The sequence below is a fragment of the Dermacentor albipictus genome, chromosome 9, assembly GCF_038994185.2.
Source record: "Dermacentor albipictus isolate Rhodes 1998 colony chromosome 9, USDA_Dalb.pri_finalv2, whole genome shotgun sequence".
In the NCBI taxonomy this organism is placed as follows: Eukaryota; Metazoa; Arthropoda; class Arachnida; order Ixodida; family Ixodidae; genus Dermacentor; species Dermacentor albipictus.
The window spans coordinates 47,051,444-47,195,622 of NC_091829.1; the positions used below are offsets into that span (position 1 = coordinate 47,051,444).

Sequence of the window (144,179 nt, forward strand, 5' to 3'; positions counted from 1 at the left end):
TTCGGCTGTTTCTTAGAGCGTATTGTGCATCCCGAGTTGTAAAAAGCGGGTCGTGCTCGTGGACTCGAACAGGCCCAGGGCCGTCTTGTACGCTCTGCTGATGATCACGTTGATTTTGTTACGTTCGTGTTGCAGCCATCTGGGGTAGGCTGCAACGTACGCGACGTGGCTGATGACGAAGGATTGGACGAGCCTAATTAGCCTATCGAATCGCGTTGGCTGCTTTTGCCGTGAGACGGTTGATGGTTTCGCCGTTTCTTCCGTGCTTTTCAATGACCATGCCTAGGATCCTAATTTTGCCAACCTCGGGGATCACGTTGCCGGATTTGGCTACGATTCTTATTTTTTCGTGTTCGCGTTGTCTGGTCTTGCCTCTGATGTTTTTGGTAGGTGGGAGTTTGAGAAGCTCCGATTTGCTCGACGAACATCTCAGTCCGGTGCCTTCCAGCTGGTCTTCTATTGCGTCGACGGCGGCTTGCAGCGCGCCCTCTATGTGGGCGTCGCTGCCACCGGTCACCCACAGCGTGATATCGTCCGCGTAGATGGCACGCCTGACGCCTTCGATGTCCCCGAGCTTTTCGGCCGCTCCGATCATTACCAGAACTCTTGGACATAACGTCCAGATACAGCAAGACAGCGCTTTAAATGAGCAAACAGGGGAAGCCGATATCTTAGTTGACTTACGAGGAAAGGATTAGATAGTGTCAGAAAATTAGACGGTGTGATAAAATTAGCAAGTTGGCTGGCATAAGATAAAGCCAACTCGCGCAGGAGGAAGGGTATTGGAAATTTCTGGGAGCAGATAAATACGCTGACTGTGATGATGATGACTGCTTTATTTTATTCCTTTAGATGTAGCTTTCTTTTTCATTGCTTAATTTCACAGAGCGGGCTTCTGTTCACCGAGTTCCTTGAATGGCTCAAGCTGGACGCTTACTGCACTACTGCGTCGATTGCCCGTATACTGCCACTAACTTATAAGTTGATAAACGAATTTACTCAATTTAGTTGTAGCGCAAAAAAAAATGACAGCGTATAGACGGTTAATACCTAACCACATCCCTCTGACTGAAGTCTCTGAAAAGCTCAAATTCTATGCATACATTCCTCTCCCTGAAAATGTACATATATTGACACTAACTTGCCTAATTGATAAACGAATTTGCGCAAATTACTTTTTCGCTGAAAAAGAAAACCAGATTACAGCTCTCTTGGAAGCTCAGCGTACTCAATTCCCTGAAAGGCTCAAATTGGACGCTTACTTCACCACTCCTGCTATTCCACGTATACTCACACTAACTTATATGACTGATAAACAAATTTACTCAACTTAGTTATAGCGGAACAAGTGCCAGTTCATAGACAGCTAGTACCTCGCCACATTGCTATTGACTGAATTCTCTGAAAAACTCAAATTCCACACGCACATCACTCTACCGGCAAATATGCGTAATTGACACTAACTTCTTTAAGGGAAAAACGAATCTGCGCAAATTTCTTTTCGCAGAAAAAGAAAATCAACCTATAGCCGCCTTAGAAACACAGCGTACACCTTTTCACTCAATACTCTGAAAGGCTAAAACTGGACGTTTATTTCACTACTCCTGCAATTGCACGTGTACTGACACTAATTTATGATTGATGAACGAGTTTGCTCAACTTAGTTATAACAGAAAAAACGCCAGCCTACTGACAGTTAGGACCTCACCGCATTGTTACCTCACCGCATTGCTATCGACTGAATTCACTGAATCCGCATTTCAACCCCACAGAATCAGTCATTTAAACGCGCACTATGCGATAAATCTCTAGGCGACTACCTTAAGGCTACCTCCCCTGCCCACCATCAACTATGAAATCCATGACGTCACATTGACGTATAAGTAACTGGGGTTTCGGTGCAAAATAAACAAAAAGAAAGAAGTTTATTTTCTTTTTCTTATATTTAACCCATTATTGCGAAATCAGATACTTGTGTTTTGAAGGAATACTTTAGAAGTTTAAGCTGTTTCATTACTTCTCTTCATAGTGTCCCTCTAACCACTTCTCTGTAAAATAAATCGGCCCTTAATTCCCCTAACTGATTAACGCCACCGAAAGACAAACGCCAGACGACGCCGGTGGTGGCGCTGTCAGTGACGCGCGCTGCGTACAGTCGAGAAAAGCACTGTCGTTATTTTGTTCAGACACGAATTACTCACTCGTCCGCAGCGCGCAGTCTTTTGTAGAACGAGTTGTTTAGTGGTAACCGGCTAGTCGAGACATGGCGTGCCCAGGGGTCATTCGTCGTGAAGCGCGCAGCGTCGGTGGGTGAAAGGTCAACACAGCGAGTGAGGGATACACTCCTAATCGTCACCTCACATGACCCGCCTCGGCGAAGCACGCAAGACAAAACAATAATGAAACCTGAAACTGAAGCGCCCTCTCTGCTTGCTTTCCAGGGAAGCCGCCGCTTCGCGAAGCCCCGCTGCATTTGCAAATGACGTCGTCGCGCTCATAAACAAGTGTTTTCTCTTTACGGCGGTTGCTGTCGCATGGCATACGCTTAGCACGTGCACGCCGCGTGGTGTGTTAGCACAGCCGACGCGAGGTGGCGACCCGAGCGCCAGTGTTTAGTCGCACGGCGTGTTGCGCCAAGGGAAAAAAACGAATGTTTGCTCGGCGACGTGAATCATGTGCGGTTCGTACGCGCAGTCGTAATGGTGTACACACGCTGAGCGTACGAACGCTGCAGCGTATTATTTACTTTTTGTGTCCGCAGCCGGGCAGACCTCGCTGTCTCACTGCGCGCGCGTCGCTCTGTGCTTCATTTAGTTTTGCACGGTGTAAAGAATGAAATGAGTGGACACCGGCCGTTTTTCTTCCTCTTTCTTTTTCTCTCGCCAATATTGCTAATGAACTTTGGCCCCAGCGCGTGAGAGCTAGCGCTTTGCTTGGACAACGCGCGGAACGATGTCAGAACACGCTAGTGGAACGTAGATGCTAGCTTTCTCTACAGCCAAAGACCGTCCCGAAGCTTCGTGCATGCGAGGAGTGCACACAACTGACATCCTTGTTTGCCGTTATGGAAACCGATATTTAGCTTCTTTATTTTTGCGAATGATTGTGTAACTTTGTTTAGCGAGTGTTTATGGGCAGTATGAAGACAAATGCGGTTGCTTCTTTCTTTTTTATGGCATGAAACAAGCAAAATGAAATGCTACTGACAGGAAGCACAACACATTTTGCAGCCAGAACGTATGTTAAGCAATACGCGGAACCTTGAAGGGCGCGGTGGTACCGGCCGTCCAGTTTGCAAACGCAGCAGCATGCATGGCAACACATCAATTCTATAGCCTTGAAATTAAGCAGAGGACTGCTATTTGATCAGCTTTAGGCATAGTTGCCAGCATGACACAAGAAGCTTCCAGAGAAGGCATCAGGTGGGCAAGCAGCCGAAGCAAAAGAGGCAAACAACAAGCTACATTATGAGGCATGGTTGAAGCGAATTGATGAGACGTGGCCAGAAAAGAGAGTCTTTGTTGTCAACTCATTGAACGAGGACTTCGAGGTGCCTGTATTGCTGCGTGATGTGGATACTTGATGAAGAAGAACAATGGCGGGCAAATAAATTGTCACAGCTTTCTGTGACAGCTCCGAAAGGAGTGATTTACGTGTCGAGGCTAGGGTTGGGGTTTTGAAGACTAAATGCTATACGACGTGTGTTCTACATTGTAGATCATGGTAGCCGCTGGTGTGTGCAGGCCAGGGAAAAGATGGAGCATATTTTAATAAAGTACGGCAGCCCCAAGTCACCGAGACAAGCACACTGATTTAAGAATGAATAAACACCTGCAATTAACAGAAGCCACAGAGATAAACATACAAAATATGAAGATTAGCATGTTTGGTGATCGGTCTACTCGTGAAGGGTGACAATACATGTAAGGGCATGATACAAATTCACTGAAAATTAGCTTTCTATCAAGTGTCACCATCCCGATACATGGACCTAGTCATTAAATATCTATATAATAATAGGTGGCGCTACCAGTAGAAAAGTCACGTTGGAAGAGCCCAGGCAACAATGTGGGGGACGAGAATACCTCCGCATGGACCTCCGTAATGTTGTTTATCGGTCAGTGCGAATTTTCTCTGAATTGCGTACAGCTACGGTTGGTTATCCCTTTAAAGTATCTTCCTGTCCACATGTGAAAAATAACGGCCGTTGCGGCCATCGCCACGCCAACGCATATCCAAACCAGGTTTGGCTCGCCCCTGATCCGCATCCTCCACAGAGGAATATGATTGAAAGGCGCCATGGGTATGGCAGGCAAGAACTTCAGCTGAAAATTTAACCGATGCGTCATTTCTCTTCCTCGTCTAGCAAACCAACTTTTAATTGTGCCTGATATTTGCTATGGAATAACAATATACTACACTGCCTAACATTAGAGACAGTTTTGTTGCATATATAATAGCAACACACACACAAAAAAACAGATCCTTCGTTGTTACCGGCTACATATGAAATCATCATCCTTTTTTTTCTGTCATCGAGAAAAGAAGACGATTGCGCAAGCTATCACCGAGCGCTCGAGGCTCGAGGCGGAACAGCGCCAAAGTCGCGCGACCGGTGATGCGCTCGTTCAATTCGAGCAACGCGAACTGCACAGTTATTAGCGCTACTAGCCGTCGAGTAGCTGTTGAAGAGGAACATGTCGGTAAGTTCGCTGTACGTTCATAGTTAAACTTATGGCAGGCACTCTTCTCGTGCATTGCGTGAGGTATTCGAGAACTGTTTTGCAGCCCGAACCACAACGCACAAATTGATGACCGATTTCCGGCTAGGGCGTCGGCCTGTTTTAGGCCCACAAAGAATACAATTGGTGTCCACTCAACCGCAATCAACACTCAGCTTCGTCATATTTTAGGGTGGTGCGGCCAGTCGACAGACTGGGTAATACCAGGTGTCGGAAATCCATCGTGTGGTTTTTATGTAAATACTGCGCTACCTTCTTTTTTTTTTCACTTAAGGCTGTTTATCGATCAAGTTAAGCCAATTGTCTGGTGTTTGATTTGCACATGGCCTCTGAGATTCCGCGCGCCGTTGCCTGTATGTGGCCTCGGCTCAGAGACCACGGTGTGCACCATTTGCTTGCCTATTGCAGTTTTACTGGCATCTGACTTGGGCAGACGACAGCGCCGAACGAATGTGACGCCGCGTCACATGGTTCGCGGTGACATTATGAACACTGGCCAGCGTCTTTACGGCGAAACTCAATCGGGGGTTTTGTTCGTTGCGGTTGGGACTTCACGCTTAGTCGAATTTTCAATGCAATATACCGATGAAAATAACAGTACGTCCATAAAATTGGCGAAACGGGCCATTACAACGCTTCGCAAGGTTTTTCGTATGCTTAGTTTGTAACGACAATACCATGCACTGCCCAAAACAAAAACTCAGCAGGTTTTACTCGTACGACTGGCCTATACGTTACAACGGCTAAATGAAGAAAAGGTTGCTTAATTTGGACTCATTGTGGCTGCAGTGTAAAACTCTAATGCACCTGTCTTCGAATGTGACGTTTCCGGGTGTTACAGGGAAGAAGTCAGACATTGGGTATGTATTTGCTGTATTTACGTTATTCAGTGGTTCTTTCAAACCCATACTGCTTCTGCACTTTCTTTCCTTCAACTTAGTAAGTTTGCAACAATTGTTTACCTCCATTTCATATCTTCCCGAACACAATAAAAGGTGACTGAATTGCTTAGCCATGTAAATTAGAAGAAAGATGCAGACCTTCTGCAATCAACACGTCAGTAGCAATACTAGAACTGGGCTCGAGCCCGTACAGAAAGTAACTCTCATTTCATGAACAAGTGTTAACGTAACTGTGAATCATGTAGAAGTCATCAACAGGCTATCTGCTACAAAGAAAAATGCAAATGTACAGGTTAGTTTGGGTTTGGCGCGCGGGTTCGCGTGTTAAGGGGGTATGTGACATTGCAGGTGGAACAGTGAGCGTTCGTGTAGCCGGCAGAACGTTTGAAGTTGACCTGGAGCTTCTGAAGAAGCACAGCTGCTACTTCGCAAAATGCTTCCACAAGCTCCCCCAAGAAGCGTTGAAAATACCGGTAAGAACTGTCGCACCGAGCAGCTACTAAACTCTCTTTTTGTTTTATTTTCTGTCAAGCTCAACAAATGGTGAGTCATACTACATGCTTCGGGATGAATTTACATCTCCAAGGACCGAAGGCACGTGGCACATAAAGATAGATTACCCTTAAAGGGTTCCTGTCGGCGTACTATCTGTCGGTCAAATCAAGCTTGAAGTGCGTGCCCCGGTGACATCAGTAGGCAGCCGTTGTGGGCCACTCCGCCCAGCCATCGCAATGCAAGACATTCAAAAAGGAGAGGGAGCATCCCGACCTTCGTGAAAGCGATACTTCATTGCCATTAAGTACGCTTCTGCTGAACGCATCAAGGTACTTTTCGCTACAAAGTATTTCTGAAGTAGTCTCGTTTAACTCCAAATGCATTGCTCGACTTCGATAAAAGATGCTTCAGGGCCCCTTTAAAACAGCCTTTGGTCGGGGCCAACTATAATTCCCATATTCAAGTACACGTAAAACCCTCAAATGCTTTGATGAGAGAGCCACTGTACAGATTTGAATAAAATTTGTTCCACTCGAGATAAATGCTTTAGTACTAGTCATTGCAACGACTCTAGAAAGGAAAATTTTAATCTATAGAACCTCAAATTATTTTGAATAATAGCCCAAAATTTAAGCTTAAAAAATAAGGTTTGCAAATTTGTAACTCTTCACCAAAAAACAGACAATTGCAGTTGTGTAAGCGGCATTTGTTAGATAATCCGAAGCGGACAAATTTGATCTAAAAATTTACAGCGCAGGCAAGTTGTTGCAATCATTACAAGGGTTTTTGCAAACCTCCCACCTAGAAATGAATGGTGCATTTCAAGCGGTGTGGTGATGCATCGATTTTGCTTGCTGTAGATGTACTGGTAGGGGCAATCACAGAATTGCAATGTCATTTTTACTGCTTTGTTACCGTGTTCTAAAACTGACACTTGAGTTTTGTTAATTTCGCAATTTTTAACAATTCTTGGGATAAAATGATAAACGGTCACTACATTACGACTTTTTCTTTTAAAGTACAACCAACTTGATCATTTTGGTGCAGGGGTTTCCGAGAAAAACTTTCACCATTCGCATATACTTAGGAGCACCCTACAGAAGCAGCAGGCGGTCTATAACAGGCACAGAAAATAAACTCGCGGTTTGCAATGATTACTCGTACACATTCCTCTTAAGTCGAAGCTCCTACAAAAGCAAATGATTGGCGGAAACGTTGCGGAAAATTTAGCGTTAAGCGAATTGCATTTAATACCAAGATGCGAGCATACTGATTAAAGCATGGACTCTGCTATGGCAGCTGGAGCTCCAAGACGTCAAGCCCGAGGTGTTCGAAGCACTGGTGCTTTTCATGGAGACCGGGTTTCTGGACGCGGACCCGTTCACGGCCTTGGATATCTACGAAGCGTCCATGCTGCTCGGAGTCCATCGAGCCATCAAGGAGATTAAGAGGGTGAGCCGCACCACGGGACGAAATCGGCGGACGTGGAACACCTTTGTCAAAACTGTCGCATACAGCTAAGGAACGTTCGTACGTCACTTGAAATGCACCAACTTTGGAATGATTTTGCTGGGCGCCCTCAACGCTGGAGTTGAGAAAAACAAAAGGTGCCTAATGCTTCCACATTTGACTGGCCGAGTATCACACTCGTATCACGTGCTTCACCCGCAGCCCCGTATTGATGCTTTCCAGAATGTTTAAAAACGACGGAACAAGGTGGAAACCCACGAAAACAAAGGTGTCGCAGATTGACGAAGGAACGACGTCGTAGTGGTGGTTGTGCTCCTTACATCTGCGCCGTTTTGAACGCAAAGACGAACACAAACAGTAGAATGAACCACGGCACAACATGTCCTATGTTCGGGTTTGTGTTGATTGCTGTGCTATTAGTTGCGCAGATATAAAATGGAAAGGGGTACCAGCCATAACGTAAGTTTCATTGTCATTGGTAGTATGTTGGCAGGGCAAAAGAGAAATCAAGGGGTACAGAAAACAAACCACACATGCCTACCAAACATGATGCTAGTACAGTTGGATGATGTGACAGTAAATTAGCACGAGGCAGCCGATAAACGGTTGTAAGGAAACGACAATATGAAAAGAAATATAAATCAGTGGTCGCAGAAAGGAGGACGTGGTAACCACCGCATGAAGCAATTACAGAAAAAGGTGAAAGGTAAGGAAAATCAGAGAAGCAAGCGTTGGTAAAACTCCACCGCGTGAACTAATAATAATAATAATATATGGGGTTTTACGTGCCAAAACCACTTTCTGATTATGAGGCACGCCGTAGTGGGGGACTCCGGAAATTTTGACCACCTGGGGTTTTTTAACGTGCACCTAAATCTAAGTACACGGGTGTTTTCGCATTTCGCCCCCATCGAAATGCGGCCGCCGTGGCCGGGATTCGATCCTGCGACCTCGTGCTCAGCAGCCTAACACCATAGCCACTGAGCAACCACGGCGGGTCCACCGCGTGAACTGCATATATGGTTCACGGCTAAGTGAATTTGGCGTATTGTTTTCCTGCGAACTTTCCTCTCCGATTAGTGCCAGCGAAGAGATGACTCCGTGGCATATGTTCCGAGAGAGATTCTCTGATAGGGATGTGGAAATCGTGCCGGCCACGCAGTAACTGTCTCACGTAGCTAACACCAGTCAGCAGTGTAGAGAACAGAGGGGGGAAAGGATAGATAATGGGACAGGCAGATGAGGAAGGGGGAGCGGATGGCTCGGCTAGCAGATACGGCCCACAGAGGACTAAATGCGATCATTCAGAAGTTTGTTTTGAAGAAGTCGATCAGAGACACTTATCCAAAACTCTTGTTACCTAGAAACTGCACCACCGGTGAAAGGTGGATATTGGGCCGTCGATTGTACCACGGGTGAGACGCTCTGAAATCACGAAAGCTTCGAGTAACGGGCATCGTAAGCTTGCCAAGTTTCATCCTTTATAGTAGTTCGTGCCTCACGCATAAGGAAACTTGTAAGGTGCAATGTTTGGTCAAAGAGCGCGAAAATTCAGTGCCCTTGCAGCTGTACGGCGTTTAGGAAGCTAAACTGTATCCGCTTTCCTCGAAAGTGATTTTGTCAACATAAACAGAGACAGTGAAAGTAGACTGGTGGCACTCGAATGTTACGCGTGCACACATTTATACTCATTGCCCCTCATTGTCCTCGGGCGTTGCCTGAGCACGTACACGCTGCCCTCAGGCGACATGTGCCGTCTGGCACACGTGACCTGTTTATTTGGGGGAAAATTATTCGCGGACCGACCTATACAACAGTGAGGGTGGTGAACAGATAACTTTGAGAGATCAAGTAAGCTTATATGAGAAGATATATGGCATAGACTTCGCACAGTTCTTTTTTAAAGAAGCAGAAAAAAGAAACGCTACTGCATGCATACCGTCTCATCCCACAACTGTCTAACACGTGTTTCCAGATAACGCTGATAGGGTCCAAAATGGAGCGCCTGCTGGTGTGGTACCGCACGGCCAACAAAGGGAGCAGCGGCCGGGACCGCCAGGCGGCTCTGCGCCTCGTGGCCTCTCGCTTCGACGAGGTGGTGGCCGACGAACGTTTCCTGCGCCTATCGGTCGCCGAGGTTGTGCCACTGTTCAGCTGCTCACGGCTCGGAACTTCAGGGTGAGCACTTATTTCGCCGTATTTTGGCTCGACACGGTCATGAGAACGACTTGGTCCGTAAGCCTGGGTTTTAAAGTTTTGTCTATGTAATTCGAACAAGGAATGTCACTGGAGCCAAGCTTTTCAAAAAGGAACTTATAACTTTGTAGCTTCATTCTGCACTTACGTGGATGCCACTTTTTCTCCATTCATGAATGTTATTCCACGTTACGGGCTTCCGAGAAATTATTTGCCGTATTCAGTGTTCAAGTTAATTACTAATTCGGCCTCATAATGCGATCCGCTAGCCTCTTGGTTATCTGAGATGTTTGAGCGACCGCCCTGAAAAGCCGTTGTTCCAAAGTTGGAACCCCGTATCATAAAGGATTTCTCTTAACTGTTACGCTCACTCCCTGACAAAGCCATGCTGTTTTTTTTAGCTTCGGGATCGGATAAATTTTTTTTCTTTCAAAGAAAGATGTTTTCGTCAAGGCTTTTCGATAGGAGCAACTTAACCTTAACATTCGTGCCTCTTATAAGGAGCGGAAAGTTGAAAAAAAAATTAGGTCGGCGGGAAACTAATCTGCAATGTGTATTTTGCCCTTACCAAAGTTACTTCCTCCCCTCAATGTTAGTACTACTGACAGTGTATAATATTCCTTGATTAGCTTTGTGTTATTGACACAAATGCACAAATTCCATTTTTTCTCATTTCCCTGTATTGTTCAATATACGTGCATTCCGTACGTCTTGAAACCTACTTGTGGCGAGAAGCTGTAGCGGCGATCACGGTGGCACGGCCAAGTCGAGCAGTTTATTTCATTTTGCCATGTCTTCTACGACAGTTCTTGCAAAATTGTTTCGAATAAAAACGAAATGAACTGAATGAAATGAAGTCGACTTTTGCCACATTGAGGGCGCGCTAAATAAGAACGATTGAATAGTAGAGTCCCGCGAGTGTTTTTAGGAGGTTTGGGGTTACAGGGGTGCTAAAGCGGTGACCACATTCCACTAAAGAAAAAAAAAATATTCGTAGACGATTTGAAAAGAAATGTTTGGTTAAGAAATTCGAGGGACAATGTTACAACTAGGCTTGCCGGGTAAACCCGGCCGCTCTCCACAGTCGCATGCATTGTAGCACCACGATGGTGATGGCAGTGCTCCCAGGGTGCCCCCAAACTACGTATTAGTAGCGATTTTCTTCAAACTACGCACTACTATTCCATTTGTCGCAAAGAACAAATTAGTTTATTTTTCCATGGCAGAATCTGCAATACTTAATCCGTTCGTAGCAGTAATGCAAACGTAGTGGCTTCATTAGAGGCTTTTATTTAATGAATGACAGCGCCCTGCAGTTTCATTTTATGACAAACGATGAAACCCAGTCCACTGAAATTTATTTAATAATCAAGGTGTGACATGAAGGTCAATTCTGCATGTCAAAGGTGAAATAGAAGATGCCTGATAGACAGCTTGCGAAATATTTACTTCTACCAGAGCATGTGTCCTGAACAATTTTTTTCAGTGGGTGCCCTAAACAAATAGAATAGTACGTCAAACAAATGTTCACTTTGTAGTGTTGCTCGGCGCATAAAATAAATCCGTGCTGACAAAAATATCGTTTCAAGATTCAATTATTGTTAGTTTCAAGAGGTTCGTTTCTAGGGGAAAAAAAGAATGAAAGCCGAGCTTCTATTTCTCGAAAATCGCGCCAAAAACTCGGCATCGGAACGCCAATGTGACGTCACAGATTTCAAAGTATGTTTTCGTATTTGGGCCATCATGGATCAGTAAGAATTCTTAAAATGCGTTCAGTTCAGTTGTTGACTTGTTTTAGAATACGATGAAGTTGATCTTTCGTGATCGAAAAAGTTTACCAAGGCCCCCTGCAGACGCTGTCAAAATGTATGAATTCACAACGAACTGGTGCGTGAACTTCACGGCTGCGTCGCCACCCGTCTTCGTTTTTGCATATTTTATGGCTTACCAACCTCGTCTTAGGATAAGCATTTGTTTTTGCATTTGTTTTTGTCCTAATTATAGAAGGCTAATTCACACACAATGCTCTGATTACACGGTCTTTAGTGTCTCTTTAAAGAAAAACCGTGCCTGCACCTCGCACGCAGGGAAGTGTCGGTCTTCCTGGCGGCCCTGCGCTGGCTGAACCACGACTACTGCAAGCGGCAGCAGTACGTGGTGCAGCTGCTAAAGTGCGTGCGATTCTCGCTGATGAGCCGCGAGGAGATCGTGCACTGCTTCCACCCGCCGCTGCTGAGCAACATCACCCGCTTTCCCTCGGTCGCCTTCATGGTGCTCGCCGCCTACGGGTACGCAAGACCCACGGCTGTCGCACCACCTCGCACGAGTTCGGGCGTACGGACGTACCGCAGTTTGCCAACTCGTATTTAATTCCTTCGCATTGTGTTTGATCAGAGGGGGGAAAAAGAAGCTAGTGGAGTTTCATTATCCCACACAATTCGCGGTCATGGCGCATACTGTATCATGATAGTGTATATACAAGCTAAAAACAATTACACCCTTTGGGGTGTGCATTTGCCGCATAAGAATAATCGTCATCTGCCTTGCTTGCATCTTCTTTCTTGAAAACGTCGCACCCGCTACTTTCCTGTCGGGAATGCTACGTCATGTTGATAACGCGCATGCCGTTCTTTAGTGGGAAATACCAGGCTCGCAGCGTTGAAGAAAGGAAATGCGGACAAGACAGATGACGTTTATTGTTATGCGGCAAGATACGACTCAAATGGCGTAAACTATTCTTAGAGTGCAGCTCTGTTTCTGTAGTGTGTTCTCTTAAAGGTTAAAGCTTATGACTCGTGTAGATGTGTACACACTCCTTGCGACTATCGTTGTCAAGGGGGCAAAGTGGGGGGGGGGGGGGGGTGTCTGACGAATATGGGGGGATGAGTCACTGAGTGATCGGGCAATAAGACACGGCAGGGGGGATTTCCACATCAGTTTTGTCGAGCTGACATGCCTATAAATGTAGGTTTTGGGACATTTCTTTCTTTTTTTTTCTTTTATCGTTCCGCAATGCGGATAAAGCCACAGTCATAGCCACAGCCACACCGCGGCAGGTCGAGGATAACCGCCATCGCAACTAACACAACCGAGAACTGCAGTATAAATTGCCTTGAAAGCACTAAACATGTGTCAAAGAAGGCAAAATGCGTTGAAAAGACTCATTTTTTAATTCACGCACTCTTTCATGTTGAGCTAGTGGTTTCTGGTGACTTGCAAGTTTTTACAATTTTCGTCTGATATAGCTTTTGCTGTATTTTATACGAAGTGACGTAGGAAACAAGGAATTTCGTGTTCGAGAGTGGCATTCGCGAGATTTCTCGTGACTCAGCACCGGACACCTCGAGGTACACGACCGACAGCGACCGCTCCGCGAGGGTTACTTTGGACGCGGTCATATTCCGCGACGTTTACGTTTCGAATAGGGGTGCGCGAATATTCGGAAAGTCTGAATAGTATCGAGCATATTTATTATTCGTATTCGATTCGAAAAAAACAAATATATGAATATCGTCGAATATTCGGCTGGATACGAATATTCGAATAAAATCGAGTATGTTTCTGACTGTGTGGGAGCAAACACGGTTCTTAGCATTTGCTTTCATCTAAGAATATTGGCGCGACATTATGCTGAATTTTACGAAAATTTCCTGCGTCTAGAAAAATTTTGCCTGTAAAGCATACCTAGCCACTAAATGTATCACTTTGCGGAAAAGACAGCTTTTCCATAGGAAGGGGTAAGGGTGCAGCGTGAGTGTATATTTTTTTTTTCCAGCGCCACGATGAATATTTAGCGACTGGCACAGGGTCAATTGCCTCCGATTTTACGGGTATTTGATGAGGCTAGTGAGGACAGCTAGTTGGAATTACAAAATTTTCCGAGTTATAATGAGCTAAATACACGGTGTTTTAGTATAACGGCTTACTAGTTTAGTTTTTGAACATTGACAATGTAATTGCCAATATTCGTATTACTAGAGAATAACTAACTGTCGAATAATTAGAGTAGTAATTGCGATGTTACAAAATAACAAATTAACCCAACTGGCTAATAAATGCCTGTATATATCGATATTCGATGCGATATTCGAAGCTAAGTATTCGTGTTCGATTCGTATCCGGAAATTTTGATATTCGCACAAACCGAGTTTTGAACAAATTAGAAAGAGCCCCGCCTAGCAGCAAATCCGAGCAGACATTTGGAAACGGACATTGTTCAGCATAGCACCGACGAAACAAGAACTTCGGTATCAAATAACTACTGTGACTCTTTATAGAGGCATCCAAGCAGTGTCAGTATATTACAGTACCGAATCAAGATATAGGTTACTTTTATGAAGTATAGATGCTTTATAGGTTAGAGATATAATGCGGAGCCACCTGCTCATTCTTATAGCAAGACCCAAAACGCTACGTAGAGCGACATTTTTTGAAGGTCAGCCTAATGTTATTTTCAAGGTATTTATAAAACAATTGGACCATTACACACGGCGAGAAAAAATGACAACTCGAAACATTTCTAGTCTTAAAGAACTCGTACCTGGTCTAGTTGGTAAAAATAAAGTTGGTAAAAAAAAGCTAATTCGTCAAAAACATATTTCTAGCTTGTTATACGAAATTTAAGGCGACAGCATCAGAAGGCATTCAGTCGACAAGCCTGCCTTTCCGAACAACCTTCTCTGTCTCTCTTGTTCTGACACCGATGAATTGTTCGTGAAGTGAGTGAGCTCATACGTGCCCCTAGGGGTGGCCATCTTTGAGAAGGGGCTACTTTTCCCTCTATTACTCAAGTTGCCATTGTCTCTTGCTGTGTGGTGCGCAGGGTGGTGTCACTGCAAGAGGAAGGCCGCGAGCACCTGCTGTCCAGGTTCGCCAGCCAGCCGCGTACGTTCCTTTGCCCCAAGCCAGAGGGTCAGCCGCCGACCCCCTTGTGGGTGCGTATTAATAATGTCGCTCGTGAGTAGGATAAGCGGAGTGCTAACGTGGAAATAACGAAACTTACTAGGAGGGAGTATGACGCCAAGCAGCTAGCCTCGGCAAGCGAGTGTCCTGTGACGTCCTCCTTCCTCTACTTACACCTCTGACTATTAGTAAATATGCCCTCCTTGGTTTGCCGAACATTTTAGGTTAGGTATTGTTTGCATCGCGATAGCCTTTAGTGACGCCCTCGCCCCCCGCTCTGCTCTCATGCATACTCTCCGCAAGCTTCTCGGATAAAAACTACGCACGCCTATCACATGGCGAGGTCCTATTTCCCATGGTCTTTCATTTTACATTTCGATTGGTAAGCTCCAGTACTGGTGCGCGACGCTCCCTGTTACCCATGAGTGCCGAACCGCGGCTTTTCTATTTAACTTATTGCAACGCTTAAACAATTTGCTTAACCACTGGGTTCCTTTAGCCATTTATTCAACGGCAACTCACTATCGTGACGATCGGGATGGAATTCTAATTGACGGTCGTGGCTAGTCCGCTGTCGCACGCGCCACACGCATTCTGTGGAATTGCAGCGCCATCTAGGGACACGCATACTAAACGCCTTCGGCGAATAATTGAGGTCCGTGCAGGCTGGTCCACACGATCTGGCCGTCCGCTGTTATAAAGGCTCTGTGGTGACCTTACGCATGCGTGGTAGATCAAGTGCTTAACAAAGACCTGTAGTGCACGACTACGTGATGACTGAACGGCAACGATACATGTAGCATACGTAGAGGAACACTGTCCACCGTCGGGAATATTCACCATGCCGTTATGCACTTGTGTATTATTACTTGTCGCCGACTGCCGTGTACAGCCCGACAAGCCTTCATGGCTTGGGCTGACCAGTTTTTGAATGTGTGATATTTTCATGAAATAAAACATTATTATTATTATTATTATTATTATTATTATTATTATTATTATTATTATTATTATTATTATTATTATTATAGGTTGAATCTTAACAGACTCTCAAAACACCTTCTGACATGTAGCAAAGATTTCGCTCTCATGAACTGGTTACGCAAGAAGGGGCAAACAATACTTGCATGTGAACTAAAGTCATTATTTAAATATTTTACGGACTTTCAGTGATTCACTTGAATTGCAGGCCGGTGAATGCTCATTGATTTAAATAATGTCCTTTTAGAGAGGACAGTGAACTCGAAACCGTGCAGCGTATTTCGTCACACATTTAGTTAACGGACGTCTCGACAATGGTGCCAGCCTCACAATTCCGTTTAGGTAGGTGTGACTTCAGAACTCACCTGCTCCAATTCGTGCATAACAATGTACACCACAAAAAGAGGAACTTTAAAGTTAATTATAGAAATTTTGTTAATTCGTCAAATGTTAATTCTGTTTATCGCACAAGATATAAGTCCGCCTCGAGCTGTCCGAATAGGACAGCTCGAGAATCACAATTGTGCCACCTGCCACAGGTGATACTGATCGTGTTCAATAAACAATAACATGGCGCATTCCGATACAAATTAATCCAGTAGGTATTGCTGATGCAAATCACTTTACTTTAAGAACACTTATGAAACGTCGTACTACAAATAGGAATGCCGGCGACTACTCTGGATCTGACATATCCAAGCGAGTTAAAATCTCTTCACAGCTATTCAAGAAAAAAAAAGTATGGTGTTGTGCGCCTAAAATTAGAACGATATTTAGTGGCACGACGTTTAAACATGAATTTACATGGTAGTGTGACCACAGCGTTATGTCTGAGATAGTGGACTGGTCAGGTTTGGGGACCACTTGCTGGGGATATGTGTGTTTTACGATCTATTCAATTGGTAGTGTGCTAGAGGTACCACAGGCTTACGTGTAAGAGAGGTTGTGCAAGTGATTCGTGCTTAAGCCGCATTTGCCACATATCGAGTTTATTGCAGCCGCTGCCGGGGCCACCGGAAGGGAGCGTGGCACAACGGCGCCATCGTGCCGCCACCTCTTTGCAGACGGCCTGGCGGGTCAAGAAGGCACGCCAAGATCTATCCGCGAGACGCCGCCAATCGGAGGGCGTCTCAGAGACTGGTTAGCGCATGAAAATTTTTTTTCTTGGCGGTCTACTGAAAAGTGAGGGTCACTAGCGTGTATACTGCACAGCGTTTCTAGCCGATCAAGGCGGAGCACGAGACTTCCGTGAGACATCGCTTGCGTGCCATTTCAGTAGTCGTTGAATGTGAACAAGTCATAGCTATCGCATCCTCTAGCGTCGTCATAACAAATTGTTGTTCTATGTGAGTGAGTGAGTGAGTGAGTGAGAGTGAGTGAGTGAGTGAGTGAGTGAGTGAGTGAGTGAGTGAGTGAGTGAGTGAGTGAGTGAGTGAGTGAGTGAGTGAGTGAGTGAGTGAGTGAGTGAGTGAGTGAGTGAGTGAGTGAGTGAGTGAGTGAGTGAGTGAGTGAGTGAGTGAGTGAGTGAGTGAGTGAGTGAGTGAGTGAGTGAGTGAGTGAGTGAGTGAGTGAGTGAGTGAGTGAGTGAGTGAGTGAGTGAGTGAGTGAGTGAGTGAGTGAGTGAGTGAGTGAGTGAGTGAGTGAGTGAGTGAGTGAGTGAGTGAGTGAGTGAGTGAGTGAGTGAGTGAGTGAGTGAGTGAGTGAGTGAGTGAGTGAGTGAGTGAGTGAGTGAGTGAGTGAGTGAGCGAGCGAGCGAGCGAGTGAGTGAGTTCATTTATTTAGTTACTTTGGTATCTGTTTATTCATTTTATTTATTTATTTGGATGAAATTGAAAATGTTGGCTACCGGTGCGTCGCCGGCTTGTTCACAAACAGTAAATCGTCTAATATAAGGGGATACAAAAAAAGACATTCCAGCAATAAAGCACATTTCGTAAACGAGCTTAGTCAGTCAGTATGTAAAAGGATGTAACAAAATGCCACATTCTGCACACTCTGCAAATAAAAAAGTCGATGAATAATCAATGGAATAATACAAATAAATAAACACAAAAGGACATAATATGAAATGGAAATATTGACATGCACCCGCCTTGTAGCACGAAGCTACAAAGGGAACGCATACAGGTTTCCCATAGGGAAAGCCTCCACGTCGCAGGCATCGGCAAACTGATTTGCCACATTCAGTGTCCTAATGCTTTTCTTTTTCGAATAATTTGATCTCGTTCTGCAAAGTGCTAGCTCCCTGGTTTACTCAGATGCCAGCGCGACCGCACGGGAAAGGCATTGGGCCGGGGTACGAATTCCGGACCAGGCGTAATTTTTCTTCAACGGCGAAGCTTTCTTCGTGACAAACCTGTATGGGTTTCTTTTATCGCCTTATGCTACAAGACGAGTGGATGTCGATGTTTCCCCTTCATTAACTTTCCTCGACCTTGCGTCCTTCCGCAGAACTGATTTGCCAAGGACAGACTAAGTGCGAATACGGAGATAGGTCACTTTCAGTTAAGAAGGCTATTGAAGCTTTCAGAGCTGGTCACTGCAGTGATACGATATCCCATGGGCCAAGAAATTTTCCTAGGTTGAATGGACAATCGTCAATTAAGGAGCATCACGGTTGGCTTCAAAGCAGACCTTTACTGTTGAAACTTTGAATAGTTCATTGGAATGGGTTCCAGGTTCATCCACGAATGGACGCGGTTTTCAATAAGCTTTCTTTAAATCTGACACAGAGTACGCGACAAGAAGGTGCAAAAGGTCCGAAGGTGTCACAGCAAAGCTAGGACAGCGTCTAGCATAAAAAAAATCTGTATGTACCATGCAAAGTGGCGTTGGGAGACAAAATGGCGGTCGTAACACCGGGAAAAGTATATGATTTAACCTGTGAATAAGGGAACACGAGTAATATCTTTCCGGGATGTTAAGATTGCATTTGCCATGACATTGCTGAGGCTTCGGGTGAGCCAGACGCATTGGTTCTTTCAAAAGATAGCAGATTCACAGGGCATAAAATCATTGAGGCATTTCAAATCAAAATGAGAGTAGAGGGGTGCATTAACCGTCCTTCAATTAACTCGTCAGACGAGGAGCACGCTTATTTACGCTCCATGTGTTACACAAGAACACGAATCATGTTCTTGTCTACTTATGTTTGTTTTATCTCTCTTACGCGTGTATCTTTGAAACCACGAATGTGAGAGGACATTCTGCACACACGTAGGATTGGTTTTCTTTTTATTCAGTAAACGCAGTTGTATATACGACTTATCTCGTCTGTCCCCTTCTAGCGTGTACCCATCACTCCCCCCCCCCCCCCCCATAACTAGCGCAGCTATCAACTAATCAAGTTTCTTTAGGTTACGTTATGTATTTGGCACCAGTGTGACAATTGTTCTCATTGATTGGAGTCGTGCTAGTGCGGAATCCTAAATATATTTTCTTCTCACTGCTAGCCTCCTGCTTCGGGCGCGTTGTGCGCACAGTTGCTTTCCCCGAGGTAGATGTGTCAGTGCGCTCGTGCTCGTAGCTTCTCCGTGTGCGGCGAACGTCGAGAGATCACGCGAGAGAACGGAGGGACACAGTAGAGGATCGCGACAGCAATCTTTGAGTGGTGACAGTTCGGCGCGCTTTTAGACATTGCAGACATGGAGCCGGGCACAGCAGACTGTCATGCGCGGTCGACGAACCTACAAGAAAGCCCGCTTAAGACATTCACCAACAAAACCGGCGCAGAGGCATCCACAGAGGCACAGTCGGCAAAATCAAATGGTAAGCGGCACTGGCAGTAGGGGTGTGCCTCCAACAAGCACAGTGGTCTGTGCTAAGTTCAAGCTAATGACATACACTTGGGCACAGCGTAATAACACATTTGCACGAGGACCTTGGTCATGAGAGCGATGTTATTGTCACAGTAGCAATAATGCTCGCGACAGGCAATGAAAGACCTGATGTTTTACTGTAGTTTCTTAGACGTTTGCACGTTCTTAGCGCGAGTGAATAAAGGTTAACGATGGCGGTGAATAGAAAGTAGCGAAAGTAATCGCTTACAGTGGATGAGTTGGCAGTATTACAGACGGCTAACATGCCCAAGCCGCTGCCAAGGCACAGAGTATACAGCAGTTGCATACAATATTACTGCCCATGTTTTCCAGAATGGTTAAAGCTACACGTGCTCTATGCTACCATGAGCGCACGCCGAAGTACTAATTATGAATGCGAAGTTTTAAGCAGAATTCGCGCATAAGTTAACTGCGCATTATTTCGATCCTGGGCACAAGAAAAAAAGAAACACAAGTTACGCACCAATACTGTTCGCATGATTTATAAATGTGGTCATGAATACTTGCGCCACCTACGCAGCTAACGAACTGACATGTACGCTGTCTTATTTTCCTAGAGAGCGTTGGATCTGATTCTTCGACCAAGACGATGCCCAGTCCCGTGAAGGAACCCTTCACGCCGATTCTCAAAGTGGTTATCAAGGAGGGTAAGCATAATTTGACTACAGTGACATAGTTCTAGCCTTTTATGTGCCTCAAATGTACTTTCATGACTTGTCCTGATCGATCGTAGCTGAAACACAGCCAGTGGGCCTTCTAAATATTAAAGGGACACTAAAGATGGAAAGTATCTAAAATTTAACGTGATAAAGTATCCTTTCGAAATTGTACACTTTTATTTAAAGATACCTTACAGACCACTAGAGACATTGTATAAGGGGGGAGAGTATGCTCAAACATTATAATATAATCAAGTATTAGAATACATATGTGAATACATATACACAACATACAGGCTAAGAAATGCGCAAACATACAGTAATGTAGTGTTACAATATGTACAATGAACAAACCTAGTGCTATTGAATGCGACAGGTTATTGAACCATTTCACACAGTAAAATATAATCAATAGAATTACAGGGCGAGTTGGACATAATTAGGCGACAACTAAACAGTTTTTAACGCCTAGTTGGACATTAGTAATGGGAAAGACAAATGACAAATATATACGTTAAGTTATGTAGAGTTTGAAAAATTCGTTGTAAGAAGTCAGAAATTTCCTTGGTCACTCATAAGTTATGGCGTTAGAAAGGCGAATGGCTCTTGGAAGAGTGGAGTACTTAAATGAATTAGTCCGTTGATGCGCATGAAATTTATCCGATTGTACAACCATAGGGACCTGTAATGAGGAGCTTCAAGAGGCAGAAGTGATGGCGCTATATTAAGGACGTATTTATGAAATAATGATAGCAGGGCTATATCACGAGGATCATGCAAGGGCTGTAGTGAGAGGTTAAGTTTAATTCGTGTTATGTTTTTGTGATAGTCATAACGACGGGAAATAAAACGAGCAGCCCTATTCTCATTAGATTTAATTTCGATCAAATATTTCTGATGGGGAGACCAGACGAATGCAGCGTATTCAAGCTGCGGTTGAACAAATGTTAGGTAAGCTCGTTTACGAAAGTCTTTAGTAGAATTATGCAACTAGCGTCGTTGTACCCTAATGATGTCGAATAATTGGCGCATATTTAGCCAAACTGCATTTACCACGGAATAGTCGAAGTTAGGTTAACACCAAGATATTTATATTGAGTATGATGTAAAATAGTGGTGTTGGTCATGTGATAAAAAATGTGGAATTAGTAAGCTTACAGCTAAAAGAGAGTTTACATTTAGAAACCTTAAACTTCATTAAACAAGTGTTACACCAAAGAGAAATAAGTTCTATATCTTTTTGGAGGATTGTAGGATCATCGACACACTTAATGGAAAGATAAAGAATGCAGTCGTCGACAAAAATGCGCACGTGTGAGGAAATGTTTTTCGGTAAGTCAATTATGTATATTAGAGTAACGGCTAAAGAACGTTGTCTTTTGGTGCACCTGAAGTAATGTGTGAAAGAGGAGAGGAAAAGTTAACTGCTGTGAATTGCTGACGATTAAGTAGGAAATTGCGAATCCATGTTAGTGTAAGAGAATCTAAGAATAGATCATTTCAAAAGCAAACGTCAACGTGCTAGAAGGTCTAACGCTTTTGAAAAGTCTATAAAAGCGCAATCAGGTTATAGATATTCCATACTAGTATGTAAATCAGTTGTTACTTCGAATAATTGTTTCACTTGAGAAGTTTCGATGAAATCCGTGTTGATTAAAAAAGAATTTGTTGGCTTCCAGGTGGCTGCAGACATTTGATGCGATCACATGTTCTAGCATTTTGTAGCACATAGATATTAATGATATTGGGCGTTAGTTTTCCGGTGCGTATTTGTTACCTCACTTAATTATGAGCATGACATTCGCTATCTTCTAGTCTGAGGGCAGCACACGAGTCTCTGATTGCCTGAAGATGTGAGACAGAATTTTAGCATTAATTCCGTAAACGCCACAAGATGTGGTTAGCCTACATGTTATTTATCAGGCATGCGACACCTTCAACTGTTATTTCTACAGGTAAAATATATTGGTAGTTTATTTCCGATTCATCCGGTGGATGGTGAATATAGGGAAAAAAATAACTATTGAAAGTAGAAGCACGGTGAATATTTGGAAGGGGAGTGATATTATTGTTGTGTAAAGAAATGTTATTGGGGTCCTGATCTGGGCTTATAATGTGCCAGAACTTTCTGGGAATAGATTTTAGCAGAGATGATAGGTCATGAGTGAACTGTTCAGCGTTTAGCATTATCGTAAGGGCGCTTTTTCCTGTCTCTCAGTAAGCGCAGGGATCTGAGTTAGACTTATCAGAAATTATCCTAATATATATATATATATATATATATATATATATATATATATATATATATATATATATATATATATGTGTGTGTGTGTGTGTGTGTGTGTGTGTGTGTGTGTGTATATGCGCAGCATCTATATGTATAATGCGATACATACGTATCAGCAAGTCATAAAAATGAATGTCAAGCGACGCTAGTGAGATTAACGGTCGAGTACAGCGGCCGCACGGTTCTGTTCGAAGAGTGCAGTGTCCGAGACAAGTGCGGACTCGCGGCGGACGACTCCCTGCTCCGGTCGCAGGCAAGCCTGCTCAAGCTTGAGCCGCCGCCGAAAAAGGAGGACAAAGGTGAGCGCACGGGAACCGCCGGTGTAAAGAAGACCACGGTTCGCTATACTAGCTAGTAGTGTGCGCCGACTTGGAATATTAGTTCCGCACTCATCACGCATACTTGGGATATTTTTTTATTTATGTATTTAGGTGCCCCAAAGGCCCCGAGGGGCACTGAATAGCAGGGGATATTTGAAAAACAACAAAGATATCGTGCAACACTACAACATCGAGAGAAATATTTATGATCGAAGACGAAATGAAATGCACACTACGTGAACAGTGGTTCACCGATGTTCACCTAGAGGGTGAGTGAATGATGAAAGTCGTGTTAGGACGCCGGCATGAACGGCAACGAGACGGCGGTGACTTTGAGCGCACGTATGAAAAGACTGCCTGTTAACGCATCAATGAAAGTCAGCGAGTTTGAATTAAGTGCCAGTGAGTGTGAGTGAAAACGAGTATTAACGGAAGTGGAAGCCCAAGTGAGCGTCAATAAGTGGGAGTATACGTGAGTGCGAGTGAGTGTGTATTGGTAAAAATTATTTAGTGAGTACGAGGGAGTATTACTGAGCCGACCTATGGGCACACGCATGGCTCTTTCAGTTTCTACACGCTGGTGCTATAATTGCAGGGATGGTAACTTAAAGATGAATGGCATGCTCGGCTGGTAACTTTCGAGTGTTCTGGTGACGCGCTTTATATCGAACTGGTCGAAATCCAGCGCTAGGAAGGCGTTCGCATTGTTCTTTCAGAGCGTCGCGCTCTTGCTCATAGTGTTTCGAGGCGCTCTCACCTCCGACCTTGGATCATGGCCGACTTCTAGGGGAATTCTGCTCGTTTGCTTCTTTTCGACTTAAGGTTCGGCAACGTCTAGGCTCTGCTAGAACCACGGAATAAGTAAAGTAGAAGGAAACGCCAAAGGGTAAAATTAAAGCCAGAAAATGTTTGGCCCGGCCCGTGATCATGTCGCGGTTTGTCTCGGGGTGATCTACCTCCGCACTCTGCGCATTTCGCACACTCTTGCCAAAAAAGCAAGAGGTGCAACATCAACGTACTCGCACGTTGAAACGAATACGGTAAGCGTCTACATCGCAATACGTGACCCACGCTGTACAAGTATATTGCCGGTAGAAAAATGTGCAGAGAGCGGTTGGCAAAGCACCCGCACGAGGACGCATCTACCAAAATCTACCGGGAACCAAACACTCGGGACCGAGTCTGTGAAGCTCAGGACCACGTGCTGTGCTATCTTTTTGGAGGCATGTGTTTTGGGGGAGGGGGGGGGAGAGAAAGAGCGAAGGGGACCACTTCCCTGGGCATGAAGACAGCCTCACAATAGGCTGGCTTCATGACGTCATGCTTTCGCCTAGTTCCTCTCCTTCCTTCATGGGTAAAACGCCTCAGTAACTTGAGGTCTGCTTTCGCCTCTGCAGTAAGGACGCCGGAGAAGGCGCTTCCCTTGCCTGTGAAGCAGCAGCACAGCCCGAGAACGTTCGCTGTGGCCTGGAACCAAGGAGTAGAGAGCGGCCAGGATCTCGGAGTCCCGTCGTCGACATCGCTGCCGCTGCAGCAGCCACAGCAGCAAGCCGAGACGCCGCGACAGCAGCCTGGTCCGCAACAGGCACAGCCCCAACCGCAACACGGGTCGGCAGGCACATCCGTGTTCACGGTGCAGATCATGGGGGACGTGCAGAAGACGCCCACGATGCCCAGGGCGAACCGAAGCTTCGAGTTCAGCTTCCCGGAGAAAGGTTCGAGCGCACGCTGTTTAATTAAGCGCGTGACTCTGAAATGCAGCGTGACAGTACGTTTTGACACATATTGTACGTGAGTACCGTATTTACTCGATTCTAAGCACCCCCTTTTTTTCACGATCGCGATGCCCAAAGCGAGGGGGGGGGGGGGGTGCTTAGATTCGAAAAATCTAAAATGACCCCCCCTACCTCTTTTCGCTGTGACATCACGAAGATACGGGTGCGAGAAATAACATGTTATTTTGCAAACATTCAAAAGAAAAATAGGTGCAGACAGTGAACCCACCGCTTGTATCGGATGCTCAGTTGCTATCACTGCCAATCGAGTTCGTCGCACTGCTTGAACCGCCGCTCTCGGTATCCCACAGCAGGTCGTCTTCCGTTCCATCGAAGTGGTTTGGGATCGAGCACTTCTTAAGGTTTCACCACAACGTCCACTTGGACCCGCTTCCACGGGTCCGAAATTCACTTTGCCATGGTTGATGGGGACGCTTTCTGCAGCTTTAGCCGTACAGCCGTACAGTCCGGCTGTACGGCGTACTCGAGCCGCGGACGCCGTGCCACCTCGGGAGGCCGACGGCTCCGGCTCGATGGCAGAGGGAGCAAGCGCGCTTGGCGGTCTTGGCTACACGCTCTTCCTAACAAATAAGGGGGTGCTTAGATTCGCATGCAAACTTCTTTCCCAGTTTTCTCTCGAAAATAGAGGGGGGTGCTTAGAATCGGGGGGTGTTTAGAATCGCGAAAATACGGTAATTCATCACGCGAAGTAGTTTGGAGTCGCTTTTAGTGCGGCCACCCCGTGGGCTCAGGTTCGTTCGTCTCTGGTCTGACGACGAAAAAAAAACTCTTCTTAATTCCACTTAGCGCATGACCATTCTGAACTGAGCACCATCTGAAGCAAGTGAAGCAGGCAATCTATTGAAGGGATCTGAAAGACTGTTCTCATGTTTTCACATTAAAACTGCACTCTTCGGGCCCAAAGTGTGACTAGTTTCTCGGAGAAGACTACGGCAAGACTTCAGTGTGTGCGGTCGAATAATAAAACAAATAAAGATAGATAATAAATAAATAACAGAGATAATAAATAATAAAGATAAGCGTTTTTTTGTAGCAATTGCAACAGCAAAATCCCAAGCAATGCTACATTTAGGGTTTATATCACGCTCCGTGATTTGCTTTGAAATCGAAAGGTGTGGGGAGTGTGTTGTATGGAGGGAAAAAATACGGTGAGGGAAATCGCCCAATTAAGTCAGCGAACAGTTTCATCAATCAATACGGCTATCAGCCGTAAATTTTTCAACTTATGGGATCACCTTCTACGCCTACCTTTTCAGAAAAGATGACAACCCCTTTCCCGTGCGACTTCGACAAGGAATTTGACATGAAAAGTGAGTTTCGCTTAACTGATTAAGTGTTTGTACCTTCTGTGGCTGAGGGAAAAGCACCGCTTTCGAGATATGCGCCGTCAAACTTTCGCTAAAAATGCGCTCTTCCGTTTTTATGAAAACACTGTTTTATGCATTAAACCACAAAAATAACCGGAACCCTAATGCATTTCGTTGGACACTTCGAAAATTAATATATTGAAACTGGTGTATTCCTGAGAATCCGTTCCAAGGGAATTCGTCTAGCGAACTTACCGGCTGTAATTCGTATAGTAAAGTAAGTGTAAAGGCAATAAAAAAGGTGATTAATGTGATTGGGTTAATTATTCAATTAAACGATTTGATTTCTCCTAGGAGTAGTGCCCGCTTCATCGTGAAATTTAGTGAGGTGCTGGAATTGTGCTATCTGTCAGAGGTATTTTTTTCGTTATTTTGTGCAGCCAAAAAAAACAAAAAAAACAAAAAACTGGTACATCGTGTAGGCTACTCTGTCTTCGATTTATCATGTGTGCGGTCGACTAATGCACCATGACCGTATACCAGCCTAAGTGAAGGTATACATTAGCCAACGCAACCTCATGCGATATTGCTATTGCTTTATACGAGATGCTCTTCCAAGACATTCGAGCATGCGTTGTCTTTGTTGCTGAAGATACAGCCACCACGTAACTAAGTTAAGAAATGCCATGCAAGCTTGTAAGCATTGGCGCAGCGTCCCGCAAACACTAATCACGGCATTCAATGGGATCCTCCGGTGTAATGACGACAGACGCGCCACTAGTATGGCTTATAACACACGTGATCAACACCCCATTGACAACGGTAACATTTATCTAAGTTACTTATCAAGTAAATACTGTTCAGATAATAACTAACCTTAAAGGACCCCTCACCAGGCCCCATAGCAAATTTCGGTTATACGCTGGAAGTTGTTACGTGTCCTCTAGGGAGCGTTCTGCCGCAAAGATTTTTCAAATTGGCTCATTAATAGCAGAGACAAATGTTTCAGTGCCGCGAACCCATAATTTTAGCAGGCGGGCTCCACTGCCAAGGAAAACGCTCTCTCCACTCGCCCCCTCCAGCCTCCGCAAGCGAAATTCCTTATCTGCATTCTCCCATACCGGACCTCGAGGATCGCATGACGCATATGTCACAGGCCCCACATTATTATTTTTTTTTTGCTCCTTCCTTTTTTTTTCGGCGCTACGCAGTTCTGCCGACGGCGTCGCTCGCGAGCCGTTGTCTCGTTCGCGCTGTGCATGATTTTGCGCGCTGTGCACAAGAAAACATGACTAGCGGTGTAATTCAGTGCTACCCGAATATTGAGGCAGAAGAAGCGGATCGCAGAACAAGATCACGCGCTCGAACACGGTAGAAAATGGCATAGTTTCGGTACCTGCGCACGTGACCGCACGACCGTGGGAACAAGCAGACGAAGGGGAATTACGTCTCTCTTGCTTCGGTGCGAAGTAAAAGAAAATACACACAGACATTCCGTTTGTGTGTTTTATTATTTCTCTAAACTTCAGTTCGTCAATTCAAACAACAGATCGCACAGATAACCGATGTTGCCTTGAATAATTCTCGTAGTCACGTGTCACAACGAGCGACGTCACACTGCGGACACGACTGTGTAGACGCAGGAGCCTGACGACGTCACCGTCGCTCGTCGGGCGGATTCGCCGCGAGGGAAACGGCGTTCGTATTGACATTTCAGGCCTTTCCGCGGCGCGTAGCTATGTAATTCTTTGAAAACACGATTGTGGGCCCGCGTCATATGCTCTGCGCTTGTCAGCTCAAGATGGCCAGACCTCGTGAGAGGCCCTTTAAGAATTGTTTTGTCATGCAGTAGCCGGGCTCGGAGCAGCAAAAGCGTGCGTGACTCGCTTTTTCAGAAAAAGAAAGTAGAAAACTTTTCATTAAGTAACTCAAATGATTGACCGCAGCCTCCCAATTTCTTCGTAACGAGTAGAAATACTTCGCTGCTGGGCTTAGTAGGACCTTACACGGGAACCTTCGCCACGCACAGCGCCACTGGCGTCATCTGTCGGGCCACATGCCAATCGCTAAAGCTCAATGAAAAAAAAAAGAAATGTACTTATCACGAGGATTTTGCACCCAACGAAGGAAGCAGACGAAAAACCTTTTTGCGGAAACGGCTCTGCATATACTGGTCAAGCAAAAGATTGCTAACCAGTGACGAAGCTACGGCACAGCCTTCGTGAACATTGTCTATGGATCCGTGGTGGCTTTGCTGCCGTGCAATTTTGCTTGCGGAACCGCGTGACCACGCTCGGCGAATGGAAGCGCGAGCGACGGGTAGAAAGCAACGGAAAAACTGCACATTTCCTGAGCGCCACATTTGCTGCTGTAGTTGTCTCCGGCTATTCCAACTATGAAAATCAAACAGCATGTCAAATTTTAAAACGTTTAGCCCGAGAAACGTTTACGCAAAGTCGCACTGCAACCTGCGGGGAATAAAGACCTCCGGTATGAGCGGTGCTTTGATTCTTACAGGCTTCCAAGAGACGGCGTCTTGTGCGGGAGAGATCCCTCGGGCACGGTCCCCATCCACCAGGACCGCGCGTGCAAAGACGCCCGAGAGGAACATCAGCAGCCCCACCAGCTTCCACACAGTGCAGACGCGCAGTGGTACGTTCGCCGCGCTTACATTATTATTCACGACGGTGATTGCACATGCACACCACGTTCAGACCCCGCGGTTGTCCAGTTTTAACCAACAAGATAAATTTTATATGAGACGTAACATTTCGCGCGCTCATACTCATATACTTCAAAGAAATATTTTCAACAATTTTCCGTTTTCTTTTTTTTTGCCCAGTCACGTTTTTCTACGATTAGTAAACCCTCGTTATAATGGAATCGCCTTATCCGAAATATCGCTTTATTCAACCTTTACTGAGGCGCTAACCGCAGCACGTTTACTTTATATACATTATTATTTTACGCGCAGCAGTGCCGAACCCTGTTTAGTACGATATGCGACGCGATAAATACACACAGGTCCTTTGGATGACTATTCGAGTTCCTTCGCATCAATTTGGAAACGCAGAGAGATTTGCGACGATCACTCCGCCACGTGGGTGCAGCTACCTTGGCCTAAGTGTACTACGCGATGACAACACACAGACAAAGCATGTGTTCACAGGCATCAGCGGAATTCATCCGCTGTCGCGTCCCAACTGTCCAGATTTCACTATACGTTTTAGGAGTGACCGCGCTGTGGAACCCGCGTCCCGACCTACTACGGCTAATTTAGAGCTTCTCCGCTTTTAACGAAGTACATTTCCCGATGACCTCCTTACAACGAGGATTTGTTGTATGTTGTTGCAGTTATATTAGCATACTGTTGTTAAGTAAAAAAGAATGCGTAAGTAGTAAGGTGTTAAGATGACTTCTATTAGTTATTCCTTCATCACCATCATCGTCCGCTTACTCTTATGGCTACTGCAGGATGAAGGCCTCTTCTCTGCGGTCTCGAATTACCCCTGTCTTGCGCTAGCTGGTTCCAGCCTGGCGCCTGCAAATTCCGTAATTTCATCACCCCACCTAGATATCTTCAGTCTTCGACTGCGCTTCCTTTCCTTTGGCGCCCATTCTGTAACTCTAATGCTCCACCGGTTGTCAATCCTACGCATTACATGGTCTGCCCAGCCTAATTTATTTTTCTCAACGTTAAATAGAATAACCCCTACCCCGCTGGCTCTGTAATACACACCTCTTTGTGTCTTAACGTTATGGCTAACATTTTTCGTCCAATTTCGTTCCAAGCTAAGAATAACTATCAAGGAAAACAAATATTCCTTGGTTTGAGAAACTTTCTTCTCCAGTGACACAGGGAAGGACACGGAAATTGTCTTGAAAAAGCACCAAAGCACAAGACAGATTATGTGGCTCCATAGATAGACTGATTAAATTGTTTTTCCACCCAATTAGACACAACATGAAGCGCGAAATAGCGTTCAGCTTTCTTTACACTTTCTCCTACCTTCATCTTGAATTTCATAAAATAAGCACCAGAATGCGTTGGCTGTGAAGCACTGAAAATATGAAGGAAGGAAATAAAGGAGGAAGCAAAGAAAGAAAGAAAGAAAGAAAGAAAGAAAGAAAGAAAGAAAGAAAGAAAGAAAGAAAGAAAGAAAGAAAGAAAGAAAGAAAGAAAGGAAAAGAAAGAAAGACTAATTGATGCGTTGCTTGTAAAGCGAAGGTGGTATCGTTTGATAAATTTGGTCTGCAAGAACTCAGCTTGCAGGTTTTTGAAAGGTTCATTATTATGGGAACTCGCATATCAAGACTATTGCTCTGCAGTTACAATCACGGCTTTATATATGAACTTTGAAGTAACATACGCTGCAAATCGTACTCACTCGATTCCGATGTGTAGGGCAATCTTTAATAAACTGGCATGACCCGCAACCCCAGCATCTAGTATGATCGCTTGTAAAAGTACGCTGCTTCTTCTACGAGTTCTCTGTTTCTGGCATGAGAAACTATTCATTTGTATCTTACTTTCGACGTTTAGCTGTTACTCTCACTTGGCCCATGCATGACCTAGGACTACATGTCTTTTGAAGCACTGATGTCTCGAGATGCGTATAAAAACATCTTCCTTCTCTGGAGATTGAAGACTGATTGACAGCCTCTTTACATTCCATTCCTTTCGGTCCACTGTACAAAATGTTCAAACACAAGATGACACTGTATGAATGTTGTGTGTGAAACTATCGAACTCAAAGGCATCACTTTCTTTTCTTTTAAAGCGGGCTTTTTTTTTTGCCTTGAGATGGGTTTTCGTTTTTTGCCGCTCCGTCGGATATAATTATGGATATACATAGACAAATTATATCGTCAGGTATTGTGCCGAATAGACAACTTGATGCTGACTGCTGTCTGGTCTAGTAGACTGCTTAGGTCATGTTAAATGATTGCAGTGCGCTACTACGAAATAAGATGCTCGGACACACACAAAAAAAAAAAAGGATGGAAGGTGCTTTTCCAGCGTTGTACTCCTCCTTTTGTGTCCAAGCGTCTTGTTTCACAGCAGCGCACCACAATCATTCAACATGTACGATCAGCTAGCCTCAATTTCAGCTCCTCTATTAGGTTATGTGTATGAGAAGGAAATTCAGGGAAGAATAAGAATGCTAACATATGGGGCAGAAACATCGAGACTGACGAAGAAGCTCGAGAACAAGTTAAAGACCTCGCAAAGAGCTATGGAACGGAGAATGCCAGGTGTAACGTTTAAGAGACAGATACGAGAGCGGTGCGGATCACAGAGCCAACGGGGATAGCCGACATTCTAATTGACATTAAGAGAAAAAAAAAACGGAGCTGGACAGGCCATGTAATGCGAAGGTTAGATAACCGGTGGGCCATTAGGGTTACAGAATGGGTGCCAAGAGAAGGGAAGCGCTGTCGTGGACGGTAGAAAATTGGGTGGGCTGATGAAACTAGGAAATTCTAATGCGCAAGTTGGAATCGGTTGGCGCAGAACAGGGGTATTTGGAGATAGCAGAGAGAGGCCTTCATCCTGCAGTGGACATAAAAGATGATGATGGTGATTGTGATTATTATTATTATTATTATTATTATTATTATTATTATTATTATTATTATTATTATTATTATTATTATTATCTTTGCATCTTTGCTCCAACGAAACTTCAACGCACTATCGCGTATTCTTCTTGTCATACTTAATGGATTCCTAGAGACGGCTACAATGCCGGCGGAATTAAAAACGGCTATTGTATCTCCATTATTTAAAGGAGGAAAGAAAGGTATTGTGGACAGTTACCGACCTATTTCGATCTTGCCTATCATGTCACAAATAATAGAAAAATTTCTCTTAGAAACTATGACGTCATTTCTAGATAAGTTTTCAGTTATATCGAGTCGTCAGTTCGGCTTTGTCGCGGGAAGGGGCACCATTGCTCTGCTCGAGGAATTTTCAGATGAATTGAACACAGCTTTAGAACAAAACATGTTTGCATGCGCGTTGTTTCTCGATACTTCTAAAGCCTTTGATACTGTGAACCACGAACTCCTGCTTGAAAAACTATACCTGCTCTGCTTCAGGGGGCCATTTTACCAGTTCCTAAAAAACTATTTGTCCGGCCGCTCGCAGGTGATATCTTTAGACAACGAGTTATTCATAAATAACAAACTACCCTTGAAAGCTGGAGTGCCTCAGGGCTCTATATTGTCTCCTCTTCTCTTTAACATATTTATAAATGACTTTTCTTCAGCTGTTTCGAAGTGTATGATATTTCAGTATGCAGATGACACTGTCCTTTTAACTAAACATATCTGTTACTCAAAAGCAATTGCATTACTTCAAGAGAGTGTGTACGACGCAGTGACCTGGTTTGCTAACAACTGTTTGTCAATAAACCATGAAAAAACAAAACTGTTATGCTTTAGAAATCCACTTAAAGCAACGGTTACAAATTTACCCTTGTTTCTACACTGTCGTACTTGCCAATCGTGTCAGTGTGCCCCTGTAGAATATGTTAACTCCATTAAATACCTTGGCGTTTTCTTTGACAGTGACCTCTCATGGAATGATCACATGACGTATCTTTGCGGCAGGCTCAGAAGTGTTTCCTCGCTGCTTTTTAATATTAAATCCATTGTTCCGATACCTGTAAAAATCACTATCATGCACGCCTTAGCATACAGTGTGTTACGTTATGGCATTACATTGTTCGGTTTTTGCTCATCTCGATGGCTTTGTCGAATTGACAGTATTCTAAAAAATATGTTGAAGTCCATTGTTTATAACTCCTCCTCGGCCGACAATGTGAACTTATTTATACATCTGGGTCTTCCGTCATTTAAAACTTTGTTCACTCAAACGGTTGTGGTAAGACATTTTTGGAACCCTGATTTCAAACAAGAATATGTTGCTCCTCGTGCACTGCGGAAAACATTGCGTTTTGTAGTACCGCACTGCAACACAAGATTTGGTAAGGCTAGTAGGTATGCTTATGTCCCAAGAATATTCAATGACCTTCCTGATCATACATTTACTGCAACTTCGAAACAATACTTGAAAAAAATGTTGAAGGCACTGTAAGATATGTATAATACTACATTTCTCTTTTCTTGTTTCTTGTATTTCTTTTGTCACTGATTTCAGCTGATTTTCTGTTTCATTTTGTGTGATGAACTTCACGAGCTTGTCATTTCTGTACATGTTGCCATTTTGACTTTGTTCGCCGACATGCCGGGCGAAGTCACGCAAGCCACTTCGTTCGCTTTGACGGGCCTGCCTTCTGATGTACGATTATTGTAAGATGGCAATAATAATAATAATAATAATAATAATAATAATAATAATAATTATTATTATTATTATTATTATTATTATTATTATTATTATTATTATTATTATTATTATTATTATTATTATTATTATTATTATTATTATTATTATTATTATTATTATAATGTTTCCCAGGCTTGTCTTGATACGTTTACATTACAGGGCTTTTCCGCACATTTTGTCACACGAAGCGGGCGTCGTGGCGGGGGCATTGCTCTCTACGTAAACGACAACTGTGAAGTTTCTTCTATTGATGCATCTTTTGTACATGCCGAATCTATGATGGTCAAAGTTTGTAAAAGGTCATTTTCTGTCCATATCTTATCGATATATCGACCACCCTCATGCAGCCTGTCACGTTTTCTTGTTGAGCTTGAAGAAGCTCTGCGGCAGTGGAGCTCAGTGGACCAATTTTGCTTGATCGGAGACTTGAATATCAATATTTTATGCCCTGAAAAAGTGACTGTTTGTGATTATTTATCTACGTTGTCCGCTTATGGTCTGGAATGTACAATTGCAGCTCCTACTAGAGCGGAATTAGTTAATAATAGCCTAGTGCAATCTTGTTTAGATCACATAGCGATCAGAGCTCCCTGCTGTTCATTTAGGTCATGTACTATTCTACAACGCATGGCGGACCACTATTTCGTAGCATGTCGTCTAGTTCTACCAGACGCGTCTAGAAAGTTATCGGTGGAAACTGGATCTGGGCAGCGTAAATGCCTTGTCCCTACTGTTAATCAATCCAAGCTTGATAACCTTATCGTTTCTTTTGACTGGTCATCCTTAGCCAAAGAAGATTCTTCGGCCAAAGTATATGAAAGGTTCTGCATGCAAATGAAAAATTTTGAATTGCGTTGCACACGGCTGATAGCTAAGCCGATAAGGAAGAGTCACTGCTGGATGAACACGGAAATTCTTGCTTCCATTTCGTATCGAGACAACTTGTGGAAACGCTGCAAAAGAAATCCCAGAAACCAAAGACTGCGATTAGAATACAAGTCGGCAAGAAATAGAGTTGTTGCTCTTCTGCGTGGCGCCAAACGCCGTTACTTTTTTTATAAATTCCAACAATCTTCAAATAATGTAAGCAAAACTTGGTCTTTGATAAATCATCTCAGAGGAGTGAGTTCCAATAGCCGTTCTATTTTCGGTGTTTTTCAACAACCTCCCACAGAAGTGGCTGATGCTTTCAACAGGCACTTTGTTAAAGCGTCCCAAAGGGCCCTTTCCCCATATACAAGCACTTCACCGTTAGGGCATTCCGTATCTGCGTCGGCTTTCCTTCCGAAAATTTTGAAGGGTGATCTGGAGGCAATTATTTTCAGTTTCCGTCCTAACAAGCCCACTGGATATGATGGAATTTCTTTACACACCATCAGGAGGAATTTCAATGCGCTGTCGGATATTATCCTTCATATACTGAATGGTTTTTTGGAAGGCGACGAAATTCCAGAATGCTTAAAAACTGCAGTTATTGTGCCACTACACAAGTCAGGGAAGAAAGATAGTATTGAAAACTATCGACCAATTTCAATATTGCCGATTATTGCTCAGGTCTTAGAAAAATTTCTTTTCCACACTATGTCTTCTTTTCTTAACAAATTTTCTATCCTGACCAATCGACAGTTTGGCTTTGTTTTAGGGCGTGGTACTGTGGCACTGCTTGAGGAATTTTCAGATGAACTGTTTTCGGCATTTGATCATAATCTTTTCACATGTGCGCTATTTTTAGATGTAGCGAAAGCGTTTGACACCCTGAATCATCAAATCTTGTTAAGTAAACTGCATTTTTGGGGATTTCGTGGGCCTTTTTACAAAGTTCTCGAAAATTATTTGAGCAACAGATTTCAGGTGGTCTCTACCGATGATAAGGGCATATTTAGCTCTAAGCTGTCGGTAGAAGCTGGAGTTCCTCAGGGGTCCATTTTGTCGCCATTGTTGTTTAATATCTTTGTTAACGACTTCCCTTTGGCAATTTCGAAATGTTCAGTATTCCAGTATGCTGACGACACTGTATTATTAGCGAAACAACTTTCTTATAAAACATCCACTGAAATGTTGCAAAATGACGTGCACAAGGCAATGCTTTGGTTCTATAATAATGGAATTGTTGTAAATGCCCAAAAAACAAAACTCGTTTGTTTTCGCTCCCCACTTAAGACTACTGTTATTAACTTGCCTCTCTACTTGCATGAGTCAGACTGTGTTCATTGTAAATGCGCACCTATTCCATACGTGGATTGTGTGAAATATCTCGGAATCTATTTTGATAGTAATTTATCGTGGCAACATCACTTATCACTTGTTTGTTCCAAACTGAGGTCAGTAGCCTGGCTGTTATTTAATATCAAAAGTATTGCGCCCTTGTCTGTAAAAAAGATTATAGCACAGGCACTAGGTTACAGTGTGTTAAGGTATGGCATTACAGTCTTTGGCTTTTGCTCGGATCGTTGGAGATGCAGGGTTGACCGGATTATAAAAAAACATTCTTAAAAACGTTGCGTACAATTCCCCAATAGTAACATCTGCAAACATCTTCCGTGAACTTGGGCTACCAAACTTCCATTCATTACTTATAGAAACAGTTGTCCTTAAACATTTCTGGAATTCCGATTTCAAACAAAAACGTGCCGCCGCAAGGGAGCTTAGAAAACATCTCCGTTATGTTGTTCCACGTTCAGCCACAAGGTATGGCGCGGCCAGACGCTGTGCTTATGTGCCTGACATATTTAACAAACTACCAGAAGAGTTATTTAACGCGACATCAAAAAGAACGCTCAAGCACATCCTAAAACAGCTAGAGTAAAATTACCCTCTTGTACATTGCTTTTTTCTTGCATCGCAATATTTACCTCTTCAATTTTTGTTGTATGTAGATAAACAAATGTTATCTTGTTCTTATTTTTTGCCTTTCATTTTTTTTCTATTTTTTTTTCATCTCTCATCAATTTTTGTACATCTTTTGCCTTGTCTATCATATTCATTGGCACGGTCCTACAAGCCAACTAAGGCTTAGACCGGCCTGATTGTGTTGTTTTGTATATTGTGTGGCAATAAACATTATTATTATTATTATTATTATTATTATTATTATTATTATTATTATTATTATTATTATTATTATTATTATTATTATTATTATTATTATTATTATTATTATTATTAATGTCCTTCAGCAAACAATTTCACCACACAGTATGTACGACTGGATATGTATGTGCCCGCTCCTCGCCAGTTCCCCAGGTTGGATTTTTCACAGTGACACAAATATGAAGCCTTAAGAGTACTTACATCTGCGTCGTACTTTTCAGTGCATACATTTCCCAACATCCTTGCTACGACAAGCCTCATAAGGCACCAAAGAGCTAATAAAGTAAATATAGCAGCTCAAGTCATGGTGAATATGTATAGTTACTCGAAGTTACAGATATCCACAAGGGCTCGTGCCAGTGTTAGCCGTCATCGACACTTATCTTTAATAAAATTGATCAAGTGTTAGAGTAGTAGTAGGGTGTGGATGGTTTATGGTACCCGGATGAGATTTTGTTAGCCAGCGGTAAGAGGGACGTTCATCTCCTGTGTGAAGAGGGAAAAGCTATGGGATCTTAAATTCATCGTATTTATTGAAAGCTGGCTACAGTTCTGGGAAACGATGGTAGGTGAGTACCAATGGCACCTATGGTACCATTGGTAGGTGAGTACCATTGGTAGGTGATACCAATGGTAGGTGAGTACAAATACCTAGAAGGGAAATGCCACGTAGAAAAATAGGAATAGTTAAAGGGAAACGAAAAATAAGTGTGGCCATGATGAACATACTGGCCTAGAGATACAAGTAGTAGTACATGCGGAAAAGGGTAATGGACAGCGGGATTACGTTAGATAGCTCGGGGTTGCGCTGCAAATCTGAGCTGAAGTCTGGACAAAGGATTTATGAGGAGCTCTTGAAAAACAGACTTTGTGCACAAAGAAAAAAAAAACACAAATTACACAGTAGGGATGCCTACGCTAGGCGTTCTTCAAAGTGCAGAAGCTCAAACAAAACTTAGCACTTCGTCGAAATACGACAAAGGAGAACCAAAGTGGACGGGCGGCTAGGCTATTTATGTGCCTGCGTAGGAAACGCATTCACTCACAGATAAATAAATATTACAGAAGACGATTTATGAGAAATTAAAGTACTGTGCCAATATATGGCACACTGAACAGCATTGCATTGTCACGCAGTGCCATACTGTTTCAGGATGCCTGAGAAAAGCGAAATTATACAGTTTTATACAAACCATTTATAGCGTCTTCTGGTGTTCAGGGCACGGGACTTAAATTTCCTCCAGCTCCTAATATTTGCAACATCTCCAGTCCCACTTACCTATTATATCAGTCTCCTCGTGGCTGCTTCTAAATGTCAGGGCAACTTGAATTCTTTTGATTGCTTCATCGATTCGGGGTTCAAGGGATTTAGTTTACTGCAGTGTGTTGAATGGTTTGATTCATTTGCTTAAGCGGTGGCAAGAACCGTCTACATTTTTAAATTTCGGCTGTATGCATTTCAACACGGTGTATGCATGTCGACGGGGAATTTTACTTGAGATACACGAAAAGAAACCTAAGAGCGAAATCAGCACAGTTTGTTGTCTGGCTAGATAATCAACTTCCTCATCTCATCGCGAGTGACTTGCTACGTAGAATAGACACATCATAGTCAAACAAATATTCTTCAAGCTCCCATTTATGATTATGCTGAATGTACAATTTTCTTGCAGAAGCAGCTTGGGGTTTCTCGGACGATTTCGATCGGAAATGTAAGTTTTTTTTGTCCCTCAATTTCTTGCACTTCAGACGATAAAGTCAAGGTTGTTTACGGGAGCAGGCGAGCGCAGTTGCCTCCCTGTTTTAGCAGTGCAAGAAACTGAACATGAGCGTTGCAAAGGTATTTAGCTCTTAAACGCGTTAACTTTATTTACCGCTCAGCGTATCATAGATGCTACGTCAACTTTGATAACTTCGAAGAGCGTCAAAAGTTGAACAATGACCTTACGCGTCTCGATAGCCTACCGTGTCGGAGGACGTTATTTTAGGCCCTTGGCCAGACGCTCAATCGAGTCTCAAGGTCATCCAGGCGTTACTGAATTTTTTAGAAAATACGGGCCTGGACTGTAGGCTTTAAGCATGCGAAATTGCTTGCCATATGTTTTACATCCTCCTCTGGTCTTCGTCACCCATCATGCGCCTCTTTTTTGCCCCTTTCTTTCCCTCTTCCCCTTTCCCCAATGCCGAGTAGCTGGCTATAGGAATATATCACAGGCCGACCTCTCTGCATTTTGTATCATTAAACTTCTCTCTCTCTCTCTTCGACATTATAATTTAATAATGGAAAACTTAACGCTCAGGGCTAGTAGCGTTTTTGATGTGCTGGAGCGAGTTTTCCGTTTTGGGTAGCTCAACAAGCTAAGTACTGTTGGACTGCTGTACTAATCGATTTTTACTCGAGTAACATTTCTTTTTGTTCTCTCTTTTTGCTTCGTACAGCACGCGGTCGATTTTGGCCATACGACGCAAAGTCGACGTTTACCAACTTGTCCGGGTCCTTCGAGAGCCTCGATCCATTCGGCCGGCAGCATCACGGAAGTATGTATTGGACGTTAATGACTTCCTTAAGTACCATCTCGCTCTAAGCCAACAGAAGGTCGATATCGAGGATACTTGGACGAGACAGATCACTCGCCACGTGGTGGAGCCTGTACACTTCATGCCTGTCTGTTTACCTGAAACCCGCGTCGGTTGCACTGAAAAGGGCACCTGTATAACCAGCACATAAAATATGATTGATTCCGGCTAAAGTAATCCCTCACTCTATAAAACTCAAAAATGTTTCAAATGGTGGTTGGGACGTACTTGCATACCTCGGATTTCACACTTGTATAAATACCTCGGAATTCACATAACTAACAATCTTTCTTCAAAACTACATGTTGAGTCAATCGTATCTAAAGCCAATCGCACCCTTGCCTTCTTAAAACGAAAATTTTCACTTTCTCCTACAGCGCTCAAAAGACAACTAAACAACACTTAAGTTCGCTCTAACCTGGAATACGCCTCATCCGTTTGGGGCCTCGGTCACGCTACACTAATCAATGAGCTTGAAGTGGTGCAGAATCGCTCAGTTAGCTTCATTAAGTCTAACTACCATCGCACTGCCAGCGTAGCAAGCATGAAATCCACTCTAAACTTTCGTTTACTCGCTACTCGACGAAAGCTGTCGTGACTCTCTCTTTCATAAAATGTATCACAATAATCCCGTATTCAACGCCCACGAGCTCCTTCATTTCACCGCGTCTAGACCACATGCTCAAAGCTATCATCCCGAGTCATGACACTAACTTATTCCCAGCCCTTCGTTTCTAAAACATGCCTCAACTAGAATCACCTTACTGCTTCGTTGGTCAGCATTACAGACACTGATTATTTCCGCAGATCACTCGCCAGCACAATCTGAATCACAATTTTTTTTCTTTTGCTCATATCTGTTCAGTTTACGCATTCGTTTCTTTTTTCTTTTGTACGTTTAAAAACATTATTTTAGTTGCGCGAAGAATTTATTTGATGAAATGATTGTTTATTTACTCCTTGTCTTATTCTGCTTTCTTTTATATTGTACATTTCTCATACGTGTGATGTAGGCCCTCCCCTCTCTAATGCATTGTGTGCCCTAAGGGTACAATAAATAAATAATAAAGATTAGATAAATAAATAAATAAATTTGATGCATTAAGTGTCTGGCAGTGCCAGATCTAGCGTTATCGACATTATCGTTACGCCACCCACATAGCAGAATTTGCCGATGTTGTGTGGCAATAAAGCTACGTGTGATGAAATTTCTAGTGTTGCACTCACTTATGGCAGCTACACCGTTGACAGGAAAGGAGCGAGTTAGCGTATGATGACGTCAGGGTGCATCCAGTTTCTGGGTATCGAAACGGGCTGGCAGAAACAACTATCGTAGTAAATTGCGAAGGTGACTCCGGCGCTTGCCAGCATGTTCCGAATGTTCAAGTGGTTTGGACTAGTTTTCTAACGTACAAAAAATGAAGATATCACATCAGTACTCGCCTAAGAACGTATGAGAACAGGCTCTATGCGAAGTGGTCGTTAAAACTAAACCTCACGGGATTGTGCCATTTTGACACGTCGGAGTTTCTGGATGCGAAAACAATGCAATGAAAAAGTTGCTTATTATACAACCTGCGTTTAATCTCCGCGAACGTTCAGATGTGTGCATATAATAAAAAGCTCAGGGGCGCGTGCGGCTGAGGCTGAGCGTCACGTGTCAAAAAGAAGAAAATGCATGTCGACATTATATGTAGCAATGCCAATCGCATGTTGGGCTATTTGCGCCGAAACTTCTCATACGCGCCATCGTCAATGAAACTCTCTACAAAACATTAGTTCGCTCCAAACTAGAATACGCATGCGCCATTTGGGACCCGGCTAACATTACACTCATAAACAGCATGGAGGCCATTCAAAATCGTGCAGCGCGTTTCGTCTTATCAAACTACTCCCGACATGCTAGCGTTACCTCAATGAAGACAACACTTAACTTGCCAGAACTTCCTTTCCGTCGTAAATGCTTCCGCCTTTCGCTATTCCATAAAATCTACCACCACAACCCTTTGTTGAAAGAACAGCTTATCACCCAACCATCATACATATCATCTCGCTCTGACCATAGTTTCAAAGTTGGTGTGCCGTCTTCACGTACTAAACTTTGTAGTAATGCATTCATCCCTAGCACAAGCAAAGATTGGAACCACCTTCCCGCCACCGTTGCAGCCATCCTGGATACCGACACCTTCAAAACCAGCATTCATAAAACGCCACGTTGAATCTGTCTTTGTATATTGCACAAATGTTTTGTTATGTTCACCCACTCCTTTCTGTAATGCCTTCGGGCCCTAAAAGTATCTTAAATAAATAAATAAATAAATAAATAAAAAATGAAAAGAAACCACTTAGTAGCCTAGTACACCTCGCGCAGACTTTGAAGTGCCGCCAAGCATGGCCAAGCGCATGGGCAAAGTGCAGCCAGTGGCGACCATTGAACTGCCCAGCATCTTGGTCACGGGAGGCCTCAACCTCGACACTGGCATCAGTGAGTCAACGCTGCTTGCTTCTATTTGTTCGGTTTGCTCGTATTTGCTATCCTAAACGTTAGGCATGCTTTACCAGAGCAGGCATCTGCCGAAGCGAGCAGTTTGTGCCGGACTACGCTCGCACCATCACCGCATACCGCTTAGTGTTAAGCGTGCACGCGCTGTACTACGGCAGGTACACACTTTTACGTTGTAGTACGTGGATGATGCGATGGGGCTTTTGGTATAGGGTGCAAACGTCGTATTCGAACGTTCTATTCTAACTACAGATCTAGAAGCCTACGCTTTTCAGGAAAAGGAAGACATGCTTTTCCTTACAAAATTGACGATTTTAATGTAAAATACGGTAAAAAAACTGAGTGGTCCTATTGACTTACTTCACCAGTTCTTGGCGTGACTAATTAACTCACTTGTCCTTGGAATACAGTGGACAGCGCGTTCCGTTTTCAAAGTAATACGCAACACCCGTCGCATCTTCAAATGTCAATGGCATGACCGGATGGCTCTTTTAGTGCTAGATATTGTGTCCTCAACGAACAACTCGGTGAACTATCTTTCCAAGAAATGAGATTCTGTGCGGGTGTTCCGTTCTGCCACTGTAGAGAATGCACACTACTACTTGCCATCCATCCCACTTGAGCCTATTTCACTGTAGACAGTGTATATAGGACATTTTCAACGCGTTTCGCTTATATGCCTGCCTGGTGGCTTCCCTGCTCTCGTATACCGTCCTCCCAAAGGTCCCCACGTGCAGTATGCGGCAGTCATATGCAGCGGTCTCATTCAGTGTCACATACCAGCAGCACGAGAGCATCCACGTGCACTGAACAAAGTTCTTGCCTCAGTTCGTTGATCTTCGTCCCGGTGGAGCCCAGAATGCGACAGCGGTTTACAGCTGTCGTATTCAGCGCTACATGGCAGCAGCACGAGAACACTCCACGCGCGCAGAACAAAGTTCTTGCCTCAATTCGTTGATCTTTTTTGCTTTCTGCGTGGAAACTAAAGGCTCAATACCGCATTTTAGGAACGCCCCGAGACCTTCACTACCTTAGTATTGTAACGGAAATCTAACGTCCGACTCCCCGTCTCAATTCCCCGATTGCTTCCTCTGCCTCTCCTGACGCGCCCACCCTCCTCTCTCCGTGCTGGTCATGGACCCCCGAAGTTCGCATGTCGGCGAATGAGAGGCTCGCAGGACATAGTAGCAGTCCCAGTGCGACCGCGACGGGAGTAAACGTGAGACGTGTCACCGCAACTTGCCCATTTTGGCACTAAAGGATACTTAGACTATGAAGGAGTCATCAATACTCACAATATAGGTCCCAAAATAGGTCACAACTTGAGCCGTCACTACTACAGTAGGGGTTCTGGTCAAAAGGATCAAGGAAAATTCGCATCACGGTCGCAGTCGGCTATGACCTTTAGAACAGAGAGGTGCGTCAACCACTAATGCCTGTCGTTGTAGGTTCGTCAGTGGTAGCCTTCGACCCATCGTTCAACACGCTGCAGCAGTGCAGCGTCCTGCCCACGCCGCTGCATCACCACCGGACCGTTCTCGTCGACTCCGACATCATCGTCGTCGGTGAGTACCGCATAGTAATAGACTGACAAGGTCAGTCAGTTGAAAAAAAATTGTTCAGAGTCCACTGGTGATCATTGTGAGTCTAAGGTCACTCACTCACTCACTCACTCACTCACTCACTCACTCACTCACTCACTCACTCACTCACTCACTCACTCACTCACTCACTCACTCACTCACTCACTCACTCACTCACTCACTCACTCACTCACTCACTCACTCACTCACTCACTCACTCACTCACTCACTCACTCACTCACTCACTCACTCACTCACTCACTCACTCACTCACTCACTCACTCACTCACTCACTCACTCACTCACTCATGGACGAACGAACCAGCCAACCAACGAACCAACCAACAAAGCAACGAATGAACGAACGAAGCAAGGAATAAATGAACGAAGGAACCAACCAACGCTTTTCTTGCCGAATACGACCATCGACTATCCACATACCAGCCACGAAAACGGCTGAAAGAGCCAAAGAAAGCTATAGTGGCTTTAAAACAAACTACAATGGAGAGCACACCGCCTCGCGATCTCGAGTCGAAGGTAAGAAGTTCGGAGAACAGTAACAGGCCATATATTTGTCCAGAATATGCATAGCGCGTGCCTCCGACGGTGAACCTAGTGTGGCAATGTCCGGTGAACGAAGTAAAGAGACGGCGCCATCAAAGTTCCATCACTGACTACAAACGCGGGATTGGCTAAGGAGACAATAGAAGCCGCAAACAATCTCTAGACACGCTGCTCACATTTTCCAGAAGCCAAGGAGTCCCGGCTGCCGACGATACATTTAGTAGCACTTGGACAATCGCCCCATTCACCCTCTCTCCCTTTAGCACGCCTTTGGCAAACAAACTATCCTTTCTGTGGAATGTTGCATAAATAGAAATGCCAGTAAATTTTTTTCTCAAGGAAGGTTCCTTTATGACATAGAAAAATAAATCAATATATGAATGTAGCCCCTTATTGTGCAAGTCCAGTAAGGCTCTGTAATGAGTCTTCTTTACTCCATTCGAATCTTCCGGCTAAGGAGGTAGCTCGTTCGCGCCGAAATTTTGCACAGTACTAGTATTTCGCTGTGCATGATTTTTCAAACCATGTTTTGGCGATTGCTCGCCATTTTCGTCCAGAATAAACAAGAGGTGCGCATTGCCCATTGCACTACTGAATAAAAAGTAGTATTCATGTTAAATAAATTTGTCATTGATCTGTCATTGACTAGGTGAAAACTGACGGGGAAACAAGGTGTGCACTTTGTTTCACCGTTTCATTGACAGATGGCACCACTGTCCCAATCCCGCAAATTCCCCGGTTCCTTAGCGTCGCTGGGGGCGACGCGTAATATAATGCATGGTTCATCCCAAATTAGTAAAATGATACACATAAACATAGTTAAACATAGCCGCTGCGGTACGTAGAGCTGTACACGATAAACCTTATAACTTTTTAAGGAAAATTTTAATGATGAGCGAGCTCAATATGAACAAGGAATTGTTACCATCTACATTAAAAGTGACAGTTCAGTGTGTATAACATTTATAGAAGTTGAGGGATCACGAATAAAAAATAGGTTATCTCACAAAGTTTAATTTTAAGAAGCTCACAGATATTTATTTTATTTCAATCAATCAATCAATCAATCAATCAATCAATCAATCACTCAATCAATCAATCAACAAATCAATTAACAATGTATTTAACGTGCTCAGTAACAACCGTAGGGTCTGAGTGCTGGCGCACACATGCATTAAAACCAACCTATAACCAAAAAGAAGAAATAAACTTGCAGCTCTTAAGTAAAAAAAAAATGAGACAGATACATGTACAGTGAGAAAAAGGCATAATACGAGAAAACAAACAAAATGAATCAAAAGAACAACAATAACAAAAGGCAGGGTAAATAAAAAAATAGAAAGGAGAATGGCATGTAAAACTGGGAAACAGCGCGAAACTCAGAAAAGAGCAATGACAGTGAGTCATTACAAATATTGAAATCATAAATCTAAGCGGTATAAAGACTCGTGATCCTGCGGATGGTCGGGTGTGGGTGATTACAGGTAGAGATATGGAAAGGTATGTGTTTTGTGATGATTTTGAGCGAAACGCGAAACGTGATACAACTGATGAGTTCGGGCCAAGTGAAGATACCGTGAAGGACTTAGAAACGAAACAAAAGGTGGGTACGACTATGTCAGCAGCCAAGTAAAGGCAATGACAATAATCCAACAGTGCTAAAATGAGGTCCAGTGCCGTGATATATGCTTGTAATCTTTTTTCTTGGCGTGATCTATAATGCCACTGCTGTATCTAGAAATGCCATTCCAGACGATCGACGCGTATTCGAGTAGAGGAAGACAGCTTGCCGTATACAACTTTCGAAAGAGTGTAGAAGAATTAAACTCCTTCAATAGTTTGCAAACAGAGCCCAGAGAGCGCATACCCCGCACTACAACGCGTTTAGTATAAGCAGAAAAGTGTAAGGTTGTGCCAAAAAGTACACCGAGGTCATTGATCTCGCAGACCTTACGTAATGGTACAGAATCTACAGGAGAAGAAGAAAGGAATGCTTGCTGTTTTGTGAATGAAAGTGATGAGTTTGGCCTTAGCAGCATTCAAGGCGAGGATACCTTTCCACAATTTAGAAAAGGAATCAGGTCGGACTGCAGGATGCGAGTGTCATCAGCAGTATATTTTTTTAGAAGTCTTTATGCCGTCGGCACAGAAGGAAATAAGAATTCCGAATAGCGGAATGAACGTTATTGATAAAAACTAATGACAGGAGCGGTCCTAACACTGGTCATTCATGGGCGCCGCTAATCGCCATGTAGAAAGAAGGCATTTTGACGCTGCCGTTACCATAACACGATGTATCAAGAGGATAACTGGGCGAGGGAATAGCGGAGAACATTAGTAGCCGTAAATATACACCGCGAAATAGTGATTGTGGCAAGATAAGGCTTAAATTTTAAAAATATGGGACGCACAAGGCACACATGCGCTTAGCATAAACACGCGAAGCACATTATGTTCAAAGCGCGCACATGAGATCGCGGAGCGTTTCATGATATGTTGTCGAAAAAGTTGTTTCTGCATGTACCGGGAAACTCCATTCTGTATGCATTTGAGCATGACAGCTAAGTAGTCTTGATATGGCGCCCGTGCAAACGAGGAAAATTCGAGCTGCGGGCGCACAAACGTAAGTTATGCTAATTTAAGCACGCTAATTGTGTAATTTCTCAGATTGCGCCGCAGAAAACCAAGTGCATTGGATGCAGTAGCATAGGGGGAGATGATACGTGAAGCGCAGGACAGGTTAGCTGTGAAATACATGAAAAGTAGGAGCAATTTTTTTTTTCAGATGAGCGAAATTGCAAGTTTTTAAATAGCCATTAAACAGAGCTATCAATACCGGTACAAATATACTGCTGTCTGAATTTATAATTGTGGATTGGTTGCAGGATAAGGAAGGCTTCAGGTGCTTGGGGCGTTGGCTAACGAGCTTTTCGTCAAGCTACAAAGTACTAGATGTAGGAACCGTCGTGTGCTGCTGACTGACATCGGCGTTGAAACCTGACGCTTTATATAAGGATGATAAATGGGAAGCAAAGCAGTCGGCGTCTGCTTGGACTTTTATTCCGCTGGAATTCAGCAGGCGAAAACACTCTCCATGCTTACAAGAACGCTTGCAGATATACTTCCAAAATTCCGCTAGCCGGTAAAAGCCACTGTTTTTAAAGAATGCGATATATAAGTCGTGATCTTACTTGCACAGGCGTTTGCGGAGAGCCCAAAGAAAGTTGAATTTTTCTCTTCACTTATTGCGCAAAGGACACCTAGTTTTCTGGTGCGCGCGATCTTTATATGCTTAGGGACGTTATAAGTTTCGAAGAGAACCAATGGGGTTATTTAGAGGGTATAGATCTGTAGTGGGGAATGTATTTACGCATACAGCTCAAAACAAGCTTCGTAATCTAATCTACTTGGTCATCGACATCGGTTTTGTTTATATAATTAGCGATCAATCGGTGGTGGCAAGAAATAATATAAACCAACATAATCGCTACTCTTGAAAGCAAAACGAGAGGATTCGTTTATGCCGCTGGAGGAGCTCTGCATCAGGGCTGACATAGAGGCACTTATCTCCAGTGACGAGTGAAACTTGTGCGATGCACAAGGGAAATGTCTGAACAAGCGACATGCACAACTTTAGCTTTCGACAGGTAAGTGTCAAAGGCATTACCACAGCAACTGGTGACCAAATTATGCTGCTGAAGGGAACAGAAGGCCAGAAATCCCAACGATAGGCTACACTCGTTCTATATGTAATAATTGTAGTAAGAATATCTAAGCGACTTCCACTCGATTTCAGGAGTATTAGAGAGAGTGAGATAAATGAGATACGAAAGTCAGGGACGTTAGCCGGAATACAGATATCCAATTTGCTACCCTGCACCGGGGAAGGAGTAAGGGTAGACAAAGATAAAGAAAAGGTACATTATAATCACCAAGAATAACTAATTTATGCTTGCTATGCTAAGGGAAGGTATACTTTAAATCAAAGAGATGACCTCATGTAACAAGACAGGAGAGATATTCGGCGACGCATAGAAAGATCCAACTAGCAATTTTGCACAACGCACAGGGCATACTTTTGGCCAAATCGACTCCTGTATACTTCCTAAGCCCTTGCACCGAACACATCTCAGTGAACTGTCAACCGCAATCAGTATGCCACTGTCCTTTTTGGTTACACCTACTGAATTCCCAGTCATGGCGCAATACGTTGTAGTGTGGTGGGAGAAAGTCTCAAGAGGAAATTTCACTGCACAGTCAAGCTTCTGAAATAACGAAGATGAAAAAATACGACGAAATGACATTGCAGAAAAGTTAACTTGCTTTGATTATAGTGAGACAGTATCCACAGAAAATAAGAATGTAGACAAAACAAGGCTATATAGAGAAACAAATAGGGAAACAAAATGAGGAGGTGGTGTAAAAGGGAAATAATCATACAATATGCTTGTCTACATTTATAGAAAACCCATAAAATTAACTGAATTATATCAATGCATGAAGAATACTTACTGCATGTGTTTCGGAGTTACGGCATAGGACATTGCCTAATGCAACCAGGCCGTGCAGAAAACGCGGAATGCTGCCTGGTACACTTATGTGGATTTGGAAAATCGCACATGACCAAGAAGATTTGAACAATGTATAATGCCATGCACCACCTTATGGAGGAACAGAAGGTCTGATTAATTACGTCTTGATTTGAAAGGTGCGAGTTGAGGTATAGTTTAGAGAGCTGTGCTACGGCAACCAGAATGACAAAAGCGGTGCTTGAAAATAGACATCACTTGATTCTGCATGCATTCAGGGAACTACAGAGGCATTCTCTAGAAGTGGTGGGCACACAGTAGCATACAACTTAACTTCAGTAAGGCAATATGGGAGTGGAAGTCATGCAATATACGACAAACAATAACAAGAGCGCGAAGAGCAGGTTGTTGCGCATATTTAGCGTGCGAAGAGAAGCTTAGCGTTTTGTCGAAGCACACACCAAGATCTTTCATTTCATGAGCCCTGGAAAATGAAGAATCGCGAGAAGGTGCATAGAAATTGCACATGGGGTGTTTTCCTGGTAGAATTTATGACAGTTTTGGAAGCCTTTCAGAGTAGCTAATTGCCTCTGCACCAGTCTGTAAGTGAAAAGAATGTCTTTTTCGGAGTTAGGGCAGTCGTCTGAACACTGTTGACAGTCTTAAATAGCTTGACGTTGGCGGCATATAGAAGGAAAGATGAGCGTTGAATTGCTGGCGGAATGCCATTTATGAACAGTAGGAAGAGGGCCAAGAACGGATCGTTGAGGCCTGAACTCTGCTAGTGACGTCATAGTTAACAGACATCTATCCATTATTGCTAACGAAGCATGATCTATTGCTTAAGTAATGAGATATACCAGGGCAGTGATGGAAGAATCTATGTCCATTTTCGTGAGCTTTTAATGACGAGCTTATGGCTAACTACACCAAATTCTTTACTGAGGTCAAAGTAAGGAATGTCTAATTGGCCCCTGCTATTTACCGCACTGGAAGCACGGGTCATAAACGTTACCGTGTTCTTCATCTATCAGAATGTTTCTAGCACTAAGGGAAAGCATGGGTTGCTATGCAGAGTCAAACACTTTTTACGCAGCGCAGTGAATAGATTTTGGCCAGTAGTTAGTACCTGCACTTCTAGTACCCGATTTGTGTACGGGCAAGCACTGGGAAACGTACTAGATTTTGTGGACGTGTTGAATATGCCTGTTAGAACAGGGACAAGCCTGCTTCCTGAAGTCGTAAGCAGTGCGGGAGGGTTTCCATCAGCGACATCAGAAAGTTAAGGTTTGAAGGCACTTTTATACACTTGAAAAAAATATTGCGCAATCATTTATTTATCGTGCTCAGGAACAACATTAAGGACTGAGTGCATTCGCATGCATACATAAAGAACCAAAGAAATAATAAATAACAATCTTAATAAATAAAAATTCTAAAAGATTCATTTATTGCAAACATATGAAAAATGACAAACCAACTTGGTGATTAAAGAATGACAGTTCATGCTATAAATGCAACTAGTTTTTATATAAAGTTAATAGCTATATTAACATTAGCTACATTACCTGCTTTAACAGATCACTGCTTACATTTCAGCCATTCAATAAAGTTGAAATAAAACTGGTGAGACTTTACAGTATTGTAATTTTAAGAAAGGATGCTTATAAAACTGTGGTAGGCTCCGAAAACTCAGAATTGGTCGTAAAATATTCCGGGACGTTTAAGTGAAGTTAATTAAGTTAAGATTATGTTAAAGAAAGACAGTTTCCTTAAAACTATATTCTCAGTACCTTTATGCGTTGTGAGGACGCATGGAATTCAGTGGAACACTGTACAGTGAGTTTGCGCTGCGTGACAGTCAAGTTCGGATGCCACGCAGGTGGCATGCTGGAGTCCGCGGACGGGCCGTACCTGTGCACGCGACGCTGCTACCGGCTGAACGTGGCCAAGATGCAGTGGAGCCGCGTGGCCGACCTCAAGACGGAGCGCGCCCACCACGGTCTCGTGTACTGCGACGGCCGCATCCTGGCCCTCGGCGGGCTCACCATCGAGCGCAGGTCAGCGTGCAACCAAGACCCGCGAATGCGTTCTTTGACGTTCACAGACCAGCGCGCGATCGCATTAAACCACATTCCTAGCGTACGGATCTATTCCAAATGTGTTATGTGACGCCGGCGTGAACTCTGCAGCTGGCGTTAGCCAATCAGGATGACGTTCCACGCGATTGCTACGTGGTCTAAACTAACCACCGGCTAGTCAGCAGAATTCCCGCGCGCTTTGCCTCGTGTCGTCTCGAGCGAAGACGGAGACCACCGAAATATATGCAAAAAAAAATGGAGGAACCGGCTTACAGAGTGGTCGCCTTCCTTCCTTACGTCGAGGCTTAAATCACCTTAGGCCTTCCTTCGCTAAGGTGGTGTTGGCCACGCCACGTCACGTAGCACGTGACCTCCACGTCACCTCCGTGGAGGTCACGTGGAGCAGCTCAGCGCAGAAGCGGCTCCGACAGCCTCTGAAAGGGGCGAGTCATATTTAGCTGCATTTTCCCCCTTTCCGAAGATGCGATTACGTCGTCTGGAATTTTCTTTTGACAATAAAATCGTTGCAAAAGCTTGTCGACATGTTGCTTTCTTAGGGTTTGCCCCATCAGGAAAGGTTATTTGGTAAATCTCCAACGCAACTACTTCGGTGGTGAGTCAGTGCCGAGACCGAACAAAAGCAGGCTAGTCTTCCTTTCTTCAATTGTCTGAGGCCCACAGCACAATTCTAGCCCTAGAGATCGATTACTCGAAGAGGCGGATATCACTTGAACGAGAAATCAAAATACCTTATCGACTAATAGGCGAAATGTAACTAATAAGTTTATTTTACCTAATTACATTATGACACATATTGTGGTATATGGACTGCAGCCGCCGAGTTCGCAAGGCGCGTCCACTTGAAACGAATTCTCAAGATGATGCCAGTATAAAGATGTTTATTTTCCGTATGTGCGATGAAATACCTTGGCGTCCCATTTACTTTTGTGCTTGAACGTATAAAACGGCGTTTTCTTTTAAAAAAAAGTGAGCAGTGTAGCAGCGCATTTTTACCGAAGATATTTGTTACCGCAGATGTTAGCAACGCCAAAACGTCGACCTTGGAAACAGCATAAGCTCATTCATTTCAACGGGAACAGGGGTACGGATTATACACACCGGGCTCTGAAACATACATGTGAAGCTGCGGATTCAACTAACCGACTAATCTGATGGGCCTTCCGGAGAGCAATATAAAGGCAAAGCTGCATGATACGTAAAGAAGCTAACTCAAGACCAGTCCCGTTCAATTTTGAATACAGAATCGTCAATAGGGTGTCGCAGCTAACGTTAGCCAAGGTGTGCAAAGAAAAAACTATTTGAGAAACGCCGTGCCACAAACAATTTCAGGTCGGACAGTGCTCCGACGACAGACCACTCTGACGTCGTAGGTCTTATAATCGCATCTCAGACCGTGATTTTCATAATACTCGATTTCTTTCAACGCCTTAGCTAATGTTAGCTGGGACACACGCTATACGCGGTATCTGCCCTTGGAACCGCAGCTGGACGATTGTTTCACTGCGCTGCACGGCGCGGTACAATGACGTTTCCGCTGAATCGCTAAAGCTTCCAGCTACCGCAGCATTTCTGACGACAGGGTGAAACGCAGGAACTCGGGTTGTGCTGCGAGTCTTTAAAGGAAGTTGCCCGAACTGCAACACATTCTGCCCCGCAGGCTTGTGTCCAGCATGGAGTACTACGACGTGAAGCGCAACAAGTGGACCAAGTTGAAGGGCTCGCTACCGCATCCCATGATGGCCATGGGCGTGGCGCTCTTCCGCTCGCTCGTCTGGGTCGCCGGAGGGGTCGTGGGTTCCTCCGAGGACGACCTGGCCTGCTGCGCGGCCGTCCACTGCTACGACCCCAGGACGAAGACGTGGGTACCGGGGACCCCGACACGAGCCCACCGAGTTTGCTTTCCTTCGCGTGTTTATAGGACACGCGTGAAACTTTATATTAAGGCACCTAAATTAACTGTGGGCTTTTAGTGGCGGAGCAGACTTGCCGAATGTCGAGCGCAAAGGAAAAGTTTCCGACCTACAGAGAATGGTCGATGGCGTCTGCTAATAGTTAAATGCGGATGGTACTCCTATTGCACAAAAGATCTGTCGGGCAGGTGGCGTTGGCTCTTTGCTATAGTGTGTGGTACATATGGCTAAGTGCCTGTTGCCTGTTTCCGCTTGCTTCTGCAAGAACAAAGACCTTAAGGATGTTTTGTGATGGGAATTGAGGTCAATTACCAAGGGAAGATACTCGAGTACTCGGAATCAATATGGTGAAAAGTATCCCACTTTCCACCCTCCCACCCCATCTAGGTTTTTATATATACTGCAGGCATAGTGGCAGGATTTTAGCGTGCATAAAATGGTTGAGTGCACAAATACTCGAATTAATTTACGTGTAACATGGTTATTGCCCGAATCACTAAGTTTCAGGCTACAGCAGCAATCACCCTACTTTTGCTCAATAAATAGCTTCAGTGGTTCGAACAAAAAATAAATACCACAACGTCTTGTGAGAATGTCTTGTTCCAAACTGAGTAGTGTAACGTATTAGAAAATGTATACCTGAGCGTTTGACCGAGGGAATGAACGCTAGTGGTTTTCCTGCTTCATTGTAGTTGGTCTAGCGTAGCGCTGTTCGAATAGCAAAATTTTTGAATTGAACGAAGTACAAGTATTTGAGTAAAACGACTTCCCTATATCGGATCAAATAATGGACATTCTCTAATTTCCAAACAAGGTTAAACGTGAAGGTCGCCCGGAGTACGTTTAGAAAAGAAAGAGAAGGCTTAAACCTCATTATTGAAGTGCTTGCAAAGGAGTAGAAACCGAAAAGTGTTCTATCTGGCGCACTGTGACAATAGTAGTGCTGAAACATGGGGACCGCACGCCACCAGATGTTGAAGGAGCAAAGCTTATTACAACAGAGCACATCGTTTCATGGGGTGGGAACATAGTGATAGCGTCCAAATACGCGATGAAGTGCATTGCAAAAATTGAGGGAACGAATTCACAGGCATTCAAGGCGAGACATCTTTACTGATGAATGGAAATTTTTGAGCTGAAGTTAGCTACTTCACGCGTTCACTTTGAAACTGATGCTTGATAACGATTTGCATCTGGTTTTCTCTCTATAGACTAAGTCATCATCGTCAACCTATTTTCATGCACACTGCAACACGATGGCCTCTCCCAACGATCTCCAATTACTCCCGACTTGCGCTAGCTGATTCCGACTTGAGCCTGCGAATTTCTCGATGTCATCACCCCTACCCCATTTTCTGTCGTCCTCGACTACGCTTCCCTTCCTTTGGTACCCATTCTGTAACTCTAATGGCCCACCGATTACTTATCCTACTCATTACACGACCCGCCCAGCTATCTTTCTTAATGTCAACTAAAATAACGGATATCTCCGATCACTCTATGATCCATTCCACTCTCTTGCTGTCTCTCATTAAACCTAACATTTTTCGTTCCTTCACTCTTTGCGCAGTCCTTAACTTGTTCTCGAGTTTCATTGTTAACGCCCAAGTTTCTGCACCAAATGGTATGGGGCAGAGTGTAGAGAAGCGTCATTGTTTGTTATATTCGAACCGAAAGGAATACACCGAATCTCGAATTCTCAAACTGAATACAAAACGATCAAAACGAATATAAATCGAATACGAACAGCACTACTGCGGCTTACGGTTCTCGCCATTGTTAATGTTCGAAGACAGATAATTGCTCGTGCGACCACGTGACATGAAATCCCGTTCCTTCTTTGAAAAAGATGTTCTTATAGCCTTGGCGGATGTTTTGCCCCCCTACGACAAGTCGGTGCATGAGGGCTGCGTCTACGCGTCGTGCAGGTGGACCTCCAGCGTGCCGCCGCTGCCTAGGGCGTGCGCCTATCTAGGCCTGCTCTGCGCCTCCGGCAGCCTCGTGGCTCTCGGAGGCTCCGTCTCCTTGGACCAGCTGCAGCTAGGCAGCGTGGCCGACGTGCTACGGCTGTCAGATGACCAGCGCTCCTGGGAGCCGCTGGTATCCATGCCGAGGCCCTGCCACAGCTCCGACGCCGTGGTCTTCGGTGAGCTCAGACGACGAAGGCCATTCGATATCATCATCATCGTCAGCCCGGTTACGCCGGCTGCAGGGCAAAGGCCTCTCCCATACTTCTCCAACAACCCCGGTCATGTATTAATAGTGGCCATCTCGTCGCTGCAAACTTCTTCGGTATACCCGCACCCGGATGTGTACGAGCCGCTAAACTGATTCTTAGTGGCACTGCCAGCGGTAAAACAAAAAAAAATGTTTCCCATGATGCTTGCTTGCAGTTGTCCCTTCCGAAACATGCTCCTGTCGCAATTAGCTTGAGACACTAAGTTTACGGACACACATCGCGACAGAGTACAAGTACGGGTCGATGCCACGTTGAACAGGTTGCACAGAAGCATCTTGGCACTCGTCAGTAGGGCGGACTGGCGTTTCAGAATGCATTCTGACACGGTAAACGTCCCGATGTCCGAGTGCATGTTCTTGTACAGTTGTCAGCGCTGTGGCACATGTGGGCTGTCACCTCAGTGACAAGTTTTGTAGGCAGGTTCAACTTGCTGGTAAGAAACTTTTCCGTTGAACGCGAACATTTGGTGGTACCGAGGGACAAGATTCTTCCTTACTTACGTTGACATCGATTCTTCTTTAGGCTTGCATAATGCAAACCTGCCGGCGATGTGCTAGGTGCCACCTCACGCATCAATTTTGTCTCACTCTCGTACTAACCACATGCAAAACTTAATGCATCATGCATGAGAAAGCCTTGAGGAAAAAAAAAGACCCCATAGAAATATCGCCGCGTGTTTTAGGGCACCACAGTGCGGTTCAACGTTTCTTCTAATGGCATACAACTCATAAGTGCCTGCTTCATCCGAATATTAGAAACTGAATGTTCCACTTCACATAAAAGATTCAGGAGCTCCAATCACTACAGTTTTGTAAGGATACCTAAAGAAGCTGTGAGAACCACGGGCCCAGCTGGGGCTGTCACAGCTATACTCCTTGCATGGATTCCCGTACTGCTAGGACGTACTGTCGGCATCCGTCCTGCCTACAATTTGTAGCTTTGCGGTTCTCACGCTGTGTGGTTCTTTGCGGTCATCATGCTTTCGTTTTTTATACATACGCCAAGCAACGAATGTCTAACAAGCCCTTAAAGCTCAGCCGCAAACAAGGCGCCAACAGGAGCTAACTCTCCGCAGAAAGGTGTTAATATCAACTGGCCGTAGCGTAAGCGGCATATGCGAGTGGTGGCTAACGACGGCGCGCAGACAGCGTGGCTCGTTGTTACGACAGCGTGTTCCGTACCTCCTATCGTGCGTTTGCAGGCGAGTCGCTGTACGTGTTCGGCGGCATCAGCGATGGCCACGTGCTGGCCGATGTGCAGCTGCTGCACAAGGGTCGCTGGTCCTTGTGCGCCCACCTGCCCGCGTCGGTGCTCGGGCCAAGCGTGGTGGCGCTGCCCGGCTCGCACACGGGCGCCAGCGCGGTCGCCAGTTGCACCTCAGATGCCGGGGACCAAAACAGGTGAGACTCCGTAGTGTAAAGTGACACCTGCGTATTCTACAACGTTCCTCCACTCGAGCTCGACCCAATATTAGACTGGACAGACCGACAGACCGACCGATAGAGACCATCAGCAATCTTTTTTTTAATTTGGTGCTGCTAAAGAACACCTGGTATATTAAATATACCAGGTACTTTCCATGTGAACAAAATCTTGAAAAAAATCACGTGGTATGTAGCACAAACCTACAGACTGAGCTACATCACTCGAAGAGGCACACATTACTTGCACAAGTGATCAAATGCACAATTGACTCTAAAGCAAAATTTGACTTTTCAACATGTAATATACCAATTGAAACCATTGAGTTCTCTATGTACAATCACTTAGAATTAATTTTTGAAATGAGCACCAGTTTAAAGAAGATGCCTCAAACTTTCGCTAATAATGCACTGTTGATTGAGTTTTTTTGAAACAAATATTACAGGGTCTCTTAAGATCTATCGTAAGAGGTGAATGGCGAAAGCCTACTCTTCCTCCTCTTATCATTCGACCCTTTCTTTGCCTTTTTTTTCTTTCCTTTAGTCATTACTGCTCACTACTAAGCATTTTTAGTAATTTGTAATCAATTGTAGCCATTAAAAGCCGTCGTTAGACATGTTGGTCATATCCTAGTTATTAGTAGTCATTACAAGTCATTTCAGTCTGTTCTAGTCATTACTGGTCATTACTAATCAAATTTAGTGATTTCTAATTCATTGTAGTCGTTACAAGCTGTCGTTAGACATATTGCTCATTTCGTAGTCATTACTAGTCATTACTAAGCATTTTTAGTCATTCTTAATTGTAGTCATTACAAGTTGTAGTTAGACCTATTGGTCATTTCGGAGTCATTAGTAGTCATCACAATTCATTAGTAGTCATTCTTAGTCATTACTAGTCATTATTAGCCTCTACCAATCACTATTATAACGTTTTAATTCACTAACCATCACTATCAAACATTTTTCTTTATTTAATCTGCATTTAATCTGCCTTCATATGGCATGATGACGCTTCGGCAGACACTCCGGCGGTCAGGTCTGCTGACACAAATTTCACCATGAGCCTAGAAAGGCTTTCGCCTTAAAAACGTCGTTTTATGCACTGTAAGGTCAAAAACAACTGAAACACCAATGTACATCTTCGCACATTTTTGGGGAAGCATATCTCTAAACTGGTGTAACCCTCAGAATTTGTTCCGATGGAATATGCCTTGTCAACTCGCCTGCTACAACTGCTAAACTACAATCAGTGGTGCAGTTGAATTAAATAATAATGAGCAATATGTTCTAGTTTATCAAGAATGCATTTCGATTTCTCGTACAATTATTGGATGGATGCAGTTGTCCAGCTCAATGTGTAGCATTCTATTACATGCCAAGGCGATTTTTTAGTGGCAAGAGGATTGAGTTACACTCTTGTTTCTTGGGCAGCACTTCCGGTTCACTTCCAGAGACGACCGCGGAGGAAACTCAAAATAAAGCAGAAAAAAATTGAAAAATAAACAGTACAGAACAAAATTAATGGATTTCATTATAGATATGGTATCAGAGCCTAATTTCTGTTACAAGTTGAGTTACTGAAGTTTCTGGAATAATTAGAATTAATTAGAAATCACTGAGATGACCGGCGAAGAAATTCAATATAAATCAGAATAGAAGAAAACAGTACAGTACAATATTGATGGGTTTCGTTATAGACATGACATTGGATCATAAATTTAGTTACAAGTTGAGTTACGGAAGTGCACGCAATAATTAGAATTGGAAATAACTGATTACCGCACGCGAAAGCACAGAATCGTAGACTTCAAAGACCCGCAACGTGAGCACGACTTTGGAGAAGTTCCTGGGAAATCCGAAAGTAGATAGCGGAAGTAATGACGTCACTAATTACGTCACACAGAAGGTGGCATGATATTCAACCGGCCAATTAATGTAAAACAGTTGCTTCCGAGTTCGGTTCGTGCGTTTAGTTCCCTTAAAGTTAACCTAAAGAACACCAACGGCAAAGTGCCAGTGCCACTAAAGGCTCACTCACACCAGGCCCACTCGACACCGATTTCGGTCTGCCGACTGTCGGCGGCAGCGTTTTTCACCTCCGTGTCGGCGCCTCTGTCACACTGTGCCGACTCCGAGCTATCTGCCGACTGTCGGCAGATTGTCGGCGTCGGTACAGTGTGAGAGAGGCGCCGACACGAAGGAAAAAACGCTGTCGCCGACAGTCGGCAGACCGAAATCGGTGTCGGCTCGGCCTAGTGTGAGTGTGCCTTAAGAGAAATCCAAGTCGAAGATTATGGTCGACAACCATTTTTCAAAGTTTGTTCTATTCTTTATTTCCTGTGGCGAATTCTGCCGAAAAAAAAAAAGAATGCTTTCTCTGTAGGCAATGCCAAACCTGCCTTCCGCTGATACGCTCATTTGTGATGACGGAATCACAATCTTATAAGAGGATTCGCGTAGCGTACGGTGTGGTGGTGGCGCAGCGTTGGTGCGAATTGCATCAAAACACGCCATTTGGAGCGGGTAACCAAAACTTTTGCGTACAGTTTCCGCCTTCGGAGTTAATTACAGCAGTGATTCAGGTCCCATTAATTAAGCGCATGGAAAGGCCACCGTATCGGACTTTGCAAAGCATCAGTTCAGCTTCTCCAAAACAGGTGGCTTGCGGTGCTTACTGTGAATTCTTTCGAAGAAGCCCGTCGAATGCCGTAATACAGTACTCCTTATACCTACTTTCTAACACCAATTCTAGTCTAGAACTTCGGGGAAGGGAGCCAACATTTCCGGTTAGAAAAGCCCTCGTATCATTCCTCGACGGCAAGGCCACATTTGGCGTCGGAAGAGAGAACGTCAAGCGAACCAGTTCTCAACATTTGTCTGCGAAATTAGCGTGCGCTTTCAGCAACGTGAAAACTTCAGGTAACAGACGTTCTACATGCCTGTGACCTGATGTATGTTACCCCTCCCCCCTCGTTACTTCTATTACCCCCCTCCTCCCCGAAAACCCAAACAATAAAACTAAGCTTTTGCAAAGACAAATATTCCGTACTGCTCACCACAGCTGCGACCGTAGCGTCCGCCATGCATAAAGTCTCGAAAATGTTCTACCGCTTCAGCAGCGCAATGCGCGGGCCCAGCCGTTGCCTAGGCAACCGATCAGATTAAACGGGCCTAGCCGCGCGACTGATGTGTCGTCACAATCTTTCCTCCCGGGCCCCCTTCACTCCCGCTATCGCGCTCATCTACATTGCGTACGACCGCGAGATCTTGATCGACAACTTAATATTTTGGAGGCTTTGCAGTTCGCCCGAAGCGCAATGCGGAGCAGACGAGTTCGGTGACGTTGCCGCATGACTTGCGATCTGGGCCGCCACTTTAGGCGCGGATAGCTGCAGTCCGGCGTTTCCAGCGTGCCAGGCAGCAGCCGCTGAGGTCGGATGCGTCACACCAGTGACGCCTGAATCATCGAAGATTCGGGCCCCCCATCATACAGTTCAACGCGTTGAACGCGTCCCGGAGCCATGCGGCGACGAACTGTTGCCGCAGTGCATGCGCACAACAGCTGCGGAGAGCGAGCACTTGGTCGTTTGGCAAACGCGCAAACTAGAGAGTACCACACAGTGCTATTACACTAGCGCAAACTGAGCTCTTTTTGCACCCGAAGGCCGGTAATCCAAGCTAGCGCTCGATATACTGTAGTGTATCGGCTACGGCGGGCGATAAAACACTTCTATTCCTGCGATGGCCACGGCAAAGTGCGCTGAATGCCACCAGTCACTCTAGCTGCGCGGTGACACAGTACAGGTTTTCCCTTTTTAATACCGACTGCCAGTCAATTTAATGCGAGAGCCAGTCAGTTAAGTCCAAGCGCCGTTCTAATTAAGCCAGTTGCCCGTAATTTTAAACCGAACGCCGATCGATTTAAACCAAAAACCACCGTATTTAATCCAAACGCTAGCCAAATTAATCCGAGTGCCAGCGAAATAGAAAAATCACGTGGTACTGCGTCATGACGATACGTACGCAGCACGCAAGTGCTTTGCGGAACGTAGGAGCGCGTGTCGCGTTAGGGATTTTATGCGAAGCATATTACGAGAGCTCAACTCAGCTCCTCAGGCGCGGCGGTGTCGCCTTGAATACCACGTGACACCGTGACGTCACGACAGTGGAGAAACGGGGCTCCAACTCGCGCCGTCGCTCGCGGCGTCGCGGCGGTATATAAGCAGCTGCGCTTGCCTCTGCTAGACACTCACGAGGTGAGATGCCTCCTGGAGACAGAGCTGCTCGTTGGAATGAGAAGCGAAGGTTGCGGCGTGCTACAGAGACTGATTTTCTAGGTGGCTTTGGCTCAACTCTTGCAAGATGGGCTGGGTGGGAATCGAACCAGGGTCTCCAGAGTGTGAGACGGAGACGCTACCACTGAGCCACGAGTACGATGCTTCAAAGCGGTACAAAAGCGCCTCTAGTGAATGCGGTGTTGCCTTAGAAACGAGCTGTTTCTAAGGCTCAGGCGTGCGTCGCTTGCTCAGGCGCACATTTCGTTGACGCGCCGAACGCTGCGTTGCTCGATGCTCACCGCGTCCAATGCGGGGCGCGTAGTCGCTGCGCTGTAGCCCATTGTCTTACACCCCTTGGCGGGTCGACGAGAACGCTGTCGCGTTCCACTCTTGAAGGCGAAGCAGAGTAACGCATGAGTTGTTTCTTCGTCTAGCCGAACCAAATATAGCCAAGCAACAGCAGTTCACCAGGCTAAACAGTGGTTCAACAACTAAAATAAAGCTAGTATGCTTCGTATCCTGGGCTTAACCTTAGCTAAGCCACAGCCATTTTTAGTAGACAGTTTTAGTTACACGTACGTAGAGGCTTTGCGTACGTAGAGCCTCTACGTGTCAGCAGTGCGCCTGCGCACAACGTAGAGGGCGCGCGCGCGTCTCTACGTACGGAAGAGACGCCGGGCGCGTCGGAGCGCATTGGCCGCGTCCGCCGGTACGTCGAACTGTCGGTCGAACTAGACGCTGTTGATCTCGCTAACGTGATGTAACGTGCGGGCGCGTTCCCGCTTCGTCGAACTATATTTAGGTTTTTAGGAGACTACCTTTAATACGGATGAAGTGCCCGAATCATATCGAGAAAAACAAAGACCGAGTGCTCGCTTTCTGAGGCTGGCGCGGTCATTTGCGACGAACTGCTCCAAAAGCAGGTCGAGCCTTTCGCGTAAACAGCGCACACTTAACACTTTCACAAAACAATGTTCCTATTTTTGCTACGCATTCCCACCGTGCAGGATCTGGGAATGTCTTCTGCGCGTTCGCTTCACGCAGCAAAGCCAAATCGTAGGTCATTGAAAAGTACAGCCTTCCGCTGGTCGCCTCTGACGCTGCCATTTTGGGAAACTTTTTGTCTCGCGCTCTGCCGAACAAACGAGAACCACGAGAACAGCACCCAAAGCTCCCTACGTACGCACAGAAGAATCGTATGCTTGCGTACGCAGCGGCCACGTACGCATCACGCACCGTTCGTGTTCCGTCCTGCAGATGCGCATTCTGCAGAACGTAGCGATCTTACGTACGCAACGCCTTTGCGTACATTACGTACGCAGTACTAAATCTGTCTATTAATGGATGTATAGCGTCCTTCAAGAGCGTTCGAATTTCCTGGCAATCGAAAATGTTCGAAAATATTAGGGGTTGATAATTTTACTCAAAATGAAAGGCAAGGCAGGGGACCCTGAGCGTTCTTCCTACGTGACTTACGACAGCCTTTAGACGCTTTTCTTCTTTGTGTTTTGAGAGCGACTCACACGACGAATTCACGAACACAAGGAAATGTCAGAATCAGATCGTTCCACTCCTGAAACACCAAGGAGTGGCTCAGTAATGACCACTAGGCACTGGTAGGCCTTAGTCATTAGTGAATACGAATCACTTTTTTATAACTTCTGTTATCACTTCAACATTCTGTACGCATCCGGTACCTCTATAAGTATTTTTGCTCGACAAGCGTTGCCGTAAGTTTTTGCTGGTAAGACACATTTGACTGTGTTGAGCGAATTGACGAGGCATTGACGTGACGACACACACTTGCGATTGTGTGTGTTCCCTCGTTTGTCCTTGTCAACGCGCTTAAAGCAATCTTAGTTTTTGTTATGTTAATGTAATATGGGTGCAGAATGGTATGTGCACAATATTTATTGACAGATATTTTGGAATTACTCAAAAAGCAAAACAGACCAAGCGATTCGTGTGTCGCGCGTATTTTAGTGTTTCTTTTTTTTTTGGCAACGCAGGTCGGGACGCAAGGACGAAGACCTGATCATGTGGAGCTGGCACAACCTGTGACGCCACACGGATCGTTCTGAATCGCGAGGATCTAGCCTTATTCGTTTATGTACTAAATACAGTTTGGATGATTTTGCAATGGTGCGCGCGAGTCACACGACGTTTCTTTCATTCCAATCTTCCAATCTTGAACGACATCGAAAAAAAAAATATGATTGAGTCTGGGGCAGTGCTATTTCTCGAACTGGGGTTATGGCGCAAAGCAGTTGAAGATTCGACGGCGAGACCGACAAACACTTTCACTCCAACTCTTCCACCTCTGCCCGGCTTCCTCCCTGCCTCTTCGTGGCGCTGCCTCATGCGAAACATACGAGGTTACCATTCTCGGCGACTCATGAAAAGCGGCTTTGACAGTCCCGAATCACAATCAGTGAGCGAGCTTATTCGTTATAGCCCACGTTTACGACATTTCGAGCACCCAACTCCGTTGACCAGACGTGTGTTCACCTAAATATTTACCAAGAAGAGCACCGCAGCCAAGGCCCTGTTCAACTCTGAGGCCCACAAATACCGTATCCTACTCCGAAAACGTTCATGCATCTCTTCCCGTGAGGACGCATCCATTACCCGACAATCTCAGAGCCTCACATACCCCAGTGATGTGATCGTCCATCAACCTAGCAGAGTCCATCCCATCTGTCAGTTCTGCGGGCGCGATGTACACGTACTGGGAATGTCCTGGGCGTATTTCTATGCGGAGGTTATTTCGAGGCTGAAGCGACATCACAATATCAATTGATCTCGAGAACTGTCTGTACGCACAAAGAAGGCAACTGCCGTAAATGTACACACGTTGATATTCGAATGCTTTCTCTAATTTAGTTCTTCGACAGCAAGTACATTGCCAGTCGTAGAGTTCAATAAAGAATATGGGCAGAGTTTGCTCGCTCACTGGTTATATTACACAATTTTAGTAGCAGCTGAGCATTCAAAGGCCGAAAAAGTGCGTGTTATATGTCTCCACCGCATTTACCAAGCAGAATATGAATGCCTGCGCTGTTTCGACACAAATACAGCTTTCTTCGTGACCTAAAATTGACACAGCGGTTCAAAAGAAAATTTGCCATGTGTGTTAATGCCCAAATAGCCGACAACAACGCTCCATCCTTGCATAACCAGCTACCTGCAAAATGCTGGGCGACCGACCGCGGAAGTAACACGCGCTGGAGTTGAGTAGAGGCCACCGGCTGAGAAGACGTCAGGGCCCGCGTCAAGGCGCCATTTAGTCATGGTGTCGTTTTGCAGGCGACTACATGAAGTTGTCTCTCTCTCTCTCTCATAATATGAATTTCCGCACTGCATAGGAACTACACAATCTTTGATAGTTTTCATGCAAGCCTTTTGGACCTTTATGTGAGAAATGAAACGGATTTTATGTCTAGCTCCTCTGAACTACATATATTTTGACAGTTTGCATGCTAAGGTGTAGCTTCTTTAAGTCTCAAACTAGCACCAAGGAAGTCAGCACCATACATTGGTTCTAGGCTGGGAAAATCAGTTTCCAAAGATTTATATTGCATTCTTGACCTCTTTAGCAAGTTTTGTGTGACAGGACACACTCAAAACTAACATTGTAAAAAGACCAACACGAAAAGCTTTATGCAACAAGTACGGCTTAGCTGGCTGATGGTACCTTTCGTGGAGTAACGAATTGCAGTTACATCAGTTTTGATGATATTGAGAATACTAACACTAGGAGATGCAAACATATGCGGCAGCTTTCTTTTCTGCTACATAACACCAAGAAATCAAATGAGTAAATGCAAAGTAATCTGCATGGCGTATTCTAGCTGTATTGCAGGTGCCACATTACCAGAGGATTTTGCTGGCAATTAATTTACCTTTCTTATGCAACAAATCTTTAAGAAGGCATGTCTTTGTTTTATTATACGTGGGTATCCTTTTCAACTTCATGCCTGTCAACGGCAGACGCACTAAAGCTGGACTCTCTTGCTACCTACTTTGCATTTTGCAATTGAATAATTTCCATAGGTTTCGAGAGAAAATTTTTTAATATTTTTATTTTAATATCTGCGCTACTTTTCTGGAAGAGCATGTGGAGCGTACTCGAGTAAACATGTAGCTTGGCAAGTCAAACGGATGTGCTTTTATCTAAAAATAAGATTATTCCAACGATCAATGTTATTGTAATTTATGGGACACGTCTCATGTCTAAATAAGCACCCGTTACGGCTGAGAATATTTTTGAGATTGGGTCAGCTTTGAAGATATGTCAAAATCCTTAACCTTGGCACATTAGAAACACCTTGAGACAAATGACTACAACCCTTAATGTCATTGGCAGAAAGGTGATTGTAAAGCAGATTAAAATGCAGGGACTTAGATGGGAAATCAGGTGTGAAATTTACCATCCATTTTATGAATGCAAGAGTCCGGGAGTTTACAAAAATAAGAAAGCCCTGGGACAAGTCTCTGACATGAAGTGCAAGATCCTTGCGCAACTATGGTGATATTTCAGTGTTCATGACAAAGACAGGGGACCATTCAACCTTGTACACTGTAACACACTGCGCATTTCTTTCAAATCGTCTCGTACCAACACGTGAAACGGCATGTTGCAAAGAGTAAAAGGTCTGTTATTGTCTTAGGGACAGTTTCAATGTTTATTGTATTATCCTGAAGTTATTAGTGCTGGCCATATTTTAAGAGATGACAACTTCTAGATTGAGGCAAGAAGAGTCGAGGTCTGGGCCAGTTGGGACATTTTTGAAAGACTAGGAACAGTTCAGAAAGCACGAATGACAGCGAAGACACCACATCGGCGAAGACTCGCCAAAGACTATTTATTGCGAACGTATCAATTATATGTAGAACAACATGCACATGTCAGGCAATGTGAGAGAAACGTAAGCAACCGGAGTGCACGGTATTAATCATTCATGGAGGTACAAAACCTTTATATCACGCATCATGATATATGTTATACTGATACTCGTGTCTGCATTATTTTTTATAGGGCGGGCCTCAATATGAAGAGTTATGCATGCCTATACTCTTACTGCGGTGCAAAATCGTTTTTTCACAGATAGGTCTGCATCCCCACTGACCGCACTGCAGGCAAGAAACAAAAAGGAAGGTTTTCGCTAAGCAACTTCTCGAAGCTCACGCAATCAGCTATTAAGACAACCCTGTGCAAGTTATTTCGCTATTGGTCGCCGGTAAACAATGGTCACTGAACATGGAACACGCTGAGTGGCCATTTGAAATCACGAGATGCACTGCCATGGGCGCATTATACATTTCTTTTGTGCTTTACTAGTGATTACACATTTTCGAAGCATGATTAAATGTGCCCCGTGATGGTATTAAAGGTCGCACTCTATATTTGTTGCTGTGCAATAGCCCAAACATTGTATTTTATGTGCAATGAGGAGGCTGGAACAGACGGTACGACAGGGAGGTTAGTCATTTCTCAGACCGGCTGGCTACCCTCTGCTGGGGAAGTAAGGGAAGTAAGTAATAAAAGTTAATAGAAAAAAGATGTTACAAAAAGGAAAGAAAAGCGAAAAAGAAAGGGGAAAAAGGAAAGGAGAATGCGGTACTGCTTAAAGTCTGTCTCTAAGACCAATTCTCCGCAAGAAGCCCAACAACGCTTTCAAAGCCTTCTGTGCTGAGGACGGTCTCGGCCAGTGTCCCAGGACCCGTTCCTCTGACAAAGAGCACTAATGCCCTTGGACACAATCCTCTCGTGGTGAGAGCTATACGTCAGCTGGAGAACGCCCTGCATAAATTCGGTTGTGAATGCTGCACCGCGATTGGTTATGACCACAGAGGGTGCACCTTGCGTAGGACGATGTGGCGGACAAAGAACTTGGCCACTTCATAAGAGTTTCCTTGCGGAATATCTTCGGTTTCGGCGTACCGGGTTACGTAGTCGGTAGCGACGGTTATCCATCTGTTGCGCAAAAAGGTCACTGGGAATGGACCAAGCAGATCCATTCCTATGTGTTAGAACGGTGCTTGAGGAGGGTCCACAGAGTGGAGAAAGCGAGCCGGTTCAACTGGCGGTTTCTTGCGAAGATGACAATCGCGACAGGTCTTCACGTACCGTTTCACAGAAGAAAAAGTCCGGGGCCATGGATACTTCTATCGCACCCTTGCTGATAATGCCTCAGCGAATCCCAGGTGTCCATCGCATGGCTCATCATGGTAGGCTTGCAAGATATCTTGGCGCAGCGCCGAAGACACGACAAAGAGGTACGTATCTGGACCGCTTCCACAGTTTTTTCTGTAAAGGACGTTGTTGTGCAGAAAGTACGATTATAAGCCGCGCACGAGTGAGCGAGGTAAAATAATTTCAGTTCTTTGAAGGTGCTCGACCAGCGGCAACAACTCGGGGTCAGCGCACTGGTGCTCAGGCATCTCTACGGCGTCCATAACGCCGACAAATGGCAAGTCGTAGTCAGAATTCGATGACTAAAAGTGCTGCACTAATGTTCATGCGCTGTTACGAGTGACCATCACACTAGGTCTGTTGGATTCGCATTATCTGATCCAATTCACGAGGTGCTGCATGCTGCCGTTAGTTTCAGCGGTGCGGTAATGAGGCCCTATGAACCATACCATTCATTTCTAAAATGGCAGAAAGGGTGAAGGCCTTCTTAATAATTTTATCTGCACTCTCCTCCCTACTGATGGTGGCGACTTGGCACAGGCGTGCTGGCGCGAAGCAGTAGAGCAGCAGGTGCAACGCAAGGTGTGTTTACCCCTCAGTAGCCGCGACCATACCTGCAGCTTAGTATCTCAAACTGACATGAAAGGTGCAGTTTAGGTGGACGAAACATAACGCCTGCATCGCGTCTGCACTGTGTCGGCCCCTCCATATTTGCTTCGATGTCGCATTGTGCAAGCACCGCTGAAATTGAGCTGCGCGATTTTTGAACTTCTTGTGCCCCACCATGAACTGGTTCCCAGTGGTGCAGACGTATCGAACGGACCAATCGTGGTAGCTTATATCACAACTGCAAAGATGTGCAGGGATGTCTGCAATGAAGTCTTGCTTGTATATCATAATTGTGGGTCAATTTGGAATCCGAATTTTATTTTTCGATTACGTTGAGAGGCAGGTTTACACATAAAACTCCCTTTCAACTTTTTCGTTCTGATAGCGCAAGTCAAATGGCACTATAATTTATTTTTAATCTTTCTTCGCGGCATGGTATGCTTAATGAGCACCGGCTATCAAATTAGTTAGCCTTGCATGACAATCATAAATAGTTTGTGCAAAACAAACAAATAAAAGCTGACAAACATAGCCTCAACGTTTATATCTTCTCTGGTATCGGTCTAAACATAGTTTTCATTTAACCTTTTGAAGTCATTTAATCGTAACAAACAAAATGTGTTTTCAACCCCAGTTAGCGCAATTTTAAGAGAATGCTAATTTAATGAAGACATGACTAAGGGGGAAGCTATGGTCGAACTGTCTATAAATAAGGCAAATGGCCTTCTTCCGGACGACTTCCAGGTTAATGTTGCTAGATTGTGCGCATTCCATACAACTGTACTATAATCTAAAAATGGTTAAACTAGCTATTTATACATGAAAAGTTTACCATCTTTTGGAAATAATTTTAGTATTTGCTGCATATATAGAAGTTCTTAAAAAGGGTCTGTAGACAAATAAAATCCACATACTTTGGACGGGGAAATAAGACAAGGTGAAACTGAAGTACTTGTATTGGAAAATCCTGTCTAAAGTTAGTCGCTTATCTGAATAGCTAGAAATAATTGGTCATGTATGTTTTATGAAGGATTATCTTACTTTGTTATGTGTTGTACGTTGTATTGCAGTTTTGTTGAAACCAATCATCGCCTGCTAAGCTTCACATCAGGCACAATATTGAGCAATTGAATAATCCAGGCAATGGCTGTAGTCAGCAAAAGTAATTTCATGATAAGAAGCGCAGTCACCAGCATACAATGAAATGTTACTTTCCGCGTTGCTGGGAAGGCCACTAATGTAAATATAGTAAGTGGCCAAACACCGACACATGAACGCCTGAAGAGGCATCCAGCATGGCAGAATCGAACGAGTGGAAACTAACCAACCGCAACTAATTCAAGAGAAAGTAAGGAAGGCAATCAGGTTTCAAGGATGATGCTGAGCTTGTTGAGAAGTTTAGAACCAATAACGGTGGCACAGGCCTAAAGAAATAATCGAAAATAGCATCTAACTTTATTCTAATGTCACAAGCATGAGCGTTGTCTTGAGTGAATTCGATAAACTGCGACATGCTACTAAATCCATGCGAAAAGCCATGTTAAAACTTAGATAATATGTGATTCAATGAAAAAAAATCCGTATCAATGATGTGTAGCAAAATTTTACTTAAGAAAGGTGTTAAGCAGATCAATATTCATACTATTAAAAGCGCTTTGTTACGATATTTATATAAAGGGAGGACTTTTGTTTGTTTACAAGTTTAAGGAACTATACCTGTTTTGACAGAACGCTAAAACATAACAGCGAGGTACTGAAGAGTTCACCAGCAACAATAGACCAAAAAAGATTCGCATTTATGCCTGGGACCACACATTCTTAGATTTGCCTTCATTGAACTACATTTCCTACAAAGTTTCCAGACATACTTTGGTGACCTAAGAATGTTATTGAGACGTACAATGCAAAAAGACCATTATTGTAGTATTTTCACTAGGAAATGAGCCTCTAAGGTTGAATGCACAATGCCTTCCAATTGAAAGCTGCACCAGACAAACTCCACCACATGTGTTGGCGGTGTAAACATGACGCTGTTTCATTGATGGAAACTATTCAGTCATGCACAGGTCGCGGGATCGAATCCCGGCCACGGCGGCCGCATTTCGATGGGGGCGAAATGCGAAAACACCCGTGTACTTAGATTTAGTTGCACGTTAAAGAACCCCAGGTGGTCGAAATTTCCGGAGTCCTCCACTACGGTGTGCCTCATAATCAGAAAGTGGTTGTGGAACGTAAAAACCCAATAATTTTTTTTATTCAGTCATGCAAGAAAAACTTCCAATCTATATGGTAGATGACACCGTTATTTGGTTAACCAGCCACGGGACAAACGCGTCCGGGAGGTACAAAAAAGAAAGAGAAAGGACGACTGCTAATTGTACGACGCTTATTTATACGTACATTCTAATACTAAGGTTATTGTATCTTAACTGAGGTATTTTGAAGCATTTGATATAGTTTCCAATTATTACCATTATGGAGCTTAAATTTCCTTTGAACTTGTTTAGCATGATGTTATGCCACGTTGCATTTTAAACATAAAATTGTCATCTTTCGCTGCTCGTCCGTTGAAGAACCTTAAACCACCGTAGAAAATTGTTTCGCCACTTTTTGTGCAAATTTGTATTGAGAGACCATTCCAGAATTCTCAAGTAGTAAACTTCGCGCACGTCCTACAAATGCAAATAATCATTGGAGCCCTTAAATCATATCGTCACTCGCTGAAAGTTAATATTCCTTTTAAATGCAGAAATTCCACAGCAGTGGTTGCACGTTCTAGAGTGCTTTGCGGGGCTGCCAAGTCGACGATTCGTGAAGCATTAGGAATCTTCCCCGTGTTAGAGATGCCTCGTGTGGTGCCCGTGTGCGCCACACTCGGAGGGCTGCGGAAAGAAATCATCCCTAGTGTTTTCGCTCGGCGGCAGATGGCGACTCCCTTCCGGTAGTCGTCTAGCTGGCAGGGCATCGATCCGGGCCGGGAAAACGCGGGAGTGTTCAGAAATCGGAGTGGACCGAAGTTTTTGAAACTGATGCTAACATGCTAGCGTGCTTTAGATTGCCAACAGTGTAAAATTCTCTAGTCAGCTACAGTCCATCATGTGAACACTTTATTACGTAGTCCAACCGAGCCAGATGTCGGCTTTGTTAATCTACCATGTAGCCGCGAGAACGACAAAGAATGCCTGTGGGAGACCTGATAAAAGCAAGATGGCACAACTTTAGTGACAATTTTGTACCTTAGCTCTACGAAAGCGTAACAACGCTTGCGAAACACCCAATTGTGTTCAAGAACGTTAAAAGGAGCTACAAATGCAATTTTACATGCCGCATATCCTCAGTCCGTCAACCGTGATATGCGGCTCAGTGTTCTGGTCGCTTAGTGATGTGCGTGACATTCCTAAGCTAGAAAGGGGAGGTGCGGGAGAGAAGTGAACATGGGCATTGCTTAATACGCGAGGCCCCTTGAGTGAAGCTAGCTTAGCAAAACTCTTTGAGGAATTATCAAGCATTGCATGGGATACCATTGGCCTTAATGAGGTTAGAAGTAGTAAGGCTTATACAGTGCGAACTAATGGCCACATCTTCTGCTACAGAAGTATTCTAGACAAGAGAGAATACGGGGTAGAATTTTTACCCTGTATTCAGGGTAGGTTAGATTATAGCGGGCAACAGGGATGAATTTTACAGCTTAAGGGAGAATGTAGCAGTCAGCGTAATAAAGCTGAATAGGAGATATATATTAAATGTAGTACAAGCCAATGCTCCAACGTCCAGTCATGACGATGAAGAAACAGAAACTTTATGAATATGTTCAATTAGCAATGAGAAGGGTGCTAACTCCGTACAATGCTGTCATGGGCGACTTCAAGGTGAAAGTTGGGGAAGCGCAACCTGGGGAACAGATCCGAGAAAAAAGGGGTTAACCGAGGGGCCCAATTTTTATTAGTCATATCATAAGAAGCCAAAAAACACTGACACCAAGGACAACATAGGGGAAATTACGTGCGCTTATTAATGAAATAAAGAAACTATACATTCACGGAAATTAAAGTGGTTGAAAAAAACCACTTGCTGCAGGTGGGAACCGACTTCATCCACTTTAATTTCCATTAATGTATCGTTTCCTTACTTCATTTATTAGGCACAAGTAATTTCCCTTATGTTGTCTTTGCTGTCTGCGTTTGTTGGCTTCTTAAGATATGACTGAGATATGATATGATATATATATATATATATATATATATATATATATATATATATATATATATATATATATATATATATATATATATATATATATATATTTATAGTGAGAATTGGTTATGAGCGAAGCTTTGTTCATTTCCACACCACATTCACTTCTACGCCGCCCAACACTCCTCGCTCCCAAAGCACGCTCCATACGTCCCATACGTTGTTGTTGCCTCTCGAACATTTGGATTTTGTTCACTTAAATTTTGTCTCCGCACTCGGCTGTTTCTGTGGCCGACTTCTTGCTTCTTGCCGCTTCTTCTGCTTGTAGAGTCGACTACATTCTTAGCGGCACATACCCTTTCTGGGGCGCTGACTGAATATGCTGACATGCCCATCTGCCCATACCAAGTGCACCAACTTGTCTATTCGGGCACATACCCAACGGGCCAGTCACACATGGCCACTTGCACATGGCAAGTTACACATTACCAGAGGCACAAGTTGTCTATTCACGCAAATATACACAGTGCCACATGCACCGTTGCATATATCATGCGACCCAAGTTGTCTGTTCGGGCGCACATCCAGTAACAGATTCCAAGTTGCTCAAATTGCATTATCGGCTCGGCAGCAGTCGACAGCAGCAGCAGCAGCATCGGGAAAGTCGAAGGAGGAGGAAACCTTAAAATAGATTTCATACTCGGTGCCGCCAACAATAGCACACTGCAGGATGTAGAAACTGAGATCACAAGTTAGTGAGGTGTAGAACTGCCCTAGATTTGAAGAGAGAAACGGCAAACTTAGTCAAAAGGAAACCCAAACCCAGGCGCTGTCAGGGTGAAGGCAGATGAGTTCAGACTATAGTGTTCGTGAATAAATAACCAGCTTTAGAACCAGACGACGTAGATGACTTAAAGGTTATAACCAAAACGATATGGCCGGACCGACTTCAGAAGCACCAATTGAAGTGGGCCGTAAGACACCAAGGCAACAAGTAGGTAAGCTCTCCCAAACAACAAAGGACCGAATAAAGAAATGACAAAGCATGAAAGTGTCCACTCAATAGATCAGATAAAATTTGTTGAACTCTTAAAGTTGATAAACAACAACAAAAGTGATATTCGAAAATAATGAAGTTTGAAAAATTGAAGAGGCAGTAAAAAATGGGGGCAGCATGAAATAAATTAAAATGAAGCTTGGTATAGTAAGGAGCAATATGGGTGCTGTGAAAACAATTTTGATGGTATATTAGAGGCAGTAGAGGACTTTTATACAGGTCTGTACAGTACCCAAAGCAGCTACGCAACCTTGAGTGGAAGCAGTTACGAACAGGATACAGAAGCTCCATATTTAACAAGCGAAGTCGTTGGAAAGGCCTGGCAAGACAGGTCCCGGGAAAAAGCGGCAGGATATGATGAAAGACCACTGGAGTTAAATACGGAGGTGATCATCATCAGCAGCCTATTTTTATGTCTACTGCAATATGAAGGCTTCTCTCAGAGATCTCCAGTTACAATTGTCTTGCGCTCTCTGATGCCAATGCCAACCAACGCCTGCAGATTTCCTAATTCATCACCCTGCTTAATTTTCTGCCGTCCACGACTGTGCTTCTCTTCTCTTGGCACCCACTCTGTAACTAATGGTTCACTGGCCATTTGCCCAACGCATTACATGGCCTCGCCCTGCTCCATTTTTTTTTTCTCTCAGTGTCAACTAGAATATCGGCTATTCTCGTTTGCTCCCTGATCCGTTCTGCTCTCTTCCTGTCTCTTAACGGTACACCTAGCATTTTTCGTTCTATCGCTCATTGTGCGGTCCTTAACTTGTTCTCGAACTTCTTTGCTAACATTTATGGAGGACTTGAGAGTATATTATGCCTGAGTGGCTTGTAGCCATTCATTCGCAATGACTCAAGGCGTTAACAGTAGCTGAGAGTTGAAATAATTCCAAATTACACCAATCCATAGGAAAGGTGACGTTAACTAATTGAATAATTATAGCTTGCTTTCAGTATTGTTTACACTATTCATCAAAGTAATTGCCAATATAATTAGGGCAACATTTGGCGAAAGAACAGGCTGGCTTCAGGAAGGGGTATTATACAATGTATTCAATGCATGATGAGAAGAAGTGGTTAAGCTGTTAGTGTTGGAAGGATTATGAGTGAGGATCAATGGCGAATACCTCATGAATCTACGATTTACAAATGACATGGTCCTGTTCAGCGACGATGGGAACAAGTTTCAAGAAATGATTGAGGAGGGTTGTATATTATATGCAGAAGACAAAGGTAGCGTTCACTAGCATGGTAAGCGAACAAGAAATCATGATTGGCAGTCCGCCACTAGAATCTGCGAAAGAGTACGTTTATCTATGTCATCGGTTTACAGGGGTATTTGATAAAAATTTCCAGACGAATAAAATTTGAAGCGGATAGGGTAGCCATTACCAAATCCTTGCCGGCAGCTTAGCGTTATCTCTAAAAAAGCACGTACAGTCATTGCTTCCTGCCGGTACGAACACAGGGAGCAGATACTTGGAGGTTAACATCAGCTCCAGAACTAATAAAGTACCTCACAACGAAGAACGGAAGAAAGATGTTAAGTGCAACGCTAAGAAATAGGAAGATGGCAGTTTGGATCAGAGAGCAAACGGGGGTCGCCGATATTCTGAATAACATTAAGAGAAAAAAATTAAGCTGGGAAGGTCACGTAAAGGGCAGGTCAGATAACCGGAGGTCTGTTAGAGTTACATAATGGGTGCCAAGGGAAGAGAAGCTCAGTCGATGACGACAGAGAATTATGTGATGTCAAAAAGTTAGGAAACTTGCAGGGACAAATTGTAATCAGCCAGCGCATGACGGGGTTTAATTGGAGACCTTTGGAAGAGGCCATAGTACTGCAGTGGACATAAAAATTTGGCTGATGTATGATAATCGTTCTGGCGAACAAAGCTTCTCGGCCTCGCTTTATGCAAGCACTCTTTCTCTCGCTTGACACACTCGAATGCAGGCGCACACCTGAGTGCATTCTGACGCTTCAGATGAGATCGTTACCGACCAGATAAATGTCGATACGCCAATTTGCTTATGCCCATACGTCGCAATCCTGAACGCGCAATGGGCATCACTGAATGCAATTATTTCTGCCAGGCGCGAAATGAACATATTTCGCGGGAAAACGTGAGACAATTCATCTTATTCTAAGATCCCAAGTGTCCTTTTAATTTCAGTGTGATACAGAATTCATTGGGTCTGCGCACAAAATGTGAGCGCTACATCACATTCGATTGCGTGTACAGTGCTCACTCAGCGCTTTCGAACGCTATCTTGATGATGTCTTACACAGTAAGTGCAATCCACAAATTGTACACACATGTCGTAATATTCACGCAAATTCCAATCGCAAATTAGCAGTGAGCGCTTTACAGTAACGTCTTGTACTTATATCCGGAAAAAAAGTGCGGTGACAATTGTTAAGCTTGTCGTAAAATATAGAAAGTAGCCAACAGGCAACATGAAACCGAAAATACCGATAGCTGGCGAGACAGATAACTTTGTGTATACTATGTAAGAAACTTCACAAACTCGCACAATCCATAAAATAGAGACACGACGTCCCGCTGTCTGTGACGCAACATACGTCACCTTACTCTAGACATCCCTTGTCTCCGACCTGCATAGCGTCGACGACCCACCTCAATGGCTGCCAGTTTGTTCATAGCGATGTTGCGGACACCCGAGGCATGCTTGCACGCGCCTTCGTGTTAGGTCTATCCTTCTACTGCCTTGACATTGGCTGCAGGGCAGCATTTACAACATTACAGCATTAATGCACTACAGGGGCAGTTAGCTCTTGATTTCTAGTGCGATCGCCAGGCGTCCATACACATTGTTCATCTGATTGTTTAGCCTGGGCCAGGCAACTCTAGGGACGCTGCTGTGCGGTGCCGCGCGCGTGAGCAAATGAGGAAAGTCCCCAGGACGCGCGGTAGCAGCGCTATGCTGTGTGAGGAAGTATGAACCGCAAGATTGCGTCTCCCGTACATTTGTGCACCCAAGCCTGCCGTTCAAATGCCCCAGCAGCCCCGAAAACACGAAGGGAGGACTTCCGCCCCTGAAATCCTACATATTTCGAGGCCGATAGCGAAAGAGCGAGAGAGGGAGCGAGAGAGACATGCGTGTGCCTCTGCGGTTGATGGCAGAGTCAAGTCGCGCTTGTTGCCTTTCATGTGCAAACTTTTTTTTCGCACATGAACTTTTGTATGTGAAATTTTATAGATGTCGCGCGGTCAATTGAGGGTGCGGTCACATGCAATTGGGGTTCATTATTCAAGGGGCATTGGGGCCCATAGCTTCAAGCGCGCGTCGCCGCTGAACGCCGACAGCGACGGCGGCTCCGTGCAGGTGCAGCGAGTGTCACAATGTTATGAGAACAACATGTTAAAAATGGAAACAAAGAAAGAGGCAAAGTATCCGTCATTCACTGAAACAGCGTTAAGAAACTCGCACGGAAAGCCGTCTCACCACTATACCAAGAGATACCGTCAAGTCGCGCGTCACACTGAATGACGTCCCTGGCGTCCCGAAATAGGTGACGAATTTATACCCCTGCCACACGGGCAATTTGTGTCGCGGTCGAGTACGATACGGATAGAGTGCTTCCACACAGGCACTTTCGACAATGACTTTGCACCATCCAGACCCAGTCGATCGCGATCCTAGGCCATCTTCTGTGCCGTCATGGTGAGTCCGATCAACCAGCTTTATCCGCATTACTGGACGGTGGAGCAGCGACCATAATCGACTGCAACCGAAAAATTAGATCCGGATCGGGATTGATTGCGATCGAACGTGTCTGCGTAGCATCGTTATAAAGAAAGACTGAAAGGAATAACTCAAACCACCGCTGCCTTCTTGCAGTAGAACTCGAAGAGTCAAGATGTAAAGCTGGAGGCTCCCCATTCTTTCGACAAATGGGCTACCTAATCATACGCCTGTGCTAAAGCGCTCAACTGCTTGCAACTTGCTACTACAGAAACATTAGCGATCAAGATACTTGTCTAAACATTCCACATGTGCCGTCAACAAACTCAAGAAAGCACAATGTGCGTCGCGCGTGCGATTGTCATGCGTCAGTCAAGACACGGCGAAGTAGAGCTGCAGCAATATTCTCGTTGTGACGAGAAACCTGCCATAACTAGGCTACAAGGCGAAGCAACAACGCTACCGCGAATCATAGCAATCATTCAAGAAAACGCCAAACTGACGTTCCAACTTACTTGATTCTGCGGAGGGCTTTTTGCTGTGATGGCGACGCCGGTCTCCGCTAGGGGAAGGAGTGCCGCTGGCATCTCGCGGCAAACTTGACGTTGGGAGCCCTTTAAAACAGAGCACTACATGATTTCTTGGCTTTTGTCGCAATTATCCCCCACTCCAGCAATTCAGTAGCGATTATGTCAACGTCGAACTATCTCGCGGTTTCTGTTTTTCGCAATTGTTATCTTTTACTCTTGCTATCGGTCGCGCCAAGCGGCCGTTACCGCGATATAACGGCGGCGCCTCGATGTTCAAGCCAACGACGAAGTAATGCAAAACAAAATCTAGTGTTACAAAAACATAGGCTTCCGGCTACACTCACTGTTATTCTTCAAGTCACGATTAGACATTACATGACATAGCGTGACGATGATGGAAGCTAAATCGGTTTAGAGATGCGCTCTATCCCGCACACGGTTCACGTCGCCGGGCAGCCACCTACGTCTTGCTACGCGGGCAATACTCCCTTTAACAGCGTACGCTTTAAAAAGTTTGCTTCGTTTGGGGCTTACCTTGACCCACAAAAATAATCGCCATCTGCCTCGCCTACGTTTTCTTTCTTTCAAAACACCGCGCTCGCTACTTTCCCGTCAAAAATGCTATGTCACGCTGATGACGCGCATGTCGTTCATGGCGTGGAAGTACCGGGTGCGCAGCGTTAAAGGAAAGCAAGACGGTTGATTATAGTTGCGGGACAAGATAAGGCCCAAAGGCTGCAAGCTTTTTACAGCAAAGTATGTCTATGGCTACCTTCTGGAAAAATCGGGGCAGCGAACAGAAAACACCTTGCGGCAAAGCCAACTTTCTCGCGAATGCGCTGTGGCTTTCAATCTAATGTAGGTATATTAAAAAAGAAAATCACACTGTAATTGGTCGCTAGTACGCCGAATTTCATTTAGTTGTCATAATTAGTTCACAGTGAAGTTGTGAACGTTACAGAATTCCCGTCTGCTATCAGTACATGGGCATCTACGGAGGGAGTATGGTTACAGAGAACGGCTGTAACTCATGCTTTATTGAAACTACTCCGGAACAAATTATATGACCATTAGACGCTAAGACGACTCTAACATTGCACCGAGTTTCATTTACTTCTTATAATTACGTAATTCATAGTGAAGTTGTAAGTATTGTGGAACTCCCTTCTGCTGTCAATACGTGGGCTTCTATGGGAGGGAAACCAGGCTTGTCGGCTAGTATAAAACTGTAGTCCTTTCAAGTTTCATTCAGCTAACTAGGAAGTATGTTCAATCGCAAATTACAAACAAACTTGTTTAGGTTCGTGCACTCATTTGGACTGCGCCCCGGTCAACGCATATCGTCGCTCGCGTCGAGGCTCGGCTTGACGGTCACGTGCGTCTAAACTGCACTCCGTCATAGCGTCTTTAGAGCGGCGTCGTGAAAGCCCTTCGACAGTAGCTGTCGGTGTGTATGATACGCAGTGTGTGACGTAGTGCGCGCCTGATATTTCTTTGTATTTCGCATAAATGATGTATGCATAATTATATCTATAGCTACATAGCAACAAAACTCTAAACCAACATAATTGATACCACCATAGCAGTTTCGCTGGTCAACCGCCTTCACTAGGTGGAATGGCTCCTCAATTCTTTAAGAGTGTGTGCATTGGGAATTAAGGTGTCTATCTCAATAGGATATAATCACTCGCTTGGTATCTGCCAAATGAGTGGAGCCGGTAGCGATAATAGAGGATCATGCTCTTCACTGATGACGGATGGACACAACACATACATAAAGAAAGAAAGGTACAGAAAAAATTACACCGAACTTAACGCAGTAGGGTTGCACATATTTGTACGGTGCACGGAAGCTGCATGTGCCCGAGTAAATGAGTGTACCCATGACAACAACTCATGACTGTGGCGAGTCATGACTAATTGATTGCATACACTATAGGTTATGCTAAGACCGCGCGCTGCAACCTTGGCGATTCATTTGTCTACAAAAGTAGATATAGTGATGGCTAGTCTATCGGAAGCTAAAAATGTCTACCTGATGTCCATACTGTAAAGAATCGCATCTGCAGTACGAACAAGGCCAACTATTCGCACCTGCCAACCATACTGCAAGCTCCGATGCACTTAGCGTAGTACGAACAAGGCCAACTATTCGCACCTGCCACTCATACTGCAAGCTCCGATGCATTTAGCGTAAGCGCATATTTTCGTAACAGTGGAGCCGTTAACAGAAGCTTCGCATACTACGAACTCAATATAGTTTAGCTACGACTGTTGCTTACCATGGTCACAGATTCTGCCCTGGGCACTCGGAGCAATGGTCACCGTAGTCGTCCCTCACCCGACGCTAGTCTGTAGATCGGTTGAAACGGCCCGAACAGCACGCCGAAAACGTCTCTGACGAGTAATAGCGTCGATTGTGCCGCGGTAACTTGGGACGATGATCACAATAGCCGCAGCTCAGCCGAGACTCGTCCCTGTCGTACACGCGGTGCGCTGCATGAGGCAGGCAATCCTTTGCAGCGGCCCCTTAGCACACGAGCCACGTTTCTAGCGGCATTACAGCTCTGCGGCGGCTCGTGCAGATTTTGGAAGCTCCCAAGTTGTGCCGGGCGTCGTGGGTCGCACAAACACCCGAGACGGGTGCATACGCTTACACGTCCGACGGTGTCCGTCGAAGTCACGGAAGGTAAAATCGGTAAAACGACGAAAGAAGAAAAAAAACGCAGCGCTAAAGCTGGCTGCCATGTTGGCTTCCCGCCGGAAAAAAAAAAAATGTTCCCCTTCCCAGCATGCAACTCGCGCGATCGCCACTATCGCGAATTTAGCGGGAAAGGAGGAAACGGGAAGAGGGGGGGGGGTGAATAACCGAGCTTCAGTTTTACTTCAGCTGGCTGACAGCCTGCTTGTTACCGCCACGCAGGAACGGAGGAAAGAAGGAAAGAACGATCAGCAGCTTCGGGAAGATATGGAATGGTCGACAAACTACGTCATGTGTTGAATGTCGCAAGGTGGCATATATATTCTTATCTTGACACAGTTCTAAACTCTTACGGAACATTTGATTGGATCATTCGACATTTTATGACGCTCTAGCTGTGCTACAATAGTTGTTAAGCTTAAAATACTGCTATAAAGCGAGGTGGCACAGCGACGATCATCTGACTTATGCTCGCACTAATTCTCAGTGGCTGCTTTAAGCTACTTTTCTGACACTACCGGAGCGCTCTGAAATGGCCTGTTGAATGGGCTTATATGTAACATAGGTAGAAGGATAGCCTGAAGGATATTCTAGGCTATTCTTAGACACATTTGCGAATGTGCTTTTAATGGCCATTGGAGCAGCTGTTGCACGCTGGTATGTTAACGAAGCGGTGAACATATATGTTGCGTGTTCGATGTTTTCTGCTAAAGCTCTAAACAGTTGTTCAGCTCGTCGTTTTTGTGATGTCGCGCTCATTGTGAGCTACATTTCTCAAGCACCTGGAGAAGTGCGCTCTCCCAATTCGTATAGCGGAGCCGATTGCCGCCGCGTTCATGTGACTTAAAGGGAGAGGGTTCCACCACCCTTGCTTCGAACTTCGCCCCTGCATGATTCTTTCGCCCTCTATCCCAGGCTTGTCGAGATATCTGTCTCACGAAAATGATCGCAACAGACCGCCATGATTCACGCTTTTGGAAATGAAAATTGCCGTCACCTGAGAATTCGACGTTGGATTTGTGCACCCTCGAATCGTCGCCACGCAGTTTTCTTACCTCCCGATACTTTGCCCTTCCTCTCGATTGCCCTTTCTCTCTTTCTGGTGCAATCGCAATGTAAACGTCGCTGCGAACTCGCGGCCTTTCTTATCGGTGCTATTTTTAGCGCACGAAAGGTGGCCGTCTGACGCGAGCGTTTTCGTAAGAACAAGATTTTGCGCACAAGTCTGAGTGAAAGGGTGAAAGCAGGCATGAAAAAGGATATTCGAAACAACAATGGTGGAACTGTATTTCTTAGTCGGCAACATGGTTGCGATCGGTGCTGCTATTTCAAACTGGCAGAGCGTTTTGCAACGCGCCCGCGCGTTGTAACTCATACTGAGCGCGATAGTAGTTCGTTTAACGCACACGCGAACGAGCACGCTAGTGCGTTACGACACCGACGACTGTCGAGGCAAAAGTTGTCTTACGAATCTCCCGGATTTCAAACATTTTCAGTCACATGATTCTTTTTTTTTTGAGCAAGGTACGCCAAATCGATCCTCACTGCAGTCGTTCTCGTTTAGGTTGGACTCGAATTTCATCGTGCGACCGCGCAAGACGCATTCTTTTCAGACAGAAAAAAAAATAACCTTCAGTAAATGCATGCAAACTCTTATTGAACATACGTCAAAAATAGCGTCAACTGTCGGAGTGAATTTACAAGTAATAATACAATACTTACGCAATCACACGCCAACGCTGGAGTCTCCCTAAGCAGATACAGGAGTCATTCCAGTTGCAGAAAGGTCGAAATTGTGCAGAAGGCACCGAAGCGCGCACCGCAGCAGCATGCACGGATCTTGTTCTGCTCAACTGATTGCAGTTACGATTAAGGCTTATTTATTATGCGTTGCATATTGCAATCACTCAGTTCAGACCTTGGGCGCGGCCGCGCAGCCACCAACCACGTGACGTGACGTCACGACAGCCGGAGGAAAAGCTGGGCCCCAACTCGCGCGGTCGCGCGCGGCCGCAGCCACCACCTGACTCCCGCTCCTCCCGCTAGGGGCGCTGCGCCGGCGCGCGACGTCACGGAGGAAAAGCTGGGCCCCAACCAAAGCCCAACTCGCGCGGTCGCGCGCGGCCGCAGCCACCGCCTGACTCCCGCTCCTCCCGCTAGGGGCGCTGCGCCGGCGCGTGACCTGAAAATCGAGTGCCGCCAAGCAATACCTCGTCCTCGAAAAAAAAAAAAGACCGCGCAATATGCAACGCATTCTTGGCTTAACCAAGCTAAGCCTGGCCATTTTTTATTAATGTTTCCTGGTTTTCTCGTTGCACGAAACAAAAAGGATTTGCGCATACATGCGCACATTATACAGCTACGCGTGTATAAAGTTTCAACCCCATGCCTTTGTTAACGTGCCTGTGACGATAGTTTGAAAATTTTTACTCTTTATGTTGAGCCATGCGCTGCTCAAATATTGCCAGTTTGGTGCATAACGAGACAATTCAGACTTCGCAACGCGCTGTTTAAGGCTCGTATCAGCATCTGAACGAAGTCGCAGCGCTCGCTAGTCTCTTCCCCGATGTGTGACGCATTGCATCGCCTTTCGCTCGCAGTCGGCGCCCAGCTGGGCTATTTTTCACACTTACAGGGCAAGCGCTCTCTTAGGTGTATTTCCATCAGCTTCCATCGAAGTCCTCACTTCTCGAGGGCTACTGCTTTATGAACATGTTAGGCGTTAAGGAACCTGTGTCACTGAAAATCGGGCGTCGGCGTCCTCCATCTAGCATCGACCATCTCGTGAGCGATAAATAAATCATTCCGAATCACGCATACCCAACCACGCAGGCCCTCCGTGTAGCGCGGAGATGTTACTGAACTGACTGGATTTCTCTCAGTGAAATGCATTCGGAAAATCATAAAGTACGACTTACACGCAACCTACAGAGACGATAGCGTCGGATTGCAATTTGAATATACGAGAAAACGTAATTCTGTTACGCAAAAACTCAAACACAAACCTTTTTTCCAGCGTTTCTACCATTCATAGAGCGGGGCGCCCGGTTCCTTGCAACATCATCCAGATGGCGCTAGCCTCCGCGCATCCGTGGCCCACGCAAGAGGCTGTGTTTCTGCCACAAAGCTTGCCTTCGTACATAGCGTTCGCGGCCAGCGTTTGCCGGTAAGCTGCCGTTGCCGTGAAGTGTGAGAAGCAGTTAGGGATCTTCGAATGTTACCGCGTTCCACTCTTAAAGGCAAGGCTTAAGCGTCCTTCAAATTTTCGTGGTACCATGCGCAATGAAATAAAAACGTGAAAATGGAGCGCAGTTTCCACAGCGTCTTGGAGGTATACGTATGGCTTTTGTTTGTCTGACAAAGAAGATGGGTCGCTTATTGGTTACACTAATCTAGAAATCTGACATTCACGTCATAATGATCAGCTTACGTTTAGCACTGAATGTGTGAATTTGTTGCCTGTCGTTTGCCATTCCAGAATAAGTCGCTTTCGATCAAACTTCACTTATCATTTGCGGTAAGGTGGAGCGCTGTACTGAGTTCTGGTTCGTTTATGTTCGTCCTCATTGTGAGCGCTTGTTCCTGTCTCCTGCGGAATATCATATGAATGGTACATCAATCCTATTTTTTATCTCTACTTGTATGAGATGGGCAAATAAGCTTGACATACTTTACTAAAACTGAGCTTCCAGATAACCGAACGTTAGGATAAGCGTCAACTTCCTGGATAGAAGAAAGTAATAATATAAACATTATACACATTGCACCAGCAGGTCCGCTTGAAACTCAATGGACAAACTAATAAGGCTTTTCGATGGAGGAACGGCAGAGCTTTCCAATGCGATTTAAAAAATAAGGATGAGGCATAAGAGATCTCGCTCCAGCAATTCGGCACTGCCATTGAGAGTGATGCCCTCAGGCACCCCAATTCGTTATTTCGTTTTCTTCTTTTCACATATCATTATTGAAGTCTTTAAAACCGCCGACCATTCACATGTTTGTCTATTTCGTAGGGCACTGCCCTCCTGTTGCTTCTAATATCATCAAAGGGATGCGCCCGCAACAGAGACTTGAAAAAGACAGCCCGAGAACTCTACGAGAGAATACGTACTTTTCTTGTGGGGTGAAGGGACCAGAGCCGGTGAATACAGACTATTACGCATGTATGTGAACGAAGTATTTCGCTACATTTCGAGGGATGCGAGGCGATTATTTCAATTAATGAAATTATGTGATATTGTGGGCCGAAACTTCGATGTGACTACGAAGCACCCCGTAGTGAGGGAGCTCCGGATATATTTTGTCCGCCTGGGTTTCTTTAACGAGCACCGAGTGCATGGTGCATGGGCTACTTTGCATCTCTCCTCAATCGAAATGCGGCCGCAGGGGCCGGGATTAGGTCCCCCGCCCATAAGCTTAGCAGCGGGATGATTTAAAGACGTGTTACTCCTTCGCCGAGACGCGCCACAACTTGTTGCTGCCGTATTGTAGAGGTGGTAGCTAGAACTGCATGTTCTGGTTCGATATCGGATCTCTGCACCCTCGAGATGCAACATCTGATACCAGTGGGCCAAAAATATTGCTCTTTATTAATGACCTTACTACCATTACTACTACTGAAGAGTTGAGGCAGGTGTAGAGGTTCGTAAAGTATTTTAACTGTCACACTCCTTCTTTACCAAACGTTTCCTTTGATATATAGCTCCGAAGTTTCGAGTACTTGTAGATTTGCTTGTGGAGAGCTTTCGCAGCGTTCCCTTTACTGTGAGACCTTAGAGACGATAATTTAAATGAACGTATAACACATCCTGATGAATTTCCTCTACTGTGCGACTTTAGAGAAGCTAAATTAAATTAGAATATAATAAAGTTTAATTAGACTGATGAATTTCGGCCATCAAAGTTCGTTGTGTTTCGAAAGCAGTCTCACAGCTATTTATTACTGAAGCATGTTTGCAGTTTGAATGAGCAGTCTCAGAAAAGTTGCAAAGGAACCTTGTGCGATCGTTATTTCTGAAACGAAGGAGCCGTATATTGGAAAAATATGCTTAATCTGCTTTTCTACGGGGCATTGTCTGACTACTGCAGCCCTCAGGATTTCCGCAAAGAAATATGCATATCCAGCATACAGGCTAGAGACTATGTGAAGAAAACATTGAGCTAAGAGGTCATTGAAATGTTATACCAACCCCCGGGAGGCGATGGTTAGTTTGTATTTGAAGAAAGACGAGCTAACAGCGGTTTACATGGAAGAAAGACAAAGTTTCCACGGGCGCAGCCGTATACAATATGGTTCATCGTTCCATGTATTTCCTGTTTGTTGCTCGGGATGCAGAGAGCGCCTCCCTGGTACATTGTCTTTCTTCGATGTAAACCGCTAATCATGCTTAACCAACTAGCCCACCATCACATGCGCTGTTGAGTCGTCTTCACGTAGGCCTTCTCACACCTGCATGGGTACCATCTTACATAAATCCCTTTACTTAACCTTTATGGAACCGTTATTTTATTTATTTTTTAAGCAACAAGGCTTTGGGGATCGGCCCACATTTTTAGCTTGCACAATCTCCGGGATCGGCCCAAATGATCTAACTTACGAGACGAAGGTGGCCAGATACCCAGATCCCACGAACACAAAACCGATCTCAATTCAGCAAAGAAGACCTTGCCTTCGAAAAAAAGATATTGTTCAAACTGCAGTTTCTTTCGCGTGTAAGTGGAATGCGATTACCTTCTTTACACCAGTCCTTTACTGACCCACTGATAGAACGAGGACGTAAGATGGTAGGAAGCTGGAGCCAATATTGTAGCGATTCTTTTCTTTTGACTGTATCATTTTCAATTCATTCGTTGCTCCTGGTAGCTGATGCCGACGATAACGAAGGTAGCACGGTAGGTGAGAAATTGACGAAAGGTGAATGAAAGGGGCAAAGAAATCTTTGCAAGATGTGCAGCCAAACAGTCGGTGTTTTGCTCGTGAGAGCCGTTTACCACTGGCCGGCCCCCATCGGTAATGACATTTCCAACATGATGACTGGCTGGTACTTGCTTATATGAACAGTTCTATAGTAAAAAATGCGAATTTTTTTAAAATACCGTCCTTGGCCCAATAGCTTTGCATACTCACAGAGGTGGTGCCAATTCTGTCGTACCTTTCCGATATCCTCTTCTTTCAGATGTCTTTGCGTCAATAGTGTCGCTTTGACCACTCGGGAGAGTAAATTCTTTATTTTGACTTATGTACTTCTGGTATCCACCTCGGACAATGTGAAACCGGGAGAACATGTGGTCCAACACTTGACGGAGGCAAAACCAATTGCTGTTTGGATACTTTTGCCAAGACGATGTGCAAAAGCTGCAAGTGCATTTCTCCAGACACTTCGTTTGACCTAACCAAGATGGCGGAGCTTCAGGCCAGAATCGTAATTAAGATGTCAGCATGCGGGCTACTGACGTCATTCCAGCCACCCTCCGTTTCCCGCAACAAAGCTTTCAGAACGTGCGTCTCAGCTCTAACAGTGCTATTAGCGGGAGCGCGGCAATGTTGGTTAGGGCAGGTTAGATGTGTCAGAAGGCATGCTTACGGAATTTCGCATAACACGCTATAGAAGGCAATGCCAGGGTGCCACAGCACCCACAAAGCGTCACGCTTCCTCGACGAGAGTGTAGCAGTGACGTTACAGAAACACACACAGAGATGCACGGGTGAGACACGGCGATTCTTTAATAGGGCGACGTGTCAAGGAACCGAAGAGGGAACGGGGGGCATCAAACATCCCGAAACAGAACAAAGGGGTAACGAAGAGGAAGCAATCAGAGCGGGAGAGGCGATAGGGGAAATGGGAGCAAGCATCGTGTGAGTGCACCTTCAGTGAACGGGACACACCATGTAACTGGGACTGCCGACACATTTTATCGCGGCATCTATACGGACAGTCCCCACACGTAAAGTTCTTCTTCCTTAAAGGGCTCTCGCACAATCGCGAAGACACACACACACGCACACGCACGCCAGGCGCACGGAGAGGACAATAGGCGCGCACACCGAGACAGTGCTTACACCCCCACGATTGTGCAGAGATTCCCGCGATTTGCACTTGCGAAATTTCGTTGACGCTCGCGTTGGCGTCGCAGACAACAGAGCCAGATATCGTAAGGCGGTCTAGTCTATAATGAGGCCGCTACACCATACTGGAGTATACATGCGTCACATATTGCGTTGGGTTGGCCCCTACGCAGCATCAACGTGATCATTCACTTCGAGCGGCAGAGCGGGCCTGCGACGAGTGAGAGCGAAGTTAATTGTTAAACCATTAACTAACCAAATTCGATGGCCATAAATGCCGCGCGTCATCTTTTGTTGATCGCGTTGTGCTGCGCGAAGCGACAGCTAGGCTCGACAGAAACAGCTTAACAGAAATCGTTATTAGTTCCAGATATCAAGCATCGCGGTCTTCCATACGTACCCATATCGCAAACGCTCACGAAATCATAAACTTGATTTTGCTCAGCGAGAGCTTAAGTGTCTATTACTAGCCCGTTGCTTGCCAGTGGTCTGAATGACCACACAGTAATATGCTCAATGCTCTCACACACACACCAGTAAACTAGAGCGACGGGAATCTCGCAGATTCGTGCGGATGCCAGCAAGTCTGGTGCGCTGCGGTCAGGAATTAAAGGAAAGGACAGAGAGACACATCCTTCACACACTCTCGTGTTGCTTTTTTTTTTCCTCGTGGCTAGGCAGCTGGCTCTAGTTAGAAAATAACGTCTCAGCTTGACTATCGTCCGCGGCAAGCGGTTTGCATAACTTGACTGGCAGCTATGGTCACGGCTGCTAGTCTGGGGGAGAGAGAGAGACAGTACAGTTGCTATTTACAGAAGGTTTCGAGGACACTTGCGGAACTCAAGGAGCCGAAAAAGATGGTGTTTGGGGGCAAAGGTGGAGGTGGTGGGGAAAGAGGTGATGTGGAGGGGTCAGTAAAGGGCGAGGGAGGGATCACTGAAGACAAAGTGCAGGTGCGCTGGAATAATGACGTCATCAGGCGTCTCTTGTTCGCGTATTATTTGCACTGCCTGCCTACACCAGCAAGTATTTCGACCACGGCCGTCTTGGAGGCACCGAACCACTCAAAGATGCACCACTGCATGTACGCTTGGAAGCAAGTACATTCGCAATGCGGGTTTGGCATGTCCGTCATCACAATGGTCAATAAGTATTGTCTTTCCAAAATCGTTGTTCATACAACGTTTATATGTCGACCAGGACTTAAAGAGATGGTGGGAATACTGCTCTCAAGGTTATTCGCACAAAAATATAATAATAAAACGGATGTTCAAGACAAGAGCGTTTGCCCAATGCCTATGACTTTCACGCATTCCATTCGCCAAATAGCTTTCAGGTCCTCCATTCATGAACTAACTATCCATACGGGCTCTGTTCAAGTTTTTTAATCATGCGACGTATGAACAAAACAGGCTAAAGAGACTTCGATCTCTGCAACAAAGGAAGAAAAATAAAATACACATAGAGATGTTTAACAGTATCCGCCTATGCATTCAAATCCGTGAGCCGTACCATTGGTAAGCAGAAAGACTGAGGGGCCGTGTGACTAGATATCACTGTAAACAAAGAAAAAAAATGATTGCCTGAGAGCAGTCATGTCGTTATTCTTTGTACGAGACCGCCGGAGGTAAAACTACGGGCACGCAAATTTACGTCCAATTTTTCAACACTTCACAGCCACGCCAATGTCAGCAGGGTAGTAGCGAGCAGTGACCACAAAACATATACGACGGCAATCTGCAAAGCAGACAGCTGAGAGATCTATATAAACGTGAATCCGTCAAATCTGAAACATCGGTAGTAATTTTGTACCGGGTTACAGCAGGAAGAAAGATAAAATGTCCTTCCCAACAAACTGTGTAGTTTCGATAGGTTCAATGCCACAGTAAAAAAAAAAAAAATTTAAGTACAGCGAGCTCGTTAAAGTTGCTGTTTTGCGGCAAACTCTCCGTATAGTGACTGACGTACAGTTTCAGCAGTAAAGGTACCCAACAAATTGAACATACGACATAGGAGAAAAAAAAACGCGATAAACATCAAGCGTGCACGGTGTCATAAATAACACAAATAATTTACATGAGTTTTCACTTTGACCTGCATTCACACAGAAAAAATGTAACAAGTGACATTCGTGACAGACATCATCTTGAGAGGTAGCCGAAACAAATCACATCGCATGTAAAGAAAAGGTGTCTCATCTGCCGGATAAAATAACCCGTTTACAGAAGATACAAATGGTACACTGCATACTGGACATAACAGGACAGAAAGGATGGCGCCCATGTGAACGCTTCATTCAAAACAGGAAAAACGATTACAAACAAGGAGTGGCAAGATTCTCATTCAGGTTCAACAGACAGCAATGAATGCACAATAAACACTGAGACGCTTCAAAACACACCTTTTAAGCCGGCGTTGTAACAAAAGGCGTGTGGTTGTGCGAACCTAAACATTACTGTACAAAATTAGTCTTCATAAGTAGACATCGCCATGGAATATGTTTACCGGCAAAAATAAAGATGTTTTTTGTCCTTGACTAGAGCTAAAAGTTGGCGACTGAATGTTCAATATCAAAGAATAAACTTAGCGCATAGATACATGCTTGAAGTGAAATCAACTTCAATCAACAAAACAGGCAAGTAAAACCTATCATCACGTCGGAATGTATGCGCGCTTTTTTGTGTTACCTTTAAGCAGTTTGAGATCAGTTAAATGAAGTAACCACGCGCATTGATTCAGTGCGCATTGTTTAGGCATTTGGCTAAGCGCGCAAGCGAATTTGAGTGACACGTGAGTGGTTGTTCCTCTCCCGCTCATAGTTTTCACTAAACGATTTTGAAGAGTCAAAGCTGCGAATGAATGACGATATAACTTCGAATTATGGATTTAGGTGCGAAAATCTTGTTTTTATCGAACGCAAGCTCGATTCCACCGTGCGCGCGAGTTGACAAGAAGTTGGGCGCTAAACAAGTAAGCGCATGCGAATGTCGAACCACCCGTAGTAAGAAATGTGCTTATAAATAACTTAGTATAGAAGTACATAGTAAAACTGTATAAATACTGCTAAATTACTCAAACAACTCCAGCACTGCCTTGGGTTCATATATGGGCTTGCTGTGGAATGTAGCGTAGACCATGTCGCCTTCCCAATGCGGTCGCGACGACTTGCCGAGGGCAACGCACACCAAATTGGAATGCATCGCATCTGAAAACAATTAGCAACTGCTCTTGTCGCCTTGTCTACTTAATTTCTCACTCCCACCCCAACCACTTCACAGGGTTATGCGCATCACCGGTATAAAAATGTCGCGAATAAATGAAGAGACATCGGCACTAATCAAAGTTCGATCAAGTGCCGACGGGCGTAAGTAAACTATACGACCCAACTCACAAGGCGGCGGACACGTGTTGAACGTCCGTAAGGTTTACGGCTAAATAACTTACGCTCTTACGATTCAAAAACATCTTGCTCACACAATGGCACGCATTGTTTTCAAGGGTCCAAGGGCAAAAGACAGTGCGTCGGTTTAGAACACTTTTGTATAGTGAGGGGCGTCTGAGGACACCACGCCTTCCTATTTCGGCCATGCGAGCCGACAGAGTGATTGACACATTCTTTCTTGACAGCTTAGCGCTGCAATTGCAATGTTTTGCGGCCTAAATGGCGAGCCGCTGTGTTCAACCTACGCGTGGGGTTGTCATCATTTGGGTGAACGCCAACCAAAGTCGTTCGTTACTCAGCAAGCAAGGACTGCCTGTTAGTCGCCTCTTCTATAAGGTATATGTTTCGTATACCGCCGACTACGGGCTCCCAAAGTATGTTCCATGGCGAAGACGAAGAGCTACTCAGGGCACTAGCGACAGTCTGTATAGCAAGCAAGGTCGCGTTCTTTACACCTGCACAGATTCCGTTGAAAGTGATAAGGGTCGACGTCGAACCAGATCTGGAACATACACTCTGTTTGACAAAACTCATTGTGAGCCCATTCGTTCGGAGCGTGCGAAGTTAGTAACAACTCTTCGAATTAAAATAAGACGCGCTCCGAGTTTGTCGAGGACTGAACGCACGTTTTTCGAGTCATATTTCGGAGAAAACCAAAATACAAGGGTGCTCCCTACAGTTTGTAAGCGGGTCACGGAAGGTACGATGTCCAAATGCATGAGAACTACCAGACCAATTAGCTCTCGGGAAACAAATGTTCTTCAGGAGAACGACGAAAAGCCGGATGTCAACGTGCACATCTCGAAGCCGCTAGTTTTCTCCGCCGGTTACTGCCAGCATGAGTGATCCTAATCTCTCGCAAGAGCTCGCGTCAAAAGTTGCATGGAGCCCGCAGAGGACTTTGCGTGTTCTTAAGTACTTACCGGACGCTTACGTAAAGCGGACCCGGGCTAGTGAAACAGGGTGTCGCCTTCGAGGTCGGCGCTCCGAAGACGGGTATGTCATCTCGAGCACGGCTCGGAACAGTGCAACGTGTTCGCGGAACTTCCCGCCTTAAAGAAGTCAAAAGGTGAGGACGCGGTATTGCTTTGGAAGCGAGTAGCGCTCAAGGCCGCGTGGGCCGGTCTGTACAAAGGACTCCGAAGCTCCTGGACGGGACGAAGCCGCGCGCAGTGAACAGGTCTTGGGCGCAGCGCTCAAACCCATGCTTCCCGACTGAAGCCTGATGTCGCGGTACGCGGCACTTGCACCGCTGCCTTCAGATTAACACTTTGTTACGATCTAACATCCCTCGCGGCATGCCGTTAGAAAAGTTTCCACGACAGTCACTGCTGTTTCGGCCAGGCGCGACTACAGAACATGGGCACTCGATAGCCGGTAAGGTTTATCTCTTGCAAGACCTGCAACAGCGTTGAGCATGGGTCGAGATTCCTTCTGTTTCTGTAGATTTTTGTGCTGTTGTCTCAAACTCGCAAAGTAAACAAACCTTCATTCAAGGAAAAATGAACAGCGCGTTGTACTTTGGAAAACCTCATTAGCACTGGCGAATAAAAAGGATTTGTCACCAAATACGTCAACCTCTGGCGAAAAATGTTCCCAGGGCCCTCGTTTTCGGACCAACTAGGCTACGGCGGCAATGCGAACATGAAGGCCTCCTGCCATACCCCGGTTCAACCAAGTTCCTCCCGTGCAGAGAAGACGCGCACCTTAGAAGTGCCGTCGCGGGAATGATAAAAACAAAAAGCACGAGCACGACGCCTCTCCTACTGTCCCGTTTGCCGAAACAACCGGCACGCATCCCAAGTTCCCGAGAGTCCTCCTAGCGGAAGAAAACACGCGCGGGCAAACACATACAGCGAGAGCTGCGCGGGGACTGCGGAACGGAAAAAAAAGGCCAAACGCCCGACTCGCTGCGCCTTTTCCCCATAGTCTGTGGCCGGTGACCCGCGTAATGAGAGCTAATTAATGGAGGGCAATCTCGGCCCGGAGAGCAGGGCGCGCGACGCTACGCCTCCGATCGGCGTCGTCGAGTTCTCGAGCAACACCGCGGAGGCCGGCAGCTTCTCTCTTTACGCTTTTCGATCTCGGGAACATTCGGGCGAGATGAGCTCGCCGAGAGCTGCGGAACGCTACGCACCTACGTATGCGCCTCGCATGCGATCTCTCGGCGCTGAAGACCTCCGCTACCACAACGGCACCACCACCACCGAGCCCGTACACGGTCAGCAGAGTATACATAGTAGCAAAAGTTCTGAAGGCCGACAGGGCCGTCGCGCTACTCGTAACCCCCCTCCCCACCCCTACCATAACGTTGTATCGCAAGCTTCGTACGAGCAACGCAAGGCGAATCGGGAAAGGATGGGAAAGGAGCCGAGGAGTTGTGTTAGAGCCCGGTAAGGGTGGTGGGGGTCTCTGATTGGCTCCGTACTGATTGCAGGGATTCTCGGGGGCGCTTGAAGGCTCGTTTCTTGCTGCTGGACGGGGAAAAACGCTGGAAAAAGGGAAGGGAGAAGGCGAGGGCCCTTTGAAGAGCCCGGGGTTTTTACGAGTAATTAAGTCTCCGGCGCTTCGTTTTCCGAAGGCGCGGAGCTACGCTGCTCCTTTTCCTAATTGTAATCTCGGCACGCGAGCCCTCTCTCCCTCGGGTTCGCGTGCCTAGTGAGGACGCCCCCCTGATTGTACCCACTGAAGGTAGGCGCTTACTCGCTTCGCTTACATTTTTGGGTCACGTTTTGTTCTGCTTCGAAAGTTCTATACCACCATTTTTTTTTTCTGCTTCTCTCGTGGGAGCAACAACGTACTCGCGATCGTTTCAGGCGGTGCTCTTGCCGTTGTACAGCGCTGACGGGGATCTGTCAGTCCCGAAAACACCGGCCTTGCTGTTTTCGAGCCCGAATCTCTCATTTCGTTTCTCTCTTTGAACCAGATTGTTATTAAGCTTTTCCGAGATGATGATCTTGTCAGCCACTCACCGACTGCTTATTTGAAACTTATGCTTAGAAAATAAACATTTAAAGGCATGACACGAACTTCTGCTGCGTGCGATGATGACAGACGATTGGCCCGCGTACGGGACTTAATTTCGAACCGACGGGGCGTGTCGACCCTATCCGTTAGTTAGCACACCTGCCACAATCTCAGTAGCAAACGAGGCCATCTCTGAAACATTATTTTCTTAATCTAAGTCAGATAAGGACGGCCATCGGAACCGGCTGTGGTAGCGAAGTGCGCCGGAGAGTAGGCTTTTCTGTGTGCTGTCACGCGAGACGACAATGCGGGGTTCAAAACGAAATGAATTCCGAACGCACATCATCAGCACAAATAAATCCAGCGAATGGCGACACAAATCCAAACAGAAGGCGTGACAGTGCTTCTTTTACTTCTGCCCTTTCGCTTGCTGGTGTATTCATCTGGCTTATCTGCGTCTCTATGCGCCGTCTGGCCTGACTCTGCCTGCTACAGTGCAATGACTAGAAAATTAGGATAAACCGCACTTTAGAGCAGGTCCTGGCGACATACACGCGAGCGACAAGTCTGTTTTTCCAAGTCCTCGAACTTGAAAGTACAACCACGTTGCCAGCCTACGCGCGGCTAGTTTCAGAACACGTAACGTTGTAGGTATGGAGCAACGACTATATTAACTTCGCTGGCCGCCTCTTCTGCAGCTTACGCGGAAATGTTGTTGAGAATTTCTCTATCGCGAGTGTATTTCCAATGTGTGTAAGCTGTGCCATCATCTTTTCACCGTATTGAGGAAACAAGCTACATTGGGTTTGGCGCGTCCCGTCTGAGAGCATTCGGAGCCCTTACAGCAGATACTGCTTTTGTCATTGTATACGGCTTTGAACTTTTTTTTTCTTCTCAACGAGAACTTTGGGGGAAGGGGACACAAGCAGCGTCACATCAGGTTCGCCACGCGGCATTCACAGTATATGTATATATTTGTATACTATATGCAACGCAAAACGTGTCCTCACGTTTTCTCTCTCTCTCTCTTTCTTTTTCCCGGTTTTGCCGGTCACTCTTAGCTGTCACAAACACACGCACGCAACACAGTAAAAACATTAAAATCAATAAAAACAAGGGGTACCATCACACGCCCAGCGTAAACCTCGGGTGAGCATACCAACTTATTTTTCTCGCCCTCTCCCTCCTCTAAAAATTTCCTTCTATAGCAACAACGCTGCGGCACATCAATGCAGAACTCGCTTTCCTAACTATACGGCAGGCTTGAATGACTCTTTTCCGATTTGACTAGAGTGCGTCCCGTCAAAAGGCAAACCGCACAGTCCGGGACATAGACACGATTATTTCCGAAGGGCCAGCGATACGCTCGAACGTCTGTGTCATTTCGTTATATCTGGAAGTTAAATCCCCATTTTTATAAACTCGAATGAAGGCACGCCTTCGCACCACATTTTGTGTTCACTGGACTGAGCTTGAAAAATCAACTTTGGATAAACCTCGACAAGCGAAAACGCCGTTTCCGGCTATCGAAGTTCTGCATGCGAAATACGCTGCGACGAAAAAAAGAACGTAAATCATTCGAAATCACGAATGTTTGGCCATATTTGTAATTAGGAATGCCTGGCACGCCTGTGAACTCGTGCTTCAATGTAAGGCAATCTAGAACTCGTAAAGATTTTAACATGACAATTAGGTAAATGTGCCTTTGACGTCGTTCAACACGCAGTGTTCCAGCTCTGAGCACTGCGGAGCCAAGGTTTGGTCGGCTGGCGCGAAGCGTTACTAAGCGTACAGGTTAGTTCATTTTCACATTGGCAACGCTGCAATCTTCAAGACCACTTTATTTTCGGCCTGCCAAGGTGTGCCTTCCTGCAGACATAACTATAATCCATGTTTGAAATGGGGGGTGTTCATTCTTGCTTAAAAGCTATCTAAGCCTTATTGGCCGCAATGCGTCCGAGTGCCACCACATTGCTGAGCAAAACTGGCCCGAAATATTACACCGGGTCTCGCCCGGCGTGGTTGGTTCGCCTTCGACGTTTGGAATGGTGCGTCACGTTTTACACTTCTATCACAGAAAACCGACAAATAAAAACAGAAACTATGGAAAGTTCGCGGGCAAGACACACAAGCAAATAAAACAAGTTGCACTTGAGTCGACGGCGCGTCGCAACGCACACACATGCGCACACAATGGCAGCACACACATATACACAGCACTGGGCGCGCGGAATCATGAATGCGAGTGCCACCTAGGGGCTAAGAGTGTGAACCACTGACCGGAGGCCCCTATGGAGACATCAACAACAGGTCATCGAACCTAAACGACACACTTGCGATACCGAAAAGAAAGAAAAGAAATACACCGCCTGGGCCTTTTCCTTCCGTATTTTGTCGGTTGAGGAGGAAAAGGTGAGAGGGCAGCCCAGATTCGTTCAGTCATGAAGGTTGCGAACTCCACTTGAAATACCTTCAGCGTTAGTATTTTGTTAAATCTAACAGGGTCTCCACTATTTACGAACACTGACGGCTTTCGTGTACTCCGGTGAAACCTATCGCAACCCTGACGGCGAAATGTCGCGAAATTATTAGCGAATTCATAAGGCATAGATGCTTGACGCTCTCCATACTTGAAATGCGTCCTATGGAGTGTTTCGCAGCTGTCATGACCGAAGATCAACGGGCACCGCCGCGTGCTCGTTTTGAGGCACGAGTCGAACCGGGCATTCGCCAGGTGTCACCAGGGAGATTAAGCCTGACGCCGCCGAAGGGAACGGGCGCAGCTTGCCTAAAGTGGGCTTCGCCGCACGTGCGATTGACGCGAAAACGTCTGCGTCCTTTCAGGTGTGGCAGCTTTGCCGGCTCAGGTTCCTTGCGTCTTGGCCGCGAATGTTAACGAAACTCGTACGGCAGCGTAAAAAGTGTTTGGGCTAAGGCAACTGCATTGAGGCTACTGCTCGGATCAGTTCTAGTGGATTGTATTACAGGCCTGTTCGGGGATCAACAATGTACGGCACTGCGCGGCCAGCTCGACGACTTCGCTTTTAATATAAGTCCAGTGAAAACAGTTCCTCCGCGGAGTATACACATCACGTATCAGTGTTTCAGCCACAAACAAATACGCCATCGTAGGTTTCATTTCATATATTCGATTCTGGATACCCCAAGAATATTGTGCACGGCTAGATATTCTTCGTGAAACTAGGAAAACCCAAAAAAAGAAATTTCCCCTCTTACGCCGTCTATTGACTTGCATGTAAAATAAATGCCTTTCCTTGGAAGTTTGTATTGAAACACAGTGCTATCACATCTCTAGATCATGTGCACATAACAATTAGGGTATTTTATTGACGACGCTGACTTAAAACTTTAACTAGTTGAAGACACGACCGGTGTCTAAAGAAAAGTCCGACAATGGTTTGTTTTTTCGTACCCGGGACACGGAAATTGGGCCATGACCTGTATACACCATGGAAAAACACGTGTTTTCACTGGATATGTCAAATTTCGAGGGCTTACTTTAAGCACTAGTAATTTACCTCAAGAACGCAGAGCTTTCTTTGCTACGAACCATTCGGAGAGCAGCTAGCTGTTTCAGTCAGGCTCGGCGTGATTATGCGTTGTAGGCTCACTCATCTCTTCCCACGCTCAATCTAGCACATATTGCGACAATGCACCGCAAAGGTGACTAAATCTGGCTCGCAGACCTTTGAACATTGAGAACGCCGACACTTCGAACAGACTTCGGCGCCCATACCATCAGCTACAGCCTGCAGCACGTGCGACGAAGCTTACTGCCACTGGCGCGGATCGTGAACCTCACGGAGTCAGCGCTCAGTGGTTTCGGGCAGAACACTTTGCGCCGGCGCACGGAGTCGCAGCGGGTCGCAGCAGACAGTAGTGCGAAAGCCGACATACAGATGGCGCCGCTGACCACCCACAGTCAAAGGGCACTGCTCTGTTAGCGCAGCGTGACTCCCGTTTAACTCCCTCCCAGCGCTGATGGTTACCGCAAGAACGCGAGCTTTACAAGGGCCCGCCACGTAGTGGCCAACAACGACAGCAATCAAGAAGGCTCTCGACACGGGGCCGCTTAGTCGCGCAAGGTGGCGCTGCATGCCACGCCGAAGCGGCGGGGACGGGCACTTGTTCGTTTCGTGTCCTCCGCTCCCCTGGACAGCGAGAGCGTCTCGGGGGAGGAACGCAGTCCTGGAAGGCGGCGGGATCTGGGGGCTGCACGCCTACAGCACTACCGAGGAGCGCACGCCACGCCGCTTAGTTGTCCAGAGCGCGGGAAGGTAACGTCAGTGTGCACAGATACATATTGCTGCGCAGGTCATCTTCCTGCCTGCCTTGTCCGTAGTGGCAAGTAGTCATCGCCGCGGTGTGCAGTGTCGAAGAGGCTGTTCGGGGTTGGTACTGAGGGTCTGTTCCAATGATGCCTAAGCTGCCACGTCGAACGAAGAGGCGGGCGGGAGGGCGGGCAGCGGTGTACAGCGGGGTTGCTGTGTTTGGGGCGGGGCGCTACGTGGAGGTTCCCTTGGCGCTCTTGTCCGCTTCGTCCTGCCACTTGTCCTGCGAGCGGCGGCGCGCATTCATGAAGAAGTTGCCCACGGTGCTGAGCTCGAGTCCCAGCTGCTGCGAGATGGTGATCTGCATCTCCTTGGAGGGCCGCTTGGTCTCCTTAAAAATGGCCTGCAGGGTGCGTCGCTGCAGGTCGGTAAAGACGAGACGCGGCTTCTTGGGCTGACTCTTGGCCGCCGGTCCGGCCGCACCCGCTCCACCAGGCGCATCCTCTTTCCGCTTGCAGGCTGCGAGAACAGAGAGATGGGCACACGATGAGGAAACGCTCAAAGGGACGCGCATGTCAGAAGCTACGCGATATCAATGCTCTCCCAATCGAAAGAAATACCGCATGCCCCGTATCGAATAACCCCATATGAACATATGGTGGTTCCGCAGAAAAACGCGCATGATCTCATACATCTTATGGGGTTTGTATGAGATATGGGAACATACGAGTCTCTCTATACGAGAATCTTATATGTTCATATGTTCACATGAGAATTGTGGATATGGGGCTTGTGTTTCTCTTTCTTTTCTTCTCGATATGGCTATTTCAACATAACGCGGCGCTGTAAGGGAAGCTACAGCTGACATCAGCCAATCAGGAGCCGGATCATGCGAGTGCAGGTGTCCTAACGTAACGTGTGCGTCTGCGACAGAGTGTGTTCTTCACTGTCTCGAATGGAAGCTCCAGATCCGGTATTACACGCTGTACCGAGCACCACACCGCGCCATGTAGCTTCCACTGCGGCAACAGGTAATTATGAAGCAGCTTCTAACACGGCTTGAGCGTAGAAGCGAAAGCATCACGAGCTATAGGCTCAGCTTCGCTGCGAGCAGCGGGAAAAGAACGGTACGGACAGAAGGGAATTATAACATAAAAAAAGAAAGCTCAAAAACTAATAAATAAAAAGCAGCAGAATTTAAAGTTTGCAGCTTTTCTGATCTCACTTCTCTGCCCACCGCTTTCTTTTCGCTCTGTTCAGGAGCGAAGCTATAGAACAGTGTAAAGCTACAGCGCCACACAGACACTGCGGACATTGCAATCATGATTCAGGCAGCTATTGGCAAGGTGCTCAGCTAGTTTGACGGGACAGAAAGCGGACTGCAGCGGCAAGCTGTGCTGCTCTACCACGGAACACTTATACGAGGAGGTACTTCCAAGTGAATTCCATGGCAGTGTAGAAGTCTTAGGCGTTCAATCGCTGTTTGAGTTAGCACGTGAATGTGTCTATATAGAATAGTGAAACGATGTATGCGTGTATGGGTAAACGTAAGGAACTTGCAGTACCTAGGCACACGGAAAGAACACATGCACAGTCAACGCTGTTTCGTGCTGTATGATTATGCTAGGATACACTTGACAGGCATCACAATTCAGCGGCTACGACTAGTATAACATCTAATGGAAAGGACACCAGGGGGTAGTGCAAGCATGCGAAGAAATAGTGCAAAAGAGCCAAAGAAAAGACAAAATCTTCTGCGCAAAATTTATAATATGCTATCCTATCAAGGTTTTCATAATTACGACAACACAAATGCTGCGGCCTTCAAGAGGCTAAACAAACCAACAGTTATGCTTGCTGAAATTTGATGCTAAGCGCACCGATAAAAACATCACCAAGGTAATTACATACAAGGCACGGCGGACCACTTCTGGGCAACCTTAGTAGTGATTATTTATTTCAATTCAAATCGGGAAACCGGATTACATTTTACCACAACTATATCAGTCAGGCGAACACATTCTAAAAGCAAAGCATTAGCGTGAGCTCAAGTTAAAACTTGCTTTGATGATACCCTGAATGTAAATTTTCCGCCAATCGTAAGTCTGCACTGCTGAGTAATGTATCAAAGCGACTGGTTTCTACGACGAAAGAAAACAAAAACAAAAGCGTTCCGGGTTAGAATTTTATCGTGTATAAGGTACTTTGAACCGCCTATTGTTTTTTGGGGCAGGGCATGTGTGAGGAGGGAAAATAACCGATGGTCATTAAGGGTTGCGGAATGGATTCCAAGAGAAAGTATGCATAGAAGGGGGTGGCAGAAAGTTAGGTGGACGGATGAGATGAACAAGTTTGCAGGCACAACATGGCCACAATTATCACATGACAGGGTAGTTTGGGGGAGTGTGGAAGAAGCCTTTGCCCGGCAGTGGGCATAGCCAGGCTGATGATGATGATGACGATTATTGTTTTTTTTATTAGTTATCGAGTTAGGCCAGACGTCAGTCGGTTAGGTTAAAGCCGGCCTGAAGGGTTGGCGCGAGTTGAAGAGGCAGCGAGGACTAGAAATAGGGTAATGACGCTGCAATTACTTTTCGAAACGCAGCAGTTATCACGCTGCTTATTCTAAAAGACCAGTGAAACTTGTTCGTCAAGCGTTGCCTTCTTCTTTAATGGATACAAATTTCAATCATCCATTTATTTATTCATTAAGTCATTGATCAGCACGCGGTAATGAAGACACGCCACCTGCCTTACATTTTTTAGAAATCAGTGTCCGCAAGACACTGTTTACTGAATAGATAATTAAGCGCAAGGTTTTGATTTTACAAGATCCTTGTACTTTTGAACGTATTAAAAAGGCATGTTGCAACAGATTATCGAATAAGATTGAATTGGTCAGGATTTTCACAAGACAGGGAAAGAGACTCACTCTACAGAAAGCATGCGTGGTCTAATATCGCACTATGTTTCTCTTCTAAAAACAGAACATATCGCACCGTCGGTTTAGCATATTCCTGCTTTCTCGCCTTTCACATGCAGTGGTCTCCATAGAAGTTTAGTTTTCCTTTCTCGGCACGCGAAGACGATGTCGTGTTTTAAAACACAAGACTGAAGTTCCTGGAGGACAAACGAAGCTAGTTATTTCGCGGATGAAACGTAAAAACAAAAATCGCACCTGGTCTGCAAATCTCGCGTGACTGACGCCTTCACGTGTTCGCATAAAGAAAAAGCGCTCTCGTCAGCTGTCTATCACAACACGTTCAAAGCAGATACAGAAAAAAAGAAAAGATGAAACAGTGGGAGCATCACTTTAGTAGGCGTCACAGGCTGTCGAAACGGTTCCTTTGTGATCGCGGACCGTGTATGTCGTGGGATACGTCGCACCTGTCCGCAAAAGAAGGCGCGTCTCACCCGCCATTTCATTTCCCTTACGAGGGCTTCGTACGTGTCTGTCTCGTTCGAGAAAAAAATGGTCACGTGACGTGTGGCGCGTTCCCGCGATGAAATGGAAATTTCTTGACTGCTCTTTACCGCATTTGTCAATCTATGTCGTATTAGGATATCTATCCAGTTTTGAATACCTCCACCACTATTAGTACTTCCCGAATACAACCCGAATTGCTCAAGACGCAAGTTATGCGCGAATCGCTTCATACTGCGTTCTGTATAAAAGACCTGCGTTAAAAGATATCAGTTTGGCCCACCGTAAATCCGGGGTCCTTGCGGCTCCAATAAATGAACAAGTCGTGTAGGCCATATTGCGGGCGCTGTTTTCTGGTGTGGGTCCGTGCGTATTCGCGTGGTATTGTGCCCAATTCGGAAGCATTGCTTTTTTTTTTTCTTTTCCGCCGGAACAGAAATAAGCACTCAAACAGCGCAGTGCTGAAAACATTCCAACTCGATGGTTCTTATGTCAACAACTTCTTGACAACCTGACAATTAGAACTGTAATCCAGTGGTTAGATTAACAATTATAATTACATCATAGAATTTCACCAACAAAAAACTACTGGGGGATACTGAGCTCGACTTTGAACATCATGTACATAGTTTGCACGCGTAAAATTATCAGTCTTCTTATTTTTCTAGATTACCAACATGATAGTTGGGACACCCCGTATATATAGAACTATGGGCGAAAACAAAAAAAAACTCATATTTTCTATTGGAAATGGCCCTGCTACCCCCTTCCGCTCTAAAGGTGTTATGATGGCGCCCGCAAAGGTGATGCAGCTTACAAATCTGCGTCACATTCTTGCGAGAGCGAAATGAATAACAATTCCGAATTCATGTCCTTTTTTCCAGCTCTTCTTTCAGTACGATATAGCCGGGCAACGAATGCACAGAATAAGAAGAGATTTGCGTGATTGAGAAAAAAAATGAGCATTGAAGAAAAAGCATTGTAACTCTCGAGACGAGCACAATGTATGCATAAAGCCATATCGTCCTGAGCTCTTTCCAATTTACAGCGGTGACCACCAAAAAAAAAGAAAAAGAAGAAAAAAGTTTTCGATCCCGCAGACGCAAATTTTCTGCCATGCTGCCTCGACTCACCTAGCCTATCCCACAATGTGCGGTGAGGATGTAATCTGCACCTTCACACCCTGACCAACTCCGAAGACCGCAACCGGGAGGGAAAATGTTTAAAATACCACTGAAAAATGAAGCAAAAGGAACAAAGCATGCTTACAAGGGCTAGCGTATAAAAACGCCTACCAGAGCTATTGGGCTCGGCTCTGAGGTTGGAAAACTCGAAGGAAAAGAATACCTTGCCAAAGCATTCATTCAACCAACATCGTTTTTTTTTCATCTCTTTTTCCCTATATCTATATAGACATATATGCATATAAGGCCAAGTGTGGGCGTCCAGCGGTAAATCCCCGGATCATCCTTGCGGTCGACTCTCCGGTTCTCCATCTCGACACTCTGTGGCGCATTGTGCATCCATTGTTCTCGCAGTCCATCGTTCCGAAGGCTGTCGTGCAGTGGCCGGCATCTTACACGCCACGTGAAAAGACGAGCGTGCGCCGGTTCATCTTGCTGATGTGCCTGCGTTCCGAGATATATCTCGAGAAAATGTAATGCGGTGTCGACTGCAAAGCTCTGCATCCTCAGACCCCAATCACCTATACGCCGTCGCCTCCCCACCCCTTCTCCACCCCCGGTATCAAAGAAGAAAATCGAGGCAGAAGCAGATCTGGAGGAGGTGAGCATCAAAACACGTAGAATACCCAATTTCTTAGGCAGCCTACAGAACGATATGCATATACTCTGCAGACGCACATCCGGCCCTCTTTTACATACAAGAAAGATCATCCCATGACGGTGCGTTAGAAAAAAAAATACGCGTTTGATGAGTCGTCCGCGCTTGCCGAGCCTTCGCTGGCGTGACGAGACGAGCTAGGCATGGTCCTCAGATGAGCAAAAGACAAATGTTTTTTTAAATATTTTTGCCAGCTTATATCACTGTTCTACAGGTGAATCGTTGTTGTAATCAAGTTCTAGAATATATTTCTGAGTGTGCAAACCACGGGAGTTCAGAGGTGCCTTCTCGTAATGCGCCAGCATCGCTCTTCTTTCACCACCCATGTTTTATTTGGTTTCGTCACACCAACACCCACAGTGCAGTGAAGCACGCTTTAGAGGCAAGAGACAAACTGAGGTTGGTTTTCTCATGAGCAAAAAAAACGTTTTCTTAAATATTTTTTTCGGCGTGTATCGTTCTTCTACATGTAAGCCGTTGCTGTTATCAAGCCCTAGAATATATTTCTGATGGGGCCGACAGAGTTCAGAGGTGCCTACTCGCAGCGCCCCAGCATCGCTCTTCTTTCACCGCCCATGTTTTCTTTGGTTTCGTCACACAAACACCCATAGTGCAGTGAAGCACGCTTTAAAGGCGTGGGACAAACAGGATGGTGTTCTGATGAGCAAAAAAAGTGTTTTAATAATTTTTTCGGCGTATATCATTCTTCTACACGTGAACCGTTGCTGTAATCAAGCTCTAGTATATAATTCCGAGTGTGAAAACCATGGGGCCGAGAGAGTCAGCAGTGCCTGCTCGCACTGCACCAGCATCGCTCCTCTTTCACCGCCCATGTTTTGTTTGGTTTCGTCACACAAACACCAATAGTGCAGTGAAGCCCGTTTTAAAAGCTCTCATGCATTCCCTTGTGTGCACGCTTTTCTGATCACGTTCGACAACCTCTGAGACTTTTGAGCGAGCCTACTACTTTCCTCTAATTAGTTGCTCTTTCTCAACGATTATAAGAAACATGCACTTTTTCTGCGTTTATATTGTTTTGCTTCCGCGCAGTAAAGATACGAACGATGATACCACGATTCCAAGTGCCTTCCTTGTCTTGTCATTTCTTCCTTTCTTTCTTTCTTTCTTTCTTTCTTTCTTTCTTTCTTTCTTTCTTTCTTTCTTTCTTTCTTTCTTTCTTTCTTTCTTTCTTTCTTTCTTTAGGATGTGATTTCTAGGGTATGATTTGGGGTAAGCTCACCCATTGACTTCCTGCCAAACAGCCACAACAGAACTGACGTCAGCGCATGCAGATATATCGAGATATGTGCTCTTTCAGTGACTATTCACACTGATCATATTACAATTAGCTCAAGATAATCACAGGACCCTCGTCAAGGAGAGTTTCCACATTCGCGTAGCTTGATCCTGAAAAAATAATGTCGTCAGACTTAATCTCTCTCCCTTTTCTCGCAAATTCAGCACTCAAAGCATTAAAATGTCCTACCTCTGAAGAGTTAAAAACGTGCGCAACCACGACCTTCGCCTGTCACTATGCAGAATATGTGCATCCTCACTAAAATGGATGCGGTGTTGCTTGAGTTTCTGGAAACGTTGTTGCCTTGAATTCCGGCAACCGCTTTCATTTCACGTTCAGCTAAGCATTCTAGGCGAAAGGCATGAATATAGTTCCAAAGTGCGGGCAAAATTAACAGTGTTCCTCTCTCACGCAGACGCAACGCCACCATCTCATTTCTACTGACCGCGTATGGTGTCCGCCAACTTTTCCGATCAGTTCGTGCGGAGGAAAACAGGGAGAGTAAAATTCCAACTCTCGCCAATAGTAAACGTGAACTGCAAACAGCGCCACCCTTGCTTAAGACATTGCGGAAATATAGCCAAAAATGTCTATGAAATACAAAGGGAGAAAATGGCATTCGCTCGCTGGCAGTGATGCTAAAACCGCAAAAAAAAAGATAAGACAAACGGAAGCGAAAAATACAAGACGAGAGCGAAGCGCTTTGGACAGGAAGTCACGTCGCGGTGTTTTTCGGTTGACATTGGCCGCAGGTCGGCGTGCCGTGAGCGTCGTTCAGCCGGCTAACGAGTGTCTCCCGCAGGGCGCTCTAACGCAATTGCGAATTCCTCCCGAACGCCCCCAAGGGAGCGTTCTTAGGCGAGTGGTGGACCTCAGGAAAGAGGGGTGAGCGCCGTCAGACCGCGGCGGTGGTCAGCGCGGTGACCAGACCGGCCTCGAGGCCGACCACAGGTATTCCCCCTCTACTATTATTGACTTTCTTTGTTTTAGCCAGACTAAGAAGCACGCTTCAATATTCTAGTTGACGTTTAGAGGAAAAGGCGTGTCATGGGTAGGTATCGGATGACCAGCGGTCTGTTAGAGCAACAGAATAAATGCCAAGCGAAGAGAAACGAAATCGAGGACGGCAAAGAAGAAGGCGTCGTGACCGAGATTAGGAAAGTTTAGGGCACAAAATGGAGCTGGTTGAGGGTGACAGCGATAATTGGAAGTCGCTGGGAGAGACCTTCGCCTTGCAGTGGACATAGGTTCGGCTGACTACAGCTAATATAATGATGACAATGATGATAATAATGAATGTAACGATGAAGGGAAGGAAGTACGGCCATGAAATTGTTGCGACTGTTCTCCCCTGAAATTTCTTTCATTAACGTTAGCCGCAAAATAAAAAAGTGGACCCACGCGTAAATCGTGAAAATCAAAACACCTAACCACGAAAGCGTTGCTCTCAGATAAAACCAGTTTCTAATTTGTTTTGTCGCTCACTTATTTCTTCTTTAGTGCTTTTTTTTGTTCGCGCCGTCGTCCTTCCTGTAATTATGACGTTCGGGAGACGTGCCTATGTCGCTGCCTTCGTACTGCGGAATACAATGCCTCCTGCCGTGGGTTCGAACGTGCGAAGGTGATTAACTGAGGCGGTAGCCAAGCCACTGAGCGGGGCGCACCGGTGCCACTGATTTCAGTTGACAAAGGACGAAACGCCGGATCCGTACCCCTCCGAGATAAATTAATGAAGACAGTAATGATCCGCTCGAGAACGGCCTCTCCCGGTGACTGTGTACGCAGCAATTAAGACAGGCGACTAAATTACCAAACCAGAGTGAAAAAAAGCAAAACGAACGTTTCTCAGACTGGCGTTAAGGGGCCGGCAGCTGCGAGAGCTTATCGAGAGACAAAATGTGCGTAGTCTTTTTTTTTTCGTTAACGTTCATTCGCTCTTTTTTCAGCGCGCTGAAACGAATTAGGAGGTTGAAGCAGGTGTGAAGAGGACGGTATAGCTTTACACGCAGAAGGGCTGCCATTTTGCATCTCACCATTTCCTTATGAATGGAAAACATGCCTTTCTTTAGACGTACGATCAAAAGTGTTTCGTGCCGATTTTCTTTTTTTTTTTGCCTCAGCGTAGCTGCAGCATTCGCTCACTCAAATTTGACGCAGGCGGAGTTTCTCGTCGAGTCTAACCACGCGAGCCTGCAGGCGCACATGAAACATCTTAAGCATTGGTCGTTGATCGAACGGTAAGCAACACAAGATGTAAATTACGTGTTGGCGCATCGTCAAATAGACGCGCGGTATGAGGCACTACAGAACTATTAATTCTAGAACACATGAGGTAAAGAATAACAAAGGGAATTCATTGTGAGCATTTAGTATGTTTTCAACTCTCCCAGCCCTTCGTCCTCTTTCTTTCAGTGTCTGCGTAAAGCGGTGAACGCATCCCACGTGCGCTCACAACCGACGTGGCTTACTCTCCAGGTGAAGCCTAACAAACCGCGCGCGCGTGCAACTTCATTTCACGCAGGGACGAAAGGAAAGATACTCGTTCATAAAGAAGACTAGAATCGTTCCTTTGAGAGGGCTTTTCTGCCATGACCGCCAGAGCTGCCTCCAGGCGGTGCCGTGAAACGCGACCCGCTCCGCACTTCTTCGCTAACCCTCACCGCGCCACCAGCCCGACAACCACCACCGAACGCACCGTCACCTCGGGACATCGCATCAGGCGGCGCGCTACGAGCGCGTGCGACGCGGTACCGTCTCGGATAGTGTATACACTTCGGCAAGCTCCGCAAGAGCCTCGCGCCACTTACGCTAATTAATAATCCAATTTGGCACACCGCACACCAAACGCCGGCGCGGTGGAAACCACGCCACCTCGTTCGAAGTGACGCGAACGAAGCGCACCGTTAGAATAGCGGTCGCCATGGCTTCGCCTCGCATGTGCGAGCCAGCCGCGAGAGAATCTAATTACGAACGCCGCGCTGGTCCCCTTCTCGGTCCCTCAAGGTCTCCGTCGGAGCGAAGGCGCCGCGTGAATCAGGCGGCGGGAAAAGAAACACCTCCCCTCTCTCCCACCCACCGACCCACCGCTACAAAGGTACACCGAAAGGGACACGTCTCATCCGCCTGCCTCGCTCAGTTCCCGTGACGTCGTGGAACCGCGCAAAGCTCGCGGCACACGCTCGTTACGTCCACGTCGTTTCGACGTCTCTCCTCGACAGCGGCGGGCAGCCAGCGCCTCGTTCGTGCCGAGTGTCGCCGCTGTTGGAGAGGGACACGGCAGAACACCGAGAGAAACGCCAACTGTAGCTCCGGACGAGAGCGAACGCGGAGGGGGCCACGATTTTCGCGTCCGCGAAGTACAGTCGTCGTTCGTCTTTGAGCGACGCGCGCGGCTCGCGGGGAATCCAAATGGAAACAAATTTGCCGCACGCGCGCGCCTCGGCGACCTACGCAGCACCGGCGCTGCATTAAAAGGCTTTTAGGCAAATAGCGGCGACGCCTTTGGCCTAGCGCTCTTTCGCTACACTCCCCCACGCTTGCGCCTCCGTGCCCTCGGAAACTCCGTATACTGACACGTTGATCTTTCTGTCTCTGCCTCTTCTACTCTGTCGTCTTCTCGTTTTTTATTTCCCTGTTTTTGGTATAGCTTTCGTGTAGGCGAGACCGCTATTGGGTCTGACGTACCCCCCCAGCTCCATCCCTACTGCCCCATCTCTCCCCCGGCAGAGGCGCACGGTTCTTGGGGCCCATCAAAAGGCCATCGCATCGCGAGCGAAGCGGGAATACGTACGCGCCCGCATCGCAGCCAGTGCAGCGCAGCATCTGCGTTGGACGCCGAACGCGTACAGGTTTTCCAAACGGGGGCCACAGAAAACTGTTGCGGGTTGCAAAGTTTCGGGTGCGAGCGCCTGCTGAATTAAGAATGCCGGTGGCCGCGTTGGAGCTGCGAAAGTTCCAGCGTTCTCCGTGTTTTCAACAATCCGTGTTTCCGGAAGAGCACGCAAGACTTTGAGACAAAGTGTCGGCACTATTAAGAGAGAAAAGCTGAGAGGCCTGGATCAATGTTCTGACCTGCTATTCGGCGTTGGAGGAATGGAAAGGGAGTGGAACGATAGAATAGAGAAGACGTTGATTATGAGGATGAAGATTGTGGTGGTCTCTTGTCCAGTCCGCCCCCACGCAAAAAGTTGTTGAGAGCCTTCAGACTATCAGGCTGATGAAGAGGATTAGGTGAAGGTTCCAATAGAACCTTTTCAGTCACTGGTGTAAAGACAAATCAAATCAAATCGATGAATCAACCAAATCGCGGGCAGATGCACAAAAGATGTTCTGTCGTCTCAGGAATACTCTATTCCCAAGGATTCGGACTGTCCGCCCGGCCGATGAGATGCAGGTAGCGTCAGGTGAAGGCGACACCTAACCGTAATATCTGAAGCAAGCTTGCATTGCACCTTGTCATGGTGGGCGGTATCCGCATTTTCCTGTCTAGGTCGAGTTCGTTAAGACGGCGATGACGAGGACTTGACGAAGCCCAATGTAGTGCGGTATATTAGCGCAGGGCATTAGTGTCTGCTCGTGAAAATGAGATGGAGACTGCTGTTGCATTAATCTATGCCACCTTTGCCTCTACGTCGGCGAGCTCATTTCCATGTAAGCCGCAGTGTCCCGGAATTCACTGAAACCTTATTCAATGGCCAGCTCTTAGGGCGACATCGCGTGATTCGATCACCTCTTGAGCAAGGACTTAGTAAGGTCCTCGTCTAAGTGCAGAATGGATCATTTGGAGTGTCGGCTTAGAATCGCAAAATATAGTCCAAGTCCAAGTCCAAGACGGCAAAGAATTGCTGTCAGGAATGATCTCATCAAAAATGCACAATTCTACAGATTCTGATGCAGTTACCTAGTGAATTCCAAAGGGGAGACTCTAAATGCGCAAACTATAGATCAGCGAGAAATCTAGCCAAGTCACGTTGCTTTGACCCGGAACTACTCAAGAATTGTCAAGGCTAAGCCTGGAACAAAATCGGAGGGATATCTAGTCATCTCTACCTTAAAGTATCCGATGGACGCGGCTTTATGTGCGCTTTCAGCACTGCCTCCAAAAATACTAGTCATCTTGCTTTTTCCGTTTCTATCAAATAAAGTTGCAACCGCCTCTATCTAGTTAAACTGTAGCCCTGCTACCCTCTCGCACTATCATAGTTGACATTTATCTTCTTCCCAACCACAGAGAAGCAACAAACCGGTTACTACGTCCTATCAACATCCCTGTCTTTCTTTTTATTCGCATCTCTCTATGTTACCGCCACAACCACCTGCTCCTCAACCACCTGGAAACGCGAACCCATTTCCATGACTGCATGCAACTGTACGTCAAAGCCTTACGCGTCAGGCAGAGTACGGAAAAGATCCCAAAACTAATTTCTCGTGTCCTGAGGAAGTATAGAAAGAGCTTTACCAAGTATAACTTGTGAACCCCATTGCCTGAAGTAAGTTAATTGCTTCATCACTGATTACCACAAACCACCGCTCGACGTACCCGCAAGCGAAGAATGACGCTCACACGTGCCTACAAGGACCTGCAGTCACTGATTTTATATTATAGACCTCCGTAAAGATCTGCGTGATTGTGAAGTGTCGTGTGCAGTCTGTGCACCAAGTTCTGTCTGGAAGTAGCTGTTAGTGTATCACAGAACTTCTACACAGGCCCCACAGCTAGAAAGAGCAGTCGCACAGAACAAATTAGATCAAAAATACGGTTGAGTAGGATTAGAGTGCGTGCTGGGAAATATGAGCAAGCGCCAAAGATCGAATGTGCACCCGCTCCTGTAATTTAAGTACTATTTCACCATCACTTGTTAACAGAGCACGCGACCGCTCCTCTATCTGACGGCAGTAATGACAGATCAATGTGACAGCTACAGCTAGTGCCTCACACGGTTCAAAATACCTAATTCAACGGTTCAATGTATAACAAAGACATGGAAGGGGGAGGCTAGGGAGCCACAGGCAACATTTGAGCGCTTTTAAAGCGCTTTAAATTGTAAATTGTGCGGCCGATAGGCGATCGTAAAGTACAACATATTCCTGCAATGCTGAATTCAGTTTTAGTGCCTCGAAAGAGCTTGTCATCAATTTTTTTTTCGCCTGCATCTGAGCTGTATGGCCGAATTCGCAGCACTCCCCGCATATGTAGATTTTCTGGCAGGATCGGGTGCACGCTCCCTCAAAATTTTGTGGTAGCTTGTAACGCCCCTCTTAAAGAATTCATCATGTTCTCCAAACAATGCTACGAGCCACAGCTGAATGGAAGGGCAACAAGATACACCATTACTGCAAAGTACTTCCTGGCTGCTTGCTTCAACGCATTACGGACAGTAAAGACATGCGGTTTAATTTCAGTCCCGTTTAATTTTAGTTAAAGGCAGGAATTGTTGCATTAGATGGCAAAGGTGTCACCGGATAGAGATAACTTGCTATTTGCGAATGACTGCGCTACGATAATGAGGCGGCCTTTCACGACTTGCATGGCCCCATGTCCAAGTACGGAGTAAGTTGGTCTCAGAAGCTACCCTACATGAACAAAAAAACATAACCTTCTTCGTGAGCATAGTTCGACGAACAAGAAACAAGTGCGCACTTGTCGAACAGAAAAAAAAGAAAGAAAGCAGATCAAATGGGTCGCTGAGAACTCGACAGCAATGTGCTCCTCTCATCATGGTGGTTCCACAAGACAGCAGCTAGACAAAAGTTAGAAACCCCCGGAGAAGACTGCCATACATCGTCCGCGGGATGTCCTAATTGCACCGGTCATTTTTCTCCTGCCTCTCTGCGCCTGGAGACGCGTTCGTCTCTGATGTGGCGAAACGCTTCGCTCACCCGTACGCGCACAACATACATCTTCTACAACTTTCCTCCCCAAACTGATCGCGTCCAGCGAAAAGCGGTACAGAACCAGAAACGAGGCTTGAGTTCCACAGGAGTCCCCGAACGCACCCCGCTGCGCTTCGCAGCCAACGCTCTCGCTTCGAAGCAACAGAACAAACAGGCAGTTCATGCATTTCGTCGCAGCGACGTATTGTCCCCTTGCAGCAACGGTTGCCTCAGTCCCGTGCCAAGCTCGTCGGTAAACGCGCCATGTAACGCATTTTTCCAGCGTCCTCGCGCTTCGCATCCCTTTCCTCCTTCCATTTGCCCTTCTCTCGCTTTTACCGCCGTTGTACCCACTTTTGCTGCGTCACGCCCGATAGGAGGACACGTGATAGCCCCCCCCCCCACCTCCCTTAAACTTGTGTGCCGCAGTAAGGCTGGACTTTCTAGGAGGCCATGCACGCCTGCTTCTACGGGGTCGGACCAATGAGCGACGCGATATCTCGCTGTGGCCTCTCTCGAAAACGTCGCTGACGGTGGCAGCCAGAGGCAACAGAAGCAGCATACCCGCCCTGTATGCGCAGAACACGGTCAGGCGCCGCACCACCGGCACATCCGTTACGCGATAGCGAGTGCAGGCTCCCGCCTCGAACCAACCTCCTCCCCCCCCCCCCCCCCGTGCCCCCAAGCCCCGTCCACACACAGAGAGACACTTACATACATACGCACCATACTTTCGAAGTATTTCATTATTTTTCCCCCTTTCTCTTTTGTCTAGCGCAGCAGTAGCTTTTAATCAAGCGTCCTCGTACATTTTTCTCGCTCGAAACTCGCTTCCCCAACCCCTCTGTGAGTTTTTCTTTCCATTATTTTTTGTGCGTATGTCCTGCAGGGCTCTTGCCCCCTCTTCTCGCTTCTCTTCTTTGCGCATGTCTTCAGTGCAACACTTTTATATCACTTTACTTCGCCAATGGTGATCAATGCGGGCCCGTCGTCGTCGTTTCTCGTGCACAGTGGCTGGCAGGCGAGGACCCCGAGACCGACTGACGGGTGAGAGACGAGTGAGAGGCAACAAAAAAGGGGTCCGAGGGACGGGGTAAGGGTATAGGGGGGGGAGGCGCAAAAACAGAATTAAGTCGGTTCGATTTTCTATCGACCCGTAATAATGCAAATCATCGATCTCGGCACACAGACTCTCGGCGGCGATCGAAAAATCCATCGGAGCCCGTGCCGAGCCGCCGCGCGCCAAAGTTTGTCAGGATAGCGGGGAGCAGGATTGGGGGAAGGGGGGGGGGCAGTGGATGTGTAAGGGCCTTCTGTGTGTGCCTGCGTTTTGTTCCTGCGTCTGTGTGTTTGTATGCGTCCGTGTGAGTTAGTGCGTCGGTGCCGCGCGGCATGTTGTGGGTTCCGGGAAAGATTTTCGCCTCTCCGCTCTCGGCGGAGAGCGAGAGGTTGAGTACTCCTGTGGCGGAAGGAGAAGTTGTTCCGATATCGGGTGAGAAGGACCCGCAGGCCGCCTTTCGGCGCGCCGTGCGATGCCAAGGAACTTATCGAGCGCCTCTCGCAGCCGAACCGGCCGACGACGGCTGCTGCCGACTATACGGACACGTGGTCTAGCAAGACTAGAACTGGCTCCGCCCCTCGAGTCGGTACGGGCAACGTTACGGACCAATAGGAGGCCTCGAACGGTTTCGAGGAAACGATTTCCGATTGGCCCGTACGTCCGCGCAGAGCGGTGTCTGCACGTTCGAGAAGGGAGAGAAAGAGGTTCTTGAAAGCAAACAGAGGACGGGAGAGGGTGAGGGAGGGGTTTATGAGGGTGAGGTTCGTCACGTGACCACAGTACGACAGCGCCGTCGTCGGGTGCCAGTCGTGAGGTAGTACAGCCTCGGGATAGTCGAGCGGACACCGGCGGTACGGTAGTTCTCGGCTACAACTGCGAGCAAGCCGTGATCCGACTGCCAGGTAGCCGCAATAGGGAGGCTGTCACTAGGGTCGGTCCATACCATGGACAAAACGAGAGTCGTAGAAACGCACTGCTACGTAGCCGTTCACGGACGGAGAAGCAAGACAACGTTCTCTGCCACTGCGCTCTCTAAGAGGCCCCAGCCAATAAAACATGCGTTTGCGCGCATGCTGACGCCATAATCACCATCGGCCAGACATCAAGGGGGGCCCGTGCAGTAGTGGCATAGATACAGACGCGCACAGAGCGTTCCTTTCAGGGCTTTTCGGGAATAGCAGGACGGAGGGTCGAGGAAGGGGGGGGGGGGGGAGGTTCTCGGGAGTTTCGAGAGTACAGCCCGTTCCGTTTCGACTCACAGGGCGGGAGCGGCGCATCGCAGCACAGGCCTCTCATTGCGTCTGTGAGCGTCTGCAATGAGAGAACGAGATACAAACAGGGGTCTGAGCGCCGGGCCCAACGTGTACGTCGCGCGGCAAGATTACTGTTCTCTTTTGTTTCGCTCGCGTGTACCCCACCCGCAATCCGCAGGCAGTACCCCCAACCAACGGGAACCCCTCGGGTTGCTGTTTGCCGCTGCCGCGCCTTCGCCGCTCGCGTTCGTCTCTTTTCTTTTCGGTCGATCGGATCGTTAGAGGAAAAGCTCGCGAAAAAGCAAGCGCCGGGAAGAGGGGATTAGTCGATGCAACGAGCGGACGGGAGAAAACTCACCCACCCGCCACCCCTGCCGCCGCACACACACCAAAATCGAAATGATTGATCATGTGATATCGAATTCGGATACGTGCATCTGCGGGGTGGCTTGCTGTGCGCCGTGCCGCCTTCGGCACGGGCAGCCCACAAAAGCCTTCTCCCGTTGTCGCTGGCGCGCCAGTTGCCACACTAGCGGAGCGCGCGAACCGCCACGGGCACACGAACCCCGAGCAAGAGCGACCGTGGACGCGAAGTCTTCCGCCGAGTCCGGCCCCGCCGGCTGCGGTCCGCCCCGAAGAGACATCTCCGAGCGTGGATTACCTCCCACGGGGTGTACCAGCGCGCGTCCAGAACTGACACCGTGCGCAGGCCTCGCTGCACAGCTCGCAAGCGCGCGTTTGGACCCAGGAGGAGAAACGTTCAGTTCCCGAGTGCTGCGGGACCCTATTCCGGCTAGAAAGCTACTCCTGTATTCAAGCAACGGAGCAACAAAATCTTCGATGTCGACGTCTGTGAAAGCTGTGTGAGCGCCCTCCGTTGGAATTTTTTCGTTCTAGCCACGACGTGGCCAGATATCTCTCGTGACTGACAATAGCCGCTTAGGTGCAGCACCAGGAACGTCTTCCGGAAGCACTGTACACGCTACGGCCTCGATGACGTGCGAAGTTCCATATTGGAGCCGGCGGCGACAGAACTCCGTACGATGGTGCTACTGAGAGCAACAAATGGTTGTAAACGTACTACTGGAGCGGTGCTCCTTTCCTTTGCACCACCCGCGAATGCGGCTCGACTCCCACGTGAAATCCGCTGAAAAGCTAGGCGACGACTTCCTTTCCGCATCCACCGTCTTCTCAAAGTGCCAGACGTTATCAATGGATAGCGCAGTGACAGCGCACTTTCTTTCGCTCCTCGACGCCCGACAATCAAGGTCGTGTGAACCGTGCTGCTCAGAGCTCAACCATGGATACGCTCTCTCCTAATGCGCTCTTCCCGGTCCAAAGCTTCCACGGGAGTCCCGAGGAGCGCGAGCGAAGAAAGGAGAGAGAGGGGGAGAGATGCCCCTCGCGATGGCGACGAACCCGCTGCGGTAAGTGGCTTGCGTCGTTGATACCGGGCGTTTAAATTTAAACATCGCTTCCCTCGCGCCGTCGCCTCTCGCTTCGGTTCTCGGCGCTTAATCCGACCGCGGCTCGTTCGGCACGAGGCACGCATCACTGAGCAGCTCGTCCATCACGCGTTGTCCCCAATCTCTGTCGCTCTGCGCTCAGCCGCCGCAGCGAGTCACTTCGCCGCGCCGCCTTGGCTCGGTGTGGCGAAGCCAACTAGACCCCGTTCCTGGCGTAGCTTCCGGAAATTCCCTTCCCGTTTCTGGCGCCGTCTCTCGTTCTTCGGCGTGGCCGAGGACGCCCTCCTCTCTTCTTTTTTTTTTTCCCGGGAAGCAGTCGAGTCAAACTTTCCTTCGGCTCTCTCTTAATCCGTGAGCGGGATACAAAAGCAACGAAGAGATCACGCTCGCGTTTTTCATCTTTTCCTTCGTGTTCATGAATGTATTTAATCGTTTCGTAGTAGGCTTCTCTCTTGTTATTTTAGAGAATACGTTGCTGAGTTGATTTTGGCGTGTACCGAATACGATACTGTTGGGACAGCTTTGAGAAGTTGGACGTACCCTTGTTCCCTAAAAGGTGGCTCGTCAAAGTGCTTAAGTGCAGACAGCTTAAACCATCTTGGAGCCACGCTGAGGGCTTGAATCTAGATGAGAGGATGAACTTCGAGTGAAAACGCCGCATAATCCGGTTGGCCTGGACGAAGAAATAAATAGAAAGCGCCCAACGCGCTTTGTTGAAGCCAGCAGTTCCTGTGAGCAATTTCCATAAGCTCCGTTTTCTTACTTGCGGGCGAGTCCTTTGGTATTGGAAACAAACCGTAGCAAGGATTTTGCACTGCAGGCGTTATTTGCAGTGAAACGTTGCAGTCATTGTCCGGTGCGTAATACTAGGCATGCACGAGGCAGACAATAGATTGTTCTGGTCTCCGTATATGTTGCCGACCTTGAGTGGCAGATATCTCTGCGTGCCGACAGTTGAATGCATTCAAAAAGCTCTTTTAGCCGTCGTAAAAGCGCGCAAAAAGAAACTATTTTATAATGGTTCATGCACCAAAAAAATTCTTCACGCCGCTATCGTGCTGGCGTTTCATAGACTAATCGTATTCCGCACTTGGTTGGCATATTCTTCGTGCGATGGCGACAAGCAGATTCTCTGTTCTGAAAGCACTTGGGTTCTCGCAGCATGCCCGGCTGTAGGATGGTACGGGAACGCCAGCTAGCTATGCTGTAGCCGAGAACCAACGGCGGGAATTAACCATCAGGAACCAGAACGAAGGACTTCAGATTTTTGGCCTCAAGCGCTGACAGGTTGTTCTTTTTGTAGTTGTCGCTACCTTCAGTGATTTCGGGATAAAGAAATATATAATATCTTGGACTTTACACCGGATAAGAGTAATCCAAGCTGATCAAAGCAGCTTTGGCGGGGCATATTAGATTATTGTTGCATCCGGTTTGCTGCGCACAAAGAGGTTTTGAGCGACGTTCAGTAGAGTTTTCCACGAAACGGCGGAGAGATCAGGAACAAATTTTCGGCAACAACATAACGTAGACAGTGAACAGCCGTCAGGCCGCGATAACCAGTGATGGCACAATTGTGATTCAACTCTGCAGATATGCGGCGAATTGTTCACGGATACAAGGCGACGACGCATGCGAAGGGCAGCTATGAAAGTTCATTAGAGTGACTTCGATAGTCGAAGAGCTCCGCGGGTAGGACAAGGAAATTAATCTTGTTTTCGTGAAGTTCTCTCATCATCGGCGGTGTGAATCTTTTTGGGCTGCTTGCTTTCTTTGCTGAAGAGTGCAGCGTGCTCCTTCTTTTTCTGTCATTTCGATTCTATCCCCTCGTGCATGATCTAAGACTGTCGCACACACTCTGGCACAAAGTACAACCGGTACTCCGTGAGCCATTGCTACATTTAGCGACCGTGCTTCGTCGATAGTGTCAATTCCAGCTTGAGTGGAGTGCGCACATTCAGAGTGCCGGCCGCAGGTTTCACACCCGTTGCAGTGCGTTCCTTTCTTCGAAGCTAGACATTGTGTTTTCAAAGTTGTCGTGTCAAGCCGATAACAATTCCTTGTTTGCGGACGGGCCACAGTCAAGCAGGTTGGACACGGTTTGGACATGGTTCCAACGACGTGAGAAACGTTGATTCAGAGGAATATGATGCTTCTTTTTTCGTTTCTTTGGTTCCTTGTCTTGTCATTTGAAGTTGAACGCGCCATTCCAGACTATAGTGTTGTAGGCCACTGTGAAGCGTTGGGGGATCGCGCTCGGAGGCGTAGCACAGAACGTCTCCAGTAACGCATTGCCCAATTCTAAAGTCCCAGTATTCATGATACGTGGTCTCGCAGCATCCAAGTGCTCCTCGCGTGCGCTCTCACGTGACGCTTCGACGATTTAAGCCAGTGGAATTTCCATTAAAAAGAACGCGGGCCCGAATAAATTGATATGGGAACTTGTCAGCTTTGCTTGCACGTCAGCGAGCTTGATTTCCTCATTTAGCCATTTTAGCTCATTTCGTATTATCGCTCAAATAATCTCCACTGCGCTACTCTCTGGCAGCTTTTATGTGCATCGTCCAGCCGAGGAAAAGTTTTGCCTTCATCTCTATCATGCCCATTGCAGTTGGTCCCGGATGGTGCGTTTCTTTAGTCCGCATTACAGACTAAGCTGAGAGTCGTGCATTTATTCAGACTCTGCAGATGCTCAACTCAAAAGTTTGTATTGCCGCAACCGCAGTGGTACTCTTAAACGAGAGTTTTTTTTCTTCCTGTCATGAAGAAGATGACAATGCTTCTAAGCCATTCGCGCGTGTGCACCACTCCAAGCGTTGGGCGCTTAGTTGTAGCAGATGCGCCGAATGTTCAGAAAACTCACACGTTGTTGAAACAGTAGGTGGCAAACCGAAGCAGATCCTCGCGTCACGCAAGGTCGCAGTGGCTAAACGTACCGTGCAACATATTGTCACGTGGTAGTGACGGCGAAGAAAGAAGCAGTATGGTGGAATACAAAACTAGCTTTTATTGGGCGAACCTGTGCCCACAAAACAGGCTACACTTATAGCACAACGAAAGCGGCGAACACAGTCGGCGATCGTCGAAAATCTGATCTGCGGGTCAAGCGCGTCGGCTTTTATACAGCAGTCATCGAATGTTCTAGACTAAACGTTGGGACCCGCATGCCTTCTACAAAGTTCTACACCATTCGCGTCAAGCGATGAAATCAGATAACACAAGGTTCCGCGACAACAGACAGCGGATAGAAGCATCGATAACTTTCTAGAAAGTTCGGATACATGCAAGCGCGTCCCGCGCTGTGCGATAACATTTGTTAGGCGGCTAAACGTGGTCGCCCGATAGAGACAAGTACACGTGTCATTACCCCCCTCTTAAAAAGCATCGACCCGATGCTGCAAACAAACGAAAGTAACAAATAAGCACTCGTAGCAATGAAAACAACAAAATAAGGGAAGTTCGTTAGCGTCCGTAAAACGGTTTAAGACGCACCACGTGGACCACTTCAGGTCGTGCGCGGCGCCGCTGTGAATGCGAGATGCCGTCTGGCACGACCTCATAGTCCAGTGCGCCAACACGTCGAATGACCTTGTAAGGTCCGAAATAGCGGCGCAATAGTTTCTCACTCAGTCCTCGTCGGCGTATCGGGGTCCATACCCAAACACGGTCGCCGGGCTGGTACTCGACGAAGCGTCGTCGGAGGTTGTAGTGTCGGCTGTCCGTACGCTGCTGGTTTTTGATCCGTAGGCGGGCGAGTTGTCGGGCTTCTTCGGCGCGCTGGAGATAGCTAGCGACGTCAACATTCTCTTCGTCAGTTACGTGCGGCAGCATGGCGTCAAGCGTCGTCGTCGGGTTCCTGCCATAAACCAACTTGAACGGCGTGATCTGTGTTGTTTCTTGCACCGCCGTGTTATAAGCGAATGTTACGTACGGCAGGACGGCATCCCAGGTCTTGTGTTCGACGTCGACGTACATCGCTAGCATGTCGGCGAGGGTCTTATTCAGCCGCTCCGTAAGACCATTCGTCTGCGGGTGGTAAGCCGTTGTCCTCCTGTGCCTTGTCTGACTGTATTTCAGAATGGCTTGGGTGAGCTCCGCTGTAAAGGCCGTTCCTCGGTCGGTGATGAGGACTTCTGGGGCGCCATGTCGCAGCACGATGTTTTCGACAAAGAATTTCGCCACTTCGGCTGCGCTACCTTTCGGCAGTGCTTTTGTTTCAGCGAAGCGGGTGAGGTAGTCCGTCGCCACGACGATCCACTTATTCCCGGATGTTGATATCGGAAACGGCCCCAACAAATCCATTCCAATCTGCTGGAATGGTCGGCGAGGAGGTTCGATCGGCTGCAGTAATCCTGCTGGCCTTGTCGGCGGTGTCTTGCGTCGTTGGCAGTCTCGGCATGTCTTGACGTAACGGGCGACGCCGGCGGTCAGACGCGGCCAGTAATACCTTTCCTGTATTCTCGACAGCGTCCGGGAGAATCCGAGGTGCCCAGCGGTTGGATCGTCGTGTAGGGCGTGCAATATTTCTGGACGCAGCGCTGACGGTACAACAAGAAGGTTTATGGCAGGAACCCGACGACGACGCTTGACGCCATGCTGCCGCACGTAACTGACGAAGAGAATGTTGACGTCGCTAGCTATCTCCAGCGCGCCGAAGAAGCCCGACAACTCGCCCGCCTACGGATCAAAAACCAGCAGCGTACGGACAGCCGACACTACAACCTCCGACGACGCTTCGTCGAGTACCAGCCCGGCGACCGTGTTTGGGTATGGACCCCGATACGCCGACGAGGACTGAGTGAGAAACTATTGCGCCGCTATTTCGGACCTTACAAGGTCATTCGACGTGTTGGCGCACTGGACTATGAGGTCGTGCCAGACGGCATCTCGCATTCACAGCGGCGCCGCGCACGACCTGAAGTGGTCCACGTGGTGCGTCTTAAACCGTTTTACGGACGCTAACGAACTTCCCTTATTTTGTTGTTTTCATTGCTACGAGTGCTTATTTGTTACTTTCGTTTGTTTGCAGCATCGGGTCGATGCTTTTTAAGAGGGGGGTAATGACACGTGTACTTGTCTCTATCGGGCGACCACGTTTAGCCGCCTAACAAATGTTATCGCACAGCGCGGGACGCGCTTGCATGTATCCGAACTTTCTAGAAAGTTATCGATGCTTCTATCCGCTGTCTGTTGTCGCGGAACCTTGTGTTATCTGATTTCATCGCTTGACGCGAATGGTGTAGAACTTTGTAGAAGGCATGCGGGTCCCAACGTTTAGTCTAGAACATTCGATGACTGCTGTATAAAAGCCGACGCGCTTGACCCGCAGATCAGATTTTCGACGATCGCCGACTGTGTTCGCCGCTTTCGTTGTGCTATAAGTGTAGCCTGTTTTGTGGGCACAGGTTCGCCCAATAAAAGCTAGTTTTTATTGGGCGAACCTGTGCCCACAAAACAGGCTACACTTATAGCACAACGAAAGCGGCGAACACAGTCGGCGATCGTCGAAAATCTGATCTGCGGGTCAAGCGCGTCGGCTTTTATACAGCAGTCATCGAATGTTCTAGACTAAACGTTGGGACCCGCATGCCTTCTACAAAGTTCTACACCATTCGCGTCAAGCGATGAAATCAGATAACACAAGGTTCCGCGACAACAGACAGCGGATAGAAGCATCGATAACTTTCTAGAAAGTTCGGATACATGCAAGCGCGTCCCGCGCTGTGCGATAACATTTGTTAGGCGGCTAAACGTGGTCGCCCGATAGAGACAAGTACACGTGTCATTGTACTACACTTCATTGTAAAACCTGTTTTGGGGACATAAGAACCAAAACAAGGCGTCTTTCAGTTCGTTTCACAGGCAAATTCAAAAGCTACACGTTATATTCAATCGTCACACTTACGTTTCCTTTGTTTCAGCGCGTCGAATCTAAGGAGCTAGTTCCTGATACGATCCCACGGGACTGTTGATAACTCTTAGAAATTGTACTAATTCGGCGACAACCTGAGCGAACGCTGTAAATATGAAGAATCTCGCGGGTGTCTTTGGCTTTCAAGGCATTACGAACAAAATTGATGAGGTAGAAATATAAGAAAGTACATATTGAAGCACGCAGCATTCTCGTCAACAGTGAGAATCCGAAAACCTCGAACAATCTGAAAACGTATAGCAGTGGTGACGGAAAATTTTAACATGGGATTTGAGGTTGAATCGCGGAGCACCTTTCAAAGTACAAAGCAAACAAGTGCAAAGTGGAGCGCCCGTATGCAAAAAGGATGATTTTCTACTTTTCGAGATTGCATGCGACACTTGGACTATAAGGAGGAGTTGGAGCGAGAATTTATCGCTCTCTTGATACGCAACCAGACAACGGAGTGATAGCCCACTGGTTCATGTACGCATGTGGAGAAAGTACAAAGTGGTACGAAAATTTCGACAGTGGGCCGACGCTATCGGATCTTTCTACGACGCCAACTCCACCTGAAGTTCTACAGCATTGCACTGAAATCTGGAGAAATATCGCTAATTTCTTAGGCTTTCATTGGAAACCTCCCGCACTGTGATCAACAATCCAACAAACATACACATAAACTGGAAATAGTAAACTACGCGTCGTCTAGAATAACGCTGTGGGACGATTTCTATCTCTTGCGAGTGAGTTTAAGTGGGTGCTTGCGAGAAAGACTAACATTTTTCTGTTTTCTTTTTTTCTCCGTTTCGTGTCTCCTTAGTTACCTACGGGTTTCGTGAAGAATCGGGGCACAGCGCAGTGGATCTCTCCAACCGTCAGGTGAGTTCGAAACGCCTTTAGCGCATGTCATGGAAGACGGTGCCGTTCTGAATATGTCAGTGACGGGCAGAGTTGCTGCCGCGATATTACGAAAACTAAGTTTGCCTGAAATGGCAGGTTTGAAGCGAAGTTAAACATTCTGTCTCAGTCGCAGTAATAGATACGAATTTGGAAACGTGAAACAGGCAGTAAGCGAAATACCTGACAGGCAAGCGCGCTGTTCTATCTTAAAAAACGAACAGGAACGCTATACAACATTGCCGAAAATAATACCGCGCTCCTCTGTAGCGTAGGCTTACCTGGCTGCATGTTCGAAAATACGCTTTACAAAAATAATTTCCATCTTACGCAAACTCATCGAGAATTTTGAACGACCCCGTCACAGAAGCAGTAGTGACCTGCCTTAAGTATGTTCAGTTGGCAGCAAAACAATTCTCAGTGAACTTGCCAAGTTACGTCACGTCAAAACTAGGTTCGTGCCCGTATCAGTGTGCTGGAGTTTATTTGTCACATGTGTCGCGCAAAACGCTTCAAAGTTGATTCGAGAGGATTATTTTTTGGGACGCTGTAATCCGAGCATTTGTAATCGTGGAGAATGCTTCGCTCTTGCGTGATAGTGATGCCCTTCAAACTGTTTCGTCTGATTCAGACAGTTGTAAAGATTCCGCAGCCGTGAATCTGGCTTTCGCTGACTATACGCGCGGATATTACGGTGCGACAGCAAATATGAGATAATGGACAGAATACTACGTGCACTTTTAAATAACGGATGCTTAATTTCGATTCCCCCTTTTCTACAACTGGATATATCCGGGGCCGAAATCACAAGGCGTTTTGTTCGTAAGGGCTGTATGCTATTGGCCAGCCGCCTTCCACAATAACGTATGTCCAGCATCACTATTCGCTGGCTTTTACTCTTGCAAACAGCTCTAGCGTGAGCACATATTTTGCGAATGCGGACCCAGGCCATCAGGCAATGAAACACACCAGCATTTAGCAACGAAATGAGCGGGTGTACCACCGATTTCTGACAATAGCACAGTATCGAGCTCGTTTCGCGGTGCTAAATGATGAGTCACGCTTTGCTCAAACTGCGGTGTAGCATTTTGAGAAGTGTCCTCCCCAGCTTCTTTCCGCCGAGCTTAGCGCTAAGCTCCCTCAAATTTCGCGCACATTCTGTACAGTTCTGCGTCCGGTACAAAACTCGCCCGCGACTCTTCCGCTGAGCGACAACTCGAACTGTTGCTTCCTTTTTTTTTTGTTCATGTCGAACTCTCGTCGCGCCCGCGATTGGCCCGGAGCCGCTTTAACAGGCGGGAAGGGCATCCGCGACGCTGTAGACGCGCCACACATAACCCATCCAGTCGCTACGGGTTGTTGCGTTTGCAGCCATCGGGTGCTGGCCTGGGGTGGGCGTGCGAGAACGCATCCATCAGATCCACCCCCGCTTGCTCCAGTGCGCTCAAACATCGAGAAGCCACGCCGTAAAAACATCTCCTTCACCCCCTTCCATCGTGCGTTGAGACACGTTACTTCCCCCTCGTTTTCTTGTGATGGCGCTTTAATTGTCCACGAGAAAAGATGCGGGCTTGGTGGCACTTTGACCCGGAGATGGAGGAATGAAGGCCGGAGCGATGTGGTGGCAAGCTGGACGGCATAAAATGGTCTTGGAGTGGTTTTCTTTTCTTGTTTCCTCACTGGCGGCGGATCCAGATGGCCTCTCCATTAGCCGATGCTGCCAAAACGTATCTGCTCTGTCGCCCGCTGCTTTGTTGGTTATATGGCCCGAGCAGTGCGGGATGAAAAAAAATGAGAGAAAGGGCCACTGGCCGAGCTTCCCCACGCTTAGCGATGCGTACGATTGCCGGAAACGCGGGAGAAAACGATGTATAAGCGATTTGTCGCGGTTCTGTGTGTCTCGTTGCGACTCCGGACTGTTGGCATGTCTTGGGCGGCACAGAAAACGCTATGTCGGCGAAAGTGATGGTTCTAAATGGGCAAAAGAATGGAAGCTCGGCTGTACGGCGTGATCGGCGAACGCACGCTGATATTCATAGGACAGTTGACGACACTCATATCGCAATCGAGACTTTTTCACGAGGGCCGAGTTATCTACGCTTAGATTATACCGAAGTGGAAAGAAGCTGTTTGAACTTGCATCGTACTTCGTTCAGTGAAGAACTTCCCCTTTAGTTCAATTGCGCGATAATTCCTGTCAGGTTCTCGACACCGTCAGCAATGTTCAAAGAACAAGGCTAACAAATTTACAAAGACAGCGAGAAGACATACGCGACCATCGTTGAGAGTTTCGAGAAAAAAAACGTTTGCAGAAAGAGAAAAGAATAAGCTTTCATCGGTTTTGTTCAGTTTCCGCATGAGTGCCCAATTCTTAAAACCAACGCATCTCAGCAAATTGCCTGAAGGTGGACGAAATTTTTAAACTAGTGCCAACACAACTTTCTCAAGAGTCTGATATACTGTAATCTGATGCAATATAAAGTAATTTGACGCAATGCGCCAGAGTGCAATAAACCGGTATTTTTTGTAATGCGTGTGCCAAGAAAACCATGTGATATGAAACGATGCGATGCGTGAGAATCAACGAGCAGTTGAAAAAGTTTTCTTTTTTTTTAGAAGACCGTCTAGCAATCTATTCAATACGTTGAAGTGCACTAAAGAAGCTCAAGGTCAGAAAAGTACGAGTTAGGAATTGGTCATCTCACCGTATACCGCAAAATCTACTCCTTGCATTTTACGCTGGCACACTAGACAGTAGCAGAGGGTAATAAAGGCTTAGCGCACAAGTGAATCCAATGTACATTACGAAGGAATTAAGTAGAGTACAGCACAGTAGTATACAAGGTAAACTAACTTACACCGTTAAATGTTGATAATTGTGTAATTAACATATAACTCGCACCGTTACACCCTTTTTCGCTGTAAGAGTGTATAAGTTAAAGATTAACACTCGTATGCACTTTCAACGGTGTAAATTATTTTACAGTGTACATTAGGGTATATAAGAGCGAATGCAGGCCGATGTGTTTGTTACCTGCGTGTTACTTGTATCGTAAAGCGCACAGGGCGGTTTAAACAGCGCAAAACCTATGCTACGTGAAAATTCGCGGCATTTTGGACATTAAGAGACGCGACAGAATAACGTTTGAAAGTTAGCAAAGCGGTTTGAATGAAAATATTACTGCAAATAGAAGCGCCAATGGCTTGTTGTTACTTAGCGCCAATGGCTTGTTGTTACCTACGACAGCGTGAGAGACGAAAGAAAAGGGAAGGTAACGGGATGTCCGTCAAAACAAAAACGCGGTTTGTTACCCTGCAGTGGGGGATGGGGAGAGGGGAGGTAGAAAAAAACAGAGGACATGCATGCGCGCGCAGCTGCCCACAGAAGCTGACATCAGTCAGTATACACTGATGGCGCCTACACACATCTGCTGCCTTTGAGGACTGTAACAGCGCCTTCGTTATCCCTCTGTTAATGGTGAATCTTGGGCAACGTTGTACGTGAGCTCACTACGGGAGGCGGAGGAATAGATAACATTGCCACGTTTCCTACCACCCTCAATTAGGCCCGCTCCCCCAATACGGGCGTCGGAGCCGCTGTATCCTCGTAATGAAGCTATCCAGACGCCAACCTGAGGGCACTGGTAACTCTAGTATTCGTTATAATTTACTTTGGTGATAGTAAAACCGATAGCATGTACACCAACGCAGTGGCGTTTCGCAACCAGTAGTTTGGGACCAGTCGCGCTGGTCTAGCCACTGTTCTGCCATCCAGCCGTTTCAGTTCTCTACGCTTTCATTTACGTTTGAATGCTCGCGCTTCCTTGTGGCGTTATATGCCATAATAGTTGACAGCACGTAGTGGGTTTTACCTGGTGGTGTAAGCGCCGTTATTGCGACGTCTCGAAGTAAGTGCACACCCGTTGCGTGAGTTGCGGCGATAATGAGCGAAGTTTCTGCGCCGCTTCTCACGCGAAAGTCACCGTATGTTCTGCTTGTGAAATTGTATATGTTGAGTAGGATAAGATAAATGGCGCCAGACGTGAAGTTTTCTCCATATCGACCCTGTTTAGGCCATCGTCATTACGCGCCGCAAGAGTAAGTTGCACCTTTCGCTAGAAGCAGCGTCAGGCACTGTGTACCGGAGCAGAGTGGTCACCTTTGCCAGGACAGACGCCACCACACCACTTGGGGCGCTAATGATCAATCACGTGTAATGTACTTTCGACTTAAGGATATGACCTGCACGACCGCAATGTACCAGCTCTGATTCGCAACAATATGGAGCGCCTTTGCAGCCGGAATTACACTGCCGCGAACGGGCAGCCAGCTCCAAGCGACGCCATTCTGTGGATACCAGTGAATTGGCGTCAGTTATACGCAGTCATTCCCACCTTGAATCTCTTTAGCCTGGATATACCATGTGGGGCGCATTGCCGAGTTATTTTCATCAGAGCATAGCCCAACTTTGGCTCTTTTAATTTGTAGAGCGCGATGAACGCTTTCTAATCCTATCCAAAGTATGCTCCGGGCCGCTAGAAGCGATCACCACTTCATATGTACTGCTATGCACTGCGTAGAACCAGTATTGCCCTCAACTCACGTGTCGTACTGTTTTGTTCCAGCATTGCGACAACGTAGAGAGGACGTGCAACGAGTTTCGAAAACTTCCATCGTGACCCGGAACTCAATACTTCGGAGTGGCTGAGCCAAGCAGGACTCATTTTTGGAGAGCGTGCCTACAGCCAAATAATATACGGTAAGCCAGTTCCCTTTTAGTCAGGCTGGTTTGTTTCGCACGCAGTCACGTACAATTTTCTGCCACAGCTGAACACGAATTCGCGGGTTTGATTACTGCTGAAGCGGCAACATTCGGACGGCCACTGCAAGAACGTCCCTGAGGCGACATATTATTTCATTTTCAAAAACCTCCTAGGGGCCAGAATCAACGCCTTCGCTTCCGCTACGACGTGCTCTATAGCCAAGTTGTACTCCTACGACATAAGGCTACATTAACAGGGCAATCATTCCTGTTTATTCAACTGTTATATTCCCAGTGTTGGGATTTCACGGTTCTAGTGTGTTTTCGTTGCAGAACTTGCGTTTAGTGTGTTTCCGTTGCAAAACAAAATGGCGCTCGTGCTTCACAGTGAAACGCAGAGCATTTCTCCAGGCGCGTACGCTTTGTTTTCCAGCGTATGAAAACATGCACGTCATACTTTCCAGTAAACTTGAAGTGAATGGCCTTAGCGCTGAGCCTAAGGTCATCTCTATGCGTTTAGTCCTGTTGTTGCCAAGAGGGCACAAAAAAATGAGGACGGGATGGAAACACCAAAGCAGAGATATCTTTCGCACTGCGTGTCTGTTCTTGGACGAATATTCATTGTTTCTGTGTCCTTGGTGCCGCGCTTACCAAAACGGCGTGCTTAAACCGATCCATGCATTCGCACCTCACGCGAAATCAGTTGCTCTCGTAATATTTCTCGACCTAATGTTGATGAAAACCGCCTTCACGAAGGACTTAGTGCCTCTCAGGTATTCCTGTGTTTGCGTGGCTATGATTACAGATTTTTTCTCCTACAGAATGCAATCGCCAGCATAAGAAGGGCGGGATGATCGCATAGAAGCACATACCGAGTATTCCAGTAAAATAGTGTTCACTCACCGGCAGGTTTCCAATTCTTTGCACAAGATAAAACTTTAGTTTTCTTAAAGTACGCTGCTTAAACTTTAAAACTTGCTCTCTTCGGCTTCATGTTACCTTACGCAGCATTATTGTGAAAGTTAAGATTTTCATACAGATTTTTTTCACATGTTCTAGAACTGAGCACCAAGATAGGAATGAACAACGAGATCCCTTTTCGTTCTTTCTTTTTCAAGTGTTTGACAATTACATGAGAGGTGTCAGTGACAGACTTCTTTACTACCATATAGCAAGAAAGAAAGAAAGAAAGAAAGAAAGAAAGAAAGAAAGAAAGAAAGAAAGAAAGAAAGAAAGAAAGAAAGAAAGAAAGGGAAGGACATGAGGAAAGCGTTTCTTATGGTACTTTATTTTGCTTAAACCGCCACCAACTTTTCACTAACGCAGGTACGATTGCTTACTATTCAATTCCGTGCAAATAATAATAAGCATGCACATACTAGCTTCTAGCTTAAACCCGGACTTCAAGCGTGAAAGAAGACGTAAGCAATAGCATTCTCTCGTGCGCGATATTCAGAATATTGCATAAAGATTTACTCTTCCTTCATCACTCTTTCGAGCTTGAAAGTACCTAGTGTTAAGACAAAAATTAACGCTTGAAAAACATGCAGCACTGATCCCTCAGTATCTTTATTCTTTCATATTGTGACATCTTTTTCGCTAGCGCACAGGTAAACTTTCGATTCGTCTATTTGAAAAATTGCCCACTGGCCTATTAAAACAACAGTTCACATAACTAGCGCTGTAAATAGAACTATATAACTGGATACAGAATAGCAAGTGCCGACATTATTCAAGTTGAGTTTAAGAGCTACGGATTCCGACAGACTTCGCAAGGCGGCAACCTTCAACAGCGCTGCCACGCCTTGGCTATGGTTTACGCTGTTGTACTGGACACGGCCCTTGTCCAAGATCTCATGCCAAACGGTACGGAAAGATGAAAGGACATAAGCCGCCGAACAAGAACCTTGCTGTACGCCAACCAATCCATACATGTAAACTTGCAAACAGCCATGGTAGCTATCCTACTGTCGTACTCGTACCTTACTTCTGCGAGAGGGGTCACTTATTTCGACAGCAAGTACGATATCAAGAATCAGGAAGCACAAGCTATTGTATTTGCTGAAAGCATTCTGCTGGGAAAGCCGTCACAGGTACCGGCAGTGCCAAGCATCGAGTGTAGACAAGGCCGCAGATTGAGTTCACAGTCGAGGACGGTAGAATTTAACGCGACCAACCCGGTGCCACTTCAAGGCAGACAAGGAAACCATGCCTTGCTTTACATAAACAAAAGTTCTTCCCGGGCTCTTTCTTAGGGCGATTACTCTTAAAGGTGTTTCATACAGGCTACGAGGCGTTTATCGGAGGTACTTACTGGTGCTTATAATTTTTATGTTTCTTTGTCCGTAAGTGGCCAAAAAGATAAATAAAGATTGGTCTCCACCGAGGAACCGATCTCCCAGGAGCGTCAGTAATGAATGACCTGTCGTGCTGTCATCATCATTGTCGTCAGCCGTCGCCGTCGTGGTATCATCGTAATCACGCTGTCCTCATCTTCGCGCCATCGTCATGCCGTCGTGGTCATAGCCATCGTATCGTTGTCACCTTCGTGTAGTTATTGTCACCGTACCACTGTCTTCGCCGTTGCTGTCGAGTCACCTGCGACCACTAGGCGCTTTCTTTTGAGTTGAACCTCCACAAAGCTTTAGAATATGCCAGTTCATGGGAGCATCTCCACAGCTCTTTCGCGAAATAGTTGCATATGTACGAACGAAATCAGTCGAAACGCCTTTTCCACGTTATTGCTACAGACCGCGATATGAAATCACCGCGCAGTCGGTTTCAAAATACGCTGTCGTCACAAATCTCAATGCCAGAGTCGCATTGGGTAGCGAATGCAGAAAAAGGAAGGGACCTTATCCTTGCTGACTCGCTGATTTGTGCCGATGGAACACCTCACTCTAGCCGCTGCCGGGCTGTATTACGGCGTTAGCTTTCAGAACGTCTAGAAACAGCGTCGTTCAGGATAAGATGGTGCTGCGGTAAAAAGCCACCAGCGGCTAGTAACCAGTACACAGTGAGTGTTGCAAAGAGATCCTTAAGTGTTTTTGTCAAGAAGTCAAAAAAGTCAAGCGTGTCTTCTGTCATCTCTTCGTCGCGGGTCGTGTGAGCAACTAGTGTCGGAGATACGAGAAATGCACCATCGTATGATAGCGAAAGGACACGACGTCGTGTTTCAGTGGCTGCCTGGCCATTGCGGTATCTCCGGCAACGACCTCGCTGACGAAGCTGCTAGGAAAGCACACGAAGGAGCAACCCTTGTTTCTGTACCTTTATCGCGGATCGACGCAGCCCAACACCTAAGCAAGGTAGCACACCGTATGACATTAGAGAAGTGGCACACACCTGAATTCACCCAAGAACGATTGCATTCCCTCGACCCCTCTATGCAACTGCAGCTGTTACCAGGGCTTCTATGAAATGAGGAAACAATGCTGTGCCGCTTACGCTTGGGCGTCGCATTCACCAATGCATATAGGTTTTTGATTGGAATGACCGATAGCGCCGACTGTAATGCCTGCGGTGCCGAGGAAACTATAGAACATCTACTGTGCTACTGCCCATCTTTTGAAAACGAAAGACATGACCTCTGCACAGCTCTCAATCAGCTAGATAGAACACCGTTCACCTTGAAGAAAATCTTGGGAACATGGCCTCGCATATCGCAGCTACAAAAGGCCACAAAAGCTCTGCTGCGATATTTGAAGGCAACTGGATTGAGTCAGCGTCTGTGATCCGGACTGAGTGACCGAACGATATACCCAGTAGACTTTCTCTCCTTTTATCTTTCCGTCCCCTTTTCCCTTTCCCCAGTGTAGGGTAGCCAACCGGGCTCAGTCCTGGTTAACCTCCCTACCTTTCCTTTATCATTTGCTCTCTCTCTCAAGTCAAGCGTTTTACGAAATCTCGTCTGGTCGGTATTAATCATAGTCGAAGAAAAAATGACCACCGACCACAAACATAAACAATAACAACAGGTCTCAGCTCCCGTATGAGAGTCGTAACGTCGTGTTATTATTTATGTTGGTGGGTGAGCATCCAATCTTGCTCTGACTTTTTGTGAAAGCTTCCTTCCTCTGAGGTATCTTCACAAGCTGAGCTCAACATGAGTAACCGAACGCGAGGAACAGTTCCTTGCCTCCTATGTTATGATAGTTAGTAAGCTCTCGAAAGTTCAATTTCTCCCGGCCTCAGCATTATTGCCGCAGCGATTACGAAACTGGGGCACATCGACTGTGCGTCTTTTCTATGACACAATGCTATACCCCATGTACAAGCACGTTCTTCCTCAGTCTGAGACAGGCAAAAAGCCCACGGATAACTCTAGCATCATCAACAACTTCATATTCGTTCTAGTCTGGAAGCGACTATGATGACAATCAAATGCGCCCTCTTTTATGCGAAGCATATTACTAGAGCTCAACCCAGCTCCTCAGGCGCGGCGGTGTCGCCTTCAATACCACGTGACACCGTGACGTCACGACAGAGGAGAAACGGGGCTCCAACTCGCGCCGTCGCTCGCGGCGTCGCGGCGGTATATAAGCAGCTGCGCTTGCCTCTGCTAGACACTCACGAGGTGAGATGCCTCCTGGAGACAGAGCTGCTCGTTGGAATGAGAAGCGAAGGTTGCGGCGTGCTACAGAGACTGTTTCTAGGTGGCTTTGCTACGGCGCAGCGACTACGCGCCCCGCATCGGACGCGGTGAGCGTCGAGCAACGCAGCGTTCGGCGCGACAACGAAATGTGCGCCTGAGCAAGCGCCGCACGCCTGAGCCGACGCCGACGACACCGGCTTTTCTGCGACACGAGCTCCTTAACGCTGTCGCGTTAAAATAAAGGCTAGTATGCTTCGCATCCTGGGCTTAACCTTAGCTAAGCCACAGCCATTTTTTTTCAGTGCTCGATTCGTTCGCTGCATTTTTTGGATGACTGCAAATATAGCCCGCGAGACGCTTATGACGCTGCAAAACTTTATTTTCCAGATTATTCCCGGACGAGGAAGATCACGGTTTTCACATCGACACAAAATCAATGCGATGAAGCAGATGAATCCAGTGGAAGCGGAAGAGGCTGTGTACGTACGTCCAATAAAGATACATTAAAGGGACACATTAGCCAAATTTAAATAAATGATTATCGTCATAAAACCGCAATGAGTGCACTACTGTCTTCGAGGTCAAAGCTTCCATTCACGATGACGCAAATGATGGAGAGTGACGGTGCAGCCGCTTCGGAACATGGAACCGGTTCCCGCAGACGTAAGTCATTTCTGCAATGGTTTGATGACTAAGCGTAATAAAAAAAGCTTAAACCACGCAAGTCAAATAAAGTGTCGTTTTCCTCATTTATCCAAGCTTTCAACGTTCTTTCTTCCTTTCTTTCTTTCCTCCTTTCCTTCTTTCTTTCTTTCTTTCTTTCTAGGGGGAAACAGGGGGAGGGGGGAATCAACGGGCCTTAAAATTCAGGGTATATGTACCCTGCCCCGACCCACAGCAAGCACTTCTATATTTTGCTTCCGCCGAGCATGCAACTTAGCTGCCAACACTAGTAATTTTTAGGCTCTGCTCAAACTCCACGAGAAATGGATGGTTGGATTTTGTCCATGCGAACTACTGTCTGCAGTACCACGTAGGAACATAATTTTTAAACAATGACTGAAAGCCATTATTTACAAAACGGGCCATGTGATGACGCATTTAAATAGCTGGTCCTTAGCTCCATATAACAGTAGCCCAGCTGACGGATCTTTTTTCCTGAATAAAAACACCATCGTCATCCTCATTCTTGGCGCGGCAGTCTGGAAATTGTCAAATTCCGCCATATTGTCGAATTCGCCATCTTGTCAGCTCTTCTTGGTGCAAAGCGCTGCTACGGCCTCTTTGATTGGCTTGAAATGCCACCATTGCAGAACCTGGCGATATGGCAGAACTTGACAATGTCCAGAGTTCCACCTCTGGTCATTACAAAAAGCAAACACCGTTGATACAAGCAACACAATTTCCGAGAAAAAAAAGCAGTAAGTAAATCTTACACGAGGAGCAAAAGCGCATGTATTCTATCAAATTGGGGCTCTACATTTCCTAAAGCTTTAATCTCGGTACTTAAGGCATAAGCTCTCGAACCAAGCGATTCTTTATGGTTTCTGATTTTATTTTACAGCCAGCCTCACAATTCCTTTAACACCTCTCCGAAACACAATGGCCTCTTGCTCTCCAATCTTCCTAGGTTGGACCTCGTCTCGTAAGTCATTAATCTCGCAGCTGCGCACAAGCCATAGTTCTTTTCCTCGCGTCTACGCTCCAGCGTAGCCTTCTCGGTGACCCCTCCTGCCCCCTCCCCCGCCTAAAGTCTGCGGAGAAAGGTGACAAAGCGCTCCCCCGCGACTCGGACAAATCGCCGGGGCCGCGTATGACACGCGAGGCACCGCAGAACAAAAGAACCGCGCGCCGCCCAGCGGAAGCCTCTGCGAATACGGCGCGCATATATAGGCGAGCGGAAACGCTATGCCTCCCGCGCTTTCTGATCAGAGTGCTCCCGAACGCTGCCCCGTCCTCAACGTAGACCCTTCTTTGACGCGCAAGAAAGAATAAGGCCGAGCAAAATTAAGCTTGCAAAGGAAAACACACGAGGCAGCGGACGGGAGCGCGGGGAGCCCACCACCTCAAGGAGCAAGCTGCTTCGCGCGGCCCGCTGATTGATGGGCTCAATCTGGTGCGTTCCCTGTCTGTGTGTGCGAGCGTGTGTGTCTGTGTGGCGGCGCCGAATCTCGCCTTCGATGAGACGAGCGGCGGAGGAGAAAAAGCCGGGTAGCGAAGAAATCTGGGGTCAAGTGATTTCTCCCTTTCTTCCTTTTTTTACGTTTTCCTGTAGTACTGCGTAACACTTGCATTCATATATATACGCGCGCGTAACACCCCCACTCCTTCCTATCCGACGGCTCTCGCTGTCGAGACTTTGATTTGCCTTCGCGTATACGAAACGCGCGAAGCAAGGCCCTGGCGCACAGAATTCGTTTTTGTACACTTCCCGAAGTCTGGTCGGTGTCTCTCCTTTAAGTTAGTTTCTTCTCTGCGAGTTCCCGACCTAATACGAATAGTCGATGACGCAATGGAGAAGTGAAAGTTTTCCATACTACATACGCCATCTTTTGACAGGCATGGCCTCCGTGTCGTACGTTAACGTTACGGATCGCTAATTGTGCGAAACAAGGTCCAGCGCCTTCCCTGTCCACTTATGCATGACTTTCCTAGTCGCAGCGTATTTCGTTTCCTGAAAAGCGGTGATCCGGTGGACCCCCAACTAATGGACGAGGCGTTCTGAAAAGCATGTTCAGGCGAAGCGCTTGCCCGCACTGCTGGCAGACTAACACCACGTGAAGAAACAACCACCACCGACACCACGTAGCCCCCCACCACCTAAGAGCGTTAGCATCAACACTTTTCATTCCTGCTATGCATGCCTACTAACTATGACAGCATTGCATAAGCCTTACCTATGCACATCTGTCTGCGTCAATCCTTTGCAAGAAAGCAACTGCAGTTCGTTTTCAAACTCAGTAAAGCAAAAGTTCACTACACGTCACGGTTGCTTATTGGTTCTCCAAAATGGGGCTAAACTTTCTCTCAGGCTCAGCCTCCCTCTCTTAGTTTTAGGTGCTCAGGTCAGTACAGCTGACAAGGCCGGTGCACGTCACGTGACTCCCGCGACGACGCGACGGTAATCCAATCATGCAAGGCGAAAATTATTCCATTTAGCTTTCGGTTTCGCAATAGACTTTCGAAATCCCCTCTTGTTGCGTACGAAAGAACCGGCCAATGGTAGCTGTTTCGTCTTCAATTACACAAGGGAAGACACGCTGAAGGCACAAAGCCGAAGAATGCTCACGAACGACTGAAGGCGAGTGACAAATGTCTGTCCTGGGTGATACAAGTGGGTGCTATTAGCGCTTCTGTAAGTTAAACCGTGGAAACAAAAGCCAACATAAAGGACACACGACTCACCCAACAAACGGAAATGACAGGCAAAACGAAAAAAAAAAAACAGCAGATCCGTTTATCGTTTCTTTCTTTCTGGCCCCGCCAGAAGGCGGCACTCAGCGCGCCGCTGCAAGATGACTGCTGCTCATTACTCTTGTATTCTGCGCCATTTTTCTTTCCTCCAGCGCCTACACTGCGAACGGTGTCGCAGCAGCGAGCGCCAGACGCGGCGCGTCGGCGGCTGTAGGTTTTCGATGACAAGCCGCTTGCCAACAGCGAGCTGCCTTTCGCCGAGCTCCAACCGGGAGCAGAAGACAAATGGACGTAGGCGTGTCGTGTCATGTTTCCCTGTTGCCCCGTACAACTCCGCTCTCTTTGCGCACCACCGATAGGCGCACAGCGATCGCTGTTGCGGAGTGTTGAGCGCGAACCTCCCGCATGCCCCTAACACTGCGGAGAAGCTTGCCTCCCGCGGTGTCTCACTTTTTAAGCTTCCATGTGCGCTACAACGAGGTAAACTTTGCCACATTGCGAAAGCAAGCCCTGCTGAGTCAAGCACTCGCCAGCTCTGTCACATCAGCACTGAGCGTTTCTGTGGTAAAAGAAGTTTCTACACAAACAAGAAACCTTTATGTTCTTAAATGACCGTATACGTAGAATTATCTTTACACATAGGCCAGGTCAAACCGCCCTTCACAAGAACAACCAGAGTGACAGCCCGCAAGGACTTGCATTCCCCAGATGATGCTAAGCGGTTTGTTCTATTTGCATTCATACAAGTATCTGAAGCTGCCTTAAAAAAATGTTGGCTTTTATTATCCACCTATGCGAAATGACATTACTAGGAATCCTGTTTCCGCACAAACCCGTTCACATATGTGATATAAGTAGGCTCGCTTCTATTTAACTAATTAATATAGAAGAATCAGAACCTGCAATAGTCTACTCTCTCCTGAATATTTCTCTAAACCAATGAACCTTTCATTCGCTTTCGGAATTTAGTGACCTTGCTTCTTGATGCTTGGAATACTATCACAGTTGAAAACTTGACCGTCAATTCAAGCGCTCCTGTGATCGCCCACTTTTATTTCTGCATTTAACCGAGCTTCCGGAGGATATGAAACTACACATTTACTTTGAGAGCATTGCTTAAGTTATTAACAGGGTGAATACTATTGCATGTCAGAAAGCCTACTGCTAACCACGCCGCCAAATACCTTTCAAACCTGTTCCAAATTTTGAGGAAATACTGCTGGGCCCTCTTGCTCAAAGATGTAGTTCAAGTTAAACACTTGAACACGGTATCACTGACGCGAAAATAGTGTTCGCTTTGTCACGGAGACTCATAAGTTCTGAGCACACGACGTCTGTATACCACCTTTTGTCCAGCTATCGCTGAACTCGGTGCTGGTGAAGCCAACCAAGACTTTTTCCTGTCTCTGTAGCAGACTACCGATGCCCTTCAGATGAATATCTCGTGCACAGTATCGTATTTCATACTGACGGTTTCGCCTTGATCGATCAGCGCATAAGAGGGGCGTAGACATTTGCCTGTTTACGACAAGGTCACGTAGGTGCCTTAAAAAAAGAATGCAGGTCGTCTTGAAGTGAAACACAGCTGGTAACTGTACAAAGTGCTTGGTCGCCAGACGCAGGTTAACAAAAGAACGACACAATAACTACGGGGATGGATCAACCGATTCACAGGAAAGACGGCCTATATAATGGCCGCGAGACACATCGACGGCGCACTGCAACAATTACTCAGCGGGATGGCTGTTCCCACATGCGGACGTGAAGCGGAACCCGCTCCAGCGCGTTTGTCGCGTATATGCACGCGTGCAGCGACCGTTCCGCGGGTTCATTTATGGAGCGCTCCTCAGCGCACCGGACCGCACGGAATGAATTGCGCACTCCGCGACAGCGCTTCCTCAGCCTCACCGCGCGGCTAATAGGCTACGAAGCAGTCATCGTCACAAGGAGCCATCGAACCGAGAGGCGCCGATTCACCACGACTCTCTTTCCGTCGGGAGTGTGCCAAAGGAGTCGGCAGCGACAGTATAGCCGGCGCTCAGATTTATTGTCTCCCAAAGGCAGGGCGACCGCGCGTCCGCGCTTGTTCCACGGTCTTCGCCAGGCAGACTCGCCGGCGTCGAGTTCCGGAAGCGAACGATAACGACATGTCCTCGGCGCAGCGTCGGAGAAGCGACACGCCTGAGGAGCCCAGACCACCGCCTTCCGCTCTCCATGCCTCGATCCACAAGCCGACTGACAAACGGTGCTGAAGAGCGCAGAAGAGGCGGCCGCAGAGAATACGGGGCCGAAACGCGTTTGTGTTCGGCTCTCTAAATCAATGAAGGTCCCGACGCCGTCGAGGAGAGAAATTGCCGAGCCGACCTGGCCCGCGAGTCGGTACGAGCGAGCTACACGCAGACGGTGGAGCTGTAGAAAAGCAGAGGGCGGGATGCGGCGCCCGCTTTTGTTTCGCCGCTGGCCGCGCTGTCTCGGATTAGTGGCCCATTAGCGGCTCTCCGCTCCCGCTGCCCGGAGCGTGGATTTCGCGATCGACCTTTTCCCCGACGCCACGGCTGTGGCACGCTTCGAGGGCTGCGCTTCGAATCGACGTAGCTCTCGGCTGAGAGAAAAAGAAAATAAAGGGCGGCTCCAACTAAGGAGACAAAACGATGGGTCCGGATGCGAGCTTCGATGAATGATCGCGCAAAGGTGGTCGTCGAAGTCGGCACCACTGCCTCACTTTCCTGTCCGGCGGGGAAGAGAAAAAACCGGGAGGTATCGTCTGGGCCGTTTCCGCTTCGAATGTGACTTAACGCGGTTTCGTATGTCGATACGAAGCCAGATACCGTTCTCTGTCGTCGCGGAATCGTTGACATTGTTGTCGTGGCACAAAACAGAGGAGGATGTTTGCGTCTAACAGATAACAGCACGTCCAGATCACCGCGCGTTCACGGAGACATTCTCGACATACGAGCAGTTAGCGGAGAAACGGTGAGTAACGGCATCCGCTCGTGCCGTTCATCGCCGCGGTGCCGTGCGTGTAAGTGTAAATAATGAAGTGTGCGACACAACACGGCAACACGCAGTCTACTGTTACCCGCTTTGGACAATGCACTTCTAAAGCTGAATCGAGGAGTGTCGTTAATAGCTGTTCGAAAGTGCTTATATAAGGTCAATGTCATTCCTTGACGTTCTTTTTTTAGTTATTTTTTGTTTTCATGTGTCAAGACATACCAGGAATGTTTTACTTTTCCATCGCTGATCCGTAAAGTCAGAGTTCGCACCGACTGCGCTCAAACTTTACATATTACATTACATTATCACATTAACTTTACATTGTTACATTACATTATTACATTACATTATTACATTACCTTAACATTATTTTCGTCGTTCTTGGGTTGGACATGAGTCATCGGCGTTTATTAGTGGTTAGTAAAATATTTAGATGACGAGTTCTTACGATACTTCGTTGGGCGTCTTCCAGACCCAGTAACCGTGCGTGGCGCCAACTGAAAGAAAGGGGGGACAAAAAAAAGGAAACCAAGGAAACAAAAATTGAACGAAATAAAAAGAAAAGCAACAAAATTCGCACAAACCCTTGAAAGAAAGGAACTTGAACAGATTTGATAAAACAGACAAGAATTAAATAAAGGTGCTACACCATATTTCGCGTGACTCATAAGTGCACTGCGTTATAACGCGGTGACTTTTTTAACAAGATTAACACGACAAAAAGTATCAGCTAAAACAACACAAGAACAATCGAAAAATGTACCTGAAGAGAAATGAAACGTGCAAGGTTAGAGGCAACATCACGATAACAAATATAAGTTGAGCACAAGAATCCCTAAAGAAATTCGAAGCCGCCACGGCGTTAATCAAATCGGAAAGCGTCCAAATTTTTCATCCGTCGTTCCCTCGACAGGGAGTGAGGTTGTTTCTCTGTCTTATGTTATCACGGCGTCATGCACCACCACGACCGCGAAATGCAAAACATCGCCAGAGATCATCTGACACAGCTCCACGCGTCGAAGCAGCTCCCCACCCTTGGCATCCCCCCCTCCTTCCTCCTCTAAAACCGTTCCCCCAAATACTTCAGCAGACTGCTCGACTCTCTTCCATACAGTCACCACACAGTCGTCGGGGCTGCGTCCAATTACTCTAGCTCAAGTGAAACATACAGCTATGCACAAACCAAAGTTGTCGCTGACAAACTGATTGCCGCAACAACCCTGCCAGCCTTTAATCCGAGTCGCTAAGGCCCACCAGGGTCGAATGCACGAAGAAAAAAAACCTTACCTCGAAGTTTCTTGCGGAATTGAAACAACCTCCGAGTTAGATGCGCCGAGCCTAGTCTCTAATGCGCTCCGCGCATAATTTATTTCCTCACGGGGTAGACATTGATTTAGAGCGTCTGTCGCTCAGAAAGAATAAACGGAGAATATTTCTTTTTTTCGTTTTCCTAGATGTGCAAATTTACTCTCATTCTTGCTAGTTTGTTTGTTTGTGTTTTTGTTTTGTGCTCGCTCGATACCTTTCGCGACATTACACCGCTCTAAACAAAGGTGTGGTGAATCGTTTACACAAGAACACCTGTCCATTTCATGTTTAACTCAGAAGGCTCGCAGGGCAAAGGTCGCTTTCTTCAAGTGCTGCATCAAGACGAGTATCTTCATTGAAGTTTTCACCACCTCCTCAGTCTTCACGCGTGCCAAGACGCCCATCTATTTCTTATAAAATAAATTTATTCTCTCTACGTCTCGGCCGTGTGGCTTTGCCGCATTGAAAGACCACGGACGACATTTTTCTTTAGTCCATTTTGTTGCTGTTACATAAAAACCTGTTATCCTCCTGAAAGCACCGGGATAAAGAGTCAATAATCTTGCGTCTGCAGGTAGGCTTTCAGGAAGGGGCGCGGTAGGCAGTTGTTACAGTACAACAGTGCGCTGAAATTGACAGCTTGGTTGGATACGTATCGTTTAGTTTGGGTGCCAGCTTAAATGTCCCACTGAGTGCGATTCCGGTCCTAAGGGACTTCGCCCAACTGAATGAACACGACACGAAAGTTGCAGTTTCCAATGCACAGTTTCCTTCAGATTCTCGGTAATGTATCATGCACTTGTTTTTTTTTTTTCATTGACGACCCAAGGACCCCGCTTGCACACAGCAAAAACCAGCATATCATGCAACCGAGAGACAGCAATCAAAACGTGACAATTTGTAGCTTTCGTACAGTCTATTTAGCACAAACTTCAGCAATACATAGGCGTCAACATGTGAACCGTATTCGCAAGGTATCTGCAACGTGCGCTGTAAAATTTGTCCCTCACTCCCAATTAAAGTTTCTTGTCTGTCTGTCCCTCACTCCCCTTTGATTCCATGCCCAGTGGAAAATCTGCGAAGTAGGTTTGGGTAGTTTTGAACTGAACTAGAAATGTAATTATTAAGGAGACAGATCCCACTCGAAGCGGTGCTATATACATTTCGCCATCATTTACACTCATAAAGAATAGATAATAAAAAAGCCAAAATGGCCCGTTGAAAGTGTATCCTCGCTCAAGTTGGGCAGGTGTAGATAATCCGCAAACTGCCAAACTAGATGCTAGTCCATGCGTCGAACCCGAAATATAATGATAAACGGGGCAAAAGCCACGACCCCAAGAAGACAAGAAACGAAGAAATGGCTGCGTGCTACAAAGAAGGAAAGAAGGTAAGAGAGAAAAAAATGAAAGAAGAAGATGGAAGAAAGGGTTTCCCGGCTCGTCTGTTTGCCCCGCGTATTTGCTCAGGTTACCTCCGATTCCTGCCCCACAGCTCTGCTTTCTTGCGCCCGAGAAGAGCATAGCGAGCGTGGTACATACGAGGCAGGCCTTTTGTTTCTCGACGTCGCAGTGGTAGGGGGCAGCGAGCGAGGCGTCAGGCTGTTTGTCCTTATCAAAAAGGGTTTGATCCGGCCAGCAGCCGCGAGAGGGTCTCGAGGTGCCGAGTCTAATTGGATCAGACAGCGGGGGTTTCACCGCTCGGAGCCGGGGGTAAAGACCGGCACCCTTCCCCTCTGCGTCCGTGCCTGCTACAGAACACACACCATCCCCCCCCCCATCCCTCTCCCACCACGCCACAGCTGCGCTCGGAGCCGGCGACCGAAGCATAACCATCGAGAGAGGCTCCCCGGACCGGGCAATGAGAAACCGCGACGGAGTTTCTCTTCTGTAGATGTGTAGTGCGTACGAGAATGTACGTGCGTGCGCAGTGCAAGCGAGGAAGGCCTGGGCTTTCTTTTCCGCCATGCCATGGCTAGTCTTGCGGAAACCCACCACCAGCAGGCGCTTCCGTCATCTCTGACTTCTTTTCTTTTTTGATAACTGTCGAGAAAGATAAAAAAAAACGTAACGAAAGAAAAGGTAACGACGAATAAGGGACGGAAAGAGAGGCAACTTAAACTTGGGTATAGATTCTCGGCCCTGTAGAGACATTCTTGAGGCAGCCGCAACCTACCGCTACCAAGTCTGTGTTGTTGTTTAATAAGTGTATATGAGTGTGAAGGTTGGCAGCTTCAGAGAGGGCTAGGGCAAAGCACAGTTAAGAAAGCGAGGCTGCCCATTTGCCCCTACAGTACGGCCACGCATGCCACAAACATGCAAACATGTGAAGTCTACAAAGAAAAGAAAAACGTAGACAAGACTGAGCAGTAAAAAACAAAACGTTACTATATTCGATGCGGCTATGCTCTGGAATGCAATGCAAGTTTTAAACGGCATGCAGAATCGAGATGACCATTGTTAAGTCTTGCTCTAGAAAGTGTCCTCCAGGAAAGAGTGGTTTCGCAGTCGTCCATACTGATGAAAACAGACTTCCTATGAGCAACGACGTGTTCGCGGGTCTTATTAAAGCCCAAAAACGCAAGCACAGATAGTAAACAGAGCAAAAATTTCATCGCCGATCCATTAAAAAGATGAATCGCACTAAGTGATACACGAGTGCGCAAACGAAGTGCTCTCCGATGGAGACTCTTGTACGCACCACCGTGTCAACCAGTCGCCGCTTTTTCTTTTTTCTTCAATCGCAATGTAAGTGGAGTAGCCGGTGACCACCTTCGCGACGTCGGCCCCTATGATCGGAGAAATAAACTTTCTTGATCCTCCACTTGTATTCGCGGTCGAGACAGCATCGTCGGTGAGTTCTAGCCGCCACATCACTTTGCTCATCCTTCCGAGAGGGCGCCGGAACTCCTCTGCCGACGTCACCCGCTTCGCGCCGCAGCCTCGTCAAACGCTAGGAAGAGCGACGGTGTGTGCGTATCGCATTAGAAATGGATATACGACGTCAGAAGATCCGAACACACAAAAACCGAAACTTGAGAAAGCAAAGAGAAAGATTGGTAAAAGAAAGGGGAGGGGGGGCGGATTTTTTTGTGTGTGTGTGTGTGTGCTTTAAGGCCGCAGTCCTAGAGAGGCGGCGCACGAACTTTGTGCCACTATTCCTGCCAGCGCTTCCACGACCGCTGTCCACACAGCCTGCCCGGAGGAATGAGGAACCAGTGACCCGACGTTTGGCGGAAGAAACGGTCAGCTCGCCTCCAGCAGCGGTTTGTTTTACTTAACTATTTTTCTTATATATATGTTTCTTTCTTTTCGTTTTATCCATGAACGTCATTTCTGTTTTCTTTTGACAGTGAGCCAAGTTTTTTTCTTATTTTCTCTCATTTTAGTCCAACCCTCCGCGACTCACTTCAGTAGCTTAAACCGCAACAGGACAATCGCACAACGTTGTAGGCCCAAACAAAAAGACCAGCAAACGAAAACTGGAATAATAAAACTACAGTAAGAGAGAGTTCAGCAACAGCTATACAGAATATCCGCGTGAGACGAACTTTATACATACTTGCTCTTTCCAGGCAGATGTGGACTGACCGTAAAAGCAAATGGTAAGTTACGATGGATCTCAAAGAAATAAAGCCCTCCTTAATGCAAGGGTTGCAAATGAAAGAACGCAAATAAAGTTTCTCGGATATTTCTTGCTATTGGCTTGCTCAGAGCGTAGCGTTTTTATCTATTTCAGCTTCCACTGAACAATTCGAACTTTTCACGTATTACTGGCCTGTCAAAATATGCGCATCATGCGGTTTCAATCGCTCCTCGAGTTAGCCCTGCCCAGACCCCCCCCCCCCCACTTCTCTTTCCCCTCCCTTTTCATGCGTAAGGGAAAGATCGCAGAAATATTGGCGCCCACATTATGAAACAAACACATAAAAAACTTTATTTAACTTGTCGATAAGACATTTCATAATACTTTAAGCTGGTTTGTAAGAAGGAGGGAGAAAGAGTTAAAGCGACTTCAATAAGAGGTCAACTCTGTAGAGGCTTGGCATGATAGTTCGATGAAAAATTAAATCATAAAGATAGTAAGTAAAAGGAAAACGTGAACTAAATACCAGAAAAAGAAAAGGTAGGCACACGCATACACCAATAAGAAAAACACTTTTTCGAAATCGACAGATCAGTGCCTTCAATGAACTTTACAGCTCCTGTTTAACGACTGTGTTGGCCGCAGCAGATTACGTTCAGCTACAGGCAACACTGTTGCCTGTAGCTGAACTGTAGCTGTAGTTGTACAGCTACAGTTGTAGCTGTAGTAATGGGACATGCCAAGTCCCATTACTGGACGACCTCCGCGTTCTGCCTTTCGATTTCAATCTTTCCGTCACAAAATCGACTTCGCTTTGTCGATCAGCGGGAAGACATTCGATAAAGTGCTCCTGACTTCAGTAAAAAAGAATCCTTCCCTTAAATGACTCTCGCGCGATCCTTTTCGCTCCTGCCAACTCTGCGCATCGGAGACTGCGCGGCCGGTTTGGAAAGCACGTCAGAGAAGTGGTCGAAACTTTCCATTGTTGCGACGGCAGAAGCGACGGGCACCAGAGGAACCAACACGAAGGCGGCGCTTCTGTTCATCCCGTGACGATTCTCCGGTCCCCTCCTGTTGGCTCCTGCTTGCACTCTGCTGGCCCATTATCCTTTCTCTCCTCTGGCAGCGGCAACATCACCGTTCTCGCAACAAGCTAGCCCAATGGCAAGGCTCAAGAACAGACGCACGAGGAGACTCACACACACACAAACACACGCGCGCACGCGCACACACACACAAACACACACACTATCGTGTTTACCGGCAACCAATAGCCCACATATATTCGTGCACACAACGGTGGCAATGACAGTCGTACGCTGTCGAGCGTAGAGCCGAGGTGAAACAAACGGGCCGCTTCGAGCGAAGTACTATACGTGGTCCCTCCCTGAATAACGCCGGAGTCCGGCGGCCCGACCGGGCACAATGGGCCATCCGGCGCCGGTGGGTCTTTAGCGCTGGCGCCCCCGCTTAGTGGTTCTCGCCTCGGCTCTCGGCTCGCTGCGTCTGCAGCGAGAGGCACGCCGCCTGTGCCACGGCGCTACCATTACGGGCACACGGCACACGCCGGCCAGCGAGCGGAGCACGCTGTTGTTGCGGGCGAGACGATGCTTTGTCGCGGGGCGGGCGGTGTCGTGGATGCTTCGATGCACAAAGACGATCGCCGCACCGACAGTCGCGTGAGGCGCCGGCCGCCGTTCAATCGAACGCGAGAGAACGCTCGGGTCGCACTGTCGGTTTACGGAAGAATCAACGCTGACAACACTACCGTCTTCCTCTTTTTTTTTTTTGCGAAATTGAAGGAAGGTACCCGCCGTCGTCCCTCAGCGGCGAATCCTTTTCGCCAGTATTCGATGCAAAAATACACTTAGGTTAAATAACAAATAAAAAAGTCACAGGTTGAGTAAAGCGAGAACGGAGGAAGCTTAAGAGAACTAAGTACCGTATTGTGTCTTGGGTTTGTTGGCATACGAAGAAAATTAGAATACGAGCGTACGAGGTGCAGTGTGTCTATCTATAATCACGAAACGCAGCCAATCGCGTTTCTAGAGTAAACAAAAAATGTTTCTGAAGCGACTAGGACATTAAAGTTCATAATTGAATAGCGATATATTTTTTGATGAAAAATCTGTGAACAGTTTACACAAAATGTGTCTCGCCTGCGAAGGCAAATGGCTCTAACCGAAAATAATATCTAACTTGACTCTACCTTACTTGTAACCAGAGGTCACTGTTTGTCGTGACAGGAGAAAAGTATTATAGCTGAATAAATGACCAGTAAACGCATCAATGAATGCAACTTACAACACGTACGTCTACGTTTTTTTTAAATGCGTTTTGTCACAACCTGTTTTATCCTTCAACGTGATTCGCTCTTCGGGGTGTTCTTCGGAACCCACAGGATGTGCGAGAAAATAAATTTGACCCCTGCCGACCGCTTTTCAGCCCAGTCAAATTCTTACTAGAATATTTTAGCGCGAACTACTGCGGCAGGCGCAAAGACAACACCACGTACCTACGGATCTAAGAGCATGCGCTCTGCCATTTTCTTGCGTCGTTGCGCAATATGAACTGCGACATAACATGTCTGCGTGCGTGTGTATGTATGTATGTATGTATGTATGTATGTATGTATGTATGTATGTATGTATGTATGTATGTATGTATGTATGTATGTATGTAT

The 144,179-nt window shown here is 46.4% G+C and overlaps 2 protein-coding genes and 1 long non-coding RNA gene across 14 annotated transcripts in view; 1 reads left to right on the plus strand and 2 right to left on the minus strand.

Moving 5' to 3' along the window:
- The first annotated feature begins 4,585 nt into the window (after positions 1-4,585).
- On the plus strand, positions 4,586-62,196 carry LOC135916161 (uncharacterized). Of its 2 annotated transcripts, XM_065449424.2 has the most exons (23): positions 4,586-4,703; positions 5,584-5,602; positions 5,993-6,117; positions 7,439-7,591; positions 9,585-9,787; positions 11,893-12,093; positions 14,628-14,739; positions 16,687-16,828; positions 19,322-19,456; positions 20,085-20,174; positions 22,671-22,775; positions 24,194-24,511; positions 25,849-25,902; positions 28,417-28,551; positions 38,017-38,055; positions 38,783-38,881; positions 41,292-41,405; positions 42,872-42,988; positions 49,982-50,159; positions 51,859-52,059; positions 54,040-54,257; positions 55,552-55,750; positions 62,061-62,196. In XM_065449424.2, exons 1-23 carry the CDS (start codon positions 4,698-4,700, stop codon positions 62,110-62,112), a joined length of 3,015 nt encoding a protein of 1,004 aa, XP_065305496.2. In that variant the 5' UTR covers positions 4,586-4,697; the 3' UTR covers positions 62,113-62,196. The 2 variants fall into 2 exon arrangements, with proteins under 2 accessions (XP_065305496.2, XP_070381163.1); XM_070525062.1 differs by lacking the exon at positions 5,584-5,602 and having other exon boundaries at positions 4,613-4,703.
- Positions 19,023-79,099, minus strand: LOC135916162 (uncharacterized). 4 transcript variants are annotated; one of them, XR_011508373.1, is made up of 4 exons: positions 78,628-79,099; positions 76,331-76,429; positions 66,182-66,361; positions 24,413-24,546 (listed from the first exon to the last, which is right to left on the minus strand). It is a non-coding gene; the product is annotated as an uncharacterized lncRNA (long non-coding RNA). The 4 variants fall into 4 exon arrangements; XR_011508375.1 differs by lacking the exons at positions 24,413-24,546; positions 66,182-66,361 and adding an exon at positions 19,023-19,374; XR_011508372.1 differs by lacking the exon at positions 66,182-66,361 and having other exon boundaries at positions 24,369-24,497.
- A 13,297-nt stretch (positions 79,100-92,396) lies between these two features.
- LOC135916176 (hepatocyte nuclear factor 6-like) overlaps positions 92,397-144,179 on the minus strand; it is a 207,113-nt gene continuing 155,330 nt past the window's right edge. For 3 of the 8 annotated variants that reach the window (XM_070525651.1, XM_065449440.2, XM_065449438.2), the window contains one exon: positions 92,397-97,332. In XM_070525651.1, the coding sequence (XP_070381752.1) occupies positions 97,046-97,332 (287 nt within the window). In that variant the 3' untranslated portion in view covers positions 92,397-97,045. Of the gene's footprint in view, positions 97,333-137,051; positions 137,101-140,699; positions 140,864-144,179 lie in introns of those variants that run through there. The other 5 variants (XM_065449442.2, XM_065449441.2, XR_010568866.2 and 2 more) reach the window with 4 other exon arrangements.

Excerpts from the sequence above, each read along its gene's own strand:
- LOC135916161 (XM_070525062.1), top strand. The coding sequence starts at position 4,619 with ATGCGCTCGTTCAATTCGAGCAACGCGAACTGCACAGTTATTAGCGCT. Across the intron at positions 38,882-41,291 it reads CGGCCGGCAGCATCACGGAA|ACTTTGAAGTGCCGCCAAGC; the intron begins GTATGTATTGGA and ends CACCTCGCGCAG. Across the intron at positions 54,258-55,551 it reads CTCCGACGCCGTGGTCTTCG|GCGAGTCGCTGTACGTGTTC; the intron begins GTGAGCTCAGAC and ends GTGCGTTTGCAG.